The sequence below is a fragment of the Mizuhopecten yessoensis genome, unplaced genomic scaffold (genome assembly GCF_002113885.1).
Source record: "Mizuhopecten yessoensis strain PY_sf001 unplaced genomic scaffold, ASM211388v2 scaffold716345, whole genome shotgun sequence".
NCBI lineage: Eukaryota > Metazoa > Mollusca > Bivalvia > Pectinida > Pectinidae > Mizuhopecten > Mizuhopecten yessoensis.
This window is the reverse complement of record NW_018480070.1, coordinates 642159-786337: the sequence shown is the minus strand read 5'-3', so window position 1 is coordinate 786337 and position 144179 is coordinate 642159. Positions and strand designations below refer to the sequence as shown.

The 144179-nt window shown below is 35.9% G+C and overlaps 6 protein-coding genes and 1 long non-coding RNA gene across 16 annotated transcripts; 4 read left to right on the top strand and 3 right to left on the bottom strand.

Annotated features, from left to right (window-relative positions):
• Nucleotides 1–2243: 2243 nt before the first annotated feature.
• Nucleotides 2244–21368, bottom strand: LOC110443401 (mucolipin-3-like). Of its 5 annotated transcripts, none has more exons than XM_021487598.1 (13): nt 21087–21368; nt 19409–19759; nt 17876–18067; nt 16814–16961; nt 16273–16366; nt 14525–14621; nt 13185–13287; nt 12779–12882; nt 10263–10412; nt 9541–9654; nt 8700–8822; nt 7625–7831; nt 2244–2693 (listed from the first exon to the last, which is right to left on the bottom strand). In XM_021487598.1, exons 2-13 carry the CDS (start codon nt 19640–19642, stop codon nt 2637–2639), a joined length of 1623 nt encoding a protein of 540 aa, XP_021343273.1. In that variant the 5' UTR covers nt 19643–19759; nt 21087–21368; the 3' UTR covers nt 2244–2636. The 5 variants fall into 5 exon arrangements, with proteins under 5 accessions (XP_021343273.1, XP_021343277.1, XP_021343275.1 ...); XM_021487602.1 differs by having other exon boundaries at nt 10263–10409; XM_021487600.1 differs by having other exon boundaries at nt 21098–21368.
• A 16746-nt stretch (nt 21369–38114) lies between these two features.
• On the top strand, nt 38115–39951 carry LOC110443436 (CHRNA7-FAM7A fusion protein-like). Its single transcript, XM_021487658.1, has 3 exons — nt 38115–38436; nt 38859–39143; nt 39926–39951. The coding sequence occupies exons 1-3, from the start codon at nt 38115–38117 to the stop codon at nt 39949–39951; spliced, it is 633 nt and encodes a 210-aa protein (XP_021343333.1).
• A 3542-nt stretch (nt 39952–43493) lies between these two features.
• On the bottom strand, nt 43494–53991 carry LOC110443403. The gene is made up of 7 exons (XM_021487604.1): nt 53966–53991; nt 53288–53398; nt 48024–48141; nt 47281–47308; nt 46779–47033; nt 46490–46567; nt 43494–46088 (listed from the first exon to the last, which is right to left on the bottom strand). Exons 3-7 carry the CDS (start codon nt 48096–48098, stop codon nt 43972–43974), a joined length of 2553 nt encoding a protein of 850 aa, XP_021343279.1. The 5' UTR covers nt 48099–48141; nt 53288–53398; nt 53966–53991; the 3' UTR covers nt 43494–43971.
• A 4052-nt stretch (nt 53992–58043) lies between these two features.
• Nucleotides 58044–60176, top strand: LOC110443452. Its single transcript, XR_002462111.1, has 3 exons — nt 58044–58135; nt 58387–58466; nt 60011–60176. It is a non-coding gene; the product is annotated as an uncharacterized LOC110443452 (long non-coding RNA).
• Nucleotides 60177–80464: 20288 nt separating this feature from the next.
• On the top strand, nt 80465–106228 carry LOC110443407 (ubiquitin-like modifier-activating enzyme 1). 6 transcript variants are annotated; one of them, XM_021487614.1, is made up of 25 exons: nt 80465–80678; nt 81125–81217; nt 83285–83323; nt 90190–90254; nt 90662–90830; nt 91361–91495; nt 91876–91982; nt 92396–92619; nt 93074–93171; nt 93505–93651; nt 93994–94272; nt 94652–94732; nt 94902–95223; nt 96353–96435; nt 96944–97057; nt 99080–99193; nt 99719–99865; nt 100714–100788; nt 101586–101784; nt 102166–102347; nt 103518–103604; nt 103978–104082; nt 104435–104518; nt 104893–104993; nt 105413–106228. In XM_021487614.1, exons 2-25 carry the CDS (start codon nt 81125–81127, stop codon nt 105546–105548), a joined length of 3186 nt encoding a protein of 1061 aa, XP_021343289.1. In that variant the 5' UTR covers nt 80465–80678; the 3' UTR covers nt 105549–106228. The 6 variants fall into 6 exon arrangements, with proteins under 6 accessions (XP_021343289.1, XP_021343292.1, XP_021343290.1 ...); XM_021487615.1 differs by lacking the exon at nt 80465–80678 and adding an exon at nt 80895–80979; XM_021487616.1 differs by lacking the exon at nt 80465–80678 and adding an exon at nt 80913–81002.
• Nucleotides 106229–110294: 4066 nt separating this feature from the next.
• Nucleotides 110295–130380, bottom strand: LOC110443408 (universal stress protein YxiE-like). The gene is made up of 4 exons (XM_021487620.1): nt 130203–130380; nt 117698–117787; nt 116197–116309; nt 110295–112481 (listed from the first exon to the last, which is right to left on the bottom strand). Exons 1-4 carry the CDS (start codon nt 130285–130287, stop codon nt 112290–112292), a joined length of 480 nt encoding a protein of 159 aa, XP_021343295.1. The 5' UTR covers nt 130288–130380; the 3' UTR covers nt 110295–112289.
• Nucleotides 130381–136786: 6406 nt separating this feature from the next.
• Nucleotides 136787–143476, top strand: LOC110443425 (GTPase IMAP family member 4-like). Its single transcript, XM_021487646.1, has 4 exons — nt 136787–136900; nt 137348–137572; nt 139135–139419; nt 139967–143476. The coding sequence occupies exons 1-4, from the start codon at nt 136897–136899 to the stop codon at nt 141280–141282; spliced, it is 1830 nt and encodes a 609-aa protein (XP_021343321.1). The 5' UTR covers nt 136787–136896; the 3' UTR covers nt 141283–143476.
• Nucleotides 143477–144179: the final 703 nt, after the last annotated feature.

Here is a 144179-nt window from a genome sequence, read left to right as displayed (position 1 = left end):
TGTACACCAAAAGAATCTCGCGGTCAGGTAACGGTAAAAATTGACAAACTTTGAAGTCGGGCGTCTCTCTTTTGTAATCTTTAAAGGACAGGTATCATCCTAGCGATTGGTCATTTTTTTCATCTGAGACCAATCAAATAGTTATCTGCATGCCTTCAATTTTGCTATGACATATTCCAGGGGTGGTGAGAGCGAAAGTGAGCTTAACCCCTGGATATCTAGGATGTCCTTTGCAGAAATTCATACATTTGTACAAAGGGTAACTACATGTAGTAGGAATATTAACATTCTAGATACTCCAGGGATTACGCTCACTTTCGCTCTCTGCACCCCTAGAATATCTCATGGCAAAATTCAAGGCACGTGGTTAGCTAACTGATTGGTCTCAGGTAAAAAAAACAACCAGACCGATCACTAGGCTGATTCCTGTCCTTTGAAGATTACTTCACAGCCGGTCACTTCTACCGTTACGCGACTGTGAGACTCTTTTGATGTGCATCAACATATCTTCTTGTCTCATCAACAAGGTGGCGCACACTGAGCCTTCAATTTTGCTATGACATATTCCAAGGGTGCAGAGGGCGTAAATGAGCGTAACCCATGGAGTATCGAGAGTTGACGATTAACTGCCGATGATGATTCATGTATAGACGAAAAATATAATCCTCTTCATTAGGACTGGCTTCAAACACTTGAAATGAAGGCCAGGGACGTGTGGCAGACGGACAAAGCATCTGGCACCTTCTTTGGAGTCGCAGTTTTGTATTGAATTCCCATGTAAAATTGCTGTAAAGTTGCAAGCCATCTCTCGTAGATTGTTTGTTTTGAAGAAAGATGCCTTAATTAATGCCTGTTTGTCGCACTCTACGTGTCCACCGGGCACATTCTAAACATGCTCTGTTACTGGCGCGGTCACGAGTTAGAGTTCAAGTTTTGAGGGAAAAACAACGTATGATTGCTTCTACCGATTTTAGTCTCTTGAACCGAATATGATAACGTGTAAAGTGTAGACTAAGCCTTCTGTATTGGGTACAGCATAGTGTATAGACAAACCTTTGCTCGCCGTATTCACCACACTATTGAAAGGATACTGATCTCGGAAATGACAGTGCTTAAAAGGTAACGACAGGACGCTGTCATAACTCTCCTTTGCCCCGTTGACCGGTCATCATTATATGTCTAGGCTATGGTACATGTACAACAGGCTATGAGTACGAGTAGTACAAAACACTACACAATTGTGCAAAAAAGAAAAGTTTTTTTTTATATTTATAACATTTGATATAATATAAAGTATGATTAATGTTTCAGTTATACCCAGATATAGACGAAACAATTGCTCTTCAGCTATTACAAAAGTCATTGAAGCGTAAAATGTAGGTTAAATTCAGCAAACGTAATATGTGTTCAGCAGAGCACCTCCATCACCATCATTGTTGCGATATCATCATCCAGATAGTAATAAATGTTACCAAGATACGGCTTTCACAGTTTTTCTTAATGTGGTACTATATACCGGGAAACTTTCGCCCCGTTAAACTTTCGTCCTTCACGGGCAGATTCCTTTTTCGCACAGTGTTAAATTCGCCCTACACGCAAACAATGGAAATTCCCCGTTACGTATTGTATGTTTATATATTTACATTCTGTATGCTTAGACCCATTGACAAAAATTACATTCATAAATGCATAACACAGGTGTTCATAGAATCTCAGCACGTGGGAACTGATAGTAACCTGATCACACTGCGTAGTAACACACTACAAAAACTACTCACTCGGAACGACCGACCTAGATGCTTAATTCTTACATCTTAAAATATTATTGAACTGTGCTTTGTGAAATATCCACGTATTCACGTGTCCTGTGCTACAAATAAACATTGAATATGGAACTACATTTTGTTGTGTTATTGTTGTTGACGGTTGCTAAGATCTCTCACGATAGTGTCACATTTCCCCGCGAAAAAACACTGTTCTCGCCACTGCGTTGCACCCGTGTATAAGCAGGAACAAACCCTGTTTATTTGTTTTATTCGTTGTTATATCGATCCACTGAAAGGATTCGTCAACGTAAATATAAGGAATGATATCTATTTTTTCAACATTTATGAGGTCATAACAACAATGGGTTTTTGGACATATTTTACATGAATCGCTAACGCGATGCATTCAATATGTCCATAAACCCATTGTTGTTATTACCTCATAAATGTTGAAAAAATAAAAATCATTCCTTAAATAAAGGGGACATTAAGGAGGTCAATGAAGCATAAAATGTAGATCGAATTCACCGTCCGTAACATGCGTTTAGTTGAGCGATCCTAAGCTGCATCGGTAATGTAATCAGTTTTAATAAAGCACGTTTTTACCCTAATATGGCATCATTATTTCCTTAATGTGATATACCAGGTTAGATTAAGGAATCCACTTAAGCGTAAAATAAGTCAACTTCTGCATCAAAAACATTGTTTTCAACAGTGTCCTTGACCTGTGTGACATTTGGTTGCGCATCCTTGACCCTAGTGACATGTAAGTATAGCTGTGTGTCATTGTCCCTAGGGTACTTGCATTAAACATACATGTACGTGTAAGTATGCTGGTAGTCAATAATATCAGAAGGCTTAACAGCAATGTCACTCATCAATAAATCGGATTAAGTTACTCTTCACTCGGTCCCTCTTAGTCTTGTTCTGAAAATATAATAAATTATAATTAAGGGACAAAATGGTTCAAGGTGGGTAACTACAGTTTAATAAAACGATTGGATTGAAAAATATTCAATTTAAAACAACAATTGTTCCCTTGTATAGTGAAATCTTACCGAAATTATTTTGTTTTCGAATATAATTTTTGTATTTTAATGTTAAATTTATTTTGTCCACTATTAGAATGGTCGTGCCCTACCTCATCCACCACTAGACAGGAATAAAAAAAAACCTTGAGACAGCTTTTTGGATTACCTACCTTTATGCTGTTATAGTGGCTGGCCGTGAAGATTACCTACCTTTATGCTGTCATATCTGGCCGTGAAGATTACCTTCCTTTATGCTGTCATAGCGGCTGGCCGTAAAGATTACCTACCTTTATGCTGTCATAGCTGTCCGTGAAGATTACCTACCTTTATGCTGACATAGCTGGCCGTGAAGATTACCTACTTACCTACCTTTATGCTATCATAGCTAGCCGTGAAGATTACCTCCCTTTCTGCTGTCATAGCTAGCCGTGAAGATTAACTACCTTTATGCTATCATAGCTGGCCGTGAAAAACCTACCTTTATGCTATCATATCTGGCCGTGAAGATTACCTACCTTTATACTGTCATAGCTAGCCGTGAAGATTACCTACCTTTGTGCTATCATGGTCGTGCCCTACCTCATCCACCACTAGACAGGAATAAAAAAAAACCTTGAGACAGCTTTTTGGATTACCTGCCTTTATGCTGTTATAGTGGCTGGCCGTGAAGATTACCTACCTTGATGCTGTCATAGCTGGCCGTGAAGAGTACCTACCTTTATGCTGTCATAGCTAGCCATGAAGATTACCTACCTTTATGCTATCATAGCTGGCCGTGAAAAACCTACCTTTATGCTATCATATCTGGCCGTGAAGATTCCCTACCTTTATGCTATCATAGCTGGCCGTGAAGATTGCCTACCTTTATGCTGTCATAGCTGGACGTGACGATTACCTACCTTTATGCTATCATAGCTGGCCGTGAAAAACCTACCTTTATGCTATCATATCTGGCCGTGAAGATTCCCTACCTTTATGCTGTCATAGCTGGACGTGAAGATTACCTATCTTTATGCTGTCATAGCTGGCCGTGACGATTACCTACCTTTATGCTGTCATAGCTGTCCGTGAAGATTACCTCCCTTTATGCTGTCATGGCTGGCCGTGAAGATTACCTCCCTCTATGCTGTCATAGCTGGCCGTGAAGATTACCTATCTTTATGCTGTCATAGCTGGCCGTGACGATTACCTACCTTTATGCTATCATAGCTGGCCGTGAAGCTTACCTACCTTTATGCTGTCATAGCAGGCCGTGAAGATTACCTACCTTTATACTGTCATAGCTAGCCGTGAAGATTAACTACCTTTATGCTATCATAGCTGGCCGTGAAGATTACTTACCTTTCTGCTGTCATAGCTAGCCGTGAAGATTACCTGCCTTTATGCTGTCATAGCTAGCCGTTAAGATTACCTACATTTATGCTATCATATCTGGCCGTGAAGATTATCTACCTTTATGCTATCATAGCTGGCCGTGAAGCTTACCTACCTTTATGCTGTCATAGCTGTCCGTGAAGATTACCTCCCTTTATGCTGTCATAGCTAGCCGTGCAGATTACCTACCTTTATGCTATCATAGCTGGCCGTGAATTACCTACCTTTATGCTATCATATCTGGCCGTGAAGATTACCTACCTTTATGCTGTCATAGCTGGCCGTGAAGATTACCTACCTTTATGCTGTCATAGCTAGCCGTTAAGATTACCTACATTTATGCTATCATATCTGGCCGTGAAGATTATCTACCTTTATGCTATCATAGCTGGCCGTGCAGATTACCTACCTTGATGCTGTCATAGCTAGCCGTGAAGATTACCTACCTTTATGCTATCATAGCTGGCCGTGCAGATTACCTCCCTTGATGCTGTCATAGCTAGCCGTGAAGATTCCCTACCTTTATGCTGTTATAGCTGGCCGTGAAGATTACCTACCTTTATGCTATCACAGCTGGCCGTAAAGATGACCTACCTGTATGCTGTCATATCAGGCCGTGAAGATTACCTACCTTTATTCTGTCATAGCGGCTGGCCGTGAAGATTACCTACCTGTATGCTGTCATAGCTGGCCGTGAAGATTACCTACCTTTATGCTATCATAGCTGGCCGTGAAGATTACTTACCTTTATGCTGTCATAGCTAGCCGTGAAGATTACCTACCTTTATGCTATCATATCTGGCCGTGAAGATTACCTACCTGTATGCTATCATAGCTGGCCGTGAAGATTACCTACCTGTATGCTGTCATAGCTGGCCGTGAAGATTACCTACCTTTATGCTGTCATAGCTAGCCGTGAAGATTACCTACCTTTATGCTGTCATAGCTAGCCGTGAAGATTACCTACCTTTGTGCTATCATAGCTAGCCGTGAAGATTACCTACCTTTATACACATAGCTTCCCGTGAAGATTACCTACCTTTATGCTGTCATAGCTAGCCGTGAAGATTACCTACCTTTATGCTGTCATAGCTAGCCGTGAAGATTACCTACCTTTATGCTGTCATAGCTAGCCGTGAAGATTACCTACCTTTATGCTGTCATAGCTAGCCGTGAAGATTACCTACCTTTATGCTGTCATAGCTAGCCGTGAAGATTACCTACCTTTATGCTGTCATAGCTAGCCGTGAAGATTACCTACCTTTATGCTGTCATAGCTAGCCGTGAAGATTACCTACCTTTATGCTGTCATAGCTGGCCGTGAAGATTACCTACCTTTATGCTGTCATAGCTGGCCGTGAAGATTACCTACCTTTATGCTGTCATAGCTGGCCGTGAAGATTACCTACCTTTATGCTGTCATAGCTGGCCGTGAAGATTACCTACCTTTATGCTGTCATAGCTGGCCGTGAAGATTACCTACCTTTATGCTGTCATAGCTGGCCGTGAAGATTACCTACCTTTATGCTGTCATAGCTGGCCGTGAAGATTACCTACCTTTATGCTGTCATAGCTGGCCGTGAAGATTACCTACCTTTATGCTGTCATAGCTGGCCGTGAAGATTACCTACCTTTATGCTGTCATAGCTGGCCGTGAAGATTACCTACCTTTATGCTGTCATAGCTGGCCGTGAAGATTACCTACCTTTATGCTGTCATAGCTGGCCGTGAAGATTACCTACCTTTATGCTGTCATAGCTGGCCGTGAAGATTACCTACCTTTATGCTGTCATAGCTGGCCGTGAAGATTACCTACCTTTATGCTGTCATAGCTGGCCGTGAAGATTACCTACCTTTATGCTGTCATAGCTGCCCGTGAAGATTACCTACCTTTATGCTGTCATAGCTGGCCGTGAAGATTACCTACCTTTATGCTGTCATAGCTGGCCGTGAAGATTACCTACCTTTATGCTGTCATAGCTGGCCGTGAAGATTACCTACCTTTATGCTGTCATAGCTGGCCGTGAAGATTACCTACCTTTATGCTGTCATAGCTGGCCGTGAAGATTACCTACCTTTATGCTGTCATAGCTGGCCGTGAAGATTACCTACCTTTATGCTGTCATAGCTGGCCGTGAAGATTACCTACCTTTATGCTGTCATAGCTGGCCGTGAAGATTACCTACCTTTATGCTGTCATAGCTGGCCGTGAAGATTACCTACCTTTATGCTGTCATAGCTGGCCGTGAAGATTACCTACCTTTATGCTGTCATAGCTGGCCGTGAAGATTACCTACCTTTATGCTGTCATAGCTGGCCGTGAAGATTACCTACCTTTATGCTGTCATAGCTGGCCGTGAAGATTACCTACCTTTATGCTGTCATAGCTGGCCGTGAAGATTACCTACCTTTATGCTGTCATAGCTGGCCGTGAAGATTACCTACCTTTATGCTGTCATAGCTGGCCGTGAAGATTACCTACCTTTATGCTGTCATAGCTGGCCGTGAAGATTACCTACCTTTATGCTGTCATAGCTGGCCGTGAAGATTACCTACCTTTATGCTGTCATAGCTGGCCGTGAAGATTACCTACCTTTATGCTGTCATAGCTGGCCGTGAAGATTACCTACCTTTATGCTGTCATAGCTGGCCGTGAAGATTACCTACCTTTATGCTGTCATAGCTGGCCGTGAAGATTACCTACCTTTATGCTGTCATAGCTGGCCGTGAAGATTACCTACCTTTATGCTGTCATAGCTGGCCGTGAAGATTACCTACCTTTATGCTGTCATAGCTAGCCGTGAAGATTACCTACCTTTATGCTGTCATAGCTAGCCGTGAAGATTACCTACCTTTATGCTGTCATAGCTGGCCGTGAAGATTACCTACCTTTATGCTGTCATAGCTGGCCGTGAAGATTACCTACCTTTATGCTGTCATAGCTGGCCGTGAAGATTACCTACCTTTATGCTGTCATAGCTGGCCGTGAAGATTACCTACCTTTATGCTGTCATAGCTGGCCGTGAAGATTACCTACCTTTATGCTGTCATAGCTGGCCGTGAAGATTACCTACCTTTATGCTATCATAGCTGGCCGTGAAGATTACCTACCTTTATGCTGCCATAGTTGGCCGTGAAGATTACCTACCTTTATGCTATCATATTTGGCCGTGAAGATTACCTACCTTTATGCTATCATAGCTGGCCGTGAAGATTACCTACCTTTATGCTGTTATAGCTGGCCGTGAAGATTACCTACCTTTATGCTGTCATAGCGGCTGGCCGTGAAGATGACCTACCTGTATGCTGTCATATCTGGCCGTGAAGATTACCTACCTCTATTCTGTCATAGCGGCTGGCCGTGAAGATTACCTACCTTTATGCTGTCATAGCGGCTGGCCGTGAAGATTACCTCCCTTTATGCTGTCATAGCTAGCCGTGAAGATTACCTACCTTTATGCTGTCATAGCTGGCCGTGAAGATGGCGATGAGAATGTTGAGCGCCACGATAGTAAATATTGTGATGTAAAGTGTGACAAAGACAGCACAGAACCACCATGGGAACGAGAACTCGTCTTCAATGGCAGCTAGCGTCACGTATATCTCATCTCCGGCAATCAGTCCGAACAGGCACCGGAACGTGCTGAAGATCGACGTGAACTGCAATAAGACCACATTTGCTTGAATTGATAGTTATTTTTGTTTCTATCTATACTTCAAAAAAGTTTAACGTCATACGGCATAACTATATTAAGTTGAATGATATTTGAGATTATTCATCTTAAAGTTTTTATCATCGAAGTAAGTAAACAAAATTCGTCAATACACTGGGCAAAACCCAAACGCATAATTGATAATTAAGATAACACAGTGATAGAGGAAAAAAAGTTTAACAAAAAATAAAGGAAATAATGAACGGCCATGATCCTCTAGAATCGTTTCATTTCCGACCATCTTGATGTCATCGAATTCTGGAAAGTGTGCAAGACACCAATAATCAAGGCGCTTAAATCGGAAAAGTGGTAATAAGGTCATGCCGTAACATTTCTTAAACGTTAACTGAAATCGGCAATAGAAAACTGCTTTCTAAACTTTTGACATCCTCACATTCTCTATACATCCGCCAACGTCTGAAATAATTGATTAGTCGATTCTTTTTGTCTGAAACTGGCGAACGCAGATTTTGGTGGCTTTTGAGAGCAATATTTGACATAAATTTATTTAATATTGAGGTACATGTATTTTATTTACCATAATGGACAAAAGAATCAACTTTATTTTTATTTTTGATACCATACATTAAATCGCTTATTCGATTTGCACAATACATACAAATCAAATAGTACATTTGAGGATATCTGTGATGCATGCAACTACTTATTTGCTTACACCTGCGCGCCCGATTATGTCCCTTAATAGAACACTGCTATATATGGTAAAATAGATTTAGTTGACAGGGGATAAATTATGCACCATGATGATATGATGTAAATTATTTTATAAATGTTTGACTTTTAATATCATGTACCTTGATGTGATATGGTCCCATCACCATCCAGCCACACAGAGCGAAGGCTATGAACAGTATCGCCGCACATACAAGGAACCGGAACACAGGGAGTAATGAATTCTCCATCACATCGAAAAGAATCTGTAAATCACAACAAAATTTGACATATTACAGATTTGATACAAGCATTTTGCAAATATACAACCTCACTTATAGTGAAAATAATATCAGCACATTGAATAAACGTTCAATACAACTCTTTAAGACCTCACATATCAGAGTGATCTATGTCTTTGTGATAGTCAGTGTAAAATTGTAAAAGATTTGGGAAATATTGAAGACATAGACGTTTAAGATATAATAAATAAAGTAAAGGGTACCACGGCATCGGTAATAATATCAAGATTAGTTAAAAGATTTTTCGTCTTTGAGTTTGTCCCCTTATAAATGGAGAATGAAGTAACCAACAGAATCAATTCTGGCTTGGAGTAATTTCCCTTGTAAAAGTTTCCATCTCTCATTTTGATACTCTGCATGATTGGTGGTGGATAGGGTTCGATCGTTGTAGCCTTTGATATTTATTAACTTTTGAATACTTTGTTAAATGCACTCGTAATGAGCTGTTTTATGGAACATTTCTGTAGAAAAGAACTTAACCAAATATATTTTTTTAATTACTACCCAGGGATATTTAAACTTGATGGTGTGCTTTAACTTAAGGGACATTGTTACAGATTATTTAATTAATGTATTCATGAAATTTGGAAATATTGAAAGTTAAGCTTGAGGTGAAGCTCAGCCAAGCGCTTGTCGTCGTCCTACAGCAGCAGACTTATCACGGCAGTAAACAGGTACACACATGGAAGCCCTTGTTGAAGGAGAGGAAGTGGAGGGCCCCGAAACAGATCAGGATGAAGCTGGAGCCGAGCAGGACACCACATAGATCGTACAGGAAGGAGGATGAACTCATCACCTAAACACAACAATAACAAACAGAGGCGGTGCTCGTTACTATGACGGAGTTAATGCTATACACTCATAGTTGATAAAATGGTTAGCCTACAAAAGGGAAATAGCGACAATGTTACTTGTTGTAGCGAATTGTTGACATAAATTGCATGCACAACAACAACATGACTCTTTTTAACAGAAATACAAACAAACGAACAAATTCCCAAATTTGATTTCACACTGTTAACAAGTGGCACAAGTTTTGTGGACACATGTTAAAATGATCTGTATCTTGTGTTGAACATATAGACAGATTTATTAAAGGTTTCCACCTTGAAAATTCTGAAAATCGAAAGTACGAAAAAGTGCACTTTGCCATATATACAATAGAAATAAGTATGCGAGACGTAGGAGTGGTTGATAAGGAAGTGAATTGGGAAAAATAACCTTGGAAAAGTGGGGGAGCATTTGTTTCGCACGGACCAAGTAACTTAAAGTTTATAAAACACAGTTCAACCACCTTTTATTACACATATACATGCCCTATTTATATGCCAATCGTCCGATTACTAGGTTTGCTATGCCGTTTCCATCATTCAGCGGTGATATGGAACTAAAACATGTGCCTACCCTCGAGTTGAGTACGATGTAGAGGATAAGTCCAGTCAACATGATCGCGTCCCCCACCATGGTTACCAGCTCTCTCGCGTTGATAATCTCCAATTGCTCCGACAGGGATAAAGGAGTGTCAAATTTGGTCTTGATGTATTTTCTCGTCTTCTTTAGAGATAAAAAAAAGTGAGAAACTTCTCTTATTATTCAGTTTGTGTTATACAGTAAACGTGCTTAATATGTTACCGGTAATAACGGTATGAATAATTATCATGCTTATTAGAAAGCGCTAAGTAATGATAATCGCTAGACAATTTTCACTGTATTACTGATTGTTACATAATATGTATAAATGTAAAATTAAATCGTGATATGCATAACTTGGATAATGTCGCCGATGCGCGAACATAAGAGTTTACGTTCAAAGGTACTTTTACTATAAATAATGTAAAACAGAATGAAGTATCGGCGTCAACGCAAAATTAGAAAAGTCGAAGCCGATAAACTCTCTAACATCATTATTTTTCACTCGGGTTTTGAACTTTAAATAATCCAGTACATAGAGTTTAAAGACCTTCAGCTCCTGCAATAAAGCACACGATCATCCTGCACCTCGGTTTTATTTTTGATTGGATACATTGGATATATCCGATGGTGATATGTCCACACTTCAAAACTACCTTTGGCAAGCACAAAAACAACCAAGTGGTCTTCTACAAAAGGCGTAGTTTGACCTGACCTATAATTTTGCACGGCGTGGCAATGAAAATCAAAGAAATTTGAAACAGGAATCATTTTTGTTCAAAGTTGACGACACAGGTAGAGAATATGTAGAGCTAGGTTATAACGAGGCAACAAAGAACCCACCCTGGTGATTTGAATGAAAAGGAAAATTCAAAACCACGTATGTACGCATCGGACGATGTTGACTGTCCAGTGCAGTCGTTGAAAACTTACATCAGTAAGTTAAATCCGAAATGCGACGCATTCTTTCAAAAACCAAAACATGCGGTACATTGCACGGATTCCGTTTGGTACCAAAACAAACCGTTAGGCATAAATACTCTTAACAATATGATGAAAACTGTTTCCAGCACAGCATCCCTTAATCGTTCATACACCAACCTTTGTGTTCGTGCTACATCAATCACAGTTTCGTCGCACGCAGGAGTAGAGTCTAGAGCTATCATGTGAATTTTAGGTCACCGTAACGAGTCGTCTCTGAAACATTATAACTCTGACAGTTCAGATTCCCAAAAACGTCAACACTCTGATATTCTCCAAGGCAAAGCAGTTGTACGTCAAGACTCAACCTACCCAAGGCCACGTCCTCAACAGTGCAATACCCCCCTTCACAATCAGCTGGTTCGTCAACAACAAAACGTTCGACCTTGCCCTCAACCGTCTGACGTCACACAACAAAGTCAACTTGTCCTTCATCAGAACTCACAAAAACTCACTGGACAATTTGCCATTCACAATTCAAATGTTAACATTTACAATTATTACATCTGAACGATTGTGTCTGTAAAGACAGTAATTCACCATTTTAGTAATGTTTTGGTGTATTTTATGGCAAAGTTTACGGTCTAAAGTGTCGTCGAAGCAGGTCCCGCTGACAACAGAACAGAAAGGACCTTTGCAATGTACTTGTTGAATAAATTGAGAATAAATCATAAATATTCCTTGTTCTTAACTTCATTTATTACTGAAACGTTCGTTCCATCCGTGTGTAGGCATCTAGTTACATCCGAAATCAAACGAAACATTTTACATGTGTCGTATGAATTTTGCACAAAACTCGACTTCAGTCTAAGATGTTAACAAATAATCATCGATTGTGTCGATACACACAGATTGGAATGCATACCGACATGAAAATGTTAGAATTTGTTCAATATTAATCCAAATGTGTCGTATAAACTTTGGTAACAGGATTCAGGACGTACAGATGGAATGCTCGCAATTATGGGCGGGGCTAAATGACCGACTTTTGAAAGCTTCTTTCTGATTGGTCAGACCGCTGCAGAATGACACGTCGCCGCCACAGGTCAGAGACTACTTTACTACGGAGCTCAAAACAACGTACTATCCCCTAAATATACCCATGGTTTGCGTACTAACCCATGTAATATGACATATCAGCCCTCAATATTTTCAATTGTGACGTCACGCCTAGGACAAGTACATTCCGTCACAGACTTGTGCACTGGAGTCAAAATGGCGGCTTCTTAAATGTCAAGGTTGCATGAAAATTGTCGTTTTACACGAATAAATGCCACAAATCTTGATTATGTTATAAAAAGGATCTCACACTCGTTTTATTTCATGTGAAATTTATGAAACTCGGCACGAATTTTTCAGTTTAGCTCGCCAGAGTCTTAGACTTAGACTCGTTTCATAAATCTCATGAAATGGAAACTCTTGTAAGATTCTATATATATATAGTTAAGCTGTTATGGACTGTTTGCCCGACATTACTTATTAGTACTATTATGATAGGGATGTCGTAATACTATCGTGAAAACACTTACGCAGCACAGAGATACCGATTTAACCACAGAACACAAACAGAACACTAGACTTAGTGACGTGAACAGGATACTGAAGCTGCACAGGACAAACGCACTGACGTCACCTACAAACCCAAGAGAACTTTGGCAGAGTACCCGAACAATGCAAATGGCGAATAATTCATACCGGACAAATTGTTTAGCCATACTACTGAGCTAATTCCGTCTTCTTTTGACCTAGCCTAACGCGAGGATGTTAAACCAAATGAAAGGGAAACACAGCCAAATTTTCAAAACCTTTTTCCGAGGAAGATAAAATATATTTTTATCATATTACAACTATTAAATGGCGTTTATATTTTGATGAGTTATATTTTCAAGTAAGTTTTAAAGATTTGAAAAAAAAATCCTTATCATAAATACCTACTCCGACTAGTCACAGCTCCGTTGAGTGTGCACACCATTTCCAACACGTCTGACTCGAGTCGGACAGGCATCTGCCCATTGATATCCGAGTTATCGAACAATATCTGTAATGTACAGATTGTAAATACATTTCTATGATGATATATGAATGTTTTACCAGCGCGCTGTAATAAACTATCCATGATTTAATACATAATCTTATTTAAGAGATGACCTTCCTTTCTATAGGTTTAAAGTTAGCTGGAAGAATAACATTGAAGAAGAAAAACAAAATAACCATGTTTCGTTTTAGTTTGAAACTTTTCATTGCTATGAGCTTTTCTTCAAAGATTTATTTTTAGTTTAAACTTTATTTTATTGATGTTAAATTACAATAGTACATGGTTATAAATACAGAAAAGGATCCAGAAACAAGTACATAGTACTTATGTAAATCCGTCTCCTTATAGACATAACAACAGCTATGGATCAGTACTGACAATATTATAATTCATATAAATATATATACATATAAAGTATAACATGTGCAGGGAAAAGAAAGAGAAAGGGTGCAAGGATTTATAGTGGGATGGGGATTATGTTTGATGGGGAAGCGATGGGCATTAAAACTGCATTGAGAGAACAAACGCTGATTGCATGAGTACAAACGATATTTGATGAAAGAGCGCTGTGTCTGTACATGTTGTGGAAAGTTTATGTAGTATGTTATGAAAACAAATTAAAACTACAAATGCAATTCTGAACTGGCACTAAGGATCTGTAACACTCTACGCAGACCAATGCGATATTCAAGTAATTGCAAGTATCACCACAACAAACATGATTACTGATATGAATGAAGTTAAATTTTCTTTAAAAACGTCTAGACTGAATGATGAAGTTTTGAACACAGTCAAAAATAGTCTCGTTTAAGTGAATTGGTAGTTCGGGTCTACCATAAAGTAAAAAGCTTACATTATAGTTAGGAGGTAGGCGACTAAAACATTGGATTTTCAGCTGCTGGTAGTCAGGACATTGGAGGAGGAAATGTTCTGTAGTTTCAGTAGACAAATTACATGAACACATGGGACTATCAACTAAGTTTCGTGAGTAAAAGATTTTTGTTTCTTAAAAATTCACAGTTATTGCGTCTTTAACATGCTGAGAGTCATATACAGGCTTTATATGAAAAGAAAAAAGTTCTCTTAAGATAAGACTTTCCATTAGTTTGTAATGCAAGAAAAAAGGTTCTATTCAGAGGAACAGACCATTTCCCATGGCATTTATTACAAAATCAGCCTAAAATTTGAAGTTAAGATAAAAATAAAATTAACGTTACATATTTTATATCAATGATTATACCTTTCCTTGGATGTGGAAGCATCTTGGGCTGATATCGGGTTTCTCCATGTCTACATGAATGGAATCCACGGCAAACTCAACTTGTAGGTGGATCAATCTAAGGGGAGAAAATAAGGGCCTAGCTAAAATACGTTAATCACTTTATTCAAGTTCTCGAACCAGTTGGCATCATGTGATAGTCAATAAAATGGGAATACTAAAATGTCATTCAATAACACACTCTTTCTTAACCTGAAACTCTAATATCAACCCGGGTCCAAGACCCTAGCTAATACCATCCCAAGATCCCAATACCAGTCAGAGGCCACAATATCAACCTGGGTCAAAGACCCTAGCTAATATCATCCCGAGATCCCAATACCAGTCAGAGGCCACAATATCAACACGACTCAAAAGCCCTTTTCCAAACATTTTTTTCAGGTTGGATTATGAAAAGGTTCTTGCAACACAACCAATAAGTGTATGCTTAGCTGAATCGAGTTATTTCACATATAAAACAACTAATCGTTTATAAGCTTACAGCGTAGCCGAATCGATATTGATTTGTGGACAACTCGTACCCATTATTCTGATGAAGGTGACAGAGTACATACCGTTATCGAAACGTCACATAGAAACACTTATTGGTTGTGTTACAAGACCCTTTCCATAGCAACCCGATTATATTGCGCAAGTGCTGACATTAACTGTTGGTGGACACAAAATGCTAAACGAAAACTAATTATCCTAATTTTAAAGTTTTAATGCATAGTATATTGTAAAATAAGTTTTTTTTATATATATATTAGCTTCAATAAACAACCTTTGCTCAACTTTAAGCTTGCATTCGCTCATTTATCATTGCTACCTTCTTCATACTGTCTGCCATTTAGTTGTTTGATCTACCAAAACATTTCTTGAGCGGATATATATTCTTGAACTGGATTAAAACAAATTAAATGTCCTTCCAGTCTATATACATATCTGCTGGTTAAACAACTGAAATGTTCAGCACCACTTTTTTAAGCTTTCAAACAATTATACGATACGAAGTCACACATAATATTTCCACCACAATAAGCAGTATACATTTTAGTGCTGTCTTCACCATCTGGACAGACTCGTTATATGACCCTGGCTGTAAAGAAGAAATTAAACCTTACCTATCCTTATACGGGATATCAAAGCATTAATCCTGGCTTGAGTAAGGGGATTTGACAAAAACATATGTCAAATAAGGACGGTTTATCAGTATTAAAAGATGTATTTGTTGTGGGGGTTTTTAACGTGTTATAGCGTTCATTCCTTCAAACATATTTTACTGACACTGAATAGTCAAAGGGATTGGGCACAAGTTCTTACAACTTACTAGGCCCTCTCCCAGATTTTAAAGCGTTTATTTATTTGGGGAGTGATATGCTATCATCGGCGTTGTCATTATCCATACACTTTTTCTTCAATTTTTCTGTCTGTGTGTTCAAACGAAAATGTGTCGTCTTCAATTTTATTTTTTTAATTTTCTCTCCTATTTGCCACTTTCTTCCGACGAGTTCAGGAAATGGAAATATAAGTTTCGTGTTTTGTAATGAGATCCTTATTTGTACAATTGACAAAATTTGCTGTTGTTCTGAGGTGGATTCAGACATCAAGCTGATCTTACCTTACATCATCAAATGTTAAACATGAAATTTTTACTTGTGTATCAGTGAAGATACCAAAAGATTACTTTCGCCTTATCAATATGAATGGTTATTAAATATTTCACATACCTCACAAGTGCTCCGGCTTCGCCTCGCATCAGTTCTGGGATGGTTGGATTAAGGTTGTAGTTGTCAGTGTCGTTAATACCAATATCATGACACACTGAAATGACAGTATGGCTAGAACTATAAGGATTGGTTTTGCGTCTAATACTTTCTAAACCCTCAACATTTCTCTTTCCAATTATATAGTACAGTGATGGTACATATATTAGCGTTATTGGTTTTTTCTCTCTCTCTCGTTTTTTGTGTTTTAATTATCGCGCTAAATTATGAATGCACAAATTGAAGTTTCTTGGGTGCGCCAGTATATCAATTGAATTTGGGTGCGCTAAAATAAGTACGTTGACAGTATATAATTTTTTTTGGAATGTTTCAACTTTAACGCATTTACAAAATGTATATTTTTCCTTTTTCCTTGTTTTACTTAACTTTGCCATATATTTAAAAAAAAAAAACCCCGATGATGATGAAAAACCCGACAAAACGAACTCAATATTCAAATTTTAGTATAAATATTTATATAATTCTTTTCCCTATAGTGATTCACCTTTCCTCCTAGTCTGATCAAACTGTATGTCTTTCGTTGTCCTGTTGTATATGCCCGTATCGTAGTACTCCACACAAATATTGACAGGGTGATCCTCGTCACTACTCACAAATAATGACCCTACTGACGTCATAGGTAAAGTAGTCACCTACGAAACACGTGAATATATAGAGTTATACAGAATATATATGTAGTGCAGATTAATAATTTACTTCCTAAGTTATGTGTCTAATTGGACGTTTCTTGTTATTGCATATTCCATGGCATATTGTTCTAATGTCTGGCATATTAGAGCATTTCACTTGACGCACTCTCTTGGTTCAGTCATATTTGACGGACAAAGGACACGAATGGAACAGCGAGTGCCGCAATGTTCTCTACTGGGTCCATGCTTGTTGGGCTTCTGACGAGTTTTTGATATTCTGACATAATTGTCAGCATAATAAAAACTCACCAGTGCAAATAGAACTCAGTGTTTTTACTCTAAAACATCAGAAATACAGCTTGCATTCATAGATACACCCAACCTAGCTTAGAGATCATACCTGTATTATTAGGTGCTGTCTGAACGCAATGCAAAATTAATCTCCTGAAATAAATTTAATTATAATTCTCAGAATTATTGCCAGGTAAAGCATATAGATAGCCTAGTGTATAAGGAAGTTGGTTTAGATACCTTTAAAAGTGCAACAATCAGCAATGTTATATTCAAATAACATTTAAGCAAGCATAAATCATAAAATGGATTTAAAAACTGAAAAAAAAATAAACAAAGTAATAGAAAATATAAAAAAAACACCATCACAGTAATATTAGAATGTATTAAGAATGATTAAGGCGCCGTCAAGCGTGATACATTCGAGGAAATTATATCAGAGATTAGAGAAAGAGTTCCCACCTAACACTGAGGTATAGAATACCGTCAGGTTAACATCGGCAATATAACGATATCAAATTTAACACTGAGGTAAAGAGTTATTAGTTTTCGCTACATTGAATGATTTATGTGTTTTATTAAGATACTTTGCCTTTGATGTCCCTGGTGCCCGGACCCAGACTGACCTTGTGAACGGTGTGGTTGAGATGTGCCATTAATTCGTCTATACTATACAGGGCGTATTGTCCGGTGGCCGGAGGATAGGGCATAGTCTCGAATAGATTTGTCCAGTCCAGTAGTAACAAGCGCTTCAGTGCCAGATTGTTTCTGTCAATATATTTGGCAAAACTGGCACGTTGATTTCCAAAATGCGCCAACTGCAAAATTAATAATATCATATTGTGATTGCTTGTGTACAGTACACATGTACAACAAGGAATATATAATGAAGTATTTTTGTTTATGAATTAACGATTTAATAACATTTCGTACACGAAACTGCAACTGATAATATTGTATATTGTAGCTATGCATTTTACATAACAATTAACATGACGACTTCCAATTTATGAAATCACCTGTCTTTCCATCTTCGCTAGCCAAGTGTTCGCTTCGTAAGTGGAGTGTATACGAAGCGAACACTTGGCTAGCGAAGATGCTGTCTTTCAAGCTTCCCTCTGTTGATTAGTATTTGTTACCGCGATTTCTCATTTCTTCATGTTATGAACTTAAACACGAAACAATTAATAATCAGGAAAATAATATAAAGGAAAATTCATCAACAATTTCAGTCATCATTGAAATAAAAATAAAAATACTCACGTCAAGGTTTTCATGCAATATTTTGGTAAGTAAATATGTTGTTCGTCAACAATTTCAACCATTATTTTGATAATAGATATATTTCACTTACGTCATCAATTTAATCCATTATTTTGATATTTGATTTATTTCACTTTCGTCAACGAGTTCATGCTATATTTTGACAAGTAAGAATATTTCACTTACATCTGTTATTATAAAGATTGTGTCTAATTATAAATTCATGTTGAATGTACAGATTTTTACAATCCTTCAGAAATGAAGTGTGTATATAGTAACCCACATACCATGTTGATGTGATGTACATGTACGTGATGTTATACTCGAGAGAACTGTAAAGCTCAACTAGATTAAAGAATTTTAATTTTGATTTAAATATAAACGATATTTTGAAGGTTTATTAGTTCCTGTTTAGACAGAAATATGTAAAATGCTTCAATTCATTCAAATGATACAAATTTGAACACAAAGATTTCCCCATTAAGAATCTACTCATTAAAAATGATAATAATTCGAGGTTCTTATATACCGCTTTATCACAACCTTGTTCGTAGGTTGTCTCAAAGCGGTTCACAAATTATTATCCTTGGTTCTACGGCCTTTGCAACAAGCCAATAGCTTTCTCGGCTCCCTGGAGAGCAGACAGCCGGTGCTGCCATTTCGGCGCTCACATGCAGCTATCATATTCGACAATTCAAACGCTGCTCAACCACGTACTCATTTACAGCTGCATAGACTTGAACAAGCGGAGTAAAGTATATCTTGTCCAAAGATACAGCACTGTTGCGTGACGTGACTCGAACCCGTAACCCTTAGGCCACGAGACCGGCGTCCTACCAATAGACTACCGTGAATTCATATACATTTAAGATATTTCCATATAAATTTCACTTAACTGTAACGATGACGAATAACAGTTTGATGGCGAGCACTGCCAGCTTCACTGGAGTTTCACTAGGTCTGCCTACTTTACAGCCGCTACAGCTAGCAGCGAAAGGATTTCGAAAGTGTTGCTGCAGCGCATGCTTCAGGCTTTGTTCCAACTCGACTTCCGGTTCTCTTTGGTTTTGGTTATTGTTCTCGATTTCTTGTGTATCCTCCGATCTCGATTTCATCTCAAAGGAGGCCATGTTGTTTTAATCGAATTATCAGCTGTGTTATGACTGAATTAATATATCACCAAGATTAGAAAATGTTCAGGAATATACAGGCCGAATGGCATTTACACCAGAATCAGTAACAACAATCTGTCAAATGAAAAAAACAAAATACGTAAAACTTCATTCGTGCTTAATTGAAAATGAATTTCACACGTGACCAATGCGGATCACCATTGTCGGATACGTGTATCCCACATTGGTGCACTCGGTGACCTGTACTATTATGACGTTACAGCCTCGGTTCTGACCCGACTTCTTCACCCTCGTGTAGAATATCGATATCCTACATACCTACATATAATAGACTCAATTTGTCTATACAAGAAACATGCAGTCTTTCTCACCACTACAAACGTAGTGGTGAGAAAGACTGCCCCCCACCCCAACACACCCCAACACACAAATCACACATTGATTTATTATATGACTACATATTTAAACATGTAACTAAAAACTTCTGAGAGTCGTTCCACAAATACCATATAAAATCTAAAATGTCATCTTACCTTTAATCGTGTTTCGTATAGTGACTGATGTGTAGGGAGGTTTCACACATATTTAACAAATCTTCCTGTCGGGACTTTAATTACAGACATCCAACTTCCCCATACAGGTTATATTGAAAAACAATCACCGGAAATACGGTAAATATGCATAATTTTGTGTCCAATGTGCTGATCAGGAGGACATTATGAATGACGTCCTGTCTCTCGGCATGGCTGTCAGTCTACCGTTCAGTCTGTCGTTGTGTCTGTCGATCTGTCTTCCGTCATATTGGCGTCCTGACTGTCTGCTGTTGGTCTGTCTGTCGTCCTGCCTGTCTATCTGTCTGTCTGTCTGGCTGCCATCTAGTCTTTAATCCTCTCTGTTGGTCTTTCGGCCTCTCTGTCAACCCGTCTATCGTTCTGTCTGTCGACATCCCACCCCCATCCTGAGCATTTTTTTAGCAAATTATGTATTTTCTCCATTTTCCACTTGGAAACCCCCCTCCCCCCTGAAATTGGACACACACACACCCTATGTCTCTGGATCCGCCACTGCTATTGGCCTGTTTTTCTGTCTTGTTGTCTGTTGATCTGTTGGTCTATCTCCCGTCCTGACGTTCGTCCTCTCTTTTGGCCAGTCTTATGGTCGATGTGCCCGTCGTCCTGACAGTTGGTATCTCTGTTGGCCAGTTTACTACTTGTCCTTTCGATTTATGTTATAACCTGTCTGTCTGTCGTCCCGTCTGTCGATCCACTTGTCATCTATCTTTCGTCGTGCCCGTCTGTCTGTCTGTCTGTCGCTTGCCAAGCAAAACTTCTCACTGCCATTCTTAGTACCAACAAATTAGAGTTACAGCCGTATGATAACACTGTATCTCAAGAAGTTGGATATACAACTTAAAGCATTTCGTCCCTTTACAATACCATACCTCATACTAACTTAAAGGAACGCCACAGGATTTCCAGGTTGATGAAAAATATGGACTCGCTTTATGGACGCCATCATAATGCCTTGTGATTTCGTGTCACCTCCCGAGGTCTATGTCTCAGGACTAGACGGGCCCTCATACTGTACTGTGGCTCTGAAGGTATCATTAGCTAGCACTGGATGAGATGTCATACTGTATCCTAGAATGTGTCGATGTGAGAACGTGACTTTACCTGAATTTGACAAAGATTTAAATGGCGGGTATCATGTATGACACAGAAGGTTCCTACCCTAACGGAACACTGGGTCTTATCTTCCTGATCCTTTTTCAATGGTTTCCTTGTTAATGTTTCCTTTGTCTCTAGGACGTATGGATGACGATGCTCGAGGCCGAATATTATATAAAAGCGCTTCATTGGTTACAGTGACGCGGAAACTGGCAGAAATTTAAACGGTCTTTTCATGCAATCGACATTTCTCTGTCACACCTTTTTAATGGCCATGTGTTTGATTATATATCGTATTACCTAAACGGTACACGATAAGGACACACATTCTTTTAATCATTTTTTTTTTACATTGAAGGCTGATAATTGTTATAACTAGAACCAGGAAAACCTTAATTGTTGATTATCTTCCGTTTCGTGACGTATCGAATTTCTTGAAGGTCGACAAAAGTAGAAATAATTTTAAATGAATTAATAAACATAATAATAAAAAACGAAGAATATCAAAGCAGGAAGATCACTATGGATATTATACCTTATGAAAAACAAATTTAGTACAAACAATTCACAGTTATAAACGGCAGGTGCATTTAAAGGCATATCCTTTCTGTGGTTGACGTATCAAAACTGAAATCAGTGACAAATTCTTCCAACATATCTCACTATTGCTGTACCTGCGAGTACACCAGCGAACTCCGGGCTCATTTTCTTCAGATGACCCTGCATAAGTTTGGATTGAATGTGTTCAATTATATTGATCAACATGACACTGCTACCTTTGTTCACAATTTATTAGGTGCAAAAACAGGTCCCCAATATCAGGATGATACAACTCAAAAACTGTATCTGATGCATGCAGCATACTTTGTCGTGCGCGCTTCGCGAACTCAGGTGAATGGATGATTTAAGAAACCATGACTAAGACTTTTACTCGCATTCGCGAGGACACAGTTCTTTAGCTGCGCCCTACCGCGGCATTTTCTGTCCTTTTTGTAATTTTTGCTTTTTTTCTTGTACACAAATATCTCCTTTTTGGAGGAAATAAAGTTTGATGATGATGACATCCTCTTTTTTTTTTAAACAATTCTTAATTTCTTTGAATAAACTCTCTATGTTAGAATTTCCATGTTCATATTTTGCGTGCGGGTAGTTTCCCGGGTGAGCCAGCCAAGCTAACACTCTTTCAGTAGTAGCCTATCAACCTCCACTTCATATGGAGTTAAAACTTGTGATTCCAGATGCAAGACCCTACGTCCTACCAATCTGTTGGTAATCAGTGTTTTCTACCAGCGATTCTTCAATCTACGCTGAGGAATTGTATGGCCATCAGTAAGTCCTGATTCCCAGCTACGACGATAATGAGATTTCCGTGTCTATCATGACTGGAAAAATAAGACATTTGTCTTAGAGTGTTAATGACGATCGGCGTTCTTATACACGATTCTGTATTTTGTAGGTCCAATTACAACAGAACATTCATCACCATTTCATAAATCTATTTTATAGTTGTGTAGGTTTGAATAAATGCTATACGCACCTACTTCTCTTTCATAGTCATACATGTATCTAGTTATTGTTAAGATAAATGAAAGCTATAGTGTTGAATTTTTGCTAATGACTAGAAATGGAATGAGTGTGGGTATGTGTATGGAAAAATGAGTTGTTAACGTATTATGTACTGTTAAAAATTCTTCAAAAATAAAAATATTTCAAAAAAAAAAGATAAATGAAAGCTGCCGGTTACTTGGTGTAGATTGTACATGGTTTATTAACTCGTTACATGAAAAGCATAGTTTACTATTATCGATTGGTGATTTTTTTTTATTATAATTATTTACTTGTGGGATATGGAGAAATAATCGACTTGAAGGAACATGTATTTTCATTGGAGTTAATAAATTCAATATTTGTTTTAAAAATGAAAATAGAAAACAAAACAAAAATCTTCCATAATTTTCATATCAAGCTGCTCTTATAGATAAACATATAACACATTCGTGAACAGTAAGGACACTTGATGGCGACAGTACGAGAACGACAGAGGTAGCTGTCTGCTTTCAAATTCCGTTTCTCTCGACTGCCAAACCCCATTGGACTACTTCTTTTTATTTTATTTTGATTATTGAGTGACATTGATATCATCTAATATAGAAACTATTCACTTTTTATTCAAATGTGACCGCTCCCAATTCTTACTATTGTGTGTTATCCGCTGATAAATTGTTATAAGGCAATATCATTCCGCCGAATATGTAAGTAAGTTGAATCTGTACAGCAAGCAATCTCTCAAAGTCGATGACAAACATGTATGATGGAAATACTTGCAAGGGTCACAAAAATCACATTTATTTGAATCCATATTTTCTTCATATTTATTCACCAATTAACTTATCATCGATACTGTCCCTTCTATTTACATAATCAAATTGAGATCTCCAATACACATATTCCTTCTACTTTCTCTACCGGCAGTGTGGATAACCATCTTTAGCTATAGCTACTCAATAACCCCAATAAGATAAAGCCAATAAGGCTTGGCATTCAAGAGAATCGGATTTTTAAAGCACACCAACCTGTGACCTTCTCAAACTACCGCCATCTTAGAAAGTCTTTTCAATACCGAGTACACAAGACCGTATAAATGAACACTCAATAAACACATCAAGTCTAAATTGTTCAATTTTTTTAACTCATAAACACAAAGATACCCTTGATAAAGCCAAATTCGAGGTAAGAAACAAAGGTATCGTTAAATGGTCGATATCACTGGCTTACTTAAACGCTCGGCAATGACCTAGATCGATCTACTATTTCAAATTAATTTGTTCAGGCAACTGAGACTTAAGTGAAGATTATATTTAATTTGGTAATTACATCTGATGTAGTTGATGAGATTAAATACGGATGATGTTTCTCAAATGTATCTCAAAAGTCATTAGAAATCTAAATCGTTTCAAGAAAAGATTGCCACTATGCAGCCATCTTTGATTTTGAGAGTAAAGTTTGCTATTGCCATTTTTTAAGAAGAACTCGATAAATCTTTTCCAAATTTCATGCAAACGTTTCTCTTGGTTCATAGCTCTGTATGTTTCATTTTGGAACGTATCGGCAAGAAAAGATGGCCGCCATGCAGCCATCTTGGATTTGACAGTTCAAGTTGGTGATCGCTATTTCTTAAGAAGTACTCGACAGATCTTCCCCTAATTTCAAATGTATGTTTCCCATGGTCAATAGCTGTGCATTTTTCATTTTAGGATTGAATGAAAAACAAAAATGACCGCAAAACAGCCATCTTGAATTTGGACAATTCAAGATGGTTATCAATCTTACAAAGAACCAATGCAGATGGTACGATTGTGGGAGACAAGATCCCTATGAGATGTCTTGTTTCGTATAAAATGAAAGTTTGTGTGTGTTTTTTAATTATGATCATAACTTTATTTTGTAACCCGGTTCTTTCTTATGTTGATTTAGATTAACACGGCGGGGGTCGTCGATGAAGCAGACGACACTTACCTTCCTGGACCACCTGCTCTTATTCTCTATGTAAATCTTTCGTATGTTCATATCTTTTGTTTTATCAATCTAAAATCTAATTGCATATTCGATGATACTTATGTATTCTCTTGTTTTACTTTTAATGTATTTTCAACGATGTTTTTTTGTATAAGGCTGTTTTAATGGAAGATGAACGTTAGACACACGTGATGACACCTACAAAAATATGGATTTGTCTTAAACAGTTATCATACATTTCGGTATAAAAGTGCTTTTATCATGATTATACCTAATTGTGATCTCAAAGACTTGAGTCTCAAAACATGTCCTATCATTTTTCTCTTAATTTCATTTCACCGTATCGTTTGAGTGTCATACAGTTCTTAGTCAGGAATGCTTTTGTAGTTGTCCCCGCTATCAATTAAGCTAATTACACATTCATTACATCATCGAACAAGAAACACGGATGTACTTCAGTTCTTAAAACATGTAATTAGCATTAGGCAATACTCTCATCACATCGATTGGTTTGACAGGAAAATAATTTGAAAATGTTACGCTAACGAAGCATGCTGTGTTCTTTCCTTTAATCATCCGCGATGTTCTAAAGATATGGCGGAAATAGTGTTGTTCTTATCAATTAATCAGAGATATTGGACGATGAGTTCAATTGGACTATAGAGTACAAAATTATCGTGCCATTTAATTATAATCGGCGTCTTTCAATGTCGTGATGACGTCAAGCAATGATAATGGTATCTGGATTAAGCTGTTCTCACCAGACATATATATACGGCATATTATTGACAGTCAGGTCTCAATGCTCCTTATCACTGTTAAGATGAAAACGCTTATCAGTTGTTAGAAGTGTATGTCGATTGCGTCCTCGTATTGTATTTACCGTGGGTGTTAATGTCTTTTTAAAGAATGTTTTGATATATTTTGGTAATACATACGTAATGAACGGTCTCCTCAATTTCTTTATGATTCTCAAAACATTGATCCGATCATCTCGATATTCCGGATAGTGCTTCTGAAAACACCAAACATTTTTGTTTTGTATAAAAACAATATATATATATATATATATAAATAAATATTATAAATCAGAAAAAATGATCCTTACGGACGAATAAATATTATATAAAGAAAAATTCTCAACAACGAGTCTTTAGTACTTTCATCTTTTCTAGGAGATTCTTCAGACTGTTTATTTGAAGTATTGACGTCATAAACTATGATGTCACATAATAGTTCGCTATAACGACGTCCGCCATATACGTACCCGCCATAACGATATCACAGCAATATAAATATAGTTTCTTTCCTCATCCATATTTCCTGTGATACTTCAAATAAAGTTGTTGTCAAGTCGATCCGTAAGTAGATATATATTATAAATTAGAAAAATTATCCTTACGGACGAATACATATTATATAAAGAAAAATTCTTAACAACGAGTCTTTAGTACTTTCGTCTCTTCTAGGAGAAAAAACATAAATATATATATATGTGATAAAGAAGAATTAACTTTGTTAACCAGTCTCAGACTTCGTTTGTTGGAATCATTATAGTTCGAGCATCTTTTGATCATTGCTTTTACCGAGTTCCGATGGGATCACATACAGTATGATCGTGTCATTAGAACAAACACTTACTCGCCTCCTTCTAAACATTACTCTACTTAACCTATCTGCTGTTCTTACATTTGCACTGAAAGTTCCTCTATAAGCATAACCAGAAGAAATGGCGTTCACAGAGCTGTGAACGACATTTGATTGGCGTCATTTTGAAGCTTCTGCTCCCATCCCGAATAACACAAGACAACCATTAGAAGCAAATATTTTGGTGACGTTAGGCTGTTCCATGATTCTCGTTTGCACTGACGACAAAGACACTTCAATATCGAAATTAAAGGAAATATCTTTATTAAGGTTTATAATAACTAAAAATAAATAGAATGTAAATATAAGGATTGAACGGGATTTTTTCAGTGTTCATGCCGGTTTGAAATTGCAAAAATGCCGTTCAATCCTTATGCCTGTTTATATTTGTTGAAATAATGTTCCCGAACGAAGTCATCCAATCAATAACAAAGGAATTGCTAGCTTTTGTCCGAAGTGGATGTCACCCGAAATGAGCTGGACTGTTCCGTTTATTGTAATTGCATGTATCCTGAAAGTGCAAATAAGTGTAGCCATCTTGTGACCTCCTAGACGCTGTGTCAACCATGATCACTTGAACGCTACATGCTTTGTTTGACAGCCGAGATAATCTATAGCAGATAATCTATATGGTGTGAATGGGAACATGATAGTATGGTCGACATTTTTGTCCACTAAATATAAAGGTGTCGACGGGAACAGTTTGTGAAAGTCGATGTTTTCTTTGGTTGCAAGGTTTACGCGTGTGCAATGCGCCCATATTTGCATGCACGGTCATGTTATTTGGGCGTATTCTTAGTTTAGCGAATATGTGTTTGAATCTGCACGGCTATGGCTATGCAGCAAGTTTGTGTTACTCCAAAACCACTCAGTGCTTGTAGTATCAGGTGAATGTATCAATCCTTACTCAGTCACTGTGAGATTGTTCCAAACTATACTTTAAAATTGTAAGATACTAGCGTTCCAAACATAACTTCCTGACCTAAGTTTAAGTTAAAGCTTATTATATACTAGCATTTTTAACATTACTGCCTGACTAACGTTTCTTACTTAACTTCATGATTTTAGTTTCATTCATTCAGATGATATGATACTAATTGTAGGTTAGAGTGTTAACAGGCGTCCGGAATTTTTTTAGGAGACAAATTTATATTGGTACATAGGTTTTCATAATTGGTACCCTATGTAAGAACCTAACTGCCATTTAATGAGTGAGAGTAGATGTTGTGTAACACACCTGAATATCATGATCCATGAACTTTACTGATTACGTTTACAGACCCCCATGTGTCTATTTATAGACACGAAGACGAATAGATTTATTTGAAACTTTGGCAAGTAAGAACACAGTACTTAATGGCAATTGGTTTACGACGGAAGAAAATGATATGATAAACCTTTGGGTCGCGGTGACCGAGTAGTTAAACTGTTTGACTGTCTACGGTCATTACCCCTTTCACCACTGTAGACCATAATGGACTCCTCCAGATCAATGCATGGGATAGTCTACGTAAGTTTCATAGGGGTGAAAGGGTAAACCCTCCATCACTGGGTCGCGGGTTTGAGGTCTACGTGGGGCAGTTACCAGGTACTGGTTGCAGTCGGTGGTCTTTCTCTTGGTACTCCGGGTTTCCTCCGCCATCAAAATCTGGCTCGTCCTTAAATGACCATAGTTGTTAATAAGACGTAAAGCACAAACGTACAGATAAACTGTCAAAGAAGTGTATTAGACTACGTTATAAACAAACAGTCATATCCTGATCGATCGCCCCTCCAATATATAAATCCAATGTGGCCACAGTCTATCCAGAGAGGGCGGCAGTGATGGCGGGTGGAAGGTATCGACGCTTCCTCTCATTAAAGGTGATGTTCGTCGTACTATTAACAGGTAAGAATTCGTTTTCGCCGTTGATATTCTTGAATGATCTATATCATATCATTAACATTTTAGATTTAGCAATTCGTGTGAAATGCATTTCATTTTATCAAAAGCAAACGTTTTTTTTATTTGCGACAGTTTACGCATCAAAGTTTCACGTAAAATTTTATTCGTCAAGGTTTAAAAGGGAATTCAATATCTATCATAAACGTTCACTTGATTTTAATTACCTATGATGAGAACTTTGATTGTAAAAAGAATTTTAAAAGGCTGGGATTAACTATGTGTAACTTAAATAAACAAGTATGATTTTAGCCTTCATCTAGTGAATGTATTCGATATCAAAAGCTCGTTCATCTCTTTATAGAGCCGATTCAGTTGAGTAAGGTTAACTTTGGAATCTTAGCTTGCCGAGAGCCCAAAACGGAACACTTCATAGAATCAATTTATGAAAATAATTGATAGCATTTATATATGTTTCTTTACGTCAAGAAAGTTTCGCCACTTTCTGATAATTTTTCGTCATGAAATAATGCGAGTGTTTATTTGAACAATATTTTTCAATGTTAAGAAATTTGTTATTTATGTTGTCGCACGGTACAATTTCCCGGCAAGTACACTCAACATATAAGAGGTAAGAAAATAAATCCAAATCCGTCAACTATATTAATTTATATATATAATAGATACAATACAGTTTTGATTGGCATTGCCAAATGAATATATTACATTAGCTGTATGGAGTGTGTTCAATTTCAAGGGTACCGTTCCGTTTTCTGTATTCTCACGTCACTGGAATTTAACGGGCTATAACTCGTTGGAGAAGCTCTACTGATTTACTTGTAAAGGCAGATAACAAGTATGTCGATTTGTAATGGTTTACAATTAACTAGAAATAGTATTCTAGTACTGATAGGTTCACCTGATCGGTGCTACTCACGATTAGTTAGTATTAATAATGTTTATCTTTTTGTGTCGTTTCTGCTTCCGTTATTCTATTTTCATATATCTGACTTAAATTCAAATTGTTTGCTGATGTTGCCGGATTTTTATAAAAGTTTACTTTACGAAAACGTATAACGGTACGAAGATAGAAATTTTCACTGAAATTGAAGAGTAATTCAACACATTATCGGTACTTCAGTAACGGCAGACTTTGACATCGCTTTCGAATCAGTTTATTTTGTATTATTAAAATACTTAATCTTTAATAGGACTGGTTGATATAAATAGGCGAATAAGCTATTTGTCTGAGACCAGTTGTTCAAAACTAGCTATGACCCTGATCTTCTTTTGTTTATCAGTATTTTCGCATTCAGATATTTTGACGCTGTTACCCCTTCAATAACATTTACCGTCTAGGCTTCTGTTCGTCAAAGCCTTGTTAGTTTTTAGCTTGATGCGTCATTGACGCACAGAATTCATCTGATAAAGGTTTAAGCATATTCAAAAGCAAACAAAACTACATCCAACTACGCGCTTAGGCATTGAAAACATCCATCCAAAGGCAAATAATACAAAGATATCAATGAAGTTCCCGAAATTTTAAAATGCTGCGATTTCCACAAACTAGTCGGAAACTTGAAAATGAAGTTCTATTAACTCCTTTATGTTATTTCAATATTTAATAGTATGACAGTTATGGTTACATAACTACCAAACTAATATTCGCCTAGTGTATGACAATACAGGTCAAAGTATTTTTTTATTTCTGTCGTACTAACCTACTTTATGATATGAATGGTCACCTCTAACTACTAAACTTAACCTTAACCTAGAGCACGACATTAATGGGGAGCTAATGACTTAGCTTTACGATACTTGCTTAGAGTATAACAATACCGGTCATCCCACTCCCAAACCCTATAATCTATACCAAACGCACACGCAAGACTGATTGCACATTTAAAATTTGTCAATAGATACAGTATGCCAAAATTAATTACACTGCATCATACTCCCAAACCCTATACTTTATACATAAATATGAAAGTAACACACACACACAGAGCTGATTGAACATTTAAATTTTTGCAATAGATACAGTAAGCCACAATGAATTACACTGCATCATACAGCTGTTTCGTCCTTCTAAGACTCATCGGTGATGATAGGGGCCGACACGTTGGTAATCGAAATTTTCTAAACTTCGGTTGAAACAGAGAAAATTAAGACAATAATGGTCACAGAACTACTAAACACTGTAACATTTAATTATCTACGGTATGAAAACGAAGGTCACTTCAGTAAAGAAAATCTCTAAGATATAAAAGTAGATTGTTATTTCATCTACTACACTATCAATCTGTATGACAATTGCAACGACTGTTATTCCACATGTGTATTGACTATGTCCTCTTGGTACGGTATCTAGTGTACCTGAATTGTAATAAAATCATAAATCCAAGTGTTACACTTCGTTGTTGTATGTGACTGTATTTTTCCGAGTGCTGCCTATGTGTTAAATTAATATATTGTTTCTAGTATTGTGCAATAAAAATCCACTTCATCTGCATGAAATTAACTAAAAATAGATATTTAAGATAATTGTCCTCAAAATTATTTGTTTTCGCGTACTGCTAGCTATGCATAGGCCATATTACAGACAGAGCATTATCCGCCAGACACTCACCACATCTGATTTACTTCGAGGTAAACATATTTTATTTAAATCACTTCTCTCTCAAAAACACTTTATTTGTGTAATTCGTAATTTGATATCGCACTGAAATATTAAAAACATGTAATTGAATATAGAAAAGTATATAATTTGACCATTGTATATCCTATTCCGTATCAATCCTCGATCTAGTTCTGCCCTCGGGCCTCCAGCCCCTCGGTCTGATATGAAGGCCTCAAATTGATACGAGGTAGGATATTGAAAGTGCAATATGGTAACATATCCTTATTGAAATAAAGGCAACTATAAGCAACAGAGGGCTCTTGTTTGTTAGATGACTCGATTGGCTGCAATAGTATCTTTTTAATATTATTCCTATGCATAGAAAAACAAAATCGTATACAATAAATACCAATTGTTAATGGTAATTTCCAACAAATAATTAGTCGTTTTATAGCATGTAAATATAAACATAAAAAATAGACCTGACAGACATGAACTTTCTACTGTCATCAGCTAAAAAAGTCAGATTTAAATATAAAAAAACCTTTGCTACGTATCCTTGTAGATAGTTTTTCAATCCTGTAAATTATTTGTCCTTTTCGGAAAAAATCAAATACATTTTAAAATTAAAATTCAGACAAATCAAATAGCTTATAAAAAGCAAAATTTAATGTTCTAAAAAGTTGCGGCGTTGACACATGACAAATATTCCATAATCATTCAAATTCATTCTTGTTCTTTGAATTGATTTATTAATTTTTAAAACAACATTCTATCGTGTCTTCTTTCACTAATAATCAAAATCAAATTGTTTATATCACCATCTATTCGTTGACGTAAATAATCGAAATAATTAAAAGTAGTACATGTATTCAATTAAGGACTTTTGTATTGATTTCCTGATAGGTTATACCTGTTAACCTGTGATTTTATGAAAGCTAGATTCGATAAGAGAATTAATTTCAAATTGCATTCGTAGCAAATGTTTCGTTCACATGTCCTTGTTTTTTTCAATTAATGAGTATAAAGCATCCCCATGGGATCTGTCAGAGTGATAATAACAGATACCCCAGACTCGTGCTGTAAGATATATATATATATATATATATATTGCTTTTGCTTTTGTCGTTAATTGCGGATGCCAGTCAGTTGATAGCAGTGTTTGATCCTGTGCATCAGATATTTGTCAACACGTACGTATGTCACTCATTAGTAAGTTATCCGGTTGATAACATTAAGTGCAGTCTTGTTGTTTTTCTCCAACCGACTCAAATGAATGATGTAAAATCACAAATTAGTCACATACTATCCTTTGTTTTCATTAGGCAAAGACATGAACTCAGTACGAACGTCATTACTGCTGACAGGTAACCTCCTAAATAACCTATTATCTTAATTGGCAAATAGGTATGATGACATTTAAAAAAAGGTTATTTTGTAGTCTGATAACATCAGTGATATCATAGTTTCATTTTCTTGTAAAGGTATGACTGAATCAATAGGTCGGTTAACGATAACATTGACTCATTATGGGTTGCTGTACATCTGTAGATAATAACATGATAATACGATGATGTAGCTTTATATGAATAGAAAAGGAATTTGTATACACAATAATCTGATACTAATGTATATTTTAACTTCATGAAAAGATTGGTGTTGTATAAACACTTAATGGTGTGATGATAATTAAAAGCTTTCTTTATCATCGGCCAAGCTCAACATATTTAATATTGCTCAATTCGTTACTTTCAAAATAAAAGAATAATAAGTGGTAATTATATAATTTTCTATCAGACTTCAGCTTTGCTCAGGTCTGTGATAGGTAGAGGGCCAATAACATTTTTATCATATTAATAATTTTTGCACATTGACAACAAACTCGCTTAAAAAACTAACATCGAATTTCCCTTTGCGTGTTGCTGTTTTTTTTACATTCGGCAAACTTTTTTACAAGCCTTGCTCCGATTTTTATTAACTATTAATGTATTTTTGTCAATGTTATCGTCTTAGTCAGTTACTCTGTTTGCAAGTGATTTGTTAAGGTATTCCGCATGACGATTCGATGACTTGTACGATATGTACAATGTCACCTTCATAAGACAAATGACCAGTGAAGCGTATGCACACAAAGGTGTAAAATGTGTACGAGTTGTCCACAAAATCGAAGTCGATTTGGATACGCTGTAAGCGTATGTACAATAGTTGTTATATACGATATGATATATATGATATACATGATATGCATTTGTCAGATAAAGGTGACAGTGTACATATCGTTCTAGTCATCGAATCGTCACATAGAAAAAGAACTTTTCGTAATTCATACTTACCAACCTGGAGAAAATGTTTAGAAATATCGAACTTATTTTTCTTTGAAGCGGGCCAAGACTGAACTTTTTGTTTAGCCACTAATAAACAAAGATGTCAGAAGATGTAGCCGGAAGCAGGTAATATCACCCGGATGCGGGCTGATATCAATAGGTTTTTACACGGACGGGTAACATCGACAATTTGAATATAATTTATTATTTAGTAGATCTAATTTGAGCAAAGTTTAAGCAGGTATATGATATAATATATACGATATGTAATTGTATTTTAAATATGATGTACAAATTAATGTTATCAGTCGTTGTAGTATGTCTTGATATCTTTATGGACAGATGGGGCTGTACGTGTGCTATCGCAGGTACCTCCTGAACCACCACCTGACGGTCCTAGCAGTGGTTCCGGTAGTGAAGAATCTTCCGAAAATGATGATTATGACAGGTTTAGCCGGAATATGGAGCAGGAATTACGCTTACAAATATTCGATCCACTCCAGTATGATAAGTTAATTCGTCCACGTGGTGTTGTTCATGTCCGCCTGTCAATTCGACTACAACGTGTCAACAAACTGGTAAGGATGTGGAATTCGTTGTACACATTATATAGTGTACAAGTAGTCTGCGTGATGCTTACGACTGCGAGAATTGTTTTCAATATCTTGTTTTCAATATCTTCACATACATTATGGTATTTTGTTCATTTGATGTATGTCTTTTATGTCCTCAAAGTGTATTATATACTATTTTGTAATAGGAGCTAGAAAAATACACGGTCAGACTGGGGTTCGAACCCGGGACCCTCCAAACTCTAGACGGACGCTCTACTAATTAAAATACCTGGTTGCCGACGATCGATCAAGTTCAGTTCCGCTTCAGTTTCATAAAGGAAGGATTTAAGTTCTTCCTGTGTCCCAAACTGTTTAGCCTCGTTTTGAAAGTTACAGGAAAAAGGCGCTCTATATGTCAGTTGTTCTTTTCTTATTGAACAAGTGCAATGATGAACATTTTTCGTATTGCTTTTGTAATATATGTTCTCCCTCTAATACTCCCTATACTTTTTCCAGATACAATTATGTTCAGGGTTTTTTCAAAACTTTCTCGAAAAAAAGAATCTGCTAATTTTCTTCAGCAGTCGCGGTCGAGTGTTGATAGTCCGAGTAACGCGGGCCTTTTTTGAGTATTGCGTATGTTTAATGGTCGGTATCTTCGATTTGACACTTATCAGTGGAGACCATGTTCTTATAAAATGATAAAATCTTACAAATTAAGTTTTATTTTCAAAGGACATTGAAAAGCAGACGATGACACTTACAGCTTTCATGTTTGTGGTGAGTAGTAAACAGACTGGGGAACAACCACTCATACGGGTAATAATCATGCATGGTGGTAATAATAATTGTTTGCACCAATAATAAAAAACCGCATATAAATTCTTTTAAACATTTGCAGCAAATGTCTTTCTTTCAAATTATTCAAATAGATAATGAAATGACTATGAGGTACAATCGTGCACAATTTGTTTTGTAGAAATGGAATACGATCACCTCCATTGCATATAGTGTGGTGTATAGTAGCTATAAAAAGAGCATAGAAAGTTTCATACTCACCTTTCAAAGTTGAAATGAATGACTACGGACTGCAATAGAGAACAAAGTCAATTGTAGTGTTTGTCAACAAAACGTTAGACATCATAAGTGACGATGTTTTGTACAAGTGTACCTCATTACCAGTATATTGCTTGATGAATTATGTCGAAAAAATGACATTTTTTTAGTCCTAACGCTTAACTTGTGTGCATTACTGTAGATAGTAACAGTTATTCAGATACACGATTATTATCCATATGAGAGGTTTTTTCCAACCTAGCAGTCGCAATAAGCTGGTTAAGATTTTATGTAAACAGCTGCTTCAAATTACACTTAAACTTCTATTATCAAGTTGGTACAAATTTCTTGCTTCACAATCAAGTTTTTTTACGGTACATACTTTTTTTTATCTTTTTTTTTATAGATATTTCAGTATTGCAGATGTTTTAAAATTCAGCCAATTTAGATGAGAACAACAGGATCTGCACAAATGATTCTCCACAGTATCCTAGATTTAACCCATTTTCTGGAGAAGCTTCAAAAACAGCGGTAGTTTGCCTCTCACTGCTCACTTTGATTTACAAATAGTCACTGTATGTGAGGTCTACCGTGCATATATTTTCACTCCATTTAACCAACTGTGAACCAATGTGTAACGCTATATTTCGTGGCGTTTTATTTTCTCCGTATTTGTGGCTAAAAGTACACTGAAATATGATCTCATCAATTTGATGCCCTCTGATAGAGAATAATAGAGCACTAGTTAATAATGATTACTATTGCATGTTTATGAATTACATTATTCGAAATTCTAAACCCATTGTAAATTATATATATACATATATAATTTATGTGTTTCCCGACGGGATGCGGAAGGAAACGGCTACTTTTGAGGGATGTTGACTTATAGATTGCTCGAATAATCATTCCCATTAGTTGTAATCTATTTAAATTTTAATTGGAAGATTTTCAAATTAGTGCTGTTTTTGTTTTTGTTTTAAGAATAATGAGGCATGTACAATGTATCTCTCCGTTCGGCGTAAGGATTCACGATCTGTATCCATCACTGATATACACTAAATCAGAATCAATGTGCATGTTTGACACATCTTATATAACGTCTTTGCGTATTGCAGAGTTATCTTCTCTTGTGAGCAGGTATTGATTGTTACGTCATTGGTTTGTGCGAGAAAATTACGTCGTTTTCTCAAACATTGATGACGTTACTTTCACAAACAAGTGACGTAACAATCAATACTTGCTCACAAGAGAAGATAAATCTGCAATACGCAAAGACGGAATACTTTCTATGTAGTACCAGAATATGTCACTGCAGCAAACAAATACAACATACAATGGTACAACACTTTATAAAATTTATTTAACAACACTTATGAAATAAGTAATTTCAACTTATATCAATAACTCTCGTTGGCCCTGGTGGTATCGCGTAGGGGTATTAATATCTTAATGAGGAAAGCAGAGTACCGACGAATCGAACCACTGACGCATTAATGAAACGGCGAGCGCGTTATCCACTGCGCCACCCGACCACCTATATCTGCAATATTTGTATCACTGTGTCACCGGAATTGTATTAATGTGTTTATGAAAGCAATGGTTATACCGCTGTGCTTCTAAACAGAATGATAGTATCACATATCACTTTCAACGGTTAAGGCGTCTGACCGTCTACGATCACTAGCCCTCCACTACTGGGTCGCAGGTTTGATGCCTACGTGGGGCAGTCGCCAGGTACCTGTCGTAGGTCGATGGTGTTTCCCCTGGTTATCCGGCTTAATATCCTCCACCAACAAAACCTTGAACGTCCTTAAACGGCCGTAGCTGTTAATATGACGTAAATTACACACAACCCAAACTCTATATGCATTTCACTGCTTACTTCACTTTATACATATATGTATTTTTGTTAATCAGACATGGAAAGACGAAAGGTTGGAATGGACAAACTTCACCAGAAGTGACAAAGATGGAATTCAATTATCGCGGTCCATTCCCAATATTTTCACCTCAGAAAGTTACACATGGCTACCCCCAATCAACATCGAAAATTCGTGAGTAGGATTTGTTACGATCTGAATATTTTACATAATATAAACTTCTTCCTTTGCTTGACTATTGTATTTCATTTACTTTTGTAATTAACGTCCGCATATTCAAATGATACAATATATTTAATGTATATAGGTAAAAACACGACAATTTTTTTTATAATTTTATATATATGATATAAATGATCTATATAGAAAAAAAGTGGTGAGCGTTTGTTTTAGATATACATCTTCTTAAGCGATTCCTTGCATCAATTTATCGTGTCATCATCTCTGAGAATTCGCAACAGAACTATAATAAAATGAAAATTGACATTATATATCTGTTAAAAAAATATGCAATATTCTATACAAAATATATACAAAGAAATACCACTTATTAGGTTTGTGTCAGTTCTATTTTTAAGCGATGATAAGAGGAAGTAAGGTTTGATTATATTTACAAAAACATCAATATTGATACTTAATTATATGAATATATTCATAATTGAATGATAAATTTTCTTTTCATTGTATTACTCTGTTGATTACATCTAATTTCAAAGTGTGTTGGACGTGTCAATTATACGTGACCCGGATGTTCCCATGCGCATCAGGCACACGGGGATTGTAGAGTGGAATCCTGCGGGCATCTTCGCTGTTCAGTGCTATTGTGACGTTACTTTCTATCCTTTCGACACACAAATTTGTTCCCTCGTCATAAGTACTCGTGCCTACACTGAAAGGTAAGATCACGTGATATGTCTTCCGATTGCTGCTGATATATTGTGCATTATCTTAAATGCATAAAAGACACTATTTCAAGCTTAAGAAAAAAGTGAAAATCAATAGATCGAACCATAAAATGAAAAAAAAGTGCAAAGAACACTATTCTTGTTTTTATCTTTCAGTTACAGAAAAGAGCTCAAAATAATACTGAATAAAAATACAAAATAACAAAACCTTGATAAACATACAAAACGCTAATTAAGGTTGTAACTTGTTAAACAACTGAAGCCATTAATCTAAAGAAATGGAGGCAATTGAAGTTGGAGTTTGTTGAATACTCACTGTGCATTGTTCAGAAGTATCATGTTAGAACTATTATTATATGTATATTTCTTTTTTCATAGAGAAATAAGCTTACACTTTTCCCGAAACCCCTTGAAAATGCAGGGCTACCAGGAAAACGGCGAGTGGGAGCTACTGAAGTTCACCGTCGAGGAGAAAGTGACCAGCACTGAAATAGACAAGGCGCAATATTCTTCTCTGCACATTAATTTCACGATGAGGAGGCGACCCCTCTACGTGTTCATGAGTACCATTCTTCCAACTGTACTGCTTTCCTTCCTCAGCGCACTGGTGTTCAAACTACCAGCTGAGTCCGGGGAGAAGATTGGGTATTCATTGACCGTGCTACTGTCCTATGCCGTATACTTAACGGTCATCTCCTCTCACATACCAGCAGCGTCGCTAACCATCTCAATTCTGTGTATGTATAATGCAATGTTAAACAGATATCTTCATTGTATTTCTTATTTATACAGCATAACATACCACGGAGTCCACAGAACGGTGTAGTTATATTTTGTTCCTTTGTCCCTTTGTGGGTAGTATATCTATAGGGATGTGGAGAGTAACATAAATATCATATAAAATGCAAACGAACTCAATATCACTATATAACTTAGCAAGTTATGCACTTCAGTTAAGGTAAAACTTTTGTTTACATCATGTAGTTTCGGAGTATCCGGACGCAATCGTTCATTTTCATTTTTAATATCGTTATTCCGAGTTATGATTGTGTTCTAATAATAATTCTAATACAGTCCACTATCTAAGATACACCCAACCGGCTTACTGCTGCTGTCCTGCCATACACGAAAAGATTTGTTGATTCGTTCTACTTTACAGCTGTATACACTGTGGTCGTGTTGATAATGGGAGTAGTTGCCGTCATCTTATCAATTATCGTTCTTGACTGCTACCACAAACACCCGGATGAAGAAGTGACGGGATGGATACGAAACTGTGTCTTCGGCTGCATGATCATTCTTAGTGGATGGAAGCGATCTGGTAAGCGCATGAGGGAAAAAGCAAGTAGAGTGAGTGTCGCCCCAATGGATAGAAAAAGCAGCAATCTTGGGGATCTTTCTGTATGTGATTGGGATAAAAGGAATGTAGAGAAAGTGAGTGCATGTGAGACAAATGAACCGGAAGTTGAACCAAAATCTGTCTCACAAAAAGCATGGATGGACAAAAATCTTTCATGGAAGGATATTTCCCGGATGTTGGACCATTTTTTTCTGCGACTGTACCTATGCTTGCTCTTCCTTATCTCTGTGTTTGTAGCTGTCCTGTTTTCGTTGGGATACTTTGGATTGTAATGGTCAACACCATATGTAGCTTCAAAGTGCAATGTGGACACCTCTATGTAAAATATGTTTTAAACTCTTAAAAATGTATATCCGTTAACGCGTTAGCGTGCTCTTTGTGTAAATGTTCGCATAGAATTACAAGTTGCACTATTCTCAGCCTGGACACGAGCACAAATACCTCGCAAAAAGTGGAGGATTTCTTTACAGTGTAGTTTCTCAGTCGAAAACATTTTTTCATAATTCAATAGCACATCTAAATTAATGATTTGTTATTTTTTCCGCTTTACTGCTAATGTAAATTAGCGACTTATGTTATTATTCAAATTCTAGTGGCATAAATATGAACAAAGCGGTGTCACAAAAAAAAAATCTTTTTGACTGTTCAACTATATATCAGAAACAAAGGAACTGAGCGCCATGACAATATTGTGGGAACAATTCACGGAGACTTTTTTTTTATATTGAATCATACTTTATTATATTTTTGTCAAAATGAAGTCAGAAAATTGATTTCAAACAACACACATCCACGTACAGTGATGAAATAGCTTTTAAAGGTACACAGTAAGGGCAATTTTGACAGCATACATTAATTTTGTCCAGGCAAGGCTACAGATCCAGCTGCCTGAGGTTTAGTTTCAAATGTTGGTAGAAAACCCGCATGTGTTTGTGCTCCATTTTGACACCGACGATCACCATAATGTAGCGCAATACGCACAGTGACTCATTTTCTTGCTGTGGGCCCTGCTAAAGGTCTCTTATCACTACAGCAAATTCTCTATTGTAGATTACATTTATTAAAACTCTCTACAATTAGCATACCGTGTTCCGTTACCTTCCTCAATATTTCTATACAGTAGAATTTACATAATTATGTTGAATCCAGGGAACTTGCTCTGTACTAATATTCTGGGGTGCTTTCCAATGGATATGTAACACTTGATATAGGTAAGTCAACTGTCAAAAAACACTCTGCATGTCATAAATACATTGTAGATAAGATTAGTAGAAACTAGTCATTGTCAACTGAAAACTGCTCTAGCACACGTTTGGGCTTGAAGTGAAGTAGTCAACACCATACTTTACCCAGAACGCATAATGTGGCAATCAAAATGACCAGAGGCAACAAAGGAATAAATAATATGTATTCTTTAAAAATCAAAAATAGTTCTATTTTACTCGAACTTTTATCAGTTATATTCTTTCTTTCATCGTCTCCCTAACACGTATTTACATCCTTACCCAACAGTATAAGCTCGCAGTGCTCCGTCCACTGAACTAACAATTAATGAACATGAAATTTTATTGAAAAGTATGTGTATGGAGGGAGGATCACCTAACCAAAATATTTATACAAACGAATCAACAACACAATTTTATATTATACAAACACAATGTACGTATTAAACGTGTTGTAACGTTGCGACACGTTTTATACGTATACAGTAAAACTTTGATATAACATATTTTCAAGCTGATGAATCTTATCAAGATATTCACAATAATATGATTTGAAATAATATCATTTGTAGATTAAAGGTAATGCAAATCGATATTTTATTGCTTTTGAGTTTATATCAGTCCGGGTTTTTTAATGTACAAAATATTTTACAAGTAAGTTTGACCTCCATGTGTCACATGTAAATGCAGCCGTAGAACAAATCCCTCCCCCGTTCTGGTAGTAATGACCAGCATGCTGGTAAATGACGACAATACTGGTAGCTAGTTACACACACCTACGGATAAAGTTTTATACGATTGAAACTAAGTGTATGATTGACCAAATGGAAGCATTTTTCCAACCACTAAAACAACACGTTTAATTTTTCTAATATTAAATCACAAGGGAACCTTGGATTAAGTCATACAATTGAAAAACAGTATTGCAGTTTTGGAGAGAGTATGTAACATCAGTAGCAGATCCAAAGGCTGGTTGAAAAGTAAAGCATGAATGTCCTCTGAGTGAAATTGTTTTTTACGTGACATCTACCGGAAAATAAAGATGGTTATGTGGGGGGGTTTAATATCACAATTTCAGTTTGATGTTTCTCAGGTGATTGTTAAGAATAAAATTGCTAACAAGATATGAGGAATTAGATTGAGTGTATTTGTTCTGGCAGTTAATTTTAGTTTGCTAGACATTTATTATTATTCAAATAGATACTGTAAATACTAGTACATGTGCATTACCGTACATTTTATACTTAAGGAATGACCAAGATTTTGTTTTGGTATATACGGTATATACCGAAAAAATAAAGCTGCGTTGTAATTTTGCATTCTGAAGTGTAAAAAGCAGTTCCGTCATCAGTTGTTTTTCTTTTTATGTATATACGATATATACCAAAAAAAATATTAAGGGGGAGATAGGCAAAATTAAATTATAAAACTATAACATTAATACGCTGATTTGCAAAAAGAATCCTCATTGAGGAACGATCTGGTATTCAATTTCGTTTGGATTAACTGTTTGATATTTTCCACTTATATTATTAGAAATGTAGAAGAGAATGCACCGTCGAACATTTTCGAAACAATTTAAGCTTGGGACAATGCTTTGTCATATGACAAGAATTAAATTAAATTGGACACTTTCAAAACATCTACGTATGTACTTGTATGTATGTATTTGAACAAAGCTTAATCAGTTTTCGAAATCATAATGTTTTATTGTTTTGACACCAGACCAACAAACCCTGTACAATGCATACTCTTTCAGGCCGTGTCAGCTACCGTTTCTACAATAAAAGGGATCTGACAGGTAAAGTACACCTTAGTAAAGTAAATATAAAGCATTTTAGATAAGATAGCGAAATATTCTTTTTAAAGTATCTAAGACATGAATATCAGACACCTATCACAAATGAAAATACATTTATTTGGTAAAATATATATTTTTTCTCATCTCAAAAAGTACCTTATATGATTAATGATTAGATAACTATGTACACTTATTTGCACAAGCAGTCACTCTTTAAACTGAACTGAACAAGCTATAAAGGACTTACAAGACACTTTCAGGTACTTATCAATAAAATCAATATATTAAGGCATTTCCTCTTAAAATATCCTTAATATAATCAATAATATTATCTGGAAAATATTTATATGATATATGTATACATTTATATTGAATGAATATCAAAATGTTGTTTAAGAATCCATGTACCACTGCCGAAAACTCTTACTACGCGTTGGAAACTGTTTTTTGCCGACGTGAATTTAGCTTTGATAAATCATTTCTGAAAAGAAAATCAGACCTTACTGGACTTTTATGAAAATTAATATAGATAAAATATGCAAAATATAATCAACAAATGTGCTCTAAGCATGAAAAATAAGCTGGACATTGTATTGCCATTGTCAGTCTAACCAAATAAGCTACATACCTAGTCAATGGAAATGTCGTGGCCCAACTGGTCTACCACTATGTCGAAAACGAAGTTAAGGGGAGGTAACTGTTCATACGAAAAAAAAACATTTCGATGGGACAGGGATTTTTAAACCTGCATTGAACTTGAAAGAATATTTGTTTTTAAGATAAAGCATTATAAACTGTGTAGTTGCTTGAAAGTTGTGTTTTACGTTTATGTAAGAATAATACTTAGAATACAATAAATATGTGAAAGAATATCGTGCATCTTTATAATGGAGTTTTCGATGTAATAATTATTGGAGTTTCTTATATACCGCTTTAGCACATCCTAATTCGTAGGTCGTCTCAAAGCTGTTCACAAATTATTATCTGTGGTTATATTGCCATTGCAATCAGACAACATCTTTCTCAACTCCCTGGAGAGCATACAGATGGTGTGCCATTTCGGCGCTCACAGCTAGCATTCAACAATTCTAGCACTGCCCAATCACGTACTCATTTACATAAGCGGAGTAAAGTATCTTACTCAAAGATACAACACAGTGCCGTGACATGGCTCGAACCTGCAACCCTTCGGTCAGGAGTCCGACGTCGTACCGCTAGACTACCGTGCCTCCGGTAATGAAAAATGTTATCAAAAAGTAATTATGATTCTCCGTGTACATAAATATGTAAATGTTTTAACATGTAAATAATTTAATGATGAAATGATTTCATTCTTCAAAGACAAAATTATCTTTAAAAAAAATCAACTATGTACATAAAGGATTAAAGTTGATACATTAAGATCATATTTGCAATGATGCAAAAGAAATGTTATTTATTTTTTTAAGTGTAAGGATTAGAAAAATATGTACGTACACTCTTGAAAAAGTGTAATGACAATAAACTCATTCGCCCAAGGTTTCGAAACTATGAATTCGAAAAATATTTGTATAAAAATCTGTATTTTTAAATCGATTTCAAACATACAACGTTTTCATAATATGTCTGATATTTTTGTTAAACTTTTAAAATATGTTTACATTAAAATAGCAAAAAGTCATAAAACACATATTTTTTTTTACATTCGTCTTATGTCAAATTTGAAACTTAAACATTTGTTCATTATTAACCTGTATATGTGATTCATATCTTTTGTATCTTTATATTATTTCATCAGTCTTTTAACACTGATCCAGTAAAGTTTGTCTGATGGCGTCGATAGTCAGCAATGTCCTGATGCAAAGGCGGGACAGGTTGCACCACACTTGATATCCATTTAATAATTGAGTCATTTTGTCCACCCCTTTGTTATTGGAAGACCATGGAGGGTTTTTATCAAAGGTGTTCCGTCCATTTCTATTGATAGACTTCGTGCAGAGTGACCTCCATTGTTTAGCATTGACGCGTCCGCTCCGCGGTATATCAACATCTCTGCGATATCCTCCCTTCTCTCCAGTACAGCTATGTGTAATGGAGTGTTGCCATTATTGTCTGTTGTGTGTATATTCGCTCCTCGGTTCAGGAGACGCAGTGCAGTGTCCATATGACCCCTCTTCACAGCCACGCTTAACGGAGATACTCCTGAAGGTTTCTTATGATTTATGAAAGCTCCGCCTTCCAGCAGAGTCATGGCAGACTCACTGTGTCCTTCCTGTGATGCCAAGAAAAGCGGTGATGTGCCATGCTCACAACATATATTTGGATCTGCGTTGTAATCAAGCAGTTTCCTGATAACTATATGGTGTCCCTTGTCTGACGTGATCAGCATTGGAGAGCCGCCATGGTCTCGCACCAGGTCTGGATTGGCGCCATTCTGCAGTAAACAACTCACTACGTCAACGTGGTTCTCTCGGCATGCATAGAGGAGGGGAGTAAATCCAGTGTAATACTCACCGATTCCCTTTAAACTTTCATCAATCTGGAGTCTGGACCTAGCATTGACGTCAGCATCGAAATCTAGTAGCAACTTGACTGTGTCTAAATGTCCATAGCCGGCAGCGAAATGCAATGGCATGGTACCTCCAGGTAATGAGTTCAAAAAAGTACTACCAAATGTGTCTAGCAACTCACGCAGAAAGGAACACATCCCAAGCCTACTCATCCAGTGAATCGGTGTTGCGGATAAGATAGCGAAGTCAAGAGCCTTCTTCATTTCTTTGTCATCATTATAAATCACTTCTGGTTGATAAGAGAGCATTTTCTTCCTTGTATCTTCTGGGTACTCCAATAAACATGTTTTCAAACAGCTCTGGAATTCAACATTTAGGATAGACGGATTAGTGAAGACGTCGGTAATGAATCCATGCTGAAGGTCCTTAGATATGCGTTCGGCAAACTTTGTGAAGTATTTGGGTAACAGCTCTATCTGATCAACGCCAACATCTACGTTCGTAGATTTTACTCGAATCCGGCATCGCAGAAACGCTGGACTGAAATGTCTAATGACAACTGGGACGTTTTCTGCTCCATACAAGACAGCAACAGCATCATATATGAAATCATGCAAGAATCTGTGATTTCCAATCTGATCCTTTATCACATAAACGTCCTCCATACCATCAAAACACTTGCGGATTTTATGAAAGGTCTTTCTTTCACCTGACAAACCGCACGAACGGACCACGTCTATCACTTTCTCATTCGTGGGTGCGTTGCTACGGTCAACCTCTAATAAAATGTCCATGTCAAACACACCGTCAAAAAGTGCAATTAAGCTCAAAGCGCAATAATTGTATCCTTTGGCGAGTCTCAAGTCCTCCATCTGTGTTTTAATCACACAAACAGGATCAAGCTTCTGTTCGGAAACATTGGCATCAGGCACAGATAGAAGATGACAAAGAACTGGAAACCCGGGGAAATATTCTTCGTTTATGTGCCCTTTAAATATGTCCCGTGCAAGGCCATGTTTACCAATAATTCCATTTTTTTCTTCAAGATTCAACCGATTACACTCCGCTGTAAGATCGATACAATTCTTTGCCATGTAACTGTCCCGAATCAAATGTTTTCCTTCCTTGTAAAGTCTTTTTCTCATGGTTACGATCACTTTCGTGCTGCCCTTTTCTATGCAACTATTTATAACAGCACTTCGTTGTAGGAACTTACGCACCTGTTTTTTCTCAAGCATGGTTGTCCCGATCGGGTCGTCTAATATATACAATGCTTTTTCATTGGGGTTGCAGTTTTTCAGTTCCCTATGTGTACTCATGGGATGAACGCTATAACCATCATCCATCATTTGAAGTGCAAGGTGCATACAGGTTGCTGTCTTTCCGTCACCAGGGGGCGCTATAAGAGTTACACATCCGTTTTTAATAAGCATTTCTTTAGCGTTGGAGAAGAATCTTGGCTCAAAATATTTTTTATCTCGAGATTTCCATTCTTCAATAAAACATTGAAGTTGTTCTGCAAAAGATGTTTACATTTATTGATTAGAGTTTATCGTCAGCCTTCTCTTTCATGCAATAGTAACAACACTGCCAGCAAACTGTGACAAAGTATCAAATAAACATTACATTTGACAAAAACCAAAATTAAATATTCAAATAGTATTAACTGTTTATACTAGATTACTAACATCTACCCGGTCGGCGCAGTCTGTTGTTGAGGAAAAACATTATTTTACCAACCTAATTAAAAGAGCATCAGAGCAAGAGTAAATAAACAAATTGTTTGAAGGGGAAAGACACAATGTCAAAGTTAGTAAAAATCAAATGTAAAACATTATAGAATCTATCAAATACCACATCATATCGAGCTATTAGAGAAAATGCTGACAATGGTACTTAAAAATTATATTTACATACCCTTCTGAGCAGAGTTGTTTTCAATATCAAAACGGATCTTCGAAACAAGCATTTCCATTTCTTCTTGTGTAGTAGATACTGTAACATTGATTTTTAATTAATAAATTAATTTATTGTTTTTTTTTAAATAATTAATTAATTCATTAATTTTAAATTGATTCATTCATAAACATTTTCAATTGATTTCATGACTACACATGTCTTATTGTTATTTATGTTTCACTAAGTTCACAGAAACGGAGAAATAAAACAAAAATCATATCCGAATCGTTGCAAACAATCATTTTACCTTCAGAGCAACTTGCAATTTCCTCCCCTATCACTCTGAGGCCAGAATCATCCATGATTTTTGCTAACAGTTGAGTTACTTCACATCGATCTTTTCGGGACGTCATGACTTTCCACCACATTTCCAACATAACGTGATTCCTCTGCACAGGCCGGCCATGGTAAATTTCCCTTAGGTGGTCCAACTGGGCACCTCTGTATCCCAGGGCTGTTCCGAGAGTTGTCCATTCTTTTCCTAAAGCTTGTGCGATGTTATCTATATTTGTTTCCACAATAGTAGAGTAGAATATAAAAAAGATAAAATTAGATCTGTATTCGTACAATTGTAATCATTTGAAATGGTAGCTACTGTTTAACGCAAATTAAATCAAATATTGACATCAGTTAGATTTGCTCGGCCCCGTGAATAGCTAATATATATTGATTATAGAGATGTTTCGCCACATGTTTCTGAATTAAATTGCCTTAAGCGAACGATCAGTAAAACAATATTAATTACTCACCAAAATCAGGCTCGCCTTTTATTTCGCTCTATGAATAAAGAATGAGATGAAATTATTTACAAATTAATTCCAACATCAGATTTCGACTAATCTTCTTTCTTAGAAAATCCATTATCGATTAATGAAATATCTAATTTTTATACAAAAGTTTATTAATTCGCAATGGTGATTAAAGCATACAGATCATGCAAAAATTGTCCCATGTTCAGAAAAAAAAAGACAAGCTTCAAAAGTTACATTACGAATCAATATGATAAAGAAGAAAAAAATAATGTACCGTTTTATTGAAATTATCTCTGTGAAAACCATCCATGTGTTTAATACACTGTGAAAGTCTCTTTTTAGCAAGAAGTTAAGACAAAGAATTTTGTGAAAATGTAACAACACATTAAATCACAGATCCTTACTAAGAATCTTCCTATTGAAGATGGTAACAATCTACTTAAGTATGATAAACACTACTTCAAAGCTTTGATATCTCAATTGAAAATAAACAATTTTCCGGTTGTGGCTACTCATCGAACAATATACTACTTCTAGGACGTGAGAACTCAACCGATGATAAACTTCTTCCGGGTCAGAGGAATCCATCCGAGAAGACACTATTGTACCTGTTGGTCGGCGCCACTCACCTGATAATTTGCTACCTCCAGTTCGTGACTTCTAACCCAGAATACACTTCTCTTCTTCCGGGTCGTGTCTACTCACCCAATAATAAACCACTCACATGTCAGGGTACTCACCCGGGAATATACTACTTCCGGATCACGGGAATTCAAACGAGAAGAAACTATTTCTTCGTCGTGGTTTCTCTTCATTTTCCTTTTGAGGTTACTGATCTTCTACAATATATGCATTTAACTGAAAAGAAAACGGTAAGAAAACAGTTATCTCACCTGTTGCGATAAAGATAATTTCAAATCATTTGAGATGAAACACGGCATTTCATTGGTCAAAAGAACTAATATGCGACGGTATAACCACGATATACCGTCCGCAATTTCTAATTTGCATATAAAACTCGGATGACCCCGACATGCAATGATACTAATGACGCCACGAATAATATTATGACCCCAAAAGATCCATGCAATTCTGACTCACTTTGAATGTTCCTGACACAAAGACACACAAAAACATCTTAAAATCGTCGTTTCGTTAGGTAATTATGGCCGATAAGAATGGGTTAAATCCTACTGTATTATGAGGGTTTTTTCGGTATACCGTGATTATACTGTCGCAAATATCCGATTTACTGGCTCCGTGCTGCTTGTTAAATTCAATAAGTGAGAGTAGAAATACGATATACTGCCGCAAATGTCAAAATACAAAAGGGGTACCCCTTAATAAATTCCTGATAATACACATACATCACAGTATCAAAACAGCCATACAAACAAGCCCAGCGTCAATAACAAGGAAAAATATACCTAAATGTCAAGACTCAAGGAAAACAGATACTCTAATGTCAACACACAAGACAAAATATACGACAATGTCAACAAACAATGACATGATATACCACAACGTTAACACACAATACAAAATATACAAAAGCGTCGACACAGGGGCAATAAACACCTCAGCGTCAACACAAAAAGACAAAATACACCACATCGTCAACACACAAGGGCAAAATACACCACAGCATCAACACAAGGACAAAAAACACCACAGCGTCAACACAAGGACAAAAAACACCACAGCGTCAACACACAAGGGCAAAATACAACACAGCATCAACACAAGGACAAAAAACACCACAGCGTCAATACACAAGGACAAAATATACCACAGCGTCATCACAAGGGCAAAATACACCACAGCATCAACACAAGGGCAAAATATACCACAGCGTCAACATAAGGGCAAAATATACCACAGCATCAACACAAGGGCAAAATACACCACAGCATCAACACAAGGGCAAAATAAACCACAGCGTCAGCACAAGGCAAAATATACCACAGCGTCAACACAAGGGCAAAATACACCACAGCATCAACACAAGGGCAAAATACACCACAGCATCAACACAAGGGCAAAATATACCACAGCGTCATCACAAGGAGAAAAAAGACCACAGCGTCAACACAAGGCAAAATACACCACAGCGTCAACACACAAGGACAAATATACCACAGCGTCAACACAAGGACAAAAAAAAACCACAGCGTCAACACAAGGCAAAATACACCACAGCGTCAACACACAAGGACAAAATAAACCACAGTGTCAACACACAAGGACAAAATATACCAAAGCGTCAACACACAAAGGACAAAATATACCAAAGCGTCAACACCAGGACATTATATACTACAGCGTCAACACACGATACAAAATTTACCACAGCCTCAACACAAGGCAAAAAACGCCAAAGCGTCAACACAAGGCAAAAAACGCCAAAGCGTCAGCACAAGGCAAAAAACGCCAAAGCGTCAGCACAAGGACGAAATATACCACAGCGTCAACACACAATACAAAATATACCAAAGCGTCAACACACAAAGGCAAAATATACCACAGCCTCAACACACAATACAAAATATACCAAAAAGCTTCAACACACAATACAAAATATACCAAAAAGCTTCAACACACAATACAAAATATACCAAAGGGTCAGCACATAAGGACATTACATACCGCAACGTCTTCAAACAAGGACAAAATTAACTACATCATCAACACACAATGATAAAAAATACCACAATGTCAACACACAAGGACATTAAACACCAGAGCGTCAACACACAAGTACAACGAAATTACGCAGGCGACACCAAAACACAACGAACAAAAGCACGTCGGACATCATTAACCCCTACGTAGAAATTAAACTCTTCTCAGCAATATTCAAATCACATTTTCATGTATTGATCCCAATATAATATAACACGTTGTGTAAGTTTTTTGTTAATGAGATATAACTCCAATGACTATGTAATAACTGGAATGACTCGTAGGGAGGGGGGTTAGAGTAAACATATCTAAGCATTGCAAGCACAGACGGATATTGTCTACAGATAACATGAAAAGCTGTCCAGAAAAAAATTGCATCTGATCGTCTTACGCTAATGTTTGTAGAAATCTTTAGAAAAAAAAACTGTTTACAAAGTTGGTTTATTTGAACATTATATCAATGGAATAGCAAACAACATAAATGGAAACGTGTTCTCAATAATCACTACTAGAATTGTTGTGAGATTCTTGAGAACAGTTATCTACAAAAAAAAATGCAATAGTATGGAGAGCAAATGGTTGAATAATACATGATCACGGAATCAAAAGCAACACAGATGATGTATTTTAAGCGCTTACGTGTAGATATTGCATTAGCAAAAGTATGGACATTTTGTTTGCACGTGAGTTCAGACAAATAATTTGTCCACCGATACATTCTAGGACAGACTCTGCACCCTGTAATGTTGTGAATCATATGTTTCTTAGAATTCATTATCAACAACTTACAGAAAGACAATGCTATTGTGGAATTCTTATTATGCTGTTAAAAGAGAAACAGCGTAGCGCGTGTTGTTTACACTGTACTGTACATATATATATATTAGTATTCATGTGATCGCTAGATAGTCAATTCAGCGAGCCATACCCTTACGAATATATTTGTTTGTCTGTTAGTTGAGAACCAGACATAACGCCCTAAGTCGTTATTCCACATGAGAGGGAAATACTGCCTTACTGGCAAGATAGCGATGCGGTATGACCCTGAACTCCCACACTATTTTAACAACGCGAAGCAGGATGGGTGCCCGCCTGCGCGTTACAATTGGTGTCATTATAGTGGTTTTGCAGTGCCTTGTAAGGCCAGTTCCCAGTGGTTAGAAAGATGCTTTGGTACACAGGGAGGACCCACGGGATTCCCTAGACCAAGACATGGGACGAGACACCTCGGAGGGGGTAACAACGTTATAGTCAAGGAACATGAGGGGGAAAGTACTGCCTTACTGGCAGCTAGCTTTTCCAGCGATGCGTCCCTGAGACTCAATGTTTAGTTCTGCAACGTCGTGCGTGCTCAGTGACTGGTTAGGTGCCTGCCTGCACGTTATAATACATTAAGCAAGAGCTACATATGTGCCATTATATATATGCTTTGGTACACAGCATTGATGCCTGTAGATGACATCAATGAAACAAAGAGTTTCACTGTGTCTTGATAAAGGAGCGGATCGCTCCGAAAATTTGACAACCTAAACTTGTCCACACTGTTGGAATTACTTCTTTGCCCCATACACACACACACACATATATATATATATATATATCTTATAATATCCAAATGATATCAGATCTGATCGTTACCAATATTGTTTTACGAGTCGTTTCTTGATCTTGCCATAGCGACATGTATCCTGCTATGTTTGTTTAAGTGTGTGGCTGGTAAGGACTGTGCACACAACGCCTGTATTTTATTGTATGGTGTAGATAAAAGTGTTCCAGCATTCTTTGTCTGGCGATAATCAATGTTTATATGTATATACTGTTGAATGAAGATCAGTACCAACCATGGGGAGTGGTCAGGAATCATTACAATAACTATGAAGAACTAAACCCTGTCACGATCACTAATATATATTTTTGTTAATGTTAACCTTATTTCATTGATTACATGGGTAACTGAAATATTATTTTACTAAGCCGGAGTTTAGTCATCCGTCTACGGGTTTCAATTAGAGATCAACAGGTAGCCATGAGAAGCCACACGTAGATTTGTTCAATTGCTATTGAGAGCTTGTAAGCAAGCACAAACTACAGATTGTGGTGAGTTTTTATATTTGTTATAACATTGTTAGTTAACGACATGTACATAGTTGTTTTTCATCTGTAATATTTCTAATCACTTTACCTGTTGATTGTATATATGACCATGCCTGGATATCAGGTGCACATTGTTTACATTCGCGCGCACGATGCGTGGGTACTGTTTATCTTTAAAATATCAAGGCGATACATAAGCCTGTTAACACATATTGTTTAACCACATATTACCTATTAACAATCCCCATTTAATTGCCCATTTTCTAATCATGGTAATAGGCATAGAGTTCAAGTGTACGCGTCACGGTTGAGAGAACCGCACACGTGGATTTACCCTTAATATTAAGGCGGCTTGTGCCGTGCCTTTATATTTGTATACAAATATACTCTACTTAGTAAATGGGTAGAAATGGCGTATTAACTTGTCTTACCACTATTGTCATTGTATATACATATGGGTAGTAAGACATTCTGTACGTATATGTTACCTTTTAATGACATTCAGTATATATGTATAGGTAGTAAGTCTGTTGTACATATATTGTAGTTTCAACCATGGAACAATGATGAAAGGCAAACACTATTAATCCTCTTGTGAGGGCTGCAAGAACTAGCTGAGGTAGTAGCTAATTTTTATGGTGAGCGTCCTGTGTGGACCACATCTTTAGGTTCTGTGTGAACTGGGTGCTGTGTGCTGTATAGTTACCGGGGTAGTGAATACTTGATGCGGACGGACCGTGCTCTGTGTGGACACTTTATGTCAGTTTGACTAACTGGTCGTCACGTGAAACCTCTCATATGGATTTTTGTGAGCCCATCAGCACAGGAGTTAGGGTTCAATAGGAGACGGGACCGGGGACTACAGACCGCGGTGGACGAACCTTGTCATGATCACTGTATCCAGGCAGTGAAGTCATACAGTGACTTATACATTGACTTTGCCAGTATTGGTGTATAGTTACCTGTGTAATTTCAGTATTAGTATATCCATCTGCTTTGTGTGATTCTCATGTTGCTGTTTATACTTACTTTATGTGAGAGTGAGAAAGCAAAGGTTTATACTCCTTATAAATAACAAAACCATAGTGTATATTTTGTAAATTAAATTTTGTATATATTGTAATCCAGTCTTAGTGTCATTCTACACCACACTTGCAGTGTCAAGCTCGTCCATAATTACAATCAAATTGATATTACAACATATAAACTATTTTATGGTAATACTTACAGATAGACTATCGCCTCTCGATTCAGTATCCAGGTCACGTGACAAAGGGCACTCGGCACATGTACCGTAGCAGTTCTGAGCGGAACCTCTCCTTCATACTTCCGTATGTGCCTGTAGATGACATCAATGAACAAAGAGTGAACTCTTCGTCATGAACTAACATAATGAATCGTTTGTAATGTGTTGAAGGTAGAAATATTGTAATAGATATGGGCACTCCTGTGGTCAATTAACAATTAGTTAATATCACTGATAAAATCATTCACATGATTTCTGATGTGTAGAAAAAAAAGCCACCCATGACAAAAGGAAATACCAAAACGTACATATGCCTTCCCTCATTTTAATATTTAACACGAATATCAAAAAGTATCCTATTCTAAAGTATGGTTAGCTTGATATACATGTACATTTTAGATTACATGCTACCCTAAACTATTCAGCCGTCTCATTAATAATATCTCTGCCTCTGTATATAATGCACAACACATCTACACGAAACAATTTTAATTTTAAACTCATTTTCCTGTTAAAAGAGAAACAAAGAACCATTTGTGGCAATTGTTGTAAATGAGAACAACGAACGTGATCACTAGATAGTTATTAAGTCAGTATTACTCTTATCACCGTACGTTACAGAATGTGTGTAAAGTTTGAATCTCATGGCTATTTGCCTACCTTACCGGTCGATCCCACAGCCACATGTATTCGCCTGTGTTTGTACAGGCGTGCGGCTATTAAGTACTGTGCATTTAACAGGCGTATTTAACGCATGTGTTTTATGTTAGGGTATAGATTTAGTTATTCCTGCAGTTTTTGTCTGGCTGTGACCATTGTTCATATTTATATAACGTTGAATGGAGATCAATATCCAGGCGCGTAGCTACCATGTAAGCCAATAAGCCCGGGCTTGCACATGATTTTGACAAGTATAGGTTTTCATGACCTTATTTTTTCTTGATGATACTATAAAGTGGAGTTTAAGTTTTGAATATATAGTATACATATGTAATTCCTCAGATATGATACATTGTTAATAGTTAGTACAAAAATGTATGAAGTTTAGAAATGTCCATTGCATTAATGGACAGTTCCAGGCGGAACTAAACTGCTGGATTGAGTAAATTGAAAAACTCACGCCTGGCGCAAACGACTCCGAGTATGGCACAGTGGACACAGACAATCAATGGTGTTTTTTTTATGAAAATATCAATTTGGGGCAAGTCCGGCCCCTTTTGCCGGGGCACATTCGGCCACCCCGAATGCAACTGTTATTGTGCCAAGTGACGTCACTATTGATAACGTCACCCAATTGCCCACAAAAATAATATTTTTACGTCGCAAAAATTAAGTATTTTTTTCTTTGTATTCACTGATTTGTTCTGGACTTTCTGGGCCTTCGGCAACCCCATGTCGGGGCTTACACATGGTAAAGGGGCTAGCTACGCGCCTGATATCAACCACAGGGAGCAGTCGAGTGTCGTTACATACATTAATAATGAAGAACTATTACTTAATTGAAATGATTATTACAAAGTATACACTATCTCCTGGTAGTAATTACATATTTGGATACATGTAGTTTCACGATCTTATACTTATTATTCAAAAAAACATTCAAACTTTACAAAAAAGGTGTTTAGTTTGAATCTCATGCTTATTAACCTACCTTACTTACAATCAACATGAAGATCACGTGACAAACTACAGTCGGCATATATATCGTAGCAGTTCTGAGCGTGTCGTCTTGTCCATAGATTTCGACTATATATCTATTTATAACGTTGATCTCGACTATATATCTATTTATAACGTTTCGACTCTATACATCTTTAAATGACTGTTAGTTAGCTCGAATTAATACAGCTGTATATATATATATATGTACATTATTTGCAAATGGCAGTAAATGTTTTTGACTTTATTGATCTGTTCATGGCCCTGATTATTTACACTCTATAAACATTTATACATAACTGAATTATTTCGACCCAATATATTTGTACATGACTGTGATTTAGTTCGACTCTTTATATTTATGTATAATTGTAATCAATATCATTAACGTTGAAAATGAGTCGTTTGAAATATGTTTAAGACAGAAGCATTGTATCAAGATATCGTCAGTTATGCGGTCAATTATGAATTGGATTATGTTAATTATAAAATTATCCGCACGATTTCGACGTTAGAAAATAATTGTTTCTCATGGCAGAAGGAAATAAAAAAAAATGTGCGTGCTGCTACGTTGCTCTATCAGGAATGTGTGTGGCAGAATGTTAATTTCTGATCGTTTCTTATTCAATAGCAGAACTAGAGCTCTTTATAAAACCATGTAGATCACACGTTATTCCGCCGTTTCGTTAACTATGGATTTAAAGGTATTGTAATTCTTCCTTTGGTTGTTTTGTCTCTGCAAATTACATACACAGCATATTGTTATTTCTGATATTGATCCCTTTGTCATTAAATATTTACAACTGACTGCATGGGATTTAGCCAAGCCACATCACGACAGTTTGCAAACGTCATAGTATCAATGAATACAAAATTGAGGACACACTTAATAGTTAAGACGGGAATGCAATGGTATATATTGCGACAGGAGAGGCCAGTGCGCTTTCCCAAATACGCAACGGCATTCCATAAATGAGAAATATGTGTAAAGTTTGACTTTTTAACCAACTTATGTCAAATGCGTTATAACAATTGCGAAAGTTAAAATTCTCAATTTTAAAGAAAAAGAAGAAGAAGAAGTTGTGTCAAATTTGTTTTCATGAAATTATGGAAGGCCAGTGTCCTATGCCGAATGCGCACCAGGCAGCTGTCGCCCTAATGCCAAATTATGAACAATCATATAACGAGGAGCCATTGGCAGGTGTAGAAGTCTACATGTATCCTCATCTGTGTAACGTTGAGATTGTTTCACTTGACAATAAGCATTTCGCATTCTGAATTTTACATTGCGTACCGGTCGTTAACAGTTTTATGGAAAAGAAATTAGAAAGTGGCTCAACTAGATCCTCTTCCTTTCAAATGAAGGTTTCAACTGTTACGCATTCGGCATTTACCAATTAGGGTTAGGAATTAAGATCCGTATTTTTAAGAGGGTTTGGTTGTTATTTTGTTAACGTTCTATCAACAGTTAAGGTCATTAAAGGACGTACCTCCACGTGTGTAATGTATGTTTACATGTGTGTATGTGTGCTGGAGAGGCAGATCATCTTAGTTTACTTGCCTCCTTGTGAAAGCGCGCATCTGACACCGACTTTATAGTGCTATCTTACTGATATAGGGGCTGGATTTGATGTCCTTTTTAATTTGGCATTTAAGAATTGCAACTCACGACATAAAATATCAAAAAACCAAAATACAAATAAAAACATTTAAATGATTAAGTGAAAAAAGAAAATGTTCAACCTATTTATACGACTTTTCTCCAGATGTTCCTGGGTAGTTCATGTTCACTGAATATTTCTGAACAGTGTCTACAAGGGCAAGCTTAATATTTATGAACATTATGCACAAGGGCAAAAAAGATACGATAACCACTTTACCTAATAAACTATTGTATGATCTCGAACTAGATCTAGCCTTGCAGCAGTCACAGTATAAAATGTATAACGATGAAGGTCAATACATTAGTTAGCAATGCAATATATTCCAAAACATGTTGAACTGTATAAAAAAAAATGGCCTATTAAAACACCAGTGAGTTGAGTTGTGGAGTATATCAGTTTTACAGCGGGATAGTAAAGTTCACGTGATGTCTTTGTCTTTCTTCCTTTATATGTAAATAAAAGACGTCTTAACATGTATTTCAACAACATTTTTTCTATTTTTTTCCTTTTTCTTTTTTTGTCAAATTCAGTTGGGGAAAAAATATGAAGTCTGGATAAAAACAAGGTGAAATTCAATTTTTGTATTTAAAACAATAGTAATTCAAGTGAATGTCTTTTATCTGAACTTAAAATGATTGCTTTTATAGATGAATCCAAGTGATTTGGTCTGTGCACATACCTTTTTTGTTATTATTTCTTCCTCTGGACAGCATCACGACACGTTTTCTCCACAAATGATTCCAGAGCTTTTCTAGTCTCTATTTTAGCCTTTTGTATATTTTTTCTCACGTCAGGTATAAGAGTAAGATTTGTCCTACCCCTAATATATGTTATATAGATTCACAGAATTATTATAACTTACCGAAGTATAGGAATATTAGAAGTGAAATAGTGTAAGATTGAACGAAGCTCGTCACCAATATCCCTGTTTATACCTCTTTTCATTCGATCCCCCTCCTCCACCATCAACCTAAATCCAAAAGAAAAAGCATTAAGTTGGATACACATACTCATTTGCATTTATCACATTTTAAACACGCAAGGACCCATGTTATATGGAAATAATTGCTACAGTATCTTTATAGCCATAGGTATCCCTTTTGAGAACATTTTGTTACATACATACTTTACTTTACTCATTATCAATTAGAAATTAACCAGTACTCCTCCAGTTTGTGAAATTCCTGTAATTAAGGGCTGTAATGCTGTTTCGTAGATTTGTCACTACCAGATTGCTCGTATGATACTTTACCCCAAATGTAACTTAAATATCTTCAATGTTCATGAAATTGTAATAAAATCAGAAAGAAGATTCAGTACGAAGCGAAAACCTGCTGTAGGAACATGATGGTGGTCAAGCAGAACGATAGAAAATTGTCTCGGTCAAGGGGACATAACCACGTCAGAATCGCACCTACTCGAACAAGTGACCACGTAATCAGATTATTTTTGTTTAACGACATATCAACTTCCGAATGGAAGCAGATCGACAAAACCAGTAAGCCATGTAAGTATAGAATAAGTATTAATTTGTCCTCAGTGATGATAACAATATATCTGTCTACGAGGACTGACAATATCAAAATGTTTGGCAAGTAACGGTTGGCGAGCGCATGGAACGGTACGCTTATATATGGTCTGCCTCGGTAAAGATCTCATTGCGATAAACAAACACGGAAGCTATGCCGATCATGTTAACAAGTCTGGGCTTTGTTTTGTTATTTGACGATTCTACAAAGATCTGACTCTTCTTTACAGGATGCATCAGAAGAGTGTTTTGGGAGTAAGGCCGACTAACCTACGGTGTCCATTAATCCTTTCTGGCAACAGGAGAAAGTGTAAGTATTTCACGCTAAACAATGCTTTTGTATGATAGGCTTAATTCACACCGTAGCAAATTATAATGACCTAGATGGGTTTTTTTTTTTTATATATATATATAATGTGTGTTAAGAAAGATGCAATATAAAAATTGTTCTGAACCAAACACATGAGTATCAAATTCCTGCACATATTTTTTGTTGTCAACAGGTGATTTTGAATATATTTTTGATCCACAAAAAGAGCATTTTTTCCTTTAAAAGTTGATTTTGATAGACATTTTTCTGTTATAATGTACTTATTCATATTTATGATAAGAAAGGACAAAGTAATTGTGATGACAGTCAGAATTTACAGAATGCTGTATTTGTTTTTAGATTGAATTGATTATTTTTATCTTTTGAATTATATTTTAAATCGAAGATGTATTTCTTGTCATTTTACTTTGAATAACCCTAACGTGTTGTTGACAAACGGTGGTATGACCATACATGATACATGTGTACCTCCCGTATTTGTTCTGGAATCCTACCATGCTTTTATTTTAACATAGTATGTGTTTTGACACGCTCTACAGTTTTTTTATAACAGCTGATAAGACCGGACCTATTAACACTGACAGGAACACAACATCCTACCAGCCTAGGACATTTACACCATAATACCCCCATTTAACTGTCAAACACTAGTATGTTACCTAAACCCGTCTAATGAGTTTCAAAGACTCTCCAACGTATAAATATGGGACGTTCTTTTTATTTATTTATTTTGACCTCGATGAATAAAATTTGCGTTGACCAAAATCGTTTTCTACAATGGATAGGCAGATTAATGAAAACGACAAAAAGCAAATGACCAATGTCTTTAAATGTTCAACACGGTGATCTTCATTAGAATTGATACAACATTGTAAAACTTCAAAATGTCCTGAAGAAACTAAAGGTGTATCTGTAGAGCCATCCATTTGCTTGTGAAAAGAAAAGAGAAATGGCACAGGGAAGAAACATCTCAGAGCGATAGAAAAATCAATTCTATCCAATATTAAAATCAGCGATATGAAAAGAACTCCTCCAGCTGACAATGAAGGATAAGACTGGTGAATGCTATGAGTGTAGAGATAAACACAATTTGATATGAGGATTAAGACTTCTTCGACCTAAATGATTAAATAGACATTTTATTTTACATATCCAAGTTTTTAAAAAACAAATTATTGTGTTTTTCATATTTCAACAATGATTTTGATGAATTAAAATTTGAAATACAAATGATATGAAAAATATGCTTAAAATTACTTTTCATAATTACCCCGTAATATGGGAACACATTTTCACTGCATGTATAATATATAACATCAGTGCATGATGGCACATTAAAAAAAATCAAGAACAAGCAGATGATATCATTATTTTATCGTCTTTTTCCTTGCAAAAATGTGATGAGAACTATTGCATGTGCTATCTATCGAAAAATATGTGTGCTAGTAATTGCACTGCACAGTATATCAACATATGATTAAAACTTCTATTTTACTCCTTTTTTGTATTTATATCAATTTTAGTGTTCTACTTCCTGCTGTTCCTCGGATTTCTGTGAATCTGCCTTCATCATGACGCAATGCTGGAAAATCTACCTGTTCGACATGATGGGTTGTGAACGAGAGAAATTTATATGTTTGAAACTCCGAGGACGCCTGGCCAATCAAATGTTTGATTATGCCTTTCTGTATGCCTATGCTCGAAAGAAAGGTTTGTCTATGATTACTCCTCCATCCGACCTGACAAAGGCTTTTGGAATCCAACCAAAGACTGGAGACCAGTATGGGTTTAGTAGATAAATGTGCTGGTGTTTCTGGACGATAGATCACAAATGGAATTGTGCATATGACTCATTATTTGAAGACTTTGAAAAAAGTAAAGACTTGTCGTTTCGAGGATATTTTCAGTCATGGAAGTATTGGAAAGATTATGATGCAGACTTGCGTGAAATTTTTGTTTTTCAGGATAATAAACACGAGGAAACAAGGACTTCCATGTACAATATTCTGAGAGAATCCACGACAGGGTTCTGTCTTAGTAGGAATACATGCCAGGCGTGGGGACCACATTGAAGGGCGTGACGTTAATTACGGTAAACTTGTAGCAACAGAAGACTATCTTAAAAACGCCATGCGTTATTTTCGACAGAAATATAATGATATTCTTTTTGTTACTATTTCTGACGATATACTGTGGACATCCAATGCTTTTCGAGAGTACGACGATGTGTACGTTGTAACTGGTGATTCTGGTGAAGTAGATATGTGTCTTCTTACAATGACCAACCACACCATCATGTCAGTCGGAACCTTTGGCTGGTTTATTGGGTGGATGACCAACGGAACCGTAATTTATTATAAGAATGGAGCGAGACCAGGCTCTGGATATGAATGGGAATTTGGACCAGGAATCCAAGTTCACTTCCTGCCTCATTGGATCGGAATGGAGTGATCGTGCTTATTTGATATGGACGATATTTCTCCTGCAATCGAAAGCTGATCGAGTATGTTAGCATTTTCTGTCGTCTCCTAATCGTTTCTTTTTATGTTATTACCACATCACGTTATGCTACTTGTATTTTTCAGTATGACCCATAACTACATACAGGCTTCCCTACTATGGGGACCAAAACTTTTTTAAGCCGCAATTGGAGTAGCACCTGTCAAGAATGGGGCGACAAATTGGTTCTACCTAACTCGAGAATGCTAGCTCACACACTCTTTGATCTGAAAATGTCGACATCTGCACCTTATAGGAGGATATTTGAATCATCAGATATATGAGTAAATGGTAGCACTGTTTTTATATGTTGACATTCTTGATCTAGGATTGATAACCTATTTATTAAATATCGTTTTTTCGTTATATGAGACGTCACAATCAATTATTCAAGTTTTACTCATTTATACTTACTGAAAGCAATAGTCGTGCTCCGAATAAGACAATGCAATATGGTAAAATGGGAACCAGGACTTGCTCCTCTGAATGATTATGTAAAATGGCCAAAATGTGATGTCTTGTGGAAAAACACAAACCCTGCATGTGTTTTATTTGTGAACTATGTACTTTTAACAGCTAATATATATATATATCCCGTTGATATTTTTTAAACAGTAATTCGTAGCTCTCCTGTTACAGAATGGATTTTCATTGACTCATTGTTAAATGTTGATATGATATAGGAAAATGGACAATTTCTTTTCACCAATAAGATATATACATACATGTATAGTACTATCATGTAAGGTAACATATTTTAAGATGTGGCTAGTATGGAAATGCACTCTTTTACAAAAACTATTTATTGCTGTGAGTGGGAGAAAATAAATAATACCGCATTGAAGTGGTGACACAGTCCCTTTACATATTACCTTCTTTAATGTTCTGTCTACTACATTGAAATCATATTTAAAGTTTTAAAAAATAATTGACAAATTCTTTTGTCTGCACTGTCGTTATTACTTCTTTACTTATATGTCTATATTGATGTGATCTAGAACAATTAACATTACCCATCTTTTTTTTAGTAAATCCAATATGATTTGATAAAATTAGTTTTTGGCACACATTATATAGTTCGTCTATTTATATTCTCAATTTCTGTGAACTGTGAGATGAAGGCATTAATATCTTAAAAATTCAATTTAAGTCGGTTATGCAATTTTGATATCATATAAAAATAATTTTGGTGTGCAAAATTACGTTGGGTATGTGAAAATTGACTTTTGGGTTTGCAAATTTTATGACATACAAATGAGTTAAAATAAGACACACTCATCACGTCTAACATTATTTATATATGTATCTATTCATTCGACAATTTTACAACTAACATTCTTTATTTATTTATTTGACCATTGCACCGAGGATTAAAAGATTCATTTATATGAAAAGAAGAGTGTTATATATGTTATGTGATTTATTGTATAGCGTGTCTTGTAGATATGTTTGACTTGAACGTGGTTGTATATTTTTATAAAAGTTTAAGAGTTTATTTTCAATCTTTATAAATGAATTAACATTCGAAACAAGAATTAAAATGCATTTTCATCTTTCTGGATGCTTGATTAAGTTCTTACCATACATTTTAACAAACTGCTTTTATCAAATGGTGAAGCAGATATTGTATGACTACCTTTTACAATTTCCGTATGCCAACAATGTCAATTGGAAACCATTCTTGAATGTCTGTTTACTTACTTTGCTTTTGGGGTAATGACATAATTGATCTATGACAGAAGAACATGAGGGATTCCGTTTGGAACATAAATTCGTTCTTGGCGATATCATTTGGAATCAGTAGCTTTATTTGGAAGCATACAGTGGAAACGCAATATAAAATATTAAACTATGAGATAGAAATGCTAGGTACAGTTGAACATGTACAACATGTACATACTTCTTGTCAAAACATGTTTTTAAATGAACTGTTGAAATCCATTCTGAAATTAATTTACATGCAACTGTTTCGTGTTTTTTGTATGATTGATCGACAATTCATTAAACATTTTAAATTTAAAAAGAAACTTTTCGTATTTATTTTTTTAAATCGTGTTATTGTTATAACTCACTTATCTTGAATACATTCTGCGTATTTATTTCATTTTAGTATCCTGCATGTGTCAACGTATAGCTATGGTAATATAGAGCCCTTGTATTATTTTCCAGCTAGGTGAGGGAGGTTCGTACAGCTGTGAATTAAAATTTATAATTCTTTAAATCCTAAAGTATTCATTGAAAGTATTCAACTTATCAAATTCAAACATTTTATCTGGAATATTCGAAAGGCAGTCTAAATTAAAATTATATAGGATGTTTTAGATTACTTTACGTTCATGTATAATGAGTAAGCTTGTTATTTAGGATCTGATTTTTAATAACAAGGTAAACTTTTCAGAAACATTACTGCTGATTGACAATCATATTTTAATGAATTGTACAACCAAAGGAATAACACCTACAAAGATAACTATCATTTTGATATTTCAAAAATATTTATTTTCTTGTTAGATAAAAATTGTGTTACCTGTTTGATTTAAAAATGCAGGTTCGTTGTTTTTATTGTATGGACTTTACATTTAATGAAATAGGCTATATCTTCATGAAGATTTTATTTCCATTTTTAAGTCCTTCATTATAGAAAATCATTGAAATTTCACAACATTTTAAACTAAATCAAATTAACTGCAAAATAATAAGGCGACCAACAAGTAAATACTGTTTTACGTATTACCCCTAATGAGGATTAACATATATCGATATGGATAGTGTATCCTTTTGTTCTCGTTAATGCAAAAAGTAAAATATAAAATTAATTAATTTACAAATAAATAAACACCCTGCTTTTGTATTATACCAATCAAAATTACCGATACAGTTTAATTTTGATATTTTCTAGAGTAATTTAAAAAAATATAAGGTTTAGATAATATTCTCGTTTTTACATTTGCTGAAAAATAACGACAATTTTACAAACAAATGAGGTGAAAATGTTTCTTTCTTTCTGGGTGTAATTCACCCCAAATGTCTCGATGACTAGATTTTTGCAAGACATGACACCCATCTGAGTACCTGGATTTCGTTAGTTATTTAAACATTAAGTTTCTGTACAATGTTTGGTTAAAACCTGCCGAACTTACCTGTTGTAAAAAGATAAGCTTAATTACCAGTGATTTTTGGAGCCAAGCTATTTGAATACTTGACTCGCCCTTTCCTTATTGGACTCTTCAACGTTTAAAAAAATTATGTTATGGACTCGTCTGAATTAAAATCTAAAAAAAATGATTATAGGAATAAAATCCACATAAAATCAGAAAATAACCTTTGTCGTCTATATAGTTTGCGTAACGTGTTGGTGTCGTCTGCTCGAATGTCGAGTGGAGTGCAGACCGCATGCTACACAATGTGAGAAAAGAAAGAAAACATCGACCTACTTTGGCTTACACATTACATAATTATAACACTTATTACTCAAAATACGACTGGTGACAATAGAGACCAAGCCAACAATATTTCGAACTTCGTACGAAAGTGCAACGTTACAGGAAATTTAACAGAAATGAGTGATCCAGTAAGAAAAGCTATCGATCTGTTTAAAACCCCTGTCTTTTGTATCGAGTTGTAAAACACGACGCGACCGTCACGCTATCCAACGACTAGTGTGCACCTAGACGTTCTAAAAAAACAATTCTTTAGCTATACGCCAAATGATCACGTTCAAGTACTAGTTTATTTATAAACGTCGGGTCAGATTACAAACAACACAAGCCTTTAAAGGTACTAAACCAAGATGAAATCACATAAAAAAAATTAAGCAGTAGTGATATCGTATATTTTAAACATGTGAGACATATAAATTTCAATTCTAAAATGCACACAGAACCAGTATGTCTCTAGAATACAAAAATATCTGGAATTTCTATAAAAATTAATTTGGTTGATAACTTAGAATTCATTCAAATATGCTGATAAATAGTACAGTTAAGATGAAAAGAAACATCTTGAAAAACCACACTTGATACATAATCGCAGTTTAACCAAGGGTTATTTAAGCTTAACAGCTAATAACATGGACATGTGACAATGAATAATGTCCAGCCCACCTAAGTCACGGAAAATATGTGTACATATCAGAGAGGAAGTGATCCAGCTATTCCCTCCTGCTATGTAACAGTCTGCATGGTTGTTAATGCCGTTCGTTATGCATACAATAAATACCATAAAGAATTCAGTCGCTAACTTTAGGATAAAATCAAAATGCACAGGTTTCTGGTTTTACATGTCACTATTCGGAAATAAATGGGATGGTTATATGTACTCTTGTTAAGACCAACGAAAGGGAAATAACTCGCGTAAAGAAAAACAGGAAATTGCACAACACGTGTACCATATATTCATCATTATAGATTTTAGTAGGAAAGTCGGAGTGAGCCGTAGCGTGGTGGAAAACTCACTTCAACTGAGACTAAAGCACTTGATCTACGTCTGTCGGGAGGACTTCGGTCTGAACGTCAGGGGTACCACTTCGCCAACTCGATACTCACTCTTTTTTTAAATTATATTGCAACGACAAAATTGAGATAATCCATTTCCATCTTTTTAATGACTGTTACCCAAAAAGAAAGTACCAGTACATGTATTATATCATATATGCTCTCTTCAACATGTTATCAACTTAAATTTAAAAAAATGAATTACAATGTACACCCATACACTATACGATAGGTATGCATTCCATTATATACAATACATTTATACATGTATTAAATTTTGCTTAGTAAATAGCTTTAAATTAAAACACTATTTTGCAAGGACCTTTTTGGAAAACATTGGGGTGTCGGATGTTTGCTTACATTAAACAAATTAAAGGGAAGAACATTTTGTCAATTAAAAAGGAGACTGCACAACACATGTACCATTTATTTATCATTATGGATTTGTGCGAGAGAAGTCGTAGTGAGCCGTAGCGTGATGGAAAACTCACTTCAACTGAGACTAAAGCACTTGATCTAGGCCTGTCGGGAGGACTTCGGTCTGAACGGTAGAAGTACCACTTCGCCAACTCGATACTCACTCTTTTTTTTTAAATTTTAATTGTAAAACATTATTATTCAGATAATGATACTATCTCTTCATACATTTTAATATTTGGTATATAGTTTTTAGTCTTTTTACAATACATTATATACATCCACAGTAAGATAAAACATATTTCTATAAATAAAACACACATACAATCATAGATTATATGCATATCTATGTTTTTGAAACCTCTTAAATGTTAATTTTCTTTTGTTTTGATGTCTCAAAGTACCTGTAGTTGTTGTTGTTGTTTGTTTGTTTTTGTTTTAGATTTCTCCACTTTTCTTAATTGTTTCGTTCCATTGTATCAGTGTCTACGTAGATCTTGTTATTTTCTGTTGTTTTCATGTTATCTCAATTTATCCGTCCTCTGATGTGTCCATAATTCCTACCGTCTTTCTTTAAATATATATATATATATATCCTCAACTCCTGTTTTTTTTTCTCTCCTTTTGTTCGCGCGGTTTCTCAATTCTTGTTGTTTTCTTTCGTTTTGTTTTAATTATACTCAACAACATATCTTACATCACCTTCTACACGGGAGCGACGCCAGACCAAAATAAACAGAATTTGACATATATTTACATTAACACCGACACGTGCCAGAAAAGTTCTTCTCTCTTTCTATTCTGGACCGGAACAGCTTCCCAGCAAAGGCCGTCGAACAGTAAACATCACCTGCGTGAGACAGTTTTAGCTACTTTGATCATTCATACCAACTCCAGGGAATTCACGCCAAGGAGTTGATGCTGTTTGGTGACCATTTGGATATTCAAAAATGTTCTGATGATTGTAGAAATTATGATATATTCTCCAAAATATGAATAAGCTATCCTCACACACAGTTATCGGAATAGTAGTGTTGGTTTATCTTTGATACATATTCTAATTACATAAATGTCTATGATGTTCTTATGCTTGATACAAGCATTGTCTATTTAAATATATATATCGGATTATTCTTTATATATATAGTTATACTTTGATCTTTGCTTTTCATAATAGCATTTAATATTTTAAATTAATTTCATAAAATAGTTGGAATTATAATTTTCAATTAACATTGTTTTACCTGTTCCAAATTAGTTAACATTGAGGATATGTAGAATGTATGTTTGTATATTAAACAAACCAAAGGGAAATCACTCTAGCATGTTAAGAAGGATATTGCACAACACGTGTACCATATATTCATCATTATAGATTTGTGTAAGAATTGTCGGAGTGAGCCGTAGCGTGGTGGGAACTCATCAGCTGAGACCAAAGCATTTGATCTACGCCTGTCGGGAGGACTTCGGTCTGAACGGCAGGAGTACCACTTCGCCAACTCGATACTCACTCTTTTTTCTTTTAATTGTGAAAAAAATATTATTCAGGTAACGATATTATGTCTTCATACATTTGAATATTTGGTATAGCTATTTTACTCTTTTTACAATATATATTATATACATGCACAGTAAGATAAAATATAGTTTCTATAAATAAAACATTCATGCAGTTATTGATAGTTGTTTAACGATACAATATCTGCAATGCATATTTCTGTTTTTGATACTTCTATAATGTTACCAATTTTCTTTTATTTTGATGTCTCCAAGTACCCGGTGTTGTTATTGTTTTTGTTTTTGTTTTAGATTTCTACTCTTTTCTTAATTGTTTCGTTCTTTTGAATCAGTGTCTACTTAGTTCTTGTTGTTTTTTGTTGTTTTCATGTTACCTCAGGTCATAATTGTTTTTCGATGTTTACTAAATTAATCTGTTACTTGTCGTTTTCTTTCCCGCACTAAATCCACGTCAAAGAGTCGAATCCTTCAAGTTGATATGTTTTGGTTGCCTTTGAAGCATTCCAATAAATTTAAATGTTCAGTTGGAGAATAAATAATAGTTTCGTTAAGATGTGTAAAATGTATTCTCCTTCTATAACAGTTATGGGTAGTAGGATCGTGTTTTGTAATGCATGTTCCAATTTTAAAATGTTATGATATTCTTATACTTGACACAGGTCTTAAATATTGTATATCAACTCAATTTATTTTGCTCAAAATATCCTTATGATATATAGAAATATTGTGCATAGTGCACTGTATGTTTGTATTTAAGAAACTGAAGGGAAATAACTCTTGTAAAATAAAAAGGATATTGCACAACACATGTACCATATATTTATCATTATATATTTGTGTACGAGAGGTCGGGGTGAGCCGTAGCGTATTGGAAAGACCTTCAACTGAGACTAAAGCACTTGATCTACACCTGGCGGACGGATTTCGGTCTGAACGTCAGGGGTACCACTACGCCAACTCGATACTCATTCTTTTATATAAATTGTAAAATGACATTATTGATATACACAATGGCTACTTGTTTTTTGTGGAGAACCTCAAAAAAATAACATATAGCCATTTCTTTTACGCTTTAAATTTCCTCTGCTTAGGGATCTCCCTCTTGCAACACTTTCTTTTCAGCGATATATTTCCCATGGCATTCGCCTTCATTTCTGACCTTATAATACTTGTTGCGAGAACGTTAAATCATAAACAAACAAGCAATGTTGATTTCTTTCCTTTTGTTTTGATGCCTCCATTTAGATTGTCTTCTATTAGTGTGATGTATTCTCAATACTTGCTTGTATCTTTCCTTTAATTAATATTTTTTAGTGATTCCACATATTTTGTTCATTATATCCGTCTTCTGATGTGTCCATAATTCCTACCGTCTTTCTTTAAATATATATATATATATATATCCTCAATTCCTGTTTTTTTTTCTCCTTTTGTTCGCGCGGTTTCTCAATTCTTGTTGTTTTCTTTCGTTTTGTTTTAATTATACTCAACAACATAGCTTACATCACCTTCTACACGGGAGCGACGCCAGACCAAAATAAACAGAATTTGACATATATTTACATTAACACCGACACGTGCCAGAAAAGTTCTTCTCTCTTTCTATTCTGGACCGGAACAGCTTCCCAGCAAAGGCCGTCGAACAGTAAACATCACCTGCGTGAGACAGTTTTAGCTACTTTGATCATTCATACCAACTCCAGGGAATTCACGCCAAGGAGTTGATGCTGTTTGGTGACCATTTGGATATTCAAAAATGTTCTGATGATTGTAGAAATTATGATATATTCTCCAAAATATGAATAAGCTTTCCTCACACACAGTTATCGGAATAGTAGTGTTGGTTTATCTTTGATACATATTCTAATTACATAAATGTCTATGATGTTCTTATGCTTGATACAAGCATTGTCTATTTAAATATATATATCGGATTATTCTTTATATATATAGTTATACTTTGATCTTTGCTTTTCATAATAGCATTTAATATTTTAAATTAATTTCATAAAATAGTTGGAATTATAATTTTCAATTAACATTGTTTTACCTGTTCCAAATTAGTTAACATTGAGGATATGTAGAATGTATGTTTGTATATTAAACAAACCAAAGGGAAATCACTCTAGCATGTTAAGAAGGATATTGCACAACACGTGTACCATATATTCATCATTATAGATTTGTGTAAGAATTGTCGGAGTGAGCCGTAGCGTGGTGGGAACTCATCAGCTGAGACCAAAGCATTTGATCTACGCCTGTCGGGAGGACTTCGGTCTGAACGGCAGGAGTACCACTTCGCCAACTCGATACTCACTCTTTTTTCTTTTAATTGTGAAAAAAATATTATTCAGGTAACGATATTATGTCTTCATACATTTGAATATTTGGTATAGCTATTTTACTCTTTTTACAATATATATTATATACATGCACAGTAAGATAAAATATAGTTTCTATAAATAAAACATTCATGCAGTTATTGATAGTTGTTTAACGATACAATATCTGCAATGCATATTTCTGTTTTTGATACTTCTATAATGTTACCAATTTTCTTTTATTTTGATGTCTCCAAGTACCCGGTGTTGTTATTGTTTTTGTTTTTGTTTTAGATTTCTACTCTTTTCTTAATTGTTTCGTTCTTTTGAATCAGTGTCTACTTAGTTCTTGTTGTTTTTTGTTGTTTTCATGTTACCTCACGTCATAATTGTTTTACGATGTTTACTAAATTAATCTGTTACTTGTCGTTTTCTTTCCCGCACTAAATCCACGTCAAAGAGTCGAATCCTTCAAGTTGATATGTTTTGGTTGCCTTTGAAGCATTCCAATAAATTTAAATGTTCAGTTTGAGAATAAATAATAGTTTCGTTAAGATGTGTAAAATGTATTCTCCTTCTATAACAGTTATGTGTAGTAGGATCGTGTTTTGTAATGCATATTCCAATTTTAAAATGTTATGATATTCTTATACTTGACACAGGTCTTAAATATTGTATATCAACTCGATTTATTTTGCTCAAAATATCCTTATAATATATAGAAATATTGAGCATAGTGCGCTGTATGTTTGTATTTAAGAAACTGAAGGGAAATAACTCTTGTTAAATTAAAAAGGATATTGCACAACACATGTACCATATATTTATCATTATATATTTGTGTACGAGAGGTCGGGGTGAGCCGTAGCGTATTGGAAAGACCTTCAACTGAGACTAAAGCACTTGATCTACACCTGGCGGACGGATTTCGGTCTGACCGTCAGGGGTACCATTACGCCAACTCGATACTCATTCTTTTATATAAATTGTAAAATGACATTATTGATATACACAATGGCTACTTGTTTTTTGTGGAGAAACTCAAAAAAATAACAAATAGCCATTTCTTTTACGCTTTAAATGTCTTCTGCTTAGGGATCTCCCCTTTGCAACACTTTCTTTTCAGCGATATGTTTTCCATGGCATTCGACTTCATTTCTGACCTATAATACTTGTTGCGAGAACGTTAAATCATAAACAAACAAAAAAATGTTGATTTCTTTCCTTTTGTTTTGATACCTCCACTTAGATTGTCTTCTATTAGTGTGATGTATTCTCAATACTTGCTTGTATTTTTCCTTTAATTAATATTTTTTAGTGATTCCACATATTTTGTTCATTATGTCCATCTTCTGATGTGTCCATAATTCCTACCGTCTTTCTTTAAATATATATATATATATATATATCCTCAACTCCTGTTTTTTTTTCTCCTTTTGTTCGCGCGGTTTCTCAATTCTTGTTGTTTTCTTTCGTTTTGTTTTAATTATACTCAACAACATATCTTACATCACCTTCTACACGGGAGCGACGCCAGACCAAAATAAACAGAATTTGACATATATTTACATTAACACCGACACGTGCCAGAAAAGTTCTTCTCTCTTTCTATTCTGGACCGGAACAGCTTCCCAGCAAAGGCCGTCGAACAGTAAACATCACCTGCGTGAGACAGTTTTAGCTACTTTGATCATTCATACCAACTCCAGGGAATTCACGCCAAGGAGTTGATGCTGTTTGGTGACCATTTGGATATTCAAAAATGTTCTGATGATTGTAGAAATTATGATATATTCTCCAAAATATGAATAAGCTATCCTCACACACAGTTATCGGAATAGTAGTGTTGGTTTATCTTTGATACATATTCTAATTACATAAATATCTATGATGTTCTTATGCTTGATACAAGCATTGTCTATTTAAATATATATATCGGATTATTCTTTATATATATAGTTATACTTTGATCTTTGCTTTTCATAATAGCATTTAATATTTTAAATTAATTTCATAAAATAGTTGGAATTATAATTTTCAATTAACATTGTTTTACCTGTTCCAAATTAGTTAACATTGAGGATATGTAGAATGTATGTTTGTATATTAAACAAACCAAAGGGAAATCACTCTAGCATGTTAAGAAGGATATTGCACAACACGTGTACCATATATTCATCATTATAGATTTGTGTAAGAATTGTCGGAGTGAGCCGTAGCGTGGTGGGAACTCATCAGCTGAGACCAAAGCATTTGATCTACGCCTGTCGGGAGGACTTCGGTCTGAACGGCAGGAGTACCACTTCGCCAACTCGATACTCACTCTTTTTTCTTTTAATTGTGAAAAAAATATTATTCAGGTAACGATATTATGTCTTCATACATTTGAATATTTGGTATAGCTATTTTACTCTTTTTACAATATATATTATATACATGCACAGTAAGATAAAATATAGTTTCTATAAATAAAACATTCATGCAGTTATTGATAGTTGTTTAACGATACAATACCTGCAATGCATATTTCTGTTTTTGATACTTCTATAATGTTACCAATTTTCTTTTATTTTGATGTCTCCAAGTATCCGGTGTTGTTATTGTTTTTGTTTTTGTTTTAGATTTCTACTCTTTTCTTAATTGTTTCGTTCTTTTGAATCAGTGTCTACTTAGTTCTTGTTTTTTTTTTGTTTTTTTCATGTTACCTCAGGTCATAATTGTTTTTCGATGTTTACTAAATTAATCTGTTACTTGTCGTTTTCTTTCCCGCACTAAATCCACGTCAAAGAGTCGAATCCTTCAAGTTGATATGTTTTGGTTGCCTTTGAAGCATTCCAATAAATTTAAATGTTCAGTTTGAGAATAAATAATAGTTTCGTTAAGATGTGTAAAATGTATTCTCCTTCTATAACAGTTATGGGTAGTAGGATCGTGTTTTGTAATGCATATTCCAATTTTAAAATGTTATGATATTCTTATACTTGACACAGGTCTTAAATATTGTATATCAACTCAATTTATTTTGCTCAAAATATCCTTATAATATATAGAAATATTGTGCATAGTGCACTGTATGTTTGTATTTAAGAAACTGAAGGGAAATAACTCTTGTAAAATAAAAAGGATATTGCACAACACATGTACCATATATTTATCATTATATATTTGTGTACGAGAGGTCGGGGTGAGCCGTAGCGTATTGGAAAGACCTTCAACTGAGACTAAAGCACTTGATCTACACCTGGCGGACGGATTTCGGTCTGAACGTCAGGGGTACCACTACGCCAACTCGATACTCATTCTTTTATATAAATTGTAAAATGACATTATTGATATACACAATGGCTACTTGTTTTTTGTGGAGAAACTCAAAAAAATAACATATAGCCATTTCTTTTACGCTTTAAATGTCTTCTGCTTAGGGATCTCCCTCTTGCAACACTTTCTTTTCAGCGATATGTTTTCCATGGCATTCGACTTCATTTCTGACCTTATAATACTTGTTGCGAGAACGTTAAATCATAAACAAACAAACAATGTTGATTTCTTTCCGTTTGTTTTGATGCCTCCACTTAGATTGTCTTCTATTAGTGTGATGTATTCTCAATACTTGCTTGTATCTTTCCTTTAATTAATATTTTTTAGTGATTCCACATATTTTGTTCATTATATCCGTCTTCTGATGTGTCCATAATTCCTACCGTCTTTCTTTAAATATATATATATATATATATCCTCAATTCCTGGGTTTTTTTCTCCTTTTGTTCGCGCGGTTTCTCAATTCTTGTTGTTTTCTTTCGTTTTGTTTTAATTATACTCAACAACATAGCTTACATCACCTTCTACACGGGAGCGACGCCAGACCAAAATAAACAGAATTTGACATATATTTACATTAACACCGACACGTGCCAGAAAAGTTCTTCTCTCTTTCTATTCTGGACCGGAACAGCTTCCCAGCAAAGGCCGTCGAACAGTAAACATCACCTGCGTGAGACAGGTTTAGCTACTTTGATCATTCATACCAACTCCAGGGAATTCACGCCAAGGAGTTGATGCTGTTTGGTGACCATTTGGATATTCAAAAATGTTCTGATGATTGTAGAAATTATGATATATTCTCCAAAATATGAATAAGCTTTCCTCACACACAGTTATCGGAATAGTAGTGTTGGTTTATCTTTGATACATATTCTAATTACATAAATGTCTATGATGTTCTTATGCTTGATACAAGCATTGTCTATTTAAATATATATATCGGATTATTCTTTATATATATAGTTATACTTTGATCTTTGCTTTTCATAATAGCATTTAATATTTTAAATTAATTTCATAAAATAGTTGGAATTATAATTTTCAATTAACATTGTTTTACCTGTTCCAAATTAGTTAACATTGAGGATATGTAGAATGTATGTTTGTATATTAAACAAACCAAAGGGAAATCACTCTAGCATGTTAAGAAGGATATTGCACAACACGTGTACCATATATTCATCATTATAGATTTGTGTAAGAATTGTCGGAGTGAGCCGTAGCGTGGTGGGAACTCATCAGCTGAGACCAAAGCATTTGATCTACGCCTGTCGGGAGGACTTCGGTCTGAACGGCAGGAGTACCACTTCGCCAACTCGATACTCACTCTTTTTTCTTTTAATTGTGAAAAAAATATTATTCAGGTAACGATATTATGTCTTCATACATTTGAATATTTGGTATAGCTATTTTACTCTTTTTACAATATATATTATATACATGCACAGTAAGATAAAATATAGTTTCTATAAATAAAACATTCATGCAGTTATTGATAGTTGTTTAACGATACAATATCTGCAATGCATATTTCTGTTTTTGATACTTCTATAATGTTACCAATTTTCTTTTATTTTGATGTCTCCAAGTACCCGGTGTTGTTATTGTTTTTGTTTTTGTTTTAGATTTCTACTCTTTTCTTAATTGTTTCGTTCTTTTGAATCAGTGTCTACTTAGTTCTTGTTGTTTTTTGTTGTTTTCATGTTACCTCAGGTCATAATTGTTTTTCGATGTTTACTAAATTAATCTGTTACTTGTCGTTTTCTTTCCCGCACTAAATCCACGTCAAAGAGTCGAATCCTTCAAGTTGATATGTTTTGGTTGCCTTTGAAGCATTCCAATAAATTTAAATGTTCAGTTGGAGAATAAATAATAGTTTCGTTAAGATGTGTAAAATGTATTCTCCTTCTATAACAGTTATGGGTAGTAGGATCGTGTTTTGTAATGCATGTTCCAATTTTAAAATGTTATGATATTCTTATACTTGACACAGGTCTTAAATATTGTATATCAACTCAATTTATTTTGCTCAAAATATCCTTATAATATATAGAAATATTGTGCATAGTGCACTGTATGTTTGTATTTAAGAAACTGAAGGGAAATAACTCTTGTAAAATAAAAAGGATATTGCACAACACATGTACCATATATTTATCATTATATATTTGTGTACGAGAGGTCGGGGTGAGCCGTAGCGTATTGGAAAAACCTTCAACTGAGACTAAAGCACTTGATCTACACCTGGCGGACGGATTTCGGTCTGAACGTCAGGGGTACCACTACGCCAACTCGATACTCATTCTTTTTATTTAAATTGTCAAATGACATTATTGATATACACAATGGCTACTTGTTGTTTGTGGAGAACCTCAAAAAAATAACATATAACCATTTCTTTTACGCTTTAAATGTCTTCTGCTTAGGGATCTCCCTCTTGCAACACTTCGGATCTCTTTCTTTCTTCCTCGTATACCTACACTTTCTTTTCAGCGATATATTTTCCATGGCGTTCGCCTTCATTCCTGACCTTATAATACTTGTTGCGAGAACGTTAAATCATAAACAAACAAACAATGTTGATTTCTTTCCTTTTGTTTTGATGCCTCCACTTAGATTGTCTTCTATTAGTGTGATGTATTCTCAATACTTGCATGTATCTTTCCTTTAATTAATATTTTTTAGTGATTCCACATATTTTGTTCATTATATCCGTCTTCTGATGTGTCCATAATTCCTACCGTCTTTCTTTAAATATATATATATATATATATATATCCTCAACTCCTGGTTTTTTTTCTCCTTTTGTTCGCGCGGTTTCTCAATTCTTGTTGTTTTCTTTCGTTTTGTTTTAATTATACTCAGCAACATAGCTTACATCACCTTCTACACGGGAGCGACGCCAGACCAAAATAAACAGAATTTGACATATATTTACATTAACACCGACACGTGCCAGAAAAGTTCTTCTCTCTTTTTATGAATAAGCTATCCTCACTCACAGTTATCGGAATAGTAGTGTTGGTTTATCTTTGATACATATTCTAATTACATAAATGTCTATGATGTTCTTATGCTTGATACAAGCATTGTATATTTAAGTATATATATCGGATTATTCTTGATATATAGTTATACTTTGATCTTTGCTTTTCATAATAGCATTTAATATTTTAAGTTAATTTCATCAAATAGTTTTCATTTAACATTGTTTTACCTGTTCCTAATCAGTTAACATTGAGGATATGTAGAATGTATATGTTTGTATATTAAACAAACCAAAGGGAATCACTCTAGCATGTTAAGCAGGACATTGCACAACACGTGAACAATATATTGATCATTATAGATTTGTGTAAGAATTGTCGGAGTGAGCCGCAGCGTGGTGGAAACTCACATCAACATCATTCTCTTCATTTTTATTGTAAAACAACATTATTCAGATAACGATATTATGTCTTCATACATTTGAATATTTGGTATATATTCTTGCGGTAGAAATGAAAATAATATTTTTGTGTGGAAGACAGATATGTTCTGTAAATCACTCGAGAACTTCAAGGCCGGTAAACAAGGTGGGGACCAAATAACTTTATATTTAAGAAAGCATTATATGATTGATAACAAAAAAAAGTATCGGAACAGAGTATGGATGTTCATGAATATTCTGTAGACATGTCTGGTCAATAAACAATCTCAACACAAGTTTAAACTATGGTAAAACCACAGAGTCCAACAAAGACACAACAAAACCATTTCATAATTCCTTTGAATGTTTATTTATTATTGATATGCTGAGTTTATGATGAAGTAGGTTTACCACATCTGTCTCACGTACACCAGATATACTGGACAACCCGATGCTAACTGGTGGATTGGGGCCTGTAGAAGTTAAATCCATGTTACACCAGCACAATAAACCGATTGATACGGTATGCATAATAGATATCATGAAACACTACGGATCTGTTCAGACAATCTAATAACAGCACATATAACGCCCTTATAGAATTCATTTAGTATCTGGATGATTTTCATCCCAAACAATTGTTCTCTATAGAGGCATCGGATACGTGCTTCTGGAACAAATACACGGTCATAAACCATTTCTTTATTTACTGGCTTTTAACGTGCATATAAACGTGGTCATTCACGTACATCACAGCTATAAAAAATCAACCATTTCGTCATCTACACTTAAGAGAAGGGTTTATAAAACAAAATGTTGGATAGAAAGCTACAAAATTTTTGCTTAAGTTTAAACGTGCTTCGTACACGGAAATGCCTTCTACCTTTACTGTAGTGCAAAATGAACCAGGCAGATTTTTTTAGATTTTTTTTTAGATACATAATTGTAAAGGTAAAAAAGATATTTTGAGGACACCGCAAAATGTGTGCACACCTAGCTATACAGGTTCATGAAAGACCAGCTGTATTCCATTGCGTGTTTATCGTAAGAGGCGACTAATGAGGGCCCTCTACAGAATCGAGGGTTTTCTTTCGTGTTTTCTATTTAGCCAGGGACATTGAAGAAACTTAAATATCTGCTGTCTTTATTGCAACACTATGGATTTTTTTCTTTCTTTTTCGTGAAATATGTTTTTTTATCGTATCTGCTATGTCTCCCTAGATATCCGTCCTTATATGCCTGAACCGGATCAAATTGGGATAAGAAGCCACAAAAAAATATCCATAGACAACTGGTCCTATCATATACCAGTACAGCATCTTTCGCAATTGTGTGTTGTAAGCATGTGTTGCGTTTCCACATCTGACATCATTCGTTGCGATCCCGCTTCCGACACCAAGCCTTCTTTCTCTGACACCAATTTGTTATAAATGTTTTCGTTTTTTGTTCAGTCTTATCTTAGTCCAGTTGTTCACGCTGTCTAATCATAAGCAAACTTCTTGTAAATATGTCGCTGAAATCACAACAAACAAGTCCTCGTTAAGATAACTAGTGTTTTATTTTAAAAAAATCAGTACTTGCCATACAGGCGTTCCAAAAAAATCAAGATGAACCCATAACTAATAGAAGTGTACAGGAATAAAAAGTCAACTTTTTTTTACGAATAGGAAACAAATAAAGTTGACGCACTTAGTAATGAAATAAGCTAGAGTATATCGCCAGTACTTGGAGAGAGAAAAACAAAGTAGAATGAAATTACTTTTAATGAAACCCAAACGTGTATCTCACATAAAAATAAAATATAATAACTTAAGTCTGCACTACTTAAAACATTGTTAAATTCAACGATCCCCTATATTATGAAATGTAAAAACAATAGTCTGTTGGACTTCTCACAAATCCACAGAATGCTCTCCTTGACTCGTCACTAATATTTCCTTTACAAAACTCTCAAAAACCTCAGTCGGGACACAGATGTCTTTCTCAAGTCCCAAAAGGACGTTTTTTAATGGGACAGAGAACGATCTTTATCAATGTAATTGCATCATATACTAAATTTACCCAATGTCATCCGTGACATACTAAATCAATTACATCATATGCTAAATATAACTAATGACAACATAAGCTAAATATATAATGTCTATATAAAGAGCTACTTTCTAAATGGAAACCACCTAGTACTAAAATTAATATACAGTGATAATGTCTAATAATAGATAATGATGATATTGCTAGAAAACAATATGTGTTGCAACAAAAATGACAAAGTCTTATTATTTCAGACTCTGACACTGTCACTATTCTAGATTTTAATCTTTGCACAAATCAATAGGCCACTCACAGGTTTATAGGTGTACGATATTACCGAGAAGATTCTTTTCCCCCGAAACACCATATACTTGTATACAATCTAATATTACAAAAGTAAACTGTTTTATTAAATATTTTTGATATTCAACTGTATATGAAAATTCTTGATTTTCCTACTATCCTCAACCTGCCCTTTCATATTTATATCCAGATTGGGTGGGAAACAGTGTTATTCTGTCTAAATTTACAGAAGCCTCTGCCTTCAAGTACATATATATATTAAGAAAATACAGCAATTGCATTTATTGAAATTGTGATATATTTGTAAATTTTTCATCTATCATTTTGGGAATATTCTATCATTTCCATGTGTGTAAGATAGAGCTAGGAAATTTCTATCTTACATCCCATTTCACGTGACGTGACGTAACAATGGCTCAATAATGACGTGACGTCACGAATTTGGAACTCTCTGATGCCGCAATGCGGAGAAAGGCGACGTGATGAAATTTAAACCTTTTACGATATATTTACCGTACACGTTAGAAAGATGTGAACATTTTTCTGCGCAGTGTAATATGGGATATGCTAAATCTGGCTGGCTAATTCGTTTTCGTCTAAAAAGCACGGGGGGATTGATATTTTCAAAATGGTGGCCAGTCCAAACGCATTTTCATGGTTTCTGAGCTTATTCTGGTGGTTGGATTGAGAGAAAAATACGTTTCATGCCCAAGGGTGTAGGGTAAGGAAATTCCATCCTCGGGTTTTACCAAATTTGAAAACCCCTCGGGCGGAATTTCCCTATCCTACCGCCCCTGTGCATGAACGAGTTTTAGCGTTTCTTTGCTCGAGGGAGTACTCTATATAGCTATAGTCGCATTCTGTTATAAATCTGTTAAACGGAGTTTTTATATTATTACTCAAAACTGGCTTATATTTATTTTTTGTGCATTCTAGAATTCTTCACGTCCTCTAGATCTGCGAAGTGTTATTCAATATAAAGAGACTGGGCTTTCTTTGCCAGATACTAGTTAATATATTTCTTTACCGTGTAGAAATAATTTCCAATCTGAAGATAACAATGCCATTGATATTATTCTATTTTTATTCGTGTAAACTGTAAGCATTGCACACTTTATTATACGTGTCTTCTAAATTTGGATCGGATGGCTCGGTTTTAAATTTTAATAATTCCACTAGCTCCAGCAATATGTCATATCGAATTTATTTAACGAGTTCAATAATTTTATACTGACACGCGCCTTCATGTAATCTGTAATCCATTATATGGCTAAACTATTTATATTTTCCAGATGCTTAATTCTCATTATTGTATCAAGTATAAACAAATGTATGTCTGTCCTGAGACCAGTCGATACTAAAAGTATAAATATTTGTTTATGTAAAGTATGCAGTTTGAATGTTCTACGTTAATAACGATATCCTGAATTAGAGCGTATATTGGACAATTTTAAACATGATAAAACCTGTTTTTATTCGACCTTGTTCAGAACCACAAGTAATGGCCACATTTTATTTTTTCAAACTATAATGTATGTAGAGCAACTAAAGTGCTAAAATAAAATGTGGCTAAAGTAGGTCTTCTTGTGTTTGGCATGAGACAAAGCGAAAATGAAAGCTAGCGTGTGTGACATCATCATTATTACCCACAATGCTACAGGATGACATAGAAACAGGAAGTAGAATACGCACCGATTACCAAGTCATCGTCAAATATATCCACTGACACTATAAGCAGGGATTGTGATACCATTGTTCTTGTGGCATACGATTTATTTATAACTTAAAGTACCTATATATTTAGCTGTTTATTAAGAATATTCTCATAATTTTCGTGGAACACTTCAAGTAAGGCGACAGATTTCTCCGGTGCAGTTTGGTAAGTGGTCTCAACAATCGGTGAAATAATTTTGTTTGGTTGCCGGTATTTTCCCTTTTGAAAAGTGACGTTTTCATATTATTTCCACATTATTTTCTTTCTTTTATTAATTATGGGTTCTGTTTTTTCATAAGAATATGATCAGTTGTGTTCGATTGACATTTTGTTTTGTTATTCAAATGAGCCTCAATAATTTATTTCGGTCCGAGAGTATTCGATTCCCTCCGCCGCACGTGTTGACAGTCTCCCTTACGTCCGCCATATTTTTAGCCGCTTAGCTGCAACGTCTGCAGTTTTCCTGGTCAGTTTCGCAACTTTATTCAGGTGACATATACTTATGTAGTATATTCAGTGAGTTTAATTGATCAAACGGAGAGTAAGACACATATCTTGCCGCTGTGCTCTTCACGTAAGGGATGAATTCGACTTCCTTTGTGTCATTTCAGATGTCCAGTTGCACCGATTCTGAGGACCCCCCAGCCAAGAAACCGCGGTTAGAGTCGTGTGTAGCTGAAAACGCATCGTCGAACTCAGTGGAGGTTATTTTACTTTTTTTACTTGGTTTCTTTCTTTAGCTTAATTTGTTATAGATGTATTTTTATTTTGCCTTTTGAATTGAGGCTATGTCCAGTGACCCAAACCGGATCATCTTTTGAACTTGCAGGCTTCTTCTATGAAAGGGCCCAAGTACAGTCAGTATTATCTTACATCCACATGTTCTTGTTGACGTTTTTTCAATAACCAAACCAAATTTGATGCTAACTACTGTATTTTTATCCACCTTAAGATCAATAAAAATCTCTTGATTTTCCACCTCAAATATTAAACTATATATGATAAATGTCAATACTACAAGCTACAGATCCTGGTCAGTTGATCTTCTATTTCCAATATATTCTTCTTTTTGTCACTATTTTAGCCATTTTCCCTTTGATATTTTAATGACAACAGACCTATATGTTTCTACCAGGGCTACCATTTAGATTGCGATGCAACCGAGACAAATTGTTTGTTTTGGATTTTATTCTTCTTCCAAAGGTCATATGATGACTTTCACAATAATGTGATTTCAATAGAACAAGTGTTTGTTTTAAATTTCCTCTCTGGAATTGTTGTGGAATGACAAAAAGTTTCTAATAAAATCAGGATATTGAAGCATGTCGAGGATAACCTGGATTCAAAAACAACAAATATTTAATGTTAGGTGTTATGTTTTCTATCCCTACATATTATCTTCTGGAATACTGGTGATTGTTAAGTGACTCATTCCACAAATTACCTAACTTTCTTTTACACATATATTTGAGTGCTTGGCCCATATTCATGAAATGTTTCTCGTATTCAACCTCAGATTCTGTGTTGAAGCCCAATTTCTTGTTACAGGAATATATTACTAAATATTTTCACATTTTGTCAGTGATTTGAAAGAATTTTGGAGAGTGTTTTAGTCAAATACTGTTTTAGAATCATTTTGATTGTGTCACATGCTGTAAGTGTGTTACAAATTAAAAAGGTGGTCTATTGAGCACATACTTCAGCATGAGAACGGTTTCGTGAATATGGGCCCTGGACTCATGTTTTCCCTGGGGTACCTTTTAGAACCCACTCTTATATCTTAGTAAGAGGACCCTTCAATTTTTCTTTATATTTACAATTTTGATACAAGTCTTTGCAGGGATAAGGAAGTGCAAGTCGATGGGCGGTATGAAGGGTTGTGTTGAAATAGCAGATTGTGCTGCTCAGCCTTCCTAACTACTCCTGTTGCATTTGCTTTTACACTTCTAGGCCTGACAATGATATTGACGTGCAAAGAAAAATAAACAACTTGTTTGACCTAATTATACTGATTACAATAACGAAGTGTAGCCATGCATGCTTGAGGAAAATACTTTGCCTGGTGTATTCAGTTGCATGATGACCATCAAAGGTGTAAATATTCAAACTGGAAAGGCTAATTACAGAGTTTTCATTTACCAATGCCAGGTACCCAATAACAATCCAAAATGTAGGTTATTTCTTGATCTTCCATGTCGTAAATGTCACTTCTTGTTGTTATTTGATCTAAGAAGTACTTGTGGTCATGATCAGTATATGTGTACCAAAGTCCCACACGATACATGTATGTACCTCATCATATTAGTCATTTTATGCAAATATTTTGGAATAGATACAATTCACAAATGCTGTATAATACAGACTTATATCAGACTGTTCCATGTTGAGCACTGTCACATTATACTTTGTTTTTGAAGCCTGGTGGGTAATGCTAAGCTTAAAAGAGTAAAATTTATTCAAAACATCTTTCACAATTGTTTTTTTTCGGACTCGTAATCAATGCATGTATCAAATTATATACATGTGTATGAAGTGCACACAATAATATAATGATATATATACTGTTTTGGGAATATGTACCTGCCAATAGAATTTGAATATAAACTTTAATTAAGACGATGCTATAAAGATTTTAAAGGAGACCGCGCAAACCATATCTCAGTTAATGTAAATGTATGTAGTATATATTCTTTATTATCACACACATACATGACAATACTAATGAAAGATGTCAATACAATAAGGCTGTTATATCACTCTGCTACTTTCAGGTATTGTGTATGGGCTCAAAGGTTGCAAAGGCTCCTATGGTAAATGTTGTTGTGTTTGTTTGTAAATCCTTGGTGTGACTGCAGCTATCCCTTCTCCGGTCTCACTTGATGTGTTAAAGTTTGCAGGTTGAAAAACACATATATCTAAACCAATAATTTCTTCATAAAACAAATTTCTCAGTTCCAATGTTTTAAAATATATAAAGATTCCAATTTCAGGTTAAATGACGGCACTAGTGTTTCAAGATTTCTATCTTGACAAGAATTAGATGTACATCTACATGTATAAGGTATTGGATCTCAAGATGTCTATCCATCGGGCACACCATGTACAATATAAAATTACAGAAATTATCTGGTACATGAAACATTTTAGATATATATACAATATATATAAATATAAAAATTCTTGATTTTTCTTATTTTCCTCAACCTGCTCCTTGACATGTTTATCCAGATTGAAAGTTTAATATAACTGAACCTCTGTCTTTTATGATTCATTAATTGGTTTGTAAGGTGATTTGAAATCTTTTTATTTTTGTTTTTCCTACCATAGTTTAGATTGTAGACATTGTAAATTAATGGATTGGAAATTAATGATGATTATGTATATGGTACATTTAAAGTTACTTTAAAGGATAATATAGCAAAATTTCTATTAGAATTGGGAAGACGTTTCTCTTATCCCCTCTCAACGAAAGTTCAAGAGGAGGATATGGGATTCAACCTGCATGTACGTATGTTGCACTCTTTGTCATCGTTCTATAACGATTTCAAATGCCTCGAACAAGTTTCTACGTTGAAGGTCAAGGTCACTTACCGGTACTATTTTTAGAAAAAAAACTTGGTCATCGCTTACTCAATTGAATTTCAGTAAACTTGATACAAGTGTTTGGTATGACAATGCCTTGACAGCAATTTTTTTGCTGGGTTTTACAGACGAATAAAGGCTGTTTCTCCTAGCTAAAACGTGCCTTATTTTCCCAAAATGACAACAAAATGAGGAATTTATTCCCAATTTTAATAAAAATAATGCTATATTTTCCCAATTCATAAAAGAACAGGCTGTTGTAAAATTTAGTTTAAAACACTGCTTGAACAAGTTCAGGTTTATATGCAAGGGGATTTGTATTACTTGTTATGCCTTGTTTTGTCTTTGTTTTTGGAAAATAAAGTGCTTTTTTCCTCGGGGAATAGTCTGTTTTTCGGCAGTAAAATGGGACAAAAGTTCACCATAAATACTGCAGCTATTAATGTGTTTAATATAGAAGTTGGTTGTTAATACATTTACCTTTTACTTTGTGATTTTACTTATCTATGCTGACCCATAGCTACTTCAAATCTAGGGCAAAATATATCTTCCTCAAACCTTGCAGGCATCAATTCAAATATATATCCCTGGTTCATTCAGAAGTGTTCATTCAAGTCAGAACATGGGTCAATGAATCTCTGCAGTCAAACGGATGCTATTGGAAATTACTTTATATCTGTGAAGCAGCAAGATATGATTTAAAAATAGCTTCAGGTTATAGTGAAAAGTAAATCATAGAATCTGATTCATATTCAAGACAGTCAAATCTATCAAAGGTTAGCTAGGCTTGGGTATATATATAGAAAGACTCAATCCACTAAACCTATAAAGTTACTACTGTACCGAAAAAGTTACCTTGGAAACTTTGGATTTTAAATAATGAACATGCAGGTCTTTGAAAGTTATAATCCACAAGGAGGTATTTTATTGTATATGACTGATGTCAAAATTGGTAGTTTTAAACTGGAGTGTACATACATTACATAAATTATAATTACAGAACATGTACACCATATAGTGTTATTTTATCAAGGCAGAACATCTCACCGAAATACAACGGGAAGGCACCCAGGGGGCACATCATTTCATCTGGTCACTTTATACTGACAACGGCTGAACTAGCAGGGAAAATCCTGGAATTTGAGACAGTAGGCCATTTTCAGCAATTTATAGTCAATATCAAAATTAAGAGAGGTCCTTCTATGTAAGTCAAAGAAAATTGGAACATGGAGGGGTCAATTTCAGTTTTGTGGGGTCAATGTCCCCATTGCCCCCTCTAGGATTATCCATGCTGATCGTTTAAGCAGGGAATATAACAACTACCATTTTTAAGGACTTTGGTAGCTCACCAGGGCAAACGTTCAACATTAAAGTCAAAAGAGGTATTGTCAAGGCGTACATGATTAGTAGTCCCCCCACGGTTCGAGGGAGGGGGATATATGTTTGCACTCCGTCTGTACGTCCTTTCATCCAAGAAGGGGCATATCTTCTATACTATTTTACCTAGAGTTACCAGATTTGGTGTACAAGGACATATTGGGATGACGAGTGCAGAGTGCAAGATTAAGTTGACGATTACAGAGTGCAAGATTAAGGTCACTCTGACCTATAACTTGACCTTTGACCATCACTTTTGAAAATGTTTGTCCGGGGAATATCTTCTATACTACTTCACATGGGGAAATTAAACCAGATTTGGTGTACAAGGCCATCTTGGGATTGCGGAGTGTAAGAAGTATGTATCAGGATACTTTAATTTCCTAAAAGTAGAGGTACATCCTGACATACATGTAAGTGTACTGTTTGTTAAATATAGAAATTATTGCCGGTGGGGGACTATGGATTGCCTTGTTACACTAGTTGTCTATAAGTTGTATTTGTTTCATTTTCATTTAGTAATCAAAGTCAGTCATGACTGTCGTACAGGCTGAATCATAAAACATTTTTTATCATTTCATTTGAGAAAGTCTCTGTCCTTATTGTTTTCTTGTCAAAATACAGCATTTCATAGATTGAAGAAAATAAGGAAGAACCTATGGGTCTAATTGCCCAAGTTAAAAATTAAACAAATCGGTTCTAATTTTTGACCAATTAATGTAAAATTTATCATTGAAATATTAAGACATGTTTTTGAAGTGAAAAAGTCATGACCAGTAAGAGACATGTAAGCTACGGAAGAATTCATTTATATACATACATATATACATGAAAGTAACAGCACAGACATGGAAAATAGCAAATATGAAAGTGAATAAAATATTTCATCAATGAAATGATTTCACAAAATTTAAACTATCACATAAAAATGACTAAAAACTATTGAGAGGAATTTTCCTTATATCATTCAGAATTGACTTAAAATGAATTGCTGTGCATTCTGCAATTTAAACAGATTTCTTCACACTTTTCTAGATCTGTGATGTGCTGTTAATCAATAAGAGATGTTTTTTCTTGCCAACTACTAAGATCTTCCTATTCTTAACCACCTAAACTTAACACTGTTGGACACTATACACTAGTGTGTTTGGCTGACAACTAGATACCATCTTTATAAATTGTATGTTTTGCTGTACATTATAGATACAATCTATATAAATAGTACAGATAGATGGAAGTACTTGATTTCCTGTGCAAACACAGTACACTTGATCAAGTTGATGCATGCACATGGTAAGCCAAACTTTTTAATGCACATCTTTTTTATATAAGTTCAGTGTGTTTTTCTACTTCGATTTTACTGCTGCCTGTTGCACACATTTGTAACATAAATTGGGAAAATTAAGCAATATTTTTTTTATTGTAATTGGAGGAATTATTCCTCTTTGTTCTTTTTCTTTCTGTTTTTTTTTTTTTTTTGAAAATTAAGCTCTTTTTTATAAGGAGGGTGGGGTTCTGTATTCAACTTTAAAACTGGCCGAATAAATCACTCAAATGTGACGGTAACAGCATACCCAATATTTTGACTCTTTTTCTCACAGCAGTGGTGTCATGGAGTTCATGTGATATTGTGGAACATCAAGTATTGTATAAAGTTTTGAAAAAATGCATTAGTTGCTGTATTACAGTAGATAAGAATGATTAAAGAACATGATTAGTTAGAGGTCCAACACAATTTCCCCCAATGTCACTAGGATCCCAATTCTTGCCTTCTAACATATATACCAGCCGGGTTCAAAATTGTAAGGTTAATCACTGCATTTGATCTTGGACCTCGTGGCCAAAAAGAGCTTGTCCAATATACATGTATAACATTCATTACATGTATCTAATATAATATGATATGTATATACTTGACAATATACATACTCTGCTTCAACTTAGTTACCTGCAGTATAAAAATTGCATGTTTCTCCAGGTCTGAGAGAACAAAGACCAGAAATACTATATATTGAATTGCTTGCAAATTTATGTCCAAAGATCATTTAATTGATTGTTGGTTCCCCCTGCTCACGTCAGCTAAGGTTATATTTCATCGATCATTTTCATCAGGGTAAGCAAAAAGGATTACATAGACATCAATAATGTAGCATGCTGCTGGCATTGTGTGAGCAGACATGCTTTGTTCCACTTCATAACTGGCATTGGAACAGACTCAAAACTTATAGGTTTAATAAAAAAAAAACACTTTATTAACCTGTGTGTGTGTGTGTGTCACTTTTTTCCTCGTTGAACTTGCACATAAATCAGGTTTACATATTGAAAAAAAAACCATTATTAAAATTGTACTAGTACATACAAATTGTATAAGTTCATACATGCATATGTGTATTAGTAAAACGGTGAACACACTTTGCTGTGATCCATTGCATTGTAGGTAGTACAAAAGTATTTGCATGGTTAATGTGATTGTATCTACATTGGCAATAAATGAGTTTGCAAAGATCATGGTTAAAATACATTTAGAGCAAGGTTAGTTGAATATAAATAAAAGCATTGTTGTGACGCCTATCATTTGGACAGCATTAATTTTTATCCCACATTAAAGCCACAGTAATGACAAATCAATGCATATTTTCATTGCACACTTTACAAATGGCAGCCAGTTGAACACCCTTCTTAACATTCAAGGTCTACACTACTACCATATGAGATTTGTAAGATGGCATTAAAGGTATTGTTTGTGACTAAATCAGCATCCTTTAGTAAACCAGAAAACAACTATTTTTCAAAGAGAAACTAAATCAGATTAAATTTGATTTTTTTTTGAAAAGTTTGTAAAAATCAGGTGTTTCGATAAGATTTCAAGTTTCGTATGTCCAAACACAAAGTAGGCATTAGGTTTTGTATATATCATGTATCTATATAGTACCTCATATCCATTCTTTTAATTTTTTCATTAAAGGTCTATCTGTACATAGTAAGAGAGTATTTTACCAGCTACCGGCCATGTGTACAAAGTAAACCTGAAAAATTGGTTTAGAAGACATCACAACAACTATTTTTATATCTTAAATTATACTGTACTGGTAATTCTAATCTTTGCAAACCTGCTTAAGGCTAAGAACTGTAGACATGTAACTGATGTGACCTACTTATTTGTACATGTATATTTGTATTCATGTACTGTAGCTGTTAGTGTAATTATACAAATGTAAATGTGTAGTAAACTGAAAGTACAATTTTACATGTACATCTATATAATTATTTACTGATTAGTACGTGTATATTTGTATCCATGTTCTGTAGCTGTGAGTGTAGTTATACAAATGTAAATGTATAGTAAACTGAAAGTACAATTTTACAAGTACATCTATATAATTATTACTACTATAGTTATCATCATAGCTATATATAGATTTGTAAAATGAAAGTACAGATAGTGATGTCATGGTGTGGAATGTTCTAGACATCGCCTTTATAGCCACTCCTACAGTTTCCTGAAATACAATGCTTTCCTGGAATTGAAACTGTTATTGGGGTCAGAGAACTAGGTAGTACACTGTTAAATAAATACTTCCTGTTGAGCTGGAGCTCTGTATGTTATAGACATAATATATAAAGTAGTTTTGTATTTTTATATGGACATCTAGGACTGTTTCAAAGGTCAGTTATAACATTTGGCACATACATACAATGTAATTCTGTGATGCATCATAATTAGTTCTCATGTCATGATTATAATTGTTGTCTGAAATCTTTTCGGTATGAGGTGAAGCTAAATTTTCTGTGATTTTAAATTGGTTCAGATGGAACAAATAAAAATTTACAGTAAACATTATGTACCAAGACGAACAATGCTTAACATAAACATTATGTATATAGTTTGTACTGCTGTATTTACAAAATGTATTTAATTATATATGGTAATACTGTGCTTTGATTGAATTTCTAAATTGACCATTACATGGGTGTATGATAATTATTACTAGCTATATAGGGTGTCGACTTTCTGTTTTGCAAATGTGGAACAATTCCCTGGGTAGACACAAAAATATTTATACGGCATTAGGCTGTTTTCAGTTTACTATGACTAATTATATTAATTGAATACCCTTGCTGCTTAATTGGCATGCAATAATAAATCTTTATAAAATAGGGTGAAAATTTAAAGATGGAAGTGAAAGTTGATGCCTGAAACATATATTCTCCCATAAGGGCCACCATTCACCGAATTTTACTTGTTGATAATTTTAATTTTTCTGTTGTGCACCAGGGTATGGTTTCTCTGTCAACCCCTAGCTAGGGAATGGCAGACATAATGTTAAAAGAAACAATACTATGATGTCACTAGAACAAACGCATATGACATCACAACACACAATCAGCTCTTTCAACTGGAGGCTAGAGGTCATATACAAATCCAGAATAAATACAGATTACAAATGCTGAAAGCTATAGTTTTCAATGTGGTATTGGAGAAAAATAATCATCCCCTATTTTGAGAGTGCCACAGAAAAAAATCTTCAACACTCTTGAGTGTTTATTTAGAATAATCGCTTAGAATGTTTGAGTTTCGCTGTCATAATCTCAAGGTAGGAGAAGATTCTATAATTAATCCACTTTGTTGCAGGTACTGGTCACAGTTCTTTATCAAATTGAAGTCCTTTAAAAGGATGTTTTTTGTGGGTATTTTATTTTATTTTTTGTCTTTCAGACTATGGCACAAAATGGGGCAGGAAAAAAGGGAGACATTGATGAAAGTCTGTATTCCAGACAGTTGTAAGTATATTGTATTTCATGTTTCTTATGATGTTCTTTCCAATACATTAGTAGTATAGAGCACNCCCCCTTTTTTTTTTTTTTTTTTTTTTTTTTTTTTTAGATGTGATTGGTTTCTAGTCACCTGCCTGACCAAGTTGGTTTCTCTGGGTACTCTGGTTTCCGACGTAAGAGTACAACTTAATAACTGTTGTAAAATAAAGTTTAACCATGTAGTGATTAAGAAACCATTCCTGAAGCTTAAACCCCTGATTAAAAAATCCCATTTCTATCTGTGATACATATATATTATACCTGAAGAGCTGTGTATGTGGTTGGAAAGATTTGAATAGCCATTTATTCAAGATGCCCAAAAAGCAAAAATACAATTTTAAGCACACTAATATACTCTGGTATTTTGTTTTTAGATATGTACTGGGACACGAGGCCATGCGGAGGATGGCGAACTCCAATGTCCTTATCTGTGGGATGAAAGGCCTTGGTATGGAGGTGGCAAAGAATGTTGTCCTTGCCGGAGTCAAGTCTGTAACCATTCAAGACACGGAGAATGTTGCCTGGATGGATTTTAGTTCACAAGTAGGAAAACTTTTGAAAAGAAAACATTTTAATTTTATATATGAAGTGTACATTTTATCTTCATATTTGTGCTAATTCTGTAAAAACACCAGCTCAAATTATGGAAAGTGCTGATTGTAGTCTCACTGAAGTTAAAAGAAGGAACTCAAAAAACTTCAGTTGTTTCCTCTTGAGAGTGGAGATATTTTATCCATGTATTTTGTATGTATATTTGTTGACTTAATATTTTACTGTGAAAAATGATGTATTTGCACATACGAAGTAGTGTTTAGAATCGGTTAACATTGTCAAATAATAATCAATAGACTAGAAAGACCAGAAACACTTAACATATCAATTGTTGTTAATATATTGTTCTTGTTGATGGAAGTCATATTTTCTATTTCCAACTTTATTATTTTGATATCTATATTGTATTGTTTTACTGAATTCTGGATATATATATCCACAACCTTGGAGAAAATGATTTCGTCTTATCCTTTTAATCTTTTCGTTTTGCTCCTTGTAAGCATCACTGTTTTTACTTAAAGTTTTTCCTGAGAGAGGCTGATTTAGGAAAGAACCGTGCCGTTGTTTCCCTCCCTCGTCTTGCAGAGTTGAATAATTATGTTCCAGTTAATTCTCACACCGAGGAGCTAACAGAGGACTTCATTAAGAAATTTCAGGTAGGGAAAGAATTTGTTTGACTTGCACAGTTATTTCATGATTCATGAAGTCACTTTCACTGTGTGTGCTCCAACAGTCTTGGAAATGATGAAGCCCTATGTAGTGAGCACAAAACAGAGAGAACATTCCTTAATACATAGTCACAAACTTTCTCAATTTCATATTTTAACCATTTAGTGTGATGGCCATTAAGGATTGATTCCTGTTCTGTTGATGATTAAGGGGTATACATCTCAATGGGTATTGAGACAATTTAACTAATTAATTTACACGGCAGAGAAGTAGCATTTTTTGTGATTTTTTTGTGATTTTTCCATTGTAAACCATTGTATTTCTTAGTGCCACTGATCAAAATTATCTTGGTATTATCTTGTTGTAGGTGGTTGTGCTGACCAACTCCGACACGGATGAACAAGTGAGAATTGGAGACATGTGCCATGCCAATAACATCCGCTTTATAGCTTCGGAATCAAGGGGTTTGTTTGGGTAAGTGTTGTTTATCATGCTGTTCAATTTGTTTTATAATTATTTTGATGAAAATGTAACAATAAATGAGGAAATAACAGTCTGATAATTTATGCTTATGGCACAGAGCTGGATCGTCTGTGCAAATATCCCCATAAGTTTGGTTCTGTCGACATTTGCTTATAATTATGCACATTTACCCGTGTGTAAAATACGGTTTAAAGGAGGGTGTTTTCATTGCTTACCAGTTGAATGGGTTTCAGAATAGTATGTACTTCCTCAATTCTGTATTTGAAAGCATCAAATATGGTAAAGGCCCTTTAATTGTGCTGTGAATATTGTTCAGTTTCATAGATCAAAAGATTTACATGATTGTTCAAAAAGGTATATTTTTAGCCCACCATCAATGATGTAATTTATGTTACTGTCGACAGGAAGATTTTCTGTGACTTTGGCGAGGAGTTTACAGTGTACGATAACGATGGAGAACAGCCAATCAGCAATATGGTTGCCTCCATCACGACCGACACAGATGGTATAGTGACCTGTCTAGACGAGGCTCGACATGGCTACTCGGATGGCGACCATGTTACCTTTGCTGAGATCAAGGGAATGACACAGCTCAACAGCTGTACACCACGCAAAATCAAAGTTCTAGGTAAGAAAGTTTAGTGAAAATGTAATTCACTATCCTTTCTCGTCTTGGTACAATACTGTATTTTGAATCTTTTATTTTGCTTCCAGAAATAATGATTTAATAATTTTGTCAATCACATTTTAAAGTGATTGTCACATAAATATTGAGATCTTTTTTAAAATTTCTTTCAAGGATTATGTAACTTTTCCTGAGACGAAAAGTTGAAACGGGGAAAACACTGGACACATAATGACATTAAAACAATGAGCAGAGTATTTCATTTATAATTTGAAACTCCCTGTGCAAATGCTTGTGAATCATAAAGTTGCCATATTATTTTTATATTTTAAATCAGAAAGTAACAGAGCATATATCACACTTTTTTTCTTCTGTAAAAAGGCAAACATAGAAAATTATGTGATCAGAAGGGGAATATGTGGAATAGAAAAATAACTTCACCTTTTTTCCATCATAGGACCCTTTACATTCAGCATTGGGGATACATCGGGATTCTCCGACTATGCACGAGGAGGTGTGGTCACGCAAGTCAAGATGCCACAAACAGTTACATTTGTAAGTATACAATACATTGCAGGTTTACATTTGTAAAGCTATTTGAAACATAGGTAAATATATCTGTTGATAAAAGAAAAAATAAAAAATGTTGAAACTGAAATGTAACAACGGTTAATCTTCAAACATTGCATGAATTTTAGATCTTTTTAAATTTTTGTTCCAATATGCATACACTATACACACATGGAGGCACATCCTTAAATGACCTAAGCTGTTAATAGGACGTTAAACAAAATACCAATCCAACAGTTAATACAACAATAAGAATAAAGACCAGATAGATCAGATCATCAGCAAAAAATAATAAACATGAAGTAACTTTATTTGCAGAAATCTATTTCCGAATCTCTGAAAGCTCCAGAGTGTGTGATCACAGATTTCGCCAAGTTTGACCGTCCAGCCCAGTTACACGTAGCGTTTCAGGCACTTACTGAGTTCAATAAGGCAAAGGGCTGTCTACCAAGGAGCAGATGCAAGGTACCTCTTCCAGTCACTTGTTTCATTCTTGTCATCTATCTAGCAATTGTAGGGTATTGGTTTGATGAAAAACACCTTCAAACTGTCGTGGACATTTTGAGTGCTTGCAAATTGCTTGCAAATTGCTTGCAACTTTCTGTATTTCACTTCCTTTTCTTCTTACCTGATTCCAAATAAAAGAAATTCTTATTATATAAACAAGTCCAGACTTCATCCACATTACTAATCTGATTTAGCAAGCAAACTTATAAGTTACTTCAAAATGCTTTTTTCGACCAATTGCCAAAAAAGGAAGAATCATCTTAAACTGATCAGTATACTATATATTTGTTTATGTTTTAGGCTGACGCTGATGAGTTTGTTGCCATGGTGAAGGAAGTCAACAGTAAATCTGAAGCCAAGGTGGATGACTTTGATGACGATGTCCTGCGAGAGCTGGCCTACACTGCCCGAGGTGACATATGTCCTGTGGCAGCCATTGTTGGAGGCATGACAGCCCAGGAGGTGATGAAAGCCTGCTCTGGCAAATTTAACCCTATATTCCAGTTTGTGTATTTTGACGCATTGGAGTGCCTTCCTGCTGACAAGGATACAGTCCTTACTGAGGAGTCTTGTGCACCGGTGAGTCTACATCACAAAAGTGCTAGAAATGCTGTTGATTGCACCGGCAGGTTTTAAAAATTGAATGACGGCTTTTGATTGTTGAGAAAAGGTCATTGATTTATTGTAAGGTTATTTCAGAAATAGACATATAGGGGTAGCATGAAGACACTTCCTAACTACTAGGTAAACAGTTTCAGTCTGTCATAGGTAGGTTGACAGTTGATGATCTGGCACTAAGCACTAAGCATACTTGTAATCAAGAAAACCCAAAAAATGTGAAAAAAATGACACTTTCAATCATTTGCTGAAGTTTGATAGTGTAACAAAGTAAATATTACAGTATAGTTTACAGTTATATTGTAACCTTTTGTCAAGCAAGTGTTCTGTTGTTTGACAGGTGAATGGTCGATATGATGGACAGGTTGCTGTATTTGGAAAGGATTTCCAGAAGAAAATGGGCTCATTGAATTACTTCTTGGTAAGTTCACTAGCATTTCAAATAGATATATAACTTACTATGTGTTTCTCTGATGTAAAATGGATTTAAAAAGTTCTAAGCTTTATTCTAGACCCAAATGTCCTTTGCAACAGAATGTTAGCTGAATAAATACAGATCACTCGAGCTTGATGTATATGTTATATTATAGGTTGGAGCGGGAGCCATTGGCTGTGAAATGCTGAAGAATTGGGCTTTGATGGGTCTCGGGGCAGGAGAAGGTGGGAAAATCATTGTCACCGACATGGACATCATAGAGAAGTCTAACCTTAACAGGCAGTTCTTGTTCCGACCCTGGGACATACAGAAACACAAGTCATCGACAGCGGCCAATGCTGCTAAAGAGATGAACCCCAACTTAAATATCCTGTCACAGGAGAACCGTGTGGGAGCAGAAACAGAAAACATCTACACTGATGACTTCTTTGAGAAGCTCGATGGTGTTGCTAATGCCTTGGACAATGTTGATGCAAGTAGGTATTAATTGTCAGGTCTAAACGAAATTTCAAATTTCAAGAATCAGTGGATGGAATTTTTTCAAACTTGGTCAGAATCATCCTTGGTAGATGAGACTGTAAAATTGGGATACCTACCCAAACCCCAGGGGGCCTCAAAAGGAAAATTTACCAATATTTTATAAAATCTTCTTCTCCAAACTCAGAGGAACTACAGTCAATATCTCTGCATGGATGGAAAGATAATAGGGGCTTTATTTAAATTGTAAATTTCAGTACCCCTGGGCCATTTGATCTCCCTTGGAGAGAGGGTAAAGTTAAGTTTATATAGGGAAATAAAACTTTTGGGTATATTTTGTTCTTTTTCAGTAGGAATTTATTCTTACTAGGTGAGAGTCATCCTTGGAGGAAGATGGTATCCAATTGTAAAATCAGGATTCCTTCCCAAACCCCAGGGGCAATGGCGGGGGCCCAAAGGGAAAATAAACCATTTTTTTTTTTAAATCTTCTTCCGTCTCAGATGTAGTACAATCAAATTCTATACATAGATGAAAATTCTGTCAGGAACTTTATTTTTTGATTTTTATTACCCCCGGACCATCAGTTCTCCTTTAGTGAGGGGGTAAAGTTTAGTTTATATAGGGAAAAACAATTTTGGGGTTATTTTATCCATTTTCAGCAGGAAATTATTCAAACATGGTAGGAATGATTACGATGCCAGATGACAATTAGATGATATGAGAAAATAAGATCCTGCCTCGTTCCCAGGGACTGGAAGGGTGGTAATTGTAAATTTCATTATCCCCAGGTCATCTGCAAGGGAGAGGGTATAATTCTCAATAGCAAAATAATTTATTTGAATAGTTTTTAAAGTTCTTATCCTTTGGTGACATGACAAGTATTGTATTTCACTTTGTTTACATGTTGTTTCCCACATTTTGTACATCTCAACAATGAAATTGAGCTACTAGTACCTATAATATAACTCAGGTGACCGCTAAGTCCCTTGGACATCTATTTAAAATGTAGAAGGGGAGGGTAAAATGAAAATTCTAAATTAAAAATAATTTTGAAAAATAGATTTTCCTGGGTATTTTTTGCCTTACAACATACTTAAGTTTATATGGATTCTATGGTTTTTCTTCAGGAATGTACATGGACAGACGATGTGTATACTACCGTAAACCTTTACTGGAGTCTGGTACTCTAGGAACAAAGGGAAACGTACAAGTAAGTTGCTGTATAGTTGAGCAACATTTAGAACTACAGTAAAAAATAATTGCTATACCCCTCGTATCATGTTGCACATTTCTTACAACCAATTTATTCCTTGGTCCCCAATCCCTTCTTCCTGGACAGTTTCTTTTCACTTGTCTCCCTTGATATACCACAAAAAATCGATGTTGCAAAAATGTCATTAAACAAAAGATAGCAGTATAATGAGATGTTAATGGTTTTACTGAAATGGGAGTTAGTACTAGTAAATATATCGAAAATATATTTTGAGGAGCATTACCTCCTTTTTTCAAAGTTTTGGTGATAAAGCAATCTGTTATATTTGCTTTGTGGACATGGAGTTTACTAGAAAAAACAACTATGATATTTAATGTCTGCTACAGTTTTTAAGTATCACACTACAGATATAATGGAATGTGTAGAAGCATGGAACAACAACTCCCCTCCTTTCCCCTAGTTAAGTTATTGCTCCTACAAAGTTACGTATGATGTGTTGTTTCAGGTAGTTATTCCTCACGTTACGGAGTCCTACTCCTCGTCGCAAGATCCACCAGAGAAATCCATACCCACCTGTACCCTCAAGAACTTTCCCAACGCGATTGAACATACGCTACAGGTAAGGAAACATTTTAACATCATCTGTTTAATGTTTTGATAGTCTTGTGCACTGTTAAATTTATAGGATTGGTATAGTTCGAATTTGTGATGGCACATGTTAGCTCATGGTTTCCAATTTTGTTTGTGTCAGATCTCCAAGAAATATCTTCCACTGGTCCAACTACTAGTAAACTGTTAAAGGGGCATCACGGTGAAGTAACTTTATTTTTTGTCTTTTTTTCAAATACTACATAAACATATCAAGTGAGACTCCTTATGGAAAATAACGATCGGATTTGGCTGAAATAGATTCATAAAAATGATTAAATCTAAGAAAATCATCGGTATTTCTACCTGTCTGACCAACGTTTTGTTTAGGGATTTCCCTCTACTAGCGCATGCGCATAGCACACCATTTCTTTGTAAACAAAATGACTGGCCGTGTGAAGTAAGCGAAAGAAAAGTGTTGTACCGTGTCAGCTACGAAACGAAAAGTTGCCAAATGGTCAAAAGATAGCGCAAGGAGTACGTTACGGAATCATTATTGCAGGTGGGCAGTATTCAAAGGAGAAAATAACTGCCGTAGCAGTTAGTACGGTGCATGTATTCTTCCGGATAGCCGGTTAAGCTGAAATGGAATCGACAGAAATGCTAGCGCTGTTTATGTTATGAATAAATATCTAAAACTATTAAGCTCGCTAGTATCTTTGTCTGAGTTTGAACACAGATGAACTTAGTTTAATATGTTAATGGGCATGTATTGGAGAGAGTTTACTTTGTGTTTCTATAATTATACAGTGGTTTATGCGAAAGGAAGGGATAAGTGACTGGTTAGTTTGATTTTTCCATGAGGCCCTCCAAGGGATAACTGTTGTGATGGCCCACGGCGTATTTTCTGGGTCACCGAGATACGTGTTATCGAAGTCCGTGGATTTACATAATTTATAATATTACCGGGTTCAATAAAATGGTATGATTTAATTATATTGCTGAATTAAACGATTATTTTTGTTTTTACATGCAAGATTTAAATTAGTACTAATATGAATACCCGGCCTCCACTGCACCGGCAACATATAAAAAAAAATCAGAAAGGTTTGTCCCTTGGTGTAGGGAAGGTATTTAGCCCCGTACCATCTGTACCGGCCACATTCCGGTACCAAATTCAATATATATTTAAATATATCTACTTTATGTGTATGCCTATTATCATTGTTGACATTTGATTGTAAATGTATGAAGGGAGAAGGCTGTGATAAATTGTAAAAACTTGTGCCCCATCCCTTGTTTAATTTTATTGGCAACAAATTTATGTTTAAAGCTAAATAAATTTAAATTCTGAATATCGGCAAGTGTGCAATAAACTTCTAATGATGAATAATTACTGTTCAATAAGTTTGAATACGGACTTAGAAATCATATAACTTAGTTTCATAGTGCGGTAAGAAGTTGCAGTTGCCTTACGGCCCCTCTCTGGGGGGCCCCTTTGAAAACCGTTTCATCTTGCTCGCACCACTTGTGTTTACTGCCTAGTCAGGTGACGTTATCGGCGCTATTTTTAGCAGGGCTTTCCCGAACAATTCAAGTGGTTAAACTGGACATTTGGAACGGACTATGAATATGGGGATAGCGTGGTAACATAAGTGGAAGTGCATACAATACATATATTCATTAAAAAAAAAACGCCTTTTCACGTGATGTCCCTTTAATCAGTGGAAATACTTTTTCAAATTTAATAAACAGAAAATACATGTAAAAAAGCTCTTCAATGACAGAAAAGATCTACACAATAAAGACCCAGGTACTGCTTGCTTTAATTGTATCAAATCATCAATTTATTGTTAGTACCTATGGATGCCTAATAAGCACTGCATTTAATCACCATTTAAAGAACTGGATGTTTTTATAAGAAGAGGATATTTTATCAGACAAGTTAATAACTTGTCAAATACATTTATAGTTATTCATATACCGGTACATAATTTCTTCAGGTTACTTTTTGTTCTTATTGTAATGCTGATTAAAATAAATTGGTTTTTAGTGGGCACGAGACCAGTTTGAAGGCGTCTTCAATCAACCAGTAGAAGTAGCTCTTCAGTATATCAACGACCCAAAGTTCATGGAGAGGACACTTAAGCTACAAGGCACCCATTGTGTAAGGAAATGTTTTCAGAAAATCACTCCATAGTGACTAGTTGAAGGACAACTAAAAGCTGCCTTTTTATGGAGAGGGCGTTAATAGGTTTTGATTAATTGTTTTAGTTTCCTTATTGAACTTTTGGTAAAAATGGACAAAGGACATCCCTGGGAAAAAATCAAATCCTATTTGCTTTTTGATGAAAAATGTCAAATCAACTGTTTGAAAGCAAATTGAAAATTCACCATTGTGCTTTTATTTTGTATTTATATACATTTTTGAAATCAATACATGGATGAGTAAATGAATTCCTAGAAATTGTTCATGTCTTCTGTAATATTGTATAAAGTAAAAGACTTTCTATGAAGCTTTTGCATAAGATGTGAAAACAATTGTGTTTTGTAATATTTAAAAATCACCGACTTGAACATTTCTTGTATTAAAAACGGTGGTAAAAACTGTTTTCCTTTCTAAATCAATAACAAGTTATTAACAATAGTATTGTGAATTATATTCACTGTGTTCTAACTTATAACTTCACAGGTTGACACAATGGAAACAGTTTTCAAAGCCCTGATCAGTGAACGACCCAACAACTTCCAGGACTGCGTGTCGTTTGCTCGGAATTTTTTCCAGGTCAATTACCACAATAATATAAGCCAGCTGCTGTTTAACTTCCCTCCGGATCAGGTGAGAAAAGATGTCTTGTGTGATAAAATATGCACATGTTAATCTGAATAACAAAAGTGTTGGGTGAATTTGATTTGACACACAATGTGTGGTACTTGTGATATAAGCAGGTATGGAATGGAGCCGTTTCCTTGATTTTGAACAACCAGTGTTGCATCTGTCATTATTTCATAGCAAGGTTTACAGTAACATCAGCTTAATGTCCCGGGCTTACAAATGTTGTGTGTCAGGACTGGAGAATTTTCAAATAGTAATTATGAATATAGGGTCAGACTTGCATAATTTTTCAAAATTTGTTTGGCTGGTACTCTAAGGATAATAAGACTCCTTCATGCCCAAGGGTGTAGGATAGGGACATTCCACCCTCAAGCCGAGGGTTTTGCCAAATTTGAAAATCCCGAGGGTGGAATGTTCCTATCCTACACCCTTGGGAATGAAAGAGTATTTTTCTCTCATTCCAACCACCAGAAATCATGGAAATGCATTTGGACTGGCCAACATTTTGAAAATATAAATTACCCCCCTGAGCTTTTGAGACAAAAACGAATCAGCCAGCCAGATTAAGCATATCCAATATTTGCAAACAATGTTTTAATTTCATCACGTCGCCTTCATTGCGGCATCGGAGAGTTCCAAATTTGTGACGTCGCGTCATTGTTGAGCCATTGTGATGTCACGTCACATGAAATGGGGTGTAAGATAGAAATTTCCTTCAACCCTTTCTTACCCTGGACAGCTCTATCTTACACACAGGAAAAAGAGAGAGAAAATTGTATGCCTCCATATGAATTACTAGGTCAAACCATTAACATATATACCAAATAAAAACAGTACTTATTATTTTCTAGTTGACAACTTCAGGAGCACCATTTTGGTCTGGTCCAAAGAGATGTCCACATCCGTTGAATTTCGATGCAGACAATGTAAGTACAATATCGGTATTGGGTAGGAAAATGAAGAAAATTTGTTTTTAATAAAGATGACAGAACATTTTCTGTTCATTGACTTGATTTGATTCGAAATATTAAGGGGAAAAGTAATCCACTAATATGAATTAGTCCACCACTGGTACTTGTTCCATCTGTGCGTCTCTTTGTCGGGGCATATCTTATATAGTCTGCCACTCGCAATGGCCAAACTTATCGTGCAAGTTTCTATTGGGAAGCGTCACATACTGAAATCCAGTCTCTTTCCGAATTATTTTCAGAGTTATGGCCCTTTATTAAACTGCATAGCTTTGTCAAGGGCATACTCGCCAGCAGTTGCCGAATTTTGTATGAAAGTACCTCTTGGGATCTTGAGGTTTCCCCTACTGAAATATGGTCTTGTGCTCCACCATATACATTACTATGGTCCTTTTAGCTTCATTTTGTCAGGAGCATATCTAGAATACTTTAAGTTGCCAAATAGATTGTGCATGTTCCTCTGTGGATGGCAAAATGTTCACTTTTTGATACCAGAATTTGTATGGAGGTGGGCAACTATGGGTTGCTTACAATATTTTGCCATACTTTGATAAAGAGGAGGTAATCCAGCCCTGTTCATTTTGATAAAGCGGCTGTAATCCTATTTCCTTCATTTGAAAAGATAAAGTTCAGCAATCAAGCAGTTCTCCATTTAGCTTATAAGTGTTTTTTGGTATGTTATAAAGAATATTCGTTGTATTTTGATATATATGTTGTATAAGCTGTTAATTTATGTATTTTGATATGATGTATAGGAAGTACACATGGACTATGTGTGTGCCGCAGCGAACCTGCGAGCAGAGATGTATGGCATCAAGCAAGTACGTGACAGGAACGCAGTCAAGGAAATGGTTTCCAAAGTGGTGGTCCCCGAATTCAAACCAAGATCGGGAGTGAGGATTGAAACCACTGATGCTGAGGTGGAGTCTAACAGACTCGGTGGAGGGAACTCTGGTATGATAATACATATATTTTTTTTTGTTATCAAGCTTCATTGGTGCATATATCTCGAGTACTACACCGATCTATCAAATTTAGGTCACTGTGACCTATATTTTCCACTTCACTGACTTTATTAGACTTCGCAGTTAAGTTCATTTTCATTCATATGAATCAATCAAATAAATATAGAGTTAATTTCATTAACTGGAGTGAGCTGAGATTAATGCCATTAAATGGATGAAACTAAGTACTGTTTTTTTCTTGGCTTTGCTTGTCTTATTACAATTCTGCTTGTCTTATTACAATTCACTGTGCAGGTGATTGTAGCAGCGTGACATCAGCTGATGTATCATGCAAGTATTACAGATATAAATAGAATGTACTTGTTTGTAGATCTTGACCAACTGGATCATATCCAGAAAGAGCTTGGCTCTCCAGAAAAGTGGAAGGACATCCCATTTGTAGCCATAGACTTTGAAAAGGATGATGACACAAATTTCCACATGGACTTTATAGTAGCCTGTTCTAACCTGAGAGCAGAGAATTATAGCATCACCCCAGCAGATAGACACAAGGTGAGTGTTAGCTGATGGCTGCTTGTATTCCAGTCCTATAATGGTGCATGCTACTAGCTAACTCTATGATATGATAGTGGAGGGATGCAAATATTAATCTGCAAGCCATAGAGTCAAGGACCGAAAAATATTAATACAAGTGTTTAGGGGGTGTAGGGTTTAATCTGTAAAAGAACTGCAAGTGTGCTGGGGGTACTGAACTTACCCTTGGTAAGGAGCTGTGAGTGTACTCGGGGTGTGGTGCATATATTACTCTGGCTGAGTTAGCTATCAAATGTTCTATTAAATACAATTAGAGAAGTATAAAGTTTATCTGCGGTAAATAGTTGCTGTATTATTCTCCCTGAAAACAATACTTTCAGGAGCTTATTGTCGTTTTATCTGTGACTGGATTTCCCTGTGTCCAAAACTAATTGTTCCCGGTTTGATAACTTGAAATATTTATCCTATGTAAAATCAGATTTTTGTGAATGATTACAAAAGGGGAGGTAAATAAGCTAATTGATCTAGGGGTCACAGTGGCTATTAAAATATACAAACTTTGGGAAAATGTTGGGTACTACATATATATCAAAACCAACCTTGACTGGATGATGCCCTTTGGGAAGAAATCAACCAAATTTTGTTTGTGTTTATTTCTGGAATCTTAACAGATGTTTACTATAGGGCATATGCTTCATAATCAGGATGTTATTTAGGGAACATATGTCGGTTCTACTGACTTTTTATACGACCGTCAAATTTGACGGTAGTATTATTGTATGACTCCGTCTGTCCGGCCGGTGTAAACTTTGTTTGTCTGGCAATCTCCTCCTACATTTTTCGACTGATCCATTTGAAACTTGGTATACATTATAATCAATATATGAAGTTGCGTCTCCCTTAAAAGAATTTTGGATTAACGATTTTGCAAAATTTATTGCCTTTTGTTCATTTCAGTATTTGATTTTTTGTCCGAAAATTTTCTCCTACATTTTTATAGCATATCTTACTTCAATGTAAGAAAGTATACAACACTATATGGCATTCGACGGGCGTACTTTGTTCCACCTCGCGGTACTATTGTTCACTGATATTGTTACATTGGCTTTGATCAAAGGCAGACAATATTACAGACATTAACAGATCTTTAGTGTTCTTTTTTTAAAAGTTTACCTTTATATCCTACAGAGTAAACTGATTGCAGGGAAGATCATTCCAGCTATCGCGACAACCACAGCTCTGGTTGTTGGACTAGTCGGCATAGAACTTATCAAGGTAAGTCAATAATGGCTTAGTTCCCCTATCAACTGATCATAGTTTGTGCACTTTTTCCACTTAAAAAATTAAGTATTGAAAATATTGACCTTTTTTTTACAAGTTAACAAAGAAATTGCATTATTTTCATTATTTTACCACTGGTTTTTAAAAACCTGTCAAGTCAGAGTGGTGGTCCAAATATACTTTTGTTTCATTTATTTAAGAAGATATGTTTTTTTATTTCTTGAGGTCAAGTGCTGGGGTTTTGATGGGAAAAAAATGCAGGTACTTTAAATGAATAAATATTAAGGAATAATGACACACAGGTAACAGAAAATGTCTTTATGTTAAATGATGGATTGATAACCTATAATTGCTTTTGTACTTGCAGCTTGCCCAAGGTCACAAAAATATTGAAATGTACAAGAACGGATTTGTGAACTTGGCACTGCCATTCTTTGCATTCTCGGAACCACTTTTGGCTCCAACAAACAAGGTGAGACAATGACGTTCCCTGTCAATCAGCATTTTTTTCTAAGCTTTGTTAAATATCTTTGGAAGTTTTACCAAGATCCCCTTCTAAATCATTCATTGTAGATTCAGTTGTTACTTACATAAAGGTTCTGGTTCTGTTTACTTTGCTTATCACATAAAGAATTGTTTATTTATATAATAATGATAACAGCAGGTCTGCCATATCATCAATAGTGGTGCTATGTTTGTAAACATGTACCAGTGCACTTGTTATCTCTCAACTTGCAATTTGTTGACTAGTGTCTAGAAAGTAAAATCTGCACCTGTGGCGTATAACCCTTATTTAAAAAAATGTTTTCAACTCTTGTTTTCAGTACTACGACAAAGAATTCACTCTTTGGGACCGGATAGAGATTCAGGGGGACATGACACTGCAAGAGTTCCTTGACCATTTTAAGGTAAGGTCACTTCAGTATAAAATATTTGCAAAAGAGTAAAAGTATTATTTTCATGATTTGTGCTGTAAAATTCTTCGTCCATTTGTCATGATTGATGCTTTCCAATCCTAAGATAAACAGTGTTTTTAACTTAGGAAATGAGCACTAAAACGCATTGTTGTTTGTTGGAAGAAAATACAATTCTGCCCAATATGTAATTTCAAGTCTCTCGCGACAAATATTTGAAAATTTTGTACTGGACAAATGTGTTTATAAAGATAAAAGGACAATAATAGTAAATATGTATTTGACAGAGATATAAACATTTTACAGTTGGTTCATTTACAGTATAGGTTGTAAATAGACTGTTGAGTAATACAGAATTGATTTTGTAGAACAACTTGGACCTGGAGATCACAATGTTGTCTCAGGGTGTGTCAATGCTCTACTCCTTCTTCATGTCCCCAGCTAAGCGGGCAGAACGACTGAAAATGCCGTAAGATTTCGTTTCCCTATTTAAGATACATATGAAGAGTATTTCTTCATTCTTGTTCCTACCAGTGGGTGACATGTTTAATCTATTGCTTGGTGGACAATAAATTACTGAAATACATTGACCAAAATTTTCAGCAGCTGTGTAAAAATTATTGTGGTGGAAATCTAGAACATTATGTGAAGCAAAAATACTGCCATGGTAAATATTTTGAACTGGTTCAAATGTTTTAAATCGGTGGATAATCGTAAGAAAAACTTACATTTTGCTGTACAAATTTTAGTAGGAAATGTAATGTACAATGGATGTGAAATGTATAGAGAATTTTCCATTTTACTATATTGAATTTCTCTGGTAATCTTTACTAGCAAAGTTAAACAGCACATATGCATTTGATATTAGATTATATATTCATGTTGTAGGATGTCCGAGGTGGTGAAACAGGTGTCGAAGAAGAAGATTCCCCCCTATGTGAAGGCTCTGGTGCTAGAACTGTGTTGTAATGATAAGGACGGCGAGGATGTGGAAGTGCCATACATCCAATACCGACTCCCTTAGAGTTGTGTAGACGACAGTGTTCACATGACATTCAGTTCAACTGGAGCGTTAAAGATTTATCAGAGGAGCAGCCATCTTATGATGCTTTCATCATCTGGTATAGTGCATAATGTTTATGACTATAAGTGAAATGAACATTCTGGCAGTGTATCTATTTAATTTATTTCACAAAACTGTACTTTTAGTACAAAACGGCTACACACGGTGAAGTTTGTTTTTTTCTACAAAAGAGTGCTTATAGTATTGCAAAGATTTGCAGACATAGAGTTGTGTAGAGAAGAAAGAGTGCTCCAATTTTCATGAGTTCTAAAGCACAGTGATAGCTTTTCTTGTTAATTTTACTATTAAATGTGATATGAAAAGTGTAAAGGAAGTATTTTGTACCTTGATAATAAATTAGAGTGAATTTTCATTATCAGACCAACCTCATTGTCTTAGTTTAGTTAAAGCACTTATTTCACATTATAAATCATACAAATAATATCAATCATGTAATGGGTTATATTTATACCTTTATTCTCCCTTTGTGTAGGGTATCAAGATCAAATCTTTGTATCAAGTGCTGCAGACAGTCATATTTTTTTTGTTCATGTTTTTATGTTAGAAAATTGTTTCTGTATTAATTGTATTCTGGTGTAAATTATCAATGGAAAAATGATTAAAAAAATACATCACAAAAGTATGCTGTCTGTATGATTATTGACTCGCCTGACGCCTCGGTGGAGCTTGCCGGAAGGTTGTGTCTAACCTCCATCCAGCTGTCATAAATGTTTGCTTCAAAGGCCTACTACATTCACATAGCTTCACAGGTTGTCACCGAATTTAATGTGAATAATAACAGAAGCAAGGCGATCATTTCTTTAGAAATGTAAGTTGGTGTCCCACCTGGGAGCAGAGGTGGGCACAATGGGGGAAATTGGGCTGCTGATTTTTAGCTCACCTGCCCGAAGGGCAAGTGAGCTTCATGGCGCAGCATCCGTCCGTCCATCAACTTTTCCTTTAAAACGCTACTTGTCCTGAACGGCCCAGTAGATTTTGACCAAATTTGGTCAGAAGCATCTTTGGGGGAAGGGGAACACATTTTGTATAAATGGTGGGTTTGTCCCCCCAGGGGCATGAGGGGCGGGGCCCAATAGAAGAAACAAAGCAAATTCTTTAAAATCCTTCTCATTCTTGGGTGAAGGGGAACCAATTTTGTGTAAATGGTGGGTGTGGTCCCCCTTGGGGGCTGAGGGGCGGACCCAATAGGGGAAATATAGCAAATTGTTAAAAATCCTTCTCCTTCTGTAGGAATGAAAGGATTTGTTCCAGATTTGCTCAGAAGCATCCTTGGGGGAAGAGGAACTAATTTTGTATAAACCGTGTGTCTGGCCCCCCAGAGGCTTGAGGGGCGAGGTCCAATAGGGGAAAAATAGCAAATTAGTCTTTAACATCCTTCTTCTTCTGTATGAATGAAAAGATTTGGTCTGAAGCATCCTTGGGTGAAGAGGAACCAATTTTGTATAAACTGTGGGTCTGGCCCCCCCCCCCCCCCAGGGGCCTTAGGGGTGGGCCCAATAGGGGAAACATAGCAAAATATTCTTTGAAATCCTTATTCTGTCGGAATTTAAGGATTTGGTCGATATTTTGTGTGAAGTATCCTTGGGTAAATGGGAACAAATTTTGTATAAATGGTGAGTGTGCCCCCCCCCCCCCCCTTGGACCTGAGGGGCGGGCCCAATAGGGGAAATAGAGGTAAAACTTTTTAAATCCTTCTTCGACCATCGGGATTAAGGGATTTTATCCTAATTTGGTCTGGAGGATCCTATGGCCAAGGGGACTCAATTTTGTTTAAGCAGTGGGTGTGGTCTCCAAGGGGGCAGAAGGATGGGGCCCAATAGGGGAAATAGGGGTAAATCTTTAAAATCCTCCTTCTACCATAGGGATGAAGGGATTTCTTCCCAATTTGGTCTGGAGAATCTTGGGCAAAAGGGACTCAATTTTGTATAAACAGCGAGTGTGGCCAGATTGGCAGGCCCATTAGGGAAAACATAGCAAATTCTTCAAAAACCTTCTTCTATAGGAATGACAGGATTTTGTCCAAATTTGGTATGAAGCATCCTTATATCGCTATATCTCAAGTACTGGATGGATCTTTCTGAAAATTCATATGTACTTACAGCACCTACCATTGAGTGCTATATCTTTACTTCATACCAATTATTTTAAACACATTCAGGTGAGCGATACAGGCCCTCTGGGCCTCTTGTTAAGGATCTCTAATCCTACTGCCCTGTTTTTTCCCTATATACAGTAACCTCCCCTTTACTTCCATTCGGATATAACTGTAACACAGTTGCGCCATAATGCTTCCCTCCACCAGGTAGCTCAATAACTTAGAGTAATGGTTTAAAGGGACAATTTAGTGAAGTAAGTTTGTTTTTATAACGTTGTTACAAAATTCTTTATGATTATATAGCTTGATACTCCTTATGAACAATTTATGTCAAGAAATTGACAAGAGTTTTTGATCAGTAATGGAGAAATGCTTAACTGTACAGCTGTACGTTTTAGCGCAGCTGTCGGTGGATTTCTAGCTAACAAAAATGTCTTTCCAGCTGAGGAGAAAAGGCAACTTCTCGCTTTATTCACCTAGCCTCTCTGGAATACATTGTATCAAGTATATGCATTTATTCAGAATCAAAATAATCTTCCAACAAGATTCATTATAAATGAGTGATCTAATATACATTTAAACCTATTGATATCATACTTTCTGCGGTTTGAAATCTCGACTGTACCCTCTCAGGACCTTGGACAAATTTGCATTTCTGGTTTCTACATTGAAGGTCAAGGCCAGTTACTATTTTTAGAAAATCTTTGTCATCGCTCTACCAACTTCATTCCTCAAAGGAATTTCATGAAACTTCATACCAGTGTTTTAAACAAGTTCACATTTTAGGTTACTCAATGATGCATTAAAAGGTCAAGATCGCTTCTACTATTTTTAGAAAAACTTTGTCGCTCAACTCCACTTATATATGTCACAAAGTGTGAATGTGAGGGGATTTGTATCGCTTATGATGCCTTGTTTCTCATAAAAGTCTTGCAATGTATGGTTTTCTTTTCAGAAAGGATTTATCAAAGCTATAATCATGCCGGAAAAAACAGTTTCAAATACATATACTTATTTACAGTGTTTGGTAGAGGTTCATGGATCCTTACAAGGCCTACTCCTAAACAACAGCTTAGATGGTAACAATTTTTGGTTCGAAACATCACTGGAGCAAGGTGATCATATTTGAGTTTAGATGATACACACTCTGGAGACGGGTGGAGCCCCAATATGGAAAATTTGAGTGTTTACATGTATAAAATCCTACTCTGAATCCCTGCATTGATTGTATCCAAATTTGGTATTACTGGGGAAAGAATGTCATACGTTCAAAATTAGTTTTGACCCATATGAGGCAGAGTGCAAATGGGAAAATCAGGTCAAAACTTTGAAACATTTCAGATCCCCACACTACAACCATATGAATACTTACTGGACATCACTATACAACTACATCAATGCTACCAGTATTTCTCCAGGGTCTGTCACCACCTGAAGGGTTGGACAGAATTTAGAAACTGGGTCATAACTCTTACCAGTTTGGATCCCCACTCTAACCATATACATGAATACACATATTGGACATTATATGATAAATAATCCATGCTACCAGGATTAGCTCTGGGTCCATCCCCTCCCCACTGGTGAAGCCCAATGTAGGGCAATGGATCATACAGTAGTTGCTTGCTGACCTTGAACAGATGACAGCACTCGAGCTACCAGGATGCTAGCTCCTATCTATGCTTGAAGAAATTACAAGGATTGGAGTGGGTCTGAAAACAAGATTTAAGTGTGTTGTTTTTAGCAGACTTTCTTTCCTAGCACAACATTTGAACAAGCTAATGAAAACATATCATGACCTTTTTTGGTTTTTCCAAAGTTCATTGTTTAGCAGATTTGACCCCTGTGAATTAGAATATGGGTATCTGATGATATGACATTTGTTGTCCATCAAAACGTCACAAAACTTTTAAGACCCAAACAGTGCATTTTCTGTCCGTGCTTCTATCCATCCGTTCTTAAAACTTATGGTTAGACTTTGCATCAAGCTCCATACCAGGAGCCCAAAAAACATCAAACTTTAGATATATATACTACTGGAGTACTTCACCTATATATCAAAAAAAGGTCACTGTGACCTACATTTTCTGCTTCACTCAGTTTGGTTAGAATTTGTATCTAGATCCAATTCTTGTGTAAGGCTTTATGTTTAGCTCTCTTCATCATGTGCGTTTTACAAACTGTTTTCTAGCTCGTACAACAACTTTTTTATTAAGGCCATAGTATTCGGCAAGTAGGTCACAAGCTACTCATTCTCCCTAGCAAAGCTCCAAACCCTCTGGCTCTATAGAGAAATAGTCATTTCAAGATTTTCAGTTTGATTCACCTGTGTGACCTTTAGTCAAGTTACATAATTGCTTTCTTTATTTAAAGTGAAATACTGTGAAGGATTCTTCTGCATACACACATACACTACACACATGGAGGCACATCCTTGAATGACCTTAGCTGTTAATAGGATGTTGAACTTCAAGGATAAATACTACAGTAGATTTATATCCATGGCGAAATTATTAAAAAACTTATATTAGGCTACACACTCAACTTTTAAAAGCTGATATTTGTTTGAAAACAAAAACAAAAACAAAAAATAACTGGGTAAGAGTGTTTATTACAAAAAAATCTTATAAATGCATAGCAAGCTATTTTCCAAATATCTGACTTTAGGGACATGATTCTTCTCTTCAAAGGATATCCTAGTGTTCCACTACGTTTTCTATGATAAAAATGTTCTTTATTTTGATATCAAACATAAGAAGAGTTTATTTTTCAAAGGGCTGGCGTGTTCTTCCAAAATTATCTTCCAAGTGTTTTCCATGTACATAAATATGTGGAATTTAATTTAGTACCGAGTTATAATCAAACCATTCACAATTACACAAAAAAATTCACAATTCCGATAATATAGAATCTATTTGGATTAAACTGCAGATTTTAATGTTGAAACCTTATCTGTTCAGATCTGCAAATAATGGGTCTGATTTGGTCCCTGAAGCATGGTTATTTCAGCTGTTGGACTATATAACTAATGACATTTTTGAGAACTAAACCCCTCCACCTTGCGGCATGCATATAAAACAGAAAAAGGCCCCAACTTATATACTCCATTCCTGTCGATGAGTAAGCACTCCTTAAAAAAAGGTGTTGATGGAATGTTAAAAAAGAACAGAACAGAGGTATCCGTTTAAGAAAACTTCTTAAAAGCTACAAAGTAGTATTCCTACAACAACAAACTAAAGAAAACTACGAGCAAAGATATGGGTGCAACAACATATCAATCACCTGCGAAGTTACATAAAGAAACGCAGTGACCGCCAACAATATATACAAGTAAGTTGTGTACATGTTTCTATATTGTTAAACCAATGCGTATATATATGTATAAAATTTCTATTGCTGTTAAAACAGTTCTTTCTAAAGAATGACCTGTCATTAATACTAGTTCCCAGAGAGAAAAAAGACTACGTTTCTTACAAAGTGTGATTATATTATGCCAGAGTCAAATATTAAAATACAGAGTTTTTACAGGAGAAACTTTCATAGGAACGAGATACACATCTTTATATTTATTTCGCTGACAAACTTACAATATCATAAACATTGCACACATAAATTGCGTAACTGTTAGTGCATTACACTTATAGGTGGGAAACCAGGCAAGTCATATCCCACATTGGTTTACATATAATACCATACAAACATGTCCTGACATCTCCAAATTTTTAAAGCTACTTCTTACTAAATGCATATTTTACCCAAATTCTGATTTTAAAACTTCACATTTTTGGTTTAAGGTTGCACAGGTTAACGAAAATAACAATTGATATGGTAGCACAAAAATTAAGTGAACAGGATCAGGTGGATATTATAACCGGGGTTCACATTTCACTCAGACAAGATATCCAATCCCACGAACCAGGGAAATTCATATATCCAAGTCTTGACTAATTACTGAACAGAAACATGGTTAGTGGAACAGTACTGCGAAGTATCATTTTAAATATTGTTGGATCTGAAAATTCAGTTCTATGTAAAATTAACAAAAAATGGTAAAATGCCCCGAGTTTGATTAAAGGTTTATATCTGTTCTCGATGTGAAAGTGGTGATTCAAAATTCTGGGTGCATATCTACTGGAGTCATAACGACCTCCCTACAATCACTTCTATCAGATTGGGTCACAAATATTAGTAACATTGCGTTACTGCTAAAGCTGCTAATAATCATGTGAATTTTTAAGGGGTTCAATTTAAAGGACATTTTATACACACATAAATGATACATTTCAACAAGAATAGATTTAAATAGCATCGCCAACAAATTAAGCGATAAACATGTTATATAAAGTGTAAAAATGTGGGAGATTGGCATGTGTAAACATGTGTCTTATTTATAAAATACTTTGTACCAGATAAAAATACTGGAATATTATGTCTGCAATGTTAGATACATGTATCAGATTAAAATTTCGTGCACCAAATAGACCATGCATGATTGTGAGCGAGCATGATGCAACCAGAACCGCGTCCCACATGTAGATCACATGATTATTAACAACACTCTAGCGTAGATCTTTATTCTGGCAAGGTTAATGAACAAGGATGCACGGACACTTGGAGTGGTGGATGATGTAGTCGCTAACGCTGCCAAGCATTGTTCTGCGAACAAGTCCCTGGCCTCGGGTCCCCATACAAATCAGTGACGCTCCATTCTTCTCTGCAAAATCACAGATGGCTTGACCAGCATTTTTCTCTGTAAGTTGTCTCCCCTCGCCATGAATCTGGAAAACAAACAATTATGGTTAATAATGGCAGGGCATTTACTGGTACCACAATAGGGCCAGGATCAGTGAAGCTAAATTTGGGCCCCATTCTCAATAGAAAATGTTGCTGCGTTTTCTCAAAATCTCCCAAAAAAAATATTTTTGATTCTGTGGGTTTTTTTTCTGGTAAAGCTCAGCTTGTATTTAGATGATCATGCAACAACATCTAAAATAAAAGATGTTTTTGTTTTTAAGTCTTTTACATGATAAGTTTTAAAATAAAATAAAAAATAAAAAAAATAGAATGAAAAAGTCCTGTATGGTAATACAGTGTACACTGTAGTGAAGAACTATTACACATACATTTGTATATCACTCTGTGTCATATAACTGTATATAACTGTATATCACTCTGTGTCATATAACTGTATATCACTCTGTGTCATATTACTGTTTGTTACACCTCAAGTGAATTTCTAGCTATTTGATTGGTTGGGAGAAAATTAAACAAAAATCTCTGTCACCCTCCGAAAATATATTGGGTTTAAGGGGCGCGGGTGATATTGCCATGAGACAGTGAAAAATATCACATGCGCGAAAAATGTGCGTTCGCCGCTTCGTTTCCCCACCGTAATGGTCACAAGAACGTTTGACGGCAACAGCCAATTTTATCAAGCGCCGGTGCGATAGCGATTGTAAACAGCAGACTATCAACAAGATGTCATTATCGAGGTTTGCTGCCGTTTCTGAGCTACAAAGACTTTTGGTGTAACAAAATAGATATGACATTCATTAGCAGATGATAGTGAATATTGTCAACCCTCGAAAACCCATTGTCACCCTCGGCTTCGCCTCGGGTGAAAATGGTTTTCTCGGGTTGACAATATTCACTGTCACCTGCTAATGAATGTCATATTTATATAATATCACTCTGTGTCATATAACTGTATATCACTTTGTGTCATATAACTGTATATCACTCTGTGTCATATAACTGTATAAAAACTGTATATCACTCTGTGTCATTCAACTGTATATCACTCTGTGTCATATAACTGTACATCACTCTGTGTCATATAACTGTATATCACTCTGTGTCATATAACTGTATATCACTGTGTGTCATATAATTGTATATCACTCTGTGTCATATAACTGTATATCACTCTGTGTCATATAACTGTATAGGCATGTGCAGAAATTGAAATTAAAATCAATTGCATTCCTTCAAGGACTTTTGCATAGAATCAAAGTGACTTTTCACAAAATTCAAAATGGCCAATAAATGTCCATGTTGAATTTCAGATTTGGATCTAAATCAAACGTGAGCAAGTAATGGATACTATAGGCATGCATAGAGAGTTCTAGAATGAAAATGATTGCATTTTTTTCAAGAGATAGACTTGTGTGGAGGTTGGAGATTTGTGTGGAGGATACAGATGGAGATTTGTGTGGAGGATACAGACGGAGATTTGTGTGGAGGATACAGATGGAGGTTTGTGTGGAGGTTGGAGATTTGTGTGGAGGATACAGATGGAGTTTTGTGTGGAGGATGCAGATGGAGATTTGAGCACATACATCTTATTACACTAGGCCCTGTACACACTTCTCTCGAACTTGTAACAAAATAAACAATTTTGGCAGGATTAATCATTGTGATGAGAAAGAAGAGCACCACATGTGTACCGTATATATATTCTTTTACATATATTGTACATACCCTTTTAGCACGAAGACTATCCACATAATCGGCCAGCATTGTCTCTACACGGGTACTCTCCTCTTTGGCCTGTTGTACAATTTCTTTAATTCTGTCATCTGAGTACTTGCCAGCTATAAACACAAGATTTGTGTGGAGGATACAGATGGAGATTTGAGTGGAGGATACAGATGGAGTTTTGTGTGGAGGATACAGATGGAGATTTGAGTGGAGGATACAGATGGAGATTTGTGTGGTGGATACAGATGGAGATTTGTGTGGAGGATCCAGATGGAGATTTGTGTGGAGGATACAGACGGAGATTTGTGTGGAGGATACAGATGGAGATTTGGGTGGAGGATACAGATGGAGATTTGTGTGGCGGATACAGATGGAGATTTGTGTGGAGGATGGAGATTTGTGTGGAGGATACAGCTGGAGATTTGTGTGGAGGTTGGAGATTTGGGTGGGGGAGACAGATGGAGATTTGGGTGGAGGATACAGATGGAGATTTGTGTGGCGGATACAGATGGAGATTTGTGTGGAGGATAAAGATGGAGATTTGTGTGGAGGATGGAGATTTGTGTGGAGGATACAGATGGAAATTTGTGTGGAGGATGCAGATGGAGATTTGAGCACATACATCTTATTACACTAGGCACTGTACACACTTCTCTCGAACTTGTAACAAAATAAACAATTTTGGCAGGATTAATCATTGTGATGAGAAAGAAGAGCACCACATGTGTACCGTATATATATTCTTTTACATATATTGTACATACCCTTTTAGCACGAAGACTATCCACATAATCGGCCAGCATTGTCTCTACACGGGTACTCTCCTCTTTGGCCTGTTGTACAATTTCTTTAATTCTGTCATCTGAGTACTTGCCAGCTATAAACACAAAACACAAGTTATCCTACATTGACAGGAGATTTGTGTGGAGGATACAGATGGAGAATACTATAGGCATGCATAGAGAGTTCTAGAATGAAAATGATTGCATTTTTTTCAAGAGATAGACTTGTGTGGAGGTTGGAGATTTGTGTGGAGGATACCGATGGAGATTTGTGTGGAGGATGCAGATGGAGATTTGAGCACATACATCTTATTACACTAGGCACTGTACACACTTCTCTCGAACTTGTAACAAAATAAACAATTTTGGCAGGATTAATCATTGTGATGAGAAAGAAGAGCACCACATGTGTACCGTATATATATTCTTTTACATATATTGTACATACCCTTTTAGCACGAAGACTATCCACATAATCGGCCAGCATTGTCTCTACACGGGTACTCTCCTCTTTGGCCTGTTGTACAATTTCTTTAATTCTGTCATCTGAGTGAGATTTGTGTGGAAGATACAGATGGAGATTTGTGTGGAGGATAAAGATGGAGATTTGTGTGGAGGATGGAGATTTGTGTGGAGGATACAGATGTAGATTTGTGTGGAGGTTGGAGATTTGTGTGGAGGATGCAGATGGAGGTTTGTGTGGAGGATACAGATGGAGATTTGAGTGGAGGATACAGATGGAGATTTGTGTGGTGGATACAGATGGAGATTTGTGTGGAGGATGCAGATGGAGATTTGGGTGGAGGATACAGATGGAGATTTGTGTGGTGGATACAGATGGAGATTTGTGTGGAGGATCCAGATGGAGATTTGTGTGGAGGATACAGACGGAGATTTGTGTGGAGGATACAGATGGAGCTTTGTGTGGAGGTTGGAGATTTGTGTGGAGGATACCGATGGAGATTTGTGTGGAGGTTGGAGATTTGTTTGGAGGTTGGAGATTTGTGTGGAGGATGCAGATGGAGATTTGTGTTGAGGATGCAGATGGAGATTTGTGTGGAGGATGCAGATGGAGATTTGAGCACATACATCTTATTACACTAGGCACTGTACACACTTCTCTCGAACTTGTAACAAAATAAACAATTTTGGCAGGATTAATCATTGTGATGAGAAAGAAGAGCACCACATGTGTACCGTATATATATTCTTTTACATATATTGTACATACCCTTTTAGCACGAAGACTATCCACATAATCGGCCAGCATTGTCTCTACACGGGTACTCTCCTCTTTGGCCTGTTGTACAATTTCTTTAATTCTGTCATCTGAGTACTTGCCAGCTATAAACACAAAACACAAGTTATCCTACATTGACATATCAGTGCTATTATCTTGACTATTTTGTATGAAAAATTATAGGTGCCTTATGTTAAGTACATGCACTAGTACATGTCTTATTGTGGCAAGAACGAGAGCCAAGGGAACAAATCCAAGATGGCTAGCATGTTTCTTATTAGCCCTTTTTACTCGATAATATGTAAATGTTTCTTACTTTTTTTAACAAATAAGACGTGTAATTCTTTCTAAATTAACAAACATACCCCCACCCCCATCTCCTTATAATTTAAGTTTACAATGAAGGCTAAATTACACAATGCACTATACAAAATTATTCATTTTGAAGGCCTTTCACCACAGAGTCAGCTACAGGGCAAATAGTATTACTGTCCCCCATGGCCACTGTTCATTAGAAGGAGTAATTTGAAGATCTTAACTCGCTTTTAGCCAAAATATAGTCCAAAGGAGGATCAAATGAATTTATTCCATGGCATGATGTCCGCTACCAAGTTTTGCTTTAAAAAGCCTACTTATCCATAATAGCTGAAGGAATTTTTATCAAAGGATCATACCTGACCCAATGGAATGAAATGTTGTTTATAATTATAGATATATAAGTATGACCACTTCCATGATTGTCTTAAGACATTTTATAACTTCTCAACCTCATTAAGCCAATTGGTAACGAAACAGGATTTTTTTTATTTATTCTCTGTTTTTTCGAAAATGGTCATAATGGTAATAATATTTTTCCTGTCACTGCCCTTACTAAGTTTTATTATAATTCTTGGAGTCAAGAAGAAATCTAATATGGCCACCATGGTCTAAAGTTATCAGGAACAATTCAACTTCTTATCTCGTTTAGATATTGTAGGAATAGGTGAGTGATACAGGCCCATTAGGCCTCAATGTATTTGAAATAGCAGTTGTTTGCAGATTTTTATACAAATATGATTTGACTCCCTTGATCTTGAATATGGCCGGGTCAAGGTGATTTGTGAGATTAAACTTGATGGCCCCTGATCATCTCAGCAAGTTTATAGCATGCCGAATATCATGACTCTTTGCCTTGCATCATCTTATAGTCTAACAGGCAACAGGCTTAACCAAATATCATTACTAAAGGCTAAAACTCAAACACCCTCCATGAAGCAATGACAAGTATCATTATTCCCGGCCTTGTGGTTCTTTTTTGAAATATTTTTTTCAGTTTTTTGAAATATTTTACCAGTATTACTTAAATGTAGAACCAGGTAATTTATTTGAACAAACTTGATAGCCCTTCACCCCAGCAAACAACATATGAAAGATCATGACTAATATTTATGGTTCTTTAGAAGAAGTCTTTGTGTAATCAATTGTGGATATCAAACAAGCTCATAAGACTTACGGAAAAATCCAAGGTCAATCTTTCCAGCTAACTCGCCCACTGTTACTATAAAAACATTGTCTCCTTCCTTATGGACATTATCCAAGTACCCTGAAATATAAAACATGGCAACTCAAATAACAATAGGGCACACTAATTTCAGTAATTTGTACCTGAAGAATAATAACCATTTCCATTTTCAACCAGGAGGGGTTTGTTACCTTCCAGCTTATATACATGTATATAGGATCTTACATGAGTTTCCATTTCATATGAGATTTATGCAACGGGTCTAAGCATTTTTCATTTCAGGGAGCCTCTGGCAAGCTGAAATGAAATATCTGTGATGAGTTTCATAAATTTGATATGAAATGAAAATGAGTATAAGATCCTTTTTTATCAAATATTCAAGATTTGTGGCATTTATGCGTATAGAAAGACAATTTTCATGCAACCTTGAAATGTAAAAAGCCGCCATTTTGACTCCAGTGTGTAAGTCTGTGATGTCATGAACTTGTCCTAGGCGTGACGTCACAATGGTAACAATTGAAACATACCCGGGTATATGCACAATCACAGGGCTGATTGGTTATACATATTACATGGGTTAATACGCAAAATACGTATACTATGACATGGGTATATTAACTGGATAACACAGTATACATTATGTGATAAATATGGGTATAGTCCCAAATAAAATTTACTATCAGGACTAGATAAAGGTTGCTAGAATTTCATATAAATCTCATTGGTTCAAACATGTCAACATGCAGATGCAATAAATCCTGTATGTAAATAGTATGTAGTAAGGACAAGATATAAGAACAATAAAGTGAGTAAACTCAGTTCTCTTTAACTCATTTACCCCTACATTTATAAAGTAGACTTGCCAAGCCTTTGATTTGGTAAGGTTTAAATGCAACTTTATGGGTGAATGGGTTTCGATTTAAACATATTTTATTTGTAATTCAACAAAAAGGATTGAGCACAAGTTATCTCAACTTAGCATGGGTTAAAGCTGGTTGCTTGCAAAAGTTGCCTACTATAAGGTATATATAAGTCAACATTATACATGTAACATGTGAACATTCAACTGAATATATTCTTTCCGAGTCAGCTACATGCACCTTTTGCAAACTCAGAACACTGGTAGTGACATCACAATATCAGTGGGTGCTTTGATAAATAGGTAGCAGCCACGTTTTCCCTCCTGTCCCTGTCATTACGAACAATACAATAAAACCTCACAATCCAGGTAATGTTACTCCAATGTATATCTGAAGATGCCTTAAATAACATATTGTTTCCTTAAAAATAACAGTGGACTTATATGAGTACACTTTACCAGTGTTTTTGTTTACAGTGTAACATATACAATACATCAATCAGTCATGGCACAGACTTAAATCTAATTCCGTGGTCATGGTCAGAACTTGACCAGAAAGGTCATGAACTGATAACCTAGTTAGGCAACATCTGGGCCATACAACTTTCAGCCACAGGTGGTGTACATATACAGGTAGTTTAATGGCACACAAAGGTCTAGGTCCTGAGTCTAGGGAATGTGTATATATTTACTCTGGCCAAAGATGAAACATAAATAATTTATCAACCCCCATCCTTCAAGTTAAATCATTCCTACCCAAACAAATTCTTAACAGATCCTACTTTTCAATTTTGTATTATTTCTTCAGTGAAATCTTTGAAGTTAAATCTATTTTTTTCCCCCTCCTGGTCTAAACAATTTTTTTTATATTTTTTTTTATTTGTATATTTAGAAGATTTTATTCCTGTGGATTCACTGTCAGTAAAGATCCAGTTTTGTATAAAAAGTGGACGTAGCTGTAAATTGGATGGATCGAGTCCATCAATTATGGCTGGCAATAGTGACATCTATATCATTTCCACAACAGTAAGTATAAGCCTACAGATATAGTTGCAGGAACAAATTGAGCTCACCAATCAATTTTTACATTATACCAGTCTGGTTCACTCGCTCTATCATACATAGCTTATGCAGATTGAGTCTATTACATAAGCTGTGTAAATTTCCTTTCTGTATGCATGTAATCAGTCATTCTAAAGGTGACTGCAGACAACTGCAAGGTCAATCAAGGTCATTCTAAACATTTTAAAGATAACATACTGTGACATGTCACAGGCATGTATGTAGTGGTTTATGCCCACACTACACAGATTGTAGGGATGGGGTACTCAGGTTTGTGTTGGCTACAAGTACAATATTATACTTTAGCATGAAGTTTACCTGAGATTCCTCTGGCCCTTACACCAGATTTAGACATTTTGACATAGATGTCTGGTGTCATTTATATGTCAAAATGTCTAAGTTTGGTGTAAGGGCCACAGGAAACTTGGGCTAGCATGAAGTGTGTATGTTGTATCAGGTTAGGCTAGACAGTACTATTGTTAACTTGGCTTATAATTACTTCAAATGTACTTGCAGTTCTAAAATGTTTAGGTAAAAAAAAAGTGTGTGTTTCAGGTATCCCGACTTACCCTAGATTTTACTGTGTTTTTATCACCTACTTGTATTTATCTAAGATAAATTTATTAGCCAGGCAAAGGTCACAGCCACTCATTAAAATGTACTTTATTCCTGTTCTGAGAGTCTAACCTTATTCTTGACAAAATAATAACCATTGTAATGTGTGGAAATACATTGTAGAGTTTGAAATAAAGCATAACATTAATTCGTAAAAAAAAAAAAAAAAATGCCTACCGATCGCGACCTACCCCATCTAATTCCCGTTTTTCTTACTATGTAAATTGTATGATCAGTGACATGAAATATCAAAAAAAAAAATAATTGATAATTTCCATGTTTCGAAAAAAATATGTAAGATCTCTGATAATAATCACACCAGAAAAGTAACACTGAATCCTGAAATACAGGACAGTTTGGAATTTCACTTGAAAATAATTCCTATCAAAATGCCACCTGCTCATTTACATCAAATACAAAAGTTACCTTCCATATTCGCCATAATTAACACCCTGGGCACTTAAAATTAGTTTAATGGGGGAGCTTATTAGGATAATAAAATGTGAGTTATGATAGAATAAGTTGTGTAACTTCCACCGTTACCACAGTATAACAGAAGGACATTATAAACATCCCAGCGTGGCGGGAGGTGTACGTGTATACAAAATGTTTAAACTACTTCAGTGGAAGTTAGGCCATGATTACCAGACTAGACTGGCGCCCGTCTCTAGAATATTGAATCATTTAGAAAAAACTAGTAGTAAAATGCAGCCGTGAAATTCTTCATAAAATCTTAGGGGCTGGCAGCCAGTCTATTACCAGACATAACCCTCTGCTTTAGTGGGTAAGGACTAGTACTATAAATCATTGGCCCATGGCCTGCAGCCTCGTCAAGTCTGGGATAGGGAGGGGGTCTATATACTTTCAATTCCTCTCAGAAAAGGATGAGGGTCAATTATAGGCATCGAGGGACATTTATTAAGGCAGATATGGTATGTGGATTTTTATGCAGTAACAATCTGTGACTTTAATTTATTGTGTTTCATGTATTATTTATATTCATCTGATATGAATTAATTACTGGTCCCACAAGACATGACGTATACCACAGATAAGCATACACAGATGTTGTGGTGTCTTCAAATTTACATACATATAGGTGAATCATCTGTATATATATAATATATCCACCTTCTTGTAAATAGACCATGCATATTGTACATGTACTCATTTTCAAATTGATCAGATCTATAGTTTACATACTGAAGATTTATTAAAATTCATAAAATGACATTTGTTTTCTCAAAGGACAGGCATGTCTCTTACCCTGCACAGGTGTATCTCTTGACCTGGCCAAGTGTATATCTCTCTACCAAGAACAGGTTAATCTCTTAACAATAACCTAGGCAGGTGTATCCCTTGACCTAGGAAGGTGTAGCCCTTACCATGGACAGGGGTATCTCTCACTCTAGACAGGTGGATCTCTTACTCTATATAAGTGTAATCTCTTACTCTAGACAAGTGTATCTCTTATTCTAGACAGGTGTATCTCTTTCCCTGGACAGGTGTATCTCTCACTCTAGACAAGTGTAATCTCTTACTCTAGACAGGTGTATCTCTTTCCCTGGACAGGTGTATCTCTTACTCTAGACAAGTGTAATCTCTCACTCTAGAAGGTGTATCTCTTACTCTAGACAAGTGTAATCTCTTACTCTAGACAAGTGTAATCTCTTACTCTAGACAAGTGTAATCTCTTACTCTAGACAGGTGTATCTCTTTCCCTGGACAGGTGTATCTCTTACTCTAAACAGGTGTATTTATCACCCTTATATGTGTTTATTTCGTATCTAGAACAGATATATCTCTTACTCTGGACAGGAGTATCATTTACTCTAGACAGATGTATCTCTTACTCTGGACAAGAGTATCTCTAGATAGGTAAAGCATTTACTCTAGATAGGTGTATCTGTTATTCTAGACAGGTGTATCTCTAGACAGGTGTATCTCTAGACAGGTGTATCTCTAGATAGGTGTATCTGTTATTCTAGACAGGTGTATCTTACCCAAGACAGACATATCTTCACTCTGGACATTTGTTCATTGAGTCATGTATGGACACTTTTTTCCAGTATGAGATACCCTGGTCTGGCCCTAGGGTTGAGACAAGGAGATACCCTGGTCTGGCCCTAGGGTTGAGACAAGGAGATACCCAATCCCTCTCAACAAAAGATCCATAACGGAGTGAAAAGATCTTACTTTGAACAGGTATGTGTATCTCTCACCCTAAACCGGTGTATGTTTTACCCTGTACTGGTGTACCTTACCCTGGACTGGTATACCATTGGTTTTTTTTCTAGTGTATAATTCCTTAAACTGATACAATGCCAACAAGTACAGAATCAGTATCGACTCTTTACCATTTATTGATATTTTTCTGCTACAGTACACCAGTATCATGTGTCCCTGAGGAATGTTGTATGTTACATGTTTTCTCTTCAACAGTGAACAATCATCACACAAGTGACAAAGTCCCATTACATGGTATTGATCTCCTGCTAAACAGCTCTTCATCAGGCAAGTCATGGAGCTCCTCCACTATAGATATCAGATATGGCGCTCATATTTCGACAAAACATACAGAATTTATGTAAGGGGAAATGGTGTTTGGAGAGGCAGTTGGGGGACTAGCTTTCGAGTGTCAAAATGTGAGCTGTATAGTTAAAGAGTGAAAGTGTTGGGGTGTTCATATGGACATATACATATATGTATATTAATGTAAATCAACTGTAAATAGATTTGGTTTGTTTGTGTTTTACGGCCTATTAACAGATACGGTCATTTAAGGACGTGCCAGGTTTTGGTGGTGGAGGAAAGACAGAATTCCCAGAGAAAAACCACCGACCTGCGGCCAGTACCAAGCGAATGTCCCACGTAGGTCTCAAACTCGCGACCCAGTGGTGGAGGGTTAGTGGAAGCAGAATATCAGAGGCTTTAACCACTTGGCAACCGTGGCCCCATGGTGTAAATATAATTCAGTGCATTGTTTCATAATCATAATAAAATAACAAGAGGCCCAATGGGCCTGCATCGCTCACCTGGTATAAAACTCACACTTGTAACCTTAAAAGTGATCTAAAATAAAGCTACAGGCAAAATATCAGTATTTATGATTAAAATTCATTTAAAAGACCCTGTTAATTTTTTTTAAAACATTTCACCACTGTGATTGAAAGTCGAACAAAGTCATTATGTTGAACACATTGTATAGCCTTTCATCTCAGGATGCAACTTGCAAAGTATAAACATCCTGGGACCCATGGTTATTCATAAGAGGTTGTTTAAAGATTTTAAACAAATTTGACCCCTGTGACCTTGAATATAAGTCAAAGTCATTCACTTTAACAAACATAGTAGTCCTTGATCCCAGCATATGCTACTAACTAAATATCAACATCCTGAGCCTTTTGGTTATTCAGAACAAGTTGTTGAAATATTTTAAACATATTTGCTCCTTGTGACCTTGAATATGATTCAAGGTCATACATTTAAACAAACTTGGTAGCCCTTGATCCTAGTATGCTACTGACTAAATATCATCACCCAGGGCATTTTGGTTATTCAGAAGAAGTTGTTTAAAGTTTTTAACATATTTGACCCCTGTGACCTTGAATATGGGTGAAGGTCATTTATTTGAACAAACTTTGTAGCCCTTTATCTCAGCATGCTACTGGCCAAATATCATTACCCTGGGCATTTTGGTTATTGAGAAGAAGTTGTTTAAAGTTTTTAACATATTTGACCCCTGTGACCTTGAATATGGGTGAAGGTCATTCATTTGAACAAACTTTGTAGCCCTTCATCTCAGCATGCTACTGGCCAAATATCATCACCCTGGGCATTTTGGTTGTTCAGAAGAAGTTATTTAAAGGTTTTTTAAGACAATTGACCCCTGTGACCTTGAATATAATTGAAGGTCATTCATTTGAACAAACTTGGTAGCCCTTCACCCTAGCATGCTACTGACCAAATATCATCTCCCTGGGCAGTTTGGTTATTGAGAAGAAGTTTTTTAAAGTTTTTAACATATTTGACCCCTGTGACCTTGAAAATAGATGGTCATTTATTTGAACAAACTTGGTAGCCCTTCATCCCAGTTTGCTTCTGGCCAAATATCATCACCCTAGGCCTTTCGGTTATTAAGAAGAAGTCTTTTAAAGTAAAATATTGACGCCGGACGACGGACGGACGACGGACGGACGGACGGACGGACGACGGACGCCGCACCACGGCATAAGCTCACTTGGCACTTCGTGCCAGGTGAGCTAAAAACAGTGGCTTCAAACATAGATACACACAGAGCTATATATTCACAAAGAGCTCGACCAAGTCTTTCTTCCATTACAAATAATTCAGGCATACATGAGCTCACTTTACAACTACTGCCGTGATAGTGTCAGCTTCATAATAACAGTGTTTTTGTTATCTAAATCTTACAACAGCCTATTTATTCCTTTATGAAATTGGAAAATACAGCATTATTTTTTATTGAAATTGGGAACATATTCCTCTTTTTATGGTCATTTTGGGAAAATAAGGATTTTTATTTAGCATGGGGAAACAGCCTGTATTCAGCAGTAAAACTGAGGGGAAAAAATCACTGTATACACCAAGGTTTTCATGTACCAACGCCACAGGTGAGTATACCGGTACATCTTAAAATAGCTTTACTTGGCCAGACACTGCTACAGCGTGAAACAAATACCAGTTTTATGGGCCAATCTTATTTGTCTTGTAGATCCTAATCCAAACTTTAAGGTGTTCCTAATACTTGAGGGTCATCGACCATACACACAGTGGTCTACTTACAGTGTACCAGTGACTCTAGTGGCTATATTTACTCACCCTGTACTGTACTATTCAAGTAGCAGATTGTAAGGTCATAGATACATTTCTAACTCGTCATCTACAGACACAATCTGGTTAGTTAAAGTGAGAGGTTTATCAATGCATTGTAGTTTATTTCTCAAAAAATACTTAAAAAGAGTTCTGAGCTAAAACTTCCGAATTGCCACAGGAAGACTAACAAGAGGCCCATGGGCCTTAACGGTCACCTAAGTCCTACAATATTTATTTTTGTTGTTGAAATATGTACCAATTTGAGTAAAAGATTGTTAAGTATAACGTTAACTTAAGTTTGTCAGGACCATTAGCTGATCTTTCCTAGACCGATTTTCAGTTAGATCGGCCTATTAGAACTTGTTTTTAAGTATGAAATAGGTATTTTCAAAATAGTGGCCATGGCAGCCAAATTGTGTTTCTGATCGACCCGAAAAACCAACAAAACTTTGTCAGGACCATGAGTCGATCATTCCTATAAAGTTTCAGTTCAATCGGCCAAGCAGAACTTGACTTTCAGTTTGAAATAGTTTTTCAAAATGGCGGCCGTGTCAGCCATTTTGAATTTCTGATAGACCCGCAAAATAACAAAACTTTGTCAGGACCATGAGTCGATCATTCCTTACAAAGTTTCAGTTCAATCGGCCTAGCAGAACTTGACTTTAAGTTTGAAATAATTTTTCAAAATGGCGGCCGTGGCGGCCATATTGGATTTCTGAGCTACCCAAAAAACCAACAACACTTTGTCAGGACCATGAGCAAGTTTGAAATAGTTTTTCAAAATGGCGGCCGTGGCGGCCATATTGGATTTCTGATCTACCCAAAAAACCAACAACACTTTGTCAGGACCATGAGTAAGTTTGAAATAGTTTTTCAAAATGGCGGCTGTGACGGCCATATTGGATTTCTGATCGACCGGAAAAATAACAACACTTTGTCAGGACCATGAGTCGATCATTCCTACAAAGTTTCAGTTCAATCGGCCTAGCAGAACTTGACTTTAACTTTGAAATAGTTTTTCAAAATGGCGGCTGTGGCAGCCATATTGGATTTCTGATTGACATGAAAAATAACAACAATTTGTCAGGACCATAAGTCGATTATTCCTACCAAGTTTCAGTTCAATTGGCCCAGCAGACCTTGACTTTAAGTTTGAAATAGTTTTTCAAAATGGCAGCCATATTGGATTTCTGATCGACCCGAAAAATAACAACACTTGGTCAGGGAGATGTCTGTAACCTTCCCATGAAATATTAATGAAATCCCTTTGCCAGTATTTCAGCTTGAGTTGAAAATGTAAAATGTTAACGGACGACGCACGAAGACGGATAGCAATAGGTCACTTGAGTTAACGCTCAGGTGACCTAAAAACACTTAGCATAATTAATTATTTGTAAAATGTTTACATATATATTAGAATTAAGAAGAAGTCATCTATCAGGGAAAAACATTTTACTAATTCATTGGTAAGTTACACAAACCAAGGGGTTTCATTTCATTTGTAGCCAGTAAATATAGTTACAGATAATAAGAAAAAATATAAATGAGGGATAATGAAATGTATGGAAATTATCTGCCTACGTTCATTGTATTGAAAATAAACCCATGCAAACTCTTGTCATTTACAACAAATGTAATATACATACATTGTTTTAACAGCTTTGCTACAATACATTCTTAATGAATTTATATATATGTATTTCCTTTCAAAAATGTACTAAAAGGCTAGCGATTGTATCTTGGAGATTACGATTGTTGAAGACTGGGAAAAGACTGAAACACCAATAGATAGTTCTCTACGAATCTGATGTAATCTTATCGCTTCCCTGTAATTCTACGGAAATAATTGATGGATTATTGATTTTTTTAGGGAAAATGCAGAGCAAGAAATCAGGGGACTAGGATGCAAATCGATAATTTACCAAGCTTGGGGTTATATCTGTATCCCTACCGTACACACAAGCCTTTTTCTCTCGAAATTGCCATTTCTATAATTTACAAACAAATAGGTTCCGTCAGAACAGAGCCAGAGGAATCAGAGGTTCAATATTGATTACTTCTTGATCACAATTCCATGGTCATTTTCAGAGAGAAATCAGAAATAATATCATCATAGCCCGATCATTGTTTTTTGTGAATATTTTTAGTATGTTTGCAATAAAAACGATTGTCTTTAGGTCGTAGGTCGATGTTTTTTTCTCCGAGAACTCCGGCTTTCCTCCAGGAACTCTGGCTTTCATCCACCCCCAAAACCTGGCACAACCTTAAATGACCATAGGTGTTAATAGGACGTAAAACACAATCAAACCAAAAGTCTTTATTTCATTTTAGCAAGACACATTCTGTTTAAATACATATTGTATTATGAAATGTACAATATATACTGTAATACACATATATACATGTGTGTGAATATATATATATACAAGCTATGATGGAATGGTGACTTATTCTGCTAGCACCTCGAATACATGGCTTTAGCCTGCAGAAAGGAGGTGGGGGCTTAATTTTCTTGTGCTCCAATGTCCCTGCAAAGCTGAAAATTATAGGGGTCTGTTCCCCCGTCCCAACACACACACCACATCTTCACATGTTGTCACACAGATAGTGAAGATGTTAATGTCTATACACATATGTACCTGATAGCCTACTTTTGGTTAGAATAAATGACACATCTAATGTCAGCACACGGTATGATTTACACACATCTGTCACATATAGCAGATGAGGAGCCTTAAAACATTTATCTACTGTACTGTTGAGCGCTCTCCGCTCTCCTCGCCCTTCACAGAGATTAAATAGTCACGTACAAATTGTTAAGGTCACCCAGCTCAGACAAAAAGCATTTTTAGTGAGCTCCAGCCACGAGGAAACTCAAGTGCTAATTAACATTCTAGTGTAGTGATTCAACACAGTTTCAGCCAACCGAACCAAAGTTAAAGCAGTCTTCACTCTTGAGCTGGAGATCAAGAATTTGAACGTTGTTTAATTTGTTAAAACTCCATATTTCAAAATGTTATTTTACACAGGAGATGCCTATTACACAAGAAATATTAATTTGATCAACATTTGAAATTTTTAACAGAATGTTGAACAATTCTGGGCTAGAACTCGAAGAAATGCACAACTCCTCAGGATTAAAATCACAAAAGAGCAACATTCAATTTCTCAAAAAGAATCCAGTTTCTTTCACAATTATTTTGTATGCCTGGTAACTATTTGTATTGATCGACCCCATAAAGCATGGACATGCATGACTGTACAGGACGGGATTAGAGTGCCCATTCACATCAACTTTTATACTTAAATCGTAAAATTACCAGTGTAGTTACATCCAACTCATGAGCTATCCTAGTTAAACGACAGTTCACTGTCTACAAGAGGCACATAAAATGAGCATGGCATTTTAAGATATTAGAAGCGATCTCTCAAAATAAAACAGCAACCCCATCTGTAACAACTTATGAGCAAGATCAAAACAACTAAAAGTTTGTGTATTGATTCGATGTTTGTTGTAACACACCTTAAGATGACAATGTGAAACGCATCAAAACCTTTTTAAAAAAAAAACTTTTTAATAATTAAGATGTATCTTTGGACACAAATATATCAGTATCAAGGGTTTGATCAATACATTTTTCTCCTCAATGGAGTAAATTTAACCTATGACAAAAAAACGACTTTTTTTTGCTTATATTCTTTCAAATTCTTTCCAAATACTTATAAAATTAATTGAGTTGAAGAGTATGATAAAATTTCAAAATGGTAAGTATGAAGCAGAGACTGCAAGCCAAGTGTGAAAATTACGTTTCTCAAGTGTTTCAGTCTTTCTCTGCATTCAAATGACAAGTATTTTGTTATTCATGAGCTCCCAATTGTTTGCAGTTATTGCATCTGTTGATGAGGTGTAAATCAGCATGTGATAATATAACAAAGGCCAAACAAAATATATTTGGTGTTTCGCAATCAACTTTTTGTACCTACAGAAGTTGTGAAAGTCAAGGTCACTTTCCTATTTATAAACCGCATAAAATTATCTTTAAAATAAAAGTTGTTACCTACCTTATTGCCTACCCTATTTTTTTTCAGTTCTTTTGTTACAGGAAACACACATAGTTTTTTGTTTGTTTGACCTTATTATTCTTTATATGACATTTAAGTACAATTACTACAAATTAACGAGATGCATCACTTTAAGCAATCAGATTTAACAAATACAGCCCCTAAATAGAATATGTTGTCGTTTCTGGTCAAAGGTCTGTGTGGATTCAAAGATGCATACACTGTTTATAAATCATGGTATCCATTTGATTATCAAAGAGTCTACTTATTTGCTTAGAAAGTCCATACATAAAACCTTAGTTATTAAGACATAACAAAGATTGATCATATATATCAAAGCTAGGATATTTTCTATTATATTACCAATTATTTATTTATATCGAACAGGAAAGTCAGGAATAGCTACATTGTATGAAAACTAACTTAAGTTTTCTACTTTTTGGAATATATTGACGAATTTGAAGAAGTTAAACCTTAAATAAATGGATAAATTTCACAAAGTTCTCAACCTAGGATGAGAAAAGGTAATCGCACACATAGAATATCATAGATTCTTACTGTAAATTTAGAGATATATCATATAATGAAATAAAGGTATTACTACAAAAAAGTTGTATCTTTTTATATGATATATTATATCTCAATTTTCAGTAAGAGTTTTTAACACCTGTGAACACAGGTGCACGCAACTACTAGTATTATTGTTCTTGTTAGACTTTCAGTCGCTGGGTCCGTGTACCTCTAACAAGATCAATAACCTTGCCCGCTGCCGCGCGCTGGCGTCATCAAAGGATCCAAACCCAGGTAGTATAGGTAAGGAGTGTCCGAGTGGCTACCAGCGGCTACTCAAACGCCCCGCCCACTTCCCCCAACCTTTCCCACAGCTAGCGTCCTCACAGGTAACGCAAGTTACATTTACACTGAAACTTAGTGTCCTTGAATATATTGATCAGGGAATGGAATTAAAGACCCAAATAGCGATACAGTCAGTCATAAACTAAAAACGGCAACAAAATTAAAAAAAATCAGTTATCACTTTACGCCATGATGTTGTCAACTTACAGTCGAATGACTTTTTGGCAGGATCACTTCCGTCCACAGCCAAAACGACGATTCTTCCGCTTGTTGCTTGTGCCTGTTGTTCCATGATTGAGAGAATGTCGAACTAATCTAGTTTCAGCAAGGTCACTAAACTTGATAACGCGTAGGGACGTTGTAAGTATAACCGGAAGAAAGCGGATCTGGTAGAGATCCGGAAAAAGTGAAACAGAGTGGCAGAGTTTTTTTCCATTGGATTTTATGTTAATTTACTTACATTATTTTTTCCAGTAATGCTTGCGTGACTTTGTTTGATATCTAATTCTGATAAAGCTTTACATCCCGTTTGAGAGTTATCCACCAAGTGTCCTCTGGTAATATTTATATTATCCGTGGCTCAGTTGTTGAGATATCAATTTTCATCCCAGCATAAAAGTTGTACTTTGACATCTTCCCCATAGGCACAATGATAAAATTTTGCGATAGAATATGTTTTTGCAAAGTAACCAATCATGGTTAGAATTCTATCAAATGGATAATGATATGAATATCACAAAGAGGAGCCGCGCTAGATAATTCTCTAACTTTGTGCTGAATTTCATCAATTTTTGACTAAAAACGAAGTCAGGAAAATTTAGTTTCCAAAAGTAAATTAAAATAGAATTCAATGGGAAAATGACGTAACGTGGATGAGTTATGCAACATCGCTGTATATATGTAATTTAAAGTATGCTTGTATTAGTGGTAATACATTTGACAAAAGCTGTGTATACAGTTAGCTGCGGGAACCGTAGCTTCTATGTCCGATTTTTTCAATTTTAATTTTAAATTAAAAAATAAATCAAAAATCGGACATAGAAGCTACGGTTCCCGCCGCTATGTATACCGTATACAGTATACCTATGACATTCCCAACCATCTTCGTTCTATTGTGCGTTACTTTTCAAGTAGTCCAAAACGACTGAATATCTTCTTTTTGAAATTGTTCAGTTAGATGAGGCGGAAATAAAATAGACAGTCAGTTATATTGGACAATTGTTTCAGTGACACTTGCTTGTTACTCTACCCAAAGTTCAACACTCTTTGAAGAAGGAAGTTGGTTTGATCCTATTTAGTTTGTAGAACATCATTTTTTATGTAATGAAACAATATATGCGTTTAACTTTGGTATACAAGTTATGGTATCTATTCTAAAACAAAATTGGTCAAATATATCTTTTAAATGGAATTCTAACTTCAGTTTTGATCTGCCTATATGTTGCGCATAAACTAAATTTTGCTCATTTACTGTCGGAATGAAAATATTTCTCCCAAAAAATGGTACGAGGCCATTTGCACATTTCTAAACAAGGAACATTATTGTTCCAAAGAATTTTTAATTATTAAATGACTAAAATTACCAAAAAGTGTCAAAACTTACATATAAAACGAATGTAAATAATAAATATGATGTGAACTGTATGACGGTTTAGCTTAAACGCAGCAAGTTTGTGCTTACTGCTGATCGTTCAACAGGAGATGTCCAGGGTGACCCCTCCATGTACAAATTATCTTTTAATTTTACATAGAATGACTCTCTTAATTTTGATATTGACTAAAAATTGCTGAGATATCCAACTGCACTCAAATTCCAGGATTACCCCGCTGTATCGGGTTTCCAATATTTAAAGCTAGGGGCTGGTGAATGGGAGGTAACTCGTATTTATAATAATTACAATTCTGTATCATTCTACGCTCTAAAATCCACATTTCTGTAACTCCGCTATAATTTGCACAGTAAACAAATCAAAGCAACATAGTTTTATTAACACGCATATCAAAGGGATGTGGAATTCCTCCTCCAAAAATGGATGGAAGCATAGTGCGAGCAGGGGGAGGGGGGGGCGGGGGTACGGGAGTGGTTTTCCCCCTCCCGTAAGGGGGGTCTTGGGGGTCTCCCCATGCAAATTTTGTTTTCTAGAACGTCTCAGGAGCCATTTCCCACGTCCTGATGTCTGAGATAATGATATGTTGTAAACTATAATATAGTTTTAAAAAAGGGGCCCCCCTACACATGTATAATACATGTGTAGGGGGGACCGGGGCAAACACGGCCCCTTTTCTTTTTTCAAGACGTTATGGAAGGCATGTACTATCCTGTTGAAATGCATATTTATATATGTCATTTAGAAAAGAAATGTATTGTCTTTCATAAACTAAAATCAAATCGTAAACAAGAACATATTTTGGGAATTATTGGACTTTTTAGGTCGAGAGAGTTGGGGGCCGGACGAGCCCCGCCCTGAGGTAAATCCGGCCCCTACCAGGGCAAGTATGGCATGAAGGATAGAGAAGACAATTTACTAATAAGTGTATGGAATTTCATTCAATTCTGTTGGAAAATAAGTCCAGAACAAATCAGTGAATACAAAGAAAAAAATACTTAATTTTTGCGACGTAAAAATATTATTTTTGTGGTCAATTGGGTGACGTTATCAATAGTGACGTCACTTGGCACAATAACAGTTGCATTCGGGGTGGCCGAATGTGCCCCGGCAAAAGGGGCCGAACGTGCCCCAAATTGATATTTTCATAAAAAAAAACCACTGATTGTCTGTGTCCACTGTGCCATACTCGGAGTCGTTTGCGCCAGGCGTGAGTTTCTCAATTTACTCAATCGAGCAGTTTAGTTCCGCCTGGAACTGTCCATTAATGCAATGGACATTTCTAAACTTCATACATTTTTGTACTAACTATTAACAATGTATCATATCTGAGGAATTACATATGTATACTATATATTCAAAACTTAAACTCCACTTTATAGTATCAGCAAGAAAAAATAACGTCATGAAAACCTATACTTGTCAAAATCATGTACAAGCCCGGGCTTATTGGCTTACATGGTAACTACGCGCCTGTTAACGGACTTGATTATGTCTTGCATGTGTCCGTTTTATTGTAACAGTGAGTGCCCAATATAACGCCAGCTGCAGTAAGCTGTATTCTGAGCACAGTGTGATGTGTTTTATTTGATTAATAACTTATGTTCGTTTGAACTGGTAAATTATAACATAAATAGAATAATCATACTCTTCTTGATAACTCCAAAGCTGAGCTACCAGACAGACAAACTGCGCTAGTGGCGAGAGACATTGCTTGCCGCAAAACAGAAGAACGTCGTGAAACAGGAACAGGATTTTGCCGTAATGACAAATTTAGTGAAAGAACTACACAAGCCCAAACGGTATCTGCCAAGTGCTTATGGTCCTTATATGACAAATCCCGAAGTAATAAAGACAAAGTATATGAAGAGCTTGATTCTCTTATAACAAGCGTGTACAAAACAGACAAACGTATTGTCACTGGTGACTGCAATGCCAGAGTAGGATCTGATCACCAAAAATTCTGTTTTAGCAAAACCGGTAATGAACAATGCAACAGCAGTGGTCTACTTCTGCAAGGTAGCAGCTGTCTTGACCTAATATTTACTTGACCTTATATTTACAAACACAATTACCGTCTAGTCAGTCGTTTGAAGACTCCTGGATATCATCAGTTCACACATTGGCATTTTGGGGGCTACATCATATCAAGGATTACTTGTTTGGTGCAGAATGTTGGATTGATGACCGATTACTTGTCCCGAAGACGACCTTCACAGCAAACATGAGCGCCGACCACAACAGAAAATCATCCTTATTAGAGTATGAACACTTCAAGACTGAAAGTAGAAAATACGACAGACGAAAACTTCGACAGTGACATCTCAACATCAAGCTATCTGACCTCAGATTCGAGACCAATTGTGTTCTATGTCTTCTGGAACAGTTTGGTCACATTACAAGGAAACATCATGACTGGTTTGATGTAAATCAGGAATTTCTTAGAGGAGAAGCACAATCACCACCTAAAGGTAGCGCAGCTTCAGAACCGGTCGAGGAAAAGTCCAAATGGTTTTCATGTACAAGGAAAGTTCTTGGAGTAATACCGGGATACCCACACCACATTTTGTTAAACCCATTGACATTCTTATTGTGGAGGGCAGTGGAAGAGTATTTCCGTGTTCGGATGCAAAGAAAACTTACTAAGTAATAGATACTTCCACGGTGGAATGATGCATCACAAGACATCCCAGTCACCATTTGTGCGATGATCTAGCTAGGGTCTGTTCCTTTATGCGGAACAACCGATTCCTATGTTTTTAAATGTAACATTTTCAGGTATAAATCCTGGCGAACATGCAAAAAGTGTATGCATGCTTTGCAAGACTCTGTCAAGGCTCGCCTTACAGCAGCATCGAATTACTGGGTACGACCATATTTCATGAACGAATAACTCTGGTCCGACCGGTTCAACCGTTTGGATTGCGATAAACGAAAGCGGCCCAAAGATGTAAATCTCCGCTACCATGGCGGTCTTTACAATACAAAACACTAAAGGCCGTCACTAAAGCCATCACCAAATATATAAAACCAGTCTATATGAATGTATGTAGATTAAACAGGCTTAGTAGAGTGTATATAAATAATAAATAATAATTCGAGGTTCTTATATATACCGCTTTATCACAACCTAGTTCGTAGGTCGTCTCAAAGCGGTTCACAAATTATTATCCGTCTTATGGGACCTTTGCACCATCCAATACCTCCCTGGGGAGCATACAGCCGGTGCTGCCATTTCGGCGTTCACAACTAGCATTCAACAATTCTAGTACTGCCGAAGCAAGTACTCATTTACAGCTGAGTAGACTGGAACAAGCGGCGTAAAGTATCTTGCTCAAAGATACAACACAGTGCTGTGTCGTGACTCGAACCCGCAACCTTTCGATCGCGAGCCCGGTGTCCTACCACTAGACTACCGTGCCATTAATAGTAGTCAGAGGTGCGTATGACATGCTAGACTGACCTATATCACTTGTTAGCATTTTTTGTCATTAATGAAACTGCAATATTTAATATTTGGTGACGAGCAAGGAGATGCACTTTAATTCTCGTATTCTAAAACACAAGAAAACGTGTTTTTTAATTAAACAGGCATTATGGGATAAGTATGAAATTTTCATAAATTAAATATCATCAAATAACTAATGTCTATGCCAAGCTGCATGCTTATCCCAACATGCCTTTTATGTACAATCAGCGCATAAACAATGGGAATAGGCAGAACAATTGATGAACACAATGAAATGGGTTAACTGTTACGATTAAAACAGTTACAAGTTGTAAGAAAACAAATCAGGATCTGGAACTGACTTAAGCCACAGGTGTTGAGCACATATTATATGATCGTATATATAATATACAATATTAATTATTGATAGCTTGTACTTATAGCATATAAAGGGCGTCCGGCACCTTATAAATTACTTAAGAATGAGAGATATTTGAAATGGCCAAATTTGAAATGTGTCCAGAAGCCATAACTCAGTACAAAACAAAATGTAAAACGTCCTCATGTGTCGTTCCGTGTGTTGTGTAACAAAAAGGAAAGTGTGTAGTTACTATGTATTTTATTTAAGTATACTCAAATGATAAAAATTGTAAATTTCAATTCCAAATATAGATTTGAAAGGAAATAATTGAGAAAACAAAACGCCTTTTCATCTTAAAATTAGATTAAAGAACCCCCTGACCTAATCTTCCGAAGGGCCGCGGTGGCCAAGTGGTTAAGGCGTCTGACATTCTGCTACCACTAGCCCTCCACCATTGGCTAGCGGGTTCGAGACCAGGTACTGGCAGTAGGTCTGTGGTTTTTCTCCGGGAACTTCGCCTTTCCTCCACCACCACCAAAACCAAAACGTCTTTAAATGACCATAGCTGTTAATACGACTTAAAACACAAACAAACCAAACCAAACGTCATCGTCCGTTTTATATAAACAATCTTAAGGTCATAGGAGTGTATTGCTAAACGGAAATAGGAAGTACATCCCTAGTTGAAAATCCAATGTAGGGAGACAGTATCACAACTATCTATATATTTTTTTTGTGGCAGAAAATGTTCTTTACTTCAAAGCAATATATCTACAAAATTTGAATAAATTCTACTGAGAAATGGCGACAATCCTATTACCTTAAAGTGACGATTGAATTTCTGTCATTTTTCAGCCTTTTAGACATGCCTGTTTAATTGACACACATTTTTTCAAACACAGAAATGGTATTATTTTGGTTGTTTTAACTCATTTTGAAAACAGCAAATTATTCTTGTGATTTACTCTACCCATTTTGGTACCCCAAAACCCCACTTTCGGTTAAACTTTCGCCTTATTTTTTGCGCATTTAATACAATAGGACATCTTCGAACATATTTAGGAGGTGCCTTATAGACACTCATCCTTTAGGAAAGTTCATCGGAGTCTATATTATTACGAAATTTTAATCATGACTGTATCTTGTAACTTATAGATATATATAATTTCAGTTATAGAGCTCGAATTCCTTTTCATAATAGTTTGACCCAAGTGTTTTTACTTACAGTTTGTTGTGAAGTGAGTAACCACGTATATAATTTCCCCAACAGGATTTTTTTACGTTGATAAATATGGATTCTTTGTGTACAATTACTTAATACCAGGCAAAACAAGGAAATATTTAACTTACGATGACACATGCCCGGAAGTAGCCCTTATCGACTTAGATGTTGCTCCATTATTCAACGCACGGCGGTGATCCTCTGTGGTGATATTGACACACAGCCATAATTATTATCACCAACTGACTTGGTTCTGTATTACCATGGGTAAGTAAATTTACACCTATAATAGCTTATATCATTTATCATATACCATTTTATATATAATTGTAATCATCATTATGATTAATGTACCGTAAAAAAACAGCAATTAATTGACAATTCGTTTTTAAGTTCCTTCTCCAATGTATAACTATCGGTCCAACCATGTAAATAATCCCACAAAAACTCAATGAGTACATTATTTGTATGTGTATAGGTCTTTCCTTGAATGTTTAGCCGTCCTTAGAGTAATTTTCTTGAGACAAGATAAAGAATTAACGCGATTGGGTCGTTGTTCTATCGCAGATTAGAACATGATCCGTACTCATTGCAAAAGAATGGCGATATAATGTTATATAATGTAATTTAAAATCTTGTTCGAAAAAAAAGTGTGATATTTGATTTTTTTTATAACGAAATACAAGAAAATTATACATGACACTGTCTGATCAGCTTCCAGACATAACTGGGAATGTAGCAACTGTCAAGGCATCAACGGTGAACGTGACGTCAACTGCGACGTATGTGGTCACAAACGCCAACACATAAAGGGCGGTGGGCATAACCAACCCAGGAAGTCAAGTGGTGGACTGGGAGAAAATAGGGCGAAGTACGACTGGGAAAGCGTGGGTCGGAGAGAAAACCCGCAATGCGGAAATGGACCACGTGACGGATATGGTAGGTCTAGACTAAAACCAATTTTTCCCAGGGTTCCTTTCCTTTATTTCGGAGAGTAACATAAGGAACACTAGCCCTATTTGGTGAGAATTGTAATAACTACTACACTACGAACCCATTTCTGTAATACCTGTGTCCAGACGGTCGACCACATAGTGGTTCCCTTCGATGCATTCAGTAGAGCACAAGAGGTGTAATCTGTAGTGACGGGTTCGACTCTCGATTCGAAGCGGACTCACTTGGTAAGCCCTTGACTATACTGAGTTATCTGTAGATCACTTGGGAAGGTAACAGCGTAGGGATATGGGTAGCGTGTATGATGTTCTCCCACAAGTATGATACTATCCCTGAGGACTCGAAATCGAGGTAAGAACACGTGTATGTGAGTCACAATGGTGAACCCCTATAATCGAGTGTTACTTACCTGGCTAATAGGAAAGTCCACGACACTCAATTGGTAGACCATAGGTGGTGGGCACGTCTATCAAAAAAAAAAAAAAAATATATATATAAAACTAGTTTTTTTTTTTTTTTGATAGACGTGCCCACCACCTATGGGTAGACCACTGGACTTGGGGTCTGTTGTTTCGGGTTCGACTGTGGATCCGGGTTTGACTCCTAGGTAGCGGAGATAATTGGTTTTGTTACACCTCAAGTGAATTTCTAGCTATTTGATTGGTTGGGAGAAAATTAAACAAAAATCTCTGTCACCCTCCGAAAATACATTGGTTTTAAGGGGCGCGGGTGATATTGCCATGAGACAGTGAAAAATATCACATGCGCGAAAAATGTGCGTTCACCGCTTTGTTTCCCCACCGTGATGGTCACAAGAACGTTTGACGGCAAGAACCAATTTTATCAAGCGCCGATGCGATAGTGATTGTAAACAGCAGACTATCAACAAACAAGATGTCATTATCGAGGTTTGCTGCCATTTCTGAGCTACAAAGACTTTTGGTGTAACAAAATAGATATGACATTCATTAGCAGGTGACAGGGAATATTGTGAACCCGAGAAAACCATTGTCACCCCAGGCGAAGCCGAGGGGGACAATGGGTGTTTGAGGGTTTACAATATTCACTGTCACCTGCTAATGAATGTCATATTTATATAATATATAAATTACATGTACACATACTCAGTATCTTCACCATCAGCCTTTTGGGGTTTCGAGCATATTTTACGGACAATTATACATCGTCGCTTAATCAGGGGTAGCTATGGTAACGACTCGGCATGCTCTGCAATGGATGGAATTCGATGCAGGCCTATATTTGCATATTGGAAATGGATCAAAATTCTTCATAAGCGAAAATAGCGTTTATCCATTTGAACAACAAGCTGTTATATATATATATATATATATATATATATATATATAGTACTAGTACTGTTACGTGACCGATACAGATCTAGACGTTGAATACTAGGTTCTACGTAGATATTTCTTCAATTAAATGTATTACAAGAGTTTTTTAATGTTGTAAGGGGGGTTACAACACCCACGTATGATAAATAAACACATGTCTGATTTATAACTGTTTCATGTTTTTTTTCACAGACGACCAGGCCGGGGCCAAGTGGAAGTGTAAAGAATGTACGTACTTCAATACCGCCAGCTCCCCAAAGTGTAAGATGTGTCGGAGAGGGTCGCGTTCGAATGAACCGGTGACATGTCCCTCCGGACCAGCACGTGTTGACAGGAATGGATACTCGCATCCAAAAAGGTCCTCTCCACCACCCGTCAGAAATGACGTAACTTCATCTTATGACAAACCACGTGACCGGCCTTCAACACGTGGTACTGGCTACGACAGGAGCAGAGGACGACCACGGGACGGCAGACGTAAGCTTACATTGTTGAATTAACACAGTTTTGACCCACACTAATGACTTAGTATGTAAATAAAAGGTGTAAGAAGGGTTTCTGAGCCAATTTCCTTATCAGACTTTTGGCTACACATGTTTTGTGATATGAAGTTAGCATTGAATGTGAATCGCTACTATATACTATCCCTATCAAAGCCAGTCGGTGTTCATAGGACTATAAACTGTCAACCGGGATTTACTATAAAATAGTCAAATGTGTCTATTTTTAAGCTTCTTTTTGGAAGGACCAATTAAGTCTATGCCGTGTAATGACGTCCGTGGTCAACTTTTCCTTCACATTTTACATCATATAACTTTCCGGACCTTTTTATAACATGAACCTTTTTTTAGATAATATAACTCACCAATACAGCAGTCTAACATGTACGTGTTTCAAGGGTGCTTCTATCTTAGAACAAATTACACGTTTCTTCTGATGCGTCCTATAATAATATGACAAAAAAACATCATATTAGGCTTAAGTTAATTGTTTATTGACATATAAACGTTCCATTGTTTTCCAGAATCGCTGGCCGGTAGACACCAGTCTCCACGATCAAGGAGAAGACAAATCCATAAACCGATGTATGAAGACTGTGTCGATAGCAGAGAACGACGACTGGTTCTACTGGGCAAGACCGGATGTGGAAAAAGTGCGACAGGGAACAGTATTTTGAGCGGCGATTTTTTTCGGTCAATGGTTTCCGGAGCTTCCGTTACACAATCTTGTCGGCGAGGCGTGGTCCAGAGAAACGGTAAAGAGATCCACGTCGTTGACACCCCAGGCGTGTTCGATACAGAGGTCGACAACGACAATACCACTAAGGAGATCGTCAAGTGTGTAGGAATTACGGCTCCCGGACCACATGCCTTCCTGCTCATCGTCCGCATCGGGCGCTTCACGGCCGAGGAGCGGGACTCGGTAGAACTTTTCATTGAACATTTTGGCAGATCGGTGGAGAAATACATGATAGTCTTGTTTACTGGCATGGACGACCTTAACGACGAGCGCATGACACTCGACGACCATCTGAGGAGGATCCCATCATCGCTGGTCAGCATCCTCGAGCGGTGTGGTGGGCGGTGTGTCGGGTTCAACAACAAAGGAACGGCACGAGAGATTTCGCGCCAGGTCGACGAACTGATGGAGATGGTTGAAGATTTATTTAAGCACAACAATGGTCGGTACTACACAAACACCATGTACATGGAGGCAGAGAATGTTATAAGGACGAGAGAAGCGGAAATAAGAAGTATGGCAGAGGTAAACAGACGTCGTGAACGTGAAGAACTTGAAGACGATAATGAGAGGCACTACGGGCATGAGCTGAAGAAACAGGAGGAACAGCAGTATGAATTGAGAAGGGCACTGCAAGAAACGGAATCCAGAACAGGTCAAGAAGACAGTAAAAGGCGGATACGGACAGAGGAAATCGATGCAGACATCAAATCGATCCATAAGAAGATAGATCAGGAACGACAAGCCGGTGGCAAGGTAAGCAGACATTTGCAAAACAGATTATCAGACTTGAAGAGGGAGCGCAACAGAATCGAAGGGATGGAGGGAAATGCCAGAAAGATGCAAGCTGAGGTGAAATCGCTGCGAGAAAAGTTAAAAAACGTGGAGCAGAAGGTGTCGAAAACAAGACGAGAACAGAACGACGACAAGGAAAGACGACTGAAGGAACTCGAGAAAAAGCACGTTGCATCAGAGAATAATACAAGGGAGGTGGTACGGAAGGAGGTGGAAAAAGGGGAAACAAACATCGGGAGCCAGCTCCTCAACACGGTCATCGGTCTAGGCAAGATGGTGTGGAAAGGCCTTACAAAGCTCTTCTAGATATGCATCAAAAAACATTTCTAGATAAACCACGACAAAAATTTCAAGACAGACTTCAGAAATGCAATTTTTGTTCAGATCGCAATTAATGTTTCTAGACAACCAAACTTAACAGTCCTAGACAGATCTCACTATACACTTCCTTTTAGAAGTGGCCTCGACAGATCTCCCTACAACCCTTCTAGATATACAACTTGGAAATGCCCGACAGCCTTACAAGATAGTACTGAACATCGAAATTCAACAAAAAATGTTCTTGCTGTGGATGACGGATGTGCCAGGGCCAAAATAATGAAAACTAGAGTCCGAAACTACCGATGTTAATCATTCTAAAATTGGCTAAATTGTTCATGCTGTCAATACATACACATAGATTACAGTTTTGATGTGGAGCTTAGGGATTAAAAAACAACAGAATCAGCAACGAAGTCCTCATTCGTCTACTGTGATCATTAATTCCGGAATGAATAAGTATTGGTGTGGTTGCTGAAATAACATGTTAGTTGTTGGGTTTTTCTTTACAAAGATATATTTTTAAGAGGTCACTTTTCAAGGACAAAGAAAGTTGGAGAAAAACACATATCGTTCATAGTCTTGGAGCCTATTTTGATACTTTGAATGCGGAATAAATGATCGTACAAATAACTCTCTGGATTAAGTCTTGGTGTGGTGTGGTATCTATAAAATAACCTGTTAGTTTTTTTTAACAAATATACATTTTTCAGAGGTCATTTTTCATGGACATAGAAAGTTCGCGAAGAGTACATCGTGCATTTGCTGAACTTTGATAGCCAACCACTTAAACGAAACGTGCAGGCTGGTCATTCGATGAAGGTTTTTTACTAATGTTACTGTTAAGATGATTTTGAAACAGGACATATTATTAGTTTCGTGTGGTAGAATTTACAAGTGTAAAAGGATATTGAGATAAGTATTTCGTGATCGTCAGTTACGGCATGTGTACTTCCTTCACCAACGAACCCGTTAACTTTGTCCCTGGATATGGTATCCTTGTAAATGTTTATAAAACGTATTGATGATCGTTTGCTTTGCAATGGTTAGCATGCACTGATGAAAGATTGTTTTGTTTAAGTTGCCATGTCCTGATAAATGCTGTACGAGTTGACGTACATTCAGGGAACTATAAATGTCATGATATCCTTGGCTTTGGTGTATAATGAACGACAACTCTAGGTAAAAAAAAGTTGTTCTAATTCAGAATAACTATATACTAATTCAAAATATATCATAAAAAACTGTGCTAAATGAAAATATTTCTTAAGATATCTGACATTCTGCTACCACTAGCCCTCCGCCAATGGGCCGCGGGTTCGAGACTTACGTAGGGCAGTCGTGCGAATCGCCAGGTACTGGCCGTAGGTCGGTGGTTTTTCTCCGGGAACTCCGGTTTTCCTCCACCACCAAAACCTGGCACTTCCTTAAATGACCATAGCTGGTAGTAGGACGTAAAATACAAACAAACAAACAATCTTTTATAAAGTAGTGTACATGGTACACGTGTTATATAACACAGGGACATGAGAATTTGTTACAGCAGCTGTATATGTTTGGACCAGAAAATTGATGTGTTCAGAGATAATATTATATTATACGTTTGAAGGGTTAAACACGTAACTTTTTGTCCAATCATAGCTGGCGTAACAAATCTGCAGGTCCCTTATATTTTGTTCACATTTAAGCAATGCAATTTCGATAAACATAAAAATCCCATTTGGGCAGACAGTAAGTGAGCTAGCATTTAGTTTCTTTGTATGGTACAGTGTATAGGAAATATATATTTTCAAATTTAGGGGTTCTCAGCGTTCACCTTGCTCCAATCTGTACTGTATATTCATTTTATATTTCCGTTAATTAGCCATGTGAGTAACAATTAGACAGAGGTTGTATTTTTCACAATTCTGGCACTTGTCTTTTGTTTTTAAAGCACTTGTGGGTGTTTATGAAACGTCCAAAACATCTTCGAATCTATGATGGTTTTATATCTAGTGGATTTGATGGAAGGTAGTTTGAACTGAGAAAAGCAGACTTGCGAAGATGAATTATATGTATACCTTGTACGGTCCATTTCATTATGAATATGTTTTGGTTTTGTTTTCAATTAAATACTTTTAATGTTAAGGCGAAGAAACGCAATAAAGTTTATAATGAAATGGTTATTGTGTGACAGTGTTTGACTTGGTTACATATTGTAAAGTTAAATGCAATCCCTATCGTGTTGTTGATCCATTCATGTCTCATTTGTCAAGAGAAACTATACTCTTGTTCTCTACCTCATTCATGTAAAGCAGTAATATACATTGTATGAAATAGTTCAAAAACTAATTTCTGGTATGGCCATGTCAACATGCTTTTCATACACGGATGGAAAAGTTATTAAAATGTCGACAACGAGATTTTCAAACTTTTATACTGAACAATTTTTCATAGCTGAATATATTTCGTTAACCATTTTTGGAAATTAATCGATTTCTCCGTTCCGTCAAAAACATTTAAAGAGAAAATAGTCAGTTATGTTTGACCACTGCAGTGTTTGTGGGCTCATATATTAATTAACCTCGTCGCTGTTCTCCTAATTGTCGATATTACAGTTTTAGAGTTATCTCCCCTGGACTAAGGTGGTCTGATAAGTTGATGCGTCTGAACTACAATTAAACCCCACATGGAGTATTTTCTCTCTCTCAAAAACTGACTGACACTGTATTTTTTTTTTACCAAAAATCGATCTAAACCCCCAAAACGTGTAGATCCAAATATAGCTGTAACAAATTAGCAGGTCCCTGTGATATGGGATACGTATTGCATTCTTATTCTCATAAAACAGGAACGGAAATGTCTCCAAATCACTCTCACAATCTCACAAAGAGACACAGGGGATA

Excerpts from the sequence above, each read along its gene's own strand:
- LOC110443401 (XM_021487598.1), bottom strand. The coding sequence starts at position 19,642 with ATGGCCTCCTTTGAGATGAAATCGAGATCGGAGGATACACAAGAAATC. Across the intron at positions 14,622-16,272 it reads GAAGCCGGAGCACTTGTGAG|ATTGATCCACCTACAAGTTG; the intron begins GTATGTGAAATA and ends TTCTCCCCTTAG. Across the intron at positions 13,288-14,524 it reads GCTTCCACATCCAAGGAAAG|ATATTGTTCGATAACTCGGA; the intron begins GTATAATCATTG and ends TGTACATTACAG.
- LOC110443436 (XM_021487658.1), top strand. The coding sequence starts at position 38,115 with ATGCAGGGCTACCAGGAAAACGGCGAGTGGGAGCTACTGAAGTTCACC. Across the intron at positions 38,437-38,858 it reads GCTAACCATCTCAATTCTGT|CTGTATACACTGTGGTCGTG; the intron begins GTATGTATAATG and ends TCTACTTTACAG. Across the intron at positions 39,144-39,925 it reads TGTAGAGAAAGTGAGTGCAT|GCAAGGCTACAGATCCAGCT; the intron begins GTGAGACAAATG and ends AATTTTGTCCAG.
- LOC110443403 (XM_021487604.1), bottom strand. The coding sequence starts at position 48,098 with ATGAAGAGAAACCACGACGAAGAAATAGTTTCTTCTCGTTTGAATTCC. Across the intron at positions 47,309-48,023 it reads CGGAAGTAGTATATTCCCGG|AGCGAAATAAAAGGCGAGCC; the intron begins GTGAGTACCCTG and ends CTTTATTCATAG. Across the intron at positions 47,034-47,280 it reads AAAAGGCGAGCCTGATTTTG|ATAACATCGCACAAGCTTTA; the intron begins GTGAGTAATTAA and ends AAACAAATATAG.
- LOC110443407 (XM_021487614.1), top strand. The coding sequence starts at position 81,125 with ATGTCCAGTTGCACCGATTCTGAGGACCCCCCAGCCAAGAAACCGCGG. Across the intron at positions 93,172-93,504 it reads TGCCACAAACAGTTACATTT|AAATCTATTTCCGAATCTCT; the intron begins GTAAGTATACAA and ends CTTTATTTGCAG. Across the intron at positions 102,348-103,517 it reads CCCCAGCAGATAGACACAAG|AGTAAACTGATTGCAGGGAA; the intron begins GTGAGTGTTAGC and ends TATATCCTACAG.
- LOC110443408 (XM_021487620.1), bottom strand. The coding sequence starts at position 130,287 with ATGGAACAACAGGCACAAGCAACAAGCGGAAGAATCGTCGTTTTGGCT. Across the intron at positions 116,310-117,697 it reads GATTGACCTTGGATTTTTCC|CTGGCAAGTACTCAGATGAC; the intron begins GTAAGTCTTATG and ends TTGTGTTTATAG. Across the intron at positions 112,482-116,196 it reads ATAGTCTTCGTGCTAAAAGG|ATTCATGGCGAGGGGAGACA; the intron begins GTATGTACAATA and ends TTTGTTTTCCAG.
- LOC110443425 (XM_021487646.1), top strand. Across the intron at positions 137,573-139,134 it reads TGGACCACGTGACGGATATG|ACGACCAGGCCGGGGCCAAG; the intron begins GTAGGTCTAGAC and ends TTTTTTTCACAG. Across the intron at positions 139,420-139,966 it reads ACGACCACGGGACGGCAGAC|AATCGCTGGCCGGTAGACAC; the intron begins GTAAGCTTACAT and ends ATTGTTTTCCAG.